Source organism: Gymnoscopelus microlampas (assembly GCF_963454915.1).
Source record: "Gymnoscopelus microlampas genome assembly, chromosome: 7".
NCBI classification, from domain to species: domain Eukaryota; kingdom Metazoa; phylum Chordata; class Actinopteri; order Myctophiformes; family Myctophidae; genus Gymnoscopelus; species Gymnoscopelus microlampas.
Genome location: NC_139944.1, coordinates 53,146,842 through 53,291,020, shown reverse-complemented (window position 1 = coordinate 53,291,020; position 144,179 = coordinate 53,146,842). Strand labels below are relative to the sequence as shown.

At 42.1% G+C, this 144,179-nt stretch overlaps 5 protein-coding genes across 6 annotated transcripts in view; 2 read left to right on the top strand and 3 right to left on the bottom strand.

Annotated features, from left to right (window-relative positions):
• timeless (timeless circadian clock) overlaps nt 1-32,087 on the bottom strand; it is a 46,215-nt gene extending 14,128 nt beyond the window's left edge. Inside the window, exons 1-19 of one of the 2 annotated variants that reach the window (XM_084062658.1) lie at nt 31,953-32,087; nt 29,011-29,122; nt 26,191-26,344; nt 24,891-25,005; nt 24,592-24,654; nt 24,364-24,465; nt 23,884-24,039; nt 21,055-21,188; nt 14,615-14,702; nt 13,911-14,090; nt 12,307-12,524; nt 11,227-11,330; nt 10,585-10,754; nt 9,786-9,908; nt 7,120-7,271; nt 4,520-4,617; nt 3,429-3,552; nt 1,676-1,877; nt 543-682 (exon numbers count right to left, since the gene is read on the bottom strand). In XM_084062658.1, coding sequence (XP_083918784.1) covers nt 543-682; nt 1,676-1,877; nt 3,429-3,552; nt 4,520-4,617; nt 7,120-7,271; nt 9,786-9,908; nt 10,585-10,754; nt 11,227-11,330; nt 12,307-12,524; nt 13,911-14,090; nt 14,615-14,702; nt 21,055-21,188; nt 23,884-24,039; nt 24,364-24,465; nt 24,592-24,654; nt 24,891-25,005; nt 26,191-26,344; nt 29,011-29,107 — 2,420 coding nt within the window. In that variant the 5' untranslated portion in view covers nt 29,108-29,122; nt 31,953-32,087. Of the gene's footprint in view, nt 1-542; nt 683-1,675; nt 1,878-3,428; nt 3,553-4,519; nt 4,618-7,119; nt 7,272-9,785; nt 9,909-10,584; nt 10,755-11,226; nt 11,331-12,306; nt 12,525-13,910; nt 14,091-14,614; nt 14,703-21,054; nt 21,189-23,883; nt 24,040-24,363; nt 24,466-24,591; nt 24,655-24,890; nt 25,006-26,190; nt 26,345-29,010; nt 29,123-31,948 lie in introns of both variants that reach the window. The other variant, XM_084062659.1, reaches the window with a different exon arrangement.
• Nucleotides 15,604-16,338, bottom strand: LOC311049438 (thiol S-methyltransferase TMT1A-like; the record flags this gene model as incomplete). Its single annotated transcript, XM_084063008.1, has 1 exon — nt 15,604-16,338. The coding sequence occupies one exon, from the start codon at nt 16,336-16,338 to the stop codon at nt 15,604-15,606; it is 735 nt and encodes a 244-aa protein (XP_083919134.1).
• Nucleotides 32,088-33,155: 1,068 nt separating the features above from the next.
• prph (peripherin) lies at nt 33,156-45,201 on the bottom strand. Its single transcript, XM_084062690.1, has 9 exons — nt 44,473-45,201; nt 40,204-40,264; nt 39,532-39,627; nt 38,443-38,613; nt 37,396-37,521; nt 35,937-36,157; nt 35,001-35,053; nt 34,710-34,801; nt 33,156-33,968 (listed from the first exon to the last, which is right to left on the bottom strand). Exons 1-9 carry the CDS (start codon nt 45,072-45,074, stop codon nt 33,885-33,887), a joined length of 1,506 nt encoding a protein of 501 aa, XP_083918816.1. The 5' UTR covers nt 45,075-45,201; the 3' UTR covers nt 33,156-33,884.
• A 20,108-nt stretch (nt 45,202-65,309) lies between these two features.
• Nucleotides 65,310-69,074, top strand: LOC311049223 (tubulin alpha chain-like; the record flags this gene model as incomplete). Its single annotated transcript, XM_084062720.1, has 4 exons — nt 65,310-65,445; nt 66,274-66,422; nt 67,015-67,325; nt 68,405-69,074. The coding sequence occupies exons 1-4, from the start codon at nt 65,325-65,327 to the stop codon at nt 69,072-69,074; spliced, it is 1,251 nt and encodes a 416-aa protein (XP_083918846.1). The 5' UTR covers nt 65,310-65,324.
• Nucleotides 69,075-85,961: 16,887 nt separating this feature from the next.
• LOC311049205 (growth/differentiation factor 11-like) lies at nt 85,962-135,809 on the top strand (the record flags this gene model as incomplete). The annotated part of the gene is made up of 3 exons (XM_084062698.1): nt 85,962-86,493; nt 124,960-125,333; nt 135,429-135,809. 3 exons carry the CDS (start codon nt 85,962-85,964, stop codon nt 135,807-135,809), a joined length of 1,287 nt encoding a protein of 428 aa, XP_083918824.1.
• Nucleotides 135,810-144,179: the final 8,370 nt, after the last annotated feature.

The window sequence follows — 144,179 nt, the reverse complement described above, 5'->3', positions numbered from 1 at the left end:
GAGCCTATCTGTGCACGTCCCTGGAGTACAGTATGGACAATATAAGACTAATAAAGTAATGTAGGCATTTAGCAGACTTACGGTAAGCAAGGTAAACACAAGGTAATATAATGCATCAAATGCATAGAGATGGAATAGTAAATACTTTTATGTGTGACGCTGTAGTATGATCAAGTAGGGCGTTAACTCATTCACTGCTAGAATTATTTCTGGCGCGTTTGCCCACTGCCAAGATTTTGAAATTGAAAAAAAAAAGTACCCAGGAGCCGAGATACAGATTTTTTAAGTTAACAAGGAAGTGGATGGGAGTCTAGATCTTCGAAAAATCATATCTCCTTGGTCTTTGGGTGAAAAAAAAAAAAATATATATATATATATATATATATATATATTTTTTTTTTTAAAGTCGTTTTAGTCGTTCTAGGCAGGCATGGCTTAGGGACAGAAGTCGTTTTAGTCGTTCTAGGCAGGGAATGAGTTAATTTATGAAAAAACAACAAGGATAGCATATATAAACAACCCAAAGAGAACAGAACACCCACCCGTCCTGGGTGTATCCTTCAGTCATCTCGCGCACGGCGGCGACGTTCTTCCAGAACAGCAGCTCCATGAACACCTTGTTATTGGTCGTGGCGAGCGCAAAGAAACGCTTCAGCACGAATTTGGCAAAGGTGACCAGCTCCTAGAGGAGAGAGAGAGAGAGAGAGAGAGAGAGAGAGAGAGAGAGAGAGAGAGAGAGAGAGAGAGAGACTTCTGTAAGTTTCTGTGTCTGCATGTTGGGAGGTGTCCTGATCATCAACACATGATAACCCAAACTGGATCTCAACTGAGGAAAGACATTTCGTGTTTTTTAAGCTTGATTTATAATTCGTCATACGATGGGAGTCTAGCGCTGAAAATAGCTAATCTACAAGCTCACAATGCATGAGCTTGAGATGTGCTGTGTGCTTGTAGATCGGCTACTTCTTGGCGACCATGTGTAGGATGTACCTTATAGGTATGCGTCTGCAGCAGGGTCATTGAGGATCTTATTGTACCGTTTATTAGAGGTGTGCATTGGCACTGCCCTCACGATTCAATTAGATTACGAGTCACCAGGTAACGATTCTATTACGATTAACCTTGTAATAATTCGATTCGATTCGACGATGCATCGCGATGCATCCCACTTTTCTATATTACCACACAACATGGTAGCTTTTTCATCAGTCAATACAAGCGGTCAGATATACTGAACAACATATACATCTGGCTGCTGCTCTGTGCAATTAGCAATGTTTTTTTTCACATTTGTGAATTTATTCATAATCGTCCATGTCCGCATCACGATTAATCTATGAATCGATTCTTTTTGACACCACTACCTTATATGCGTCAGCAGCAGGGTAGGCTGCACTAGCCTTCCTTCTTTCGTGTATAGAGGGGCGGGTGTATAGAGGCGCGGAGAGAATGCGCCTGATCCCATTGGTTCACCGATCTGTCCGTCAGCCCCCGCCCGTCAACACAACATTACGAGCGACGCCCACTGCACTCTGGTTGGTTGGGGGAAACGAAACACTTCCTATATCGGGTACACCGACGCGCTGCTCCAGGCTTTTATTGTTTAGCAAAACTAAACAATAAAAGCCTGGAGATCGAGGCTAGCAGCAGGGTCATTGAGAATCTTGTATTGTACCTTATAGGCGTCAGCAGCAGGGTCATTGAGGATCTTGTTGAAGAGGTGGAAGACGGACAGCTGGTAGAGCAGGGCGTCCATCTTCAGGTCCAGGGCCAGACGGTGCAGCATGCGGGCGATGCAGTGGTTGGTGTGAGGAGAGTTCTGGGAGTAGGACTTCAGCAGGAGCAGGTAGGGCTGCACGACGTTGGGCTGGGCGAACCTAGACGGACACAACAGTGTTGATTTTGACAGCAAATTTTGATTCTGTTTTAATCACTGTCTTTGTGAATACAATTCTGTTTAGTTTTAGTCATATGAGAAGTTTTCATTTTTGTCTAGTTTTAGTCGACTAAAAATCATAAGATTGTAGTCGACTAAATCTACAGTGGATTTAGTCGACCAAATTGTATTCTGGCGGTGCCTTGATGGCGTCTTAATGGCTTATTTTACACTTGGTTGCATGCTGAAAATATACGATCTACAAGCTCACAACGCGACGCATTGTGAGCTTGTAGATCTGCTATTTTCAGAGCGCAACACCCGAGCGCAGCCAAACATAAAATTACTCGTCTTTTAGTTCTACTGGATCTCTGCTCCACTAGTCCCTACCGAAAATTTGTCTAGTTTTTATTTGTTGACGAAGGTCAAGCAACCACGCTGCTAGAACTTTGGACGGCAGTGGCTCAGGAGGTAAGAGCGGCTGCTTGGGAATTGGAAAGCTCACGGTTCGATGCCCGGCTAACCCTCGTTGGGTTAGTGACTAAGTGTCCTTGAGCAAGACACTGAACCCCATACTCCTAATGAGCAGGTTGGTGCTTTGCATGGTTTCCTCTGGCTCCTCTGGGAAGAGCTCTCTAGAACAGGTCCGGGGACCACCAGTGGTCCTTGAGGGGGTACCAGGGGGTCCCCAGCAAAATGTGTTAACATAGCGTCACAATCATTTTAACGACTTAACTTTGGCTATTCAAAAACCGAGTGCCGCGCTATGAGCTTGTAGATCTGCTATTTTAGAAAATTCTTGAAAATGTGTGCATATCTTTGAACATATATATATTTTTAAAGCAACATTTTTTAACTCAAATCTTTGCTTCTGGGGGTCCCTGGCACAACATTTTCCGATGGGGGTCCGCGGCCAAATGTATATCAATTTAGGGGTCCTTGGCATGAAACAGGTTGAAAACCACTGGTCTGGAAGAGGGTCTGTCTGACTGTCCGGCGCTAATCAGGGCCGGACTGGGACCAAAATTCAGCCCTGGCATTTTGGTCCGAACCGGCCCACCACCCCCCGGGCGCCCAGCCCAGCCCTGCACATGAACTCTGCAGCCACACTGAGGCCCCTGCTGGAAAGCATCCCAGCCCAAACATTAACGTAACTAATAATTGGGCCGTGCGACCCGGAAATTACCGTAATAATCCTAAAACGGGAGCGAAAATTTATATATATTTTTTGGGCCCAGCGGCCCACCGGGCATTTGCCCGGTACGCCAAATGGCCAGTCCGCCGCTGGCGCTAATCTCACAAAACATAGTTCCAAATTTCTTGGGCATGCCAAAGAAGTAAATCCTCAAATAATTTCCACCTTTTGTATTACAAAATATATATATACTTTATACATATAATATTTCATATATTACATTCATAATATATGAAATATACTAATATGAAAACATATTAGTACTGATTCCTGTATACTTGAAATGAAAAGGTGATTCATAAATTCTACAGCACATTATGTCAATACAAGCCTCAATGATCAAGCAACCTCCCTCACCGTTTGATGAAGTCCAGGAAGTTGAAGTCGGTCTCCGCCACCTGGACCGTCTCCATCTCTTCCTCCACTAGTTCTGCTGCATCTTCATCTTCATCGACCTCCGGCTCAGGGGGAGGAGCCGACCCTGAAACCAAAACAAATATAGGATTTTTAAATATATTTCGGGGCCATTTTAAAGCCTTTGTTATTTGATAGACAATGGAGATGGCAGGAGAGAGAGAGAGAGAGAGAGAGAGAGAGAGAGAGATGGGGAAGGACACATGCAGCAGGGTTCTCAGAGTCCTTGGGGGGTTTCCAGGGGGTCCCCAGCAAAAATAGTTAATGTAGCATCACGATAATTTTAACCCCTTTATTCATTTATGTGTTGGCTATTCAAAAATAGCAGATCTACAAGATCACAGTGTGTCACTTTGTGCTGCTCTGCAAGCTTGTACATCTGCTATTTTTTTTTAACTTTTTTGGAAAATAACAAAACATTTTGGAAACTTTAGAATCATCTAGATTTAGTTTTTTGTTTAACCCATTGAGACCTGAAGCCGATTCTACATGTCTCCTAAATCTGAGTACTCTGAAAAACGCATGTTTCTATATCAGTGGTGCTCAATCTTTTTCATGTCAAGAACCCCCAAAATTATATGTATTTGGCCGCGGACCCCCATCAAAATATTTTGTTCCAGGGACCCCCCAGAAGCAAAGATTTGAGTTAAAAACGGTTCGCTTAAAAAATATATATATTCAAAGATTTGCACACATTTTCACGATTTTTCAAAAATAGCAGATCTACAAGCTCATAGCGCGGCACTCGGTGCCGCGCTATGAGCTTGTATATCTGTTATTTTTGAATAGCCCAAAGTGTAAAATAATGCCTTTTTTAGCAAATCTACAAATGACACAGGTCTTAATGGGTTAACGTAAATCTTCTCTTCTGGGGGTCTCTGGCACAAAACCTTTTCAGATGGGGGTCCGTGGCCAAATATCAATTTGGGGGTCCTTGACATGAAAAAGTTTGAGAACCCCTGGTCAATAGTACTGTACCAAATCATCTCAAAATAATATAAATATGAGAATAGAGGAGAGAGGTTCTGGTTTACGTGGCAGCTCGGCAAACAGGATCTGCTTGAGGAGTTCCAGTTCTTCTTCGGGTTCCACGTCGGCCGAGCCAAACACGTCTCCCTCGGGCCACACCTCCCTGAAGAGGAGGAGGAGGAGGAGAAGAAGAAACCTTCACGTCAACATCCTGGACTCTGAATGCTGGCTTTTTATTCAGCAAATCAAGACAAATGAAGAACAGATTCTTATTTACTTATTTTGCGTCCTGGCAGTTATAGACAGGGGGGCCTTTTTAGGGTTAGGGAAATAGGGGTTTAAAGAAAATCAATCAGGTTGGGTTAAAAGCAAAGAAAACAACCGCTGCAAGCTTGCAGTGGTGGAAAAAGTACTCAAATTCTTTACTTAAGTAAAAGTACCAATACTGCAATATAAAAATACTCTGTTACAAGTAAAAGTCCAGAATAAAAAATGTACTTGAGTAAGAGTACAAAAGTATTGGCATCAAAATGTATTTAAAGTACCAAAAGTAAAAGTACTAAAATGTTTGAAAATAGCAGATCTACAAGCTCACAACGCGTCGCGATGCGACGCGTTGTGAGCTTATAGATCTGCTATTTTCAAATAGCCTAGGTATAAAATAGGGCTGATGTGGTTAATGTATGTTTTATAACATCATAATTTATATCTGAAAAGTAACTAGTAACTAAAGTTTTCAAATAATTGTAGTAACTAACTCTGGTAGTGGAGTAGAAGTAAAAGTATTGGAAATTGGAAATACTCAAGTAAAGTACAAATACCTCAACATTGTACTTAAGTACAGTACTTAAGTAAATGTACTTAGTTACTTTCCACCACTGCAAGCTTGTACATCCGCAAATCTTTGCACCTCTTTTTTTAAATTGTATTCCACAGTTTTGCAGTGATACATCACATGACTAATGAATATATATAGTACATAATTAACATCGCATAAATACATTTACCGGCAGGTTTACCAGCAATCTCGAGGTCAGTGCTTTCTTGTGGGTTTTTTATTTTTTAAAACATTCCCTTGGGTTATCTAGCCTGGCGTAGCAGACTATATCACTGCGTGGATATGAGTCTGGTGCTTCTATGAGGACGTTTTTTTTCCCAAGGGGCGGGATCAAAACAATGGCCCTCGACGCAATTGGTTAGACCTACAACCAACTACCAATTACAGTCTCCCATATTCGAATACTGGGCCCTGATTGGTTACCCACGTAATCTGGAACAGGAAATTGATTCTCTATAGACGGGTTTCCGAGCGACGTCATCACAGAGCAGAATGCGCAATCTGCGCATGCCTGGGGGTGGAAGGCGCGTTCGAAAATACAGCCCTGAGCGGCAGTGAGCGCACTGGCCAATACAAACTAATAGCCGAGTGTGCTCCGGTGCGTAATTTCCAAACGCACCCATAGGCTTCCCCCCGCAGCTGCGCGGTCATATTCCTCTCAATGTTTACTAACAGGAAACCTGTCTATGGAGCGGTGCCAGACCCAAATCGCAGAGTGCAATTTTTTTTTTGCACTCGCAGATTCGTCTGGTCCCAGGCTATCGGTTATCCCCCTGCTCCCAAATACCCCCTTCCTACCTTCCCACCCACCTACCCACCCCTTAAAAGTAAAAGAGAAGAAGAGGGAAAAGGATAAAGAAAACGCTAAGAAAATAAGGAAAAAGAAAAAGAAAAGGAAGAGAAAAAAGAGAAATGGAAGAAAGAGAAAGAGTGGAAACAAACAGCATGTTGACTCGGCCTGGAATGGGGCATGATGCATCTCATGAGTTGTGATACAGAATAAGTCAAAATCCACACCCTCAAATTTCGGGTGGTTTATCTAATCACGTGAGATGGTTTGTAGTGCATCAAAGTGACACTTCTGGGGGGGGGGGTCCCAGGCACAAATCATTTTCAGATGGGGGTCCGCAGCCAAATACATAATACATCATTTTGGGGGTATTGACATTAAAAAAGGTTTGAGGACTACTGTAGGCAGCAGAGACAGAGGAGGTATCTATGGCCAGGGGTCTTCAACAGGGGGTCCTCAGAGTTACTACAGGGGGTCCGCCAAATCTTTGTGTGATATGATTTTTTTTTTAGCATCCCTTTTCTGAGGCTCACAACGCCTCGCGCTGCGAGGCGTTGTGAGCTTGTAGATCTGCTATTTTTTGGCAAAGAGGTATAGGTGTAGAGGGAAAAAGAGAGCAGACCAAGTAAAAAAAAAAGTTTAATCTGAAACACAATTTTATATAATATAGAGGGGGTCCCTGCTTCATCTCTCTCTCAGCTAGGGGGGTCCTTGGCCTGAAAACGTTGAGGACCCCATGTCTATGCAACAGCTAGGCTGCACTAGCCTTCCTGCTTTCGTGTCTAGAGGGGCGGGTTTAAAATCATTGCGGAGACAATGCGCCTGATCCCATTGGTTCACCGATCTGTCCGTCAGCCCCCGCCCCGTCAACACAACATTACGAGCGACGCCCACTGCACTCTGGTTGGTTGGGGAAATGAAACACTTCCTATACCGGGTACACCGATGCGCTGATCCAGGCTTTTATTTTTTAGCCAAATTAAACGATAAAAGCCTGGAGATCGAGGCTATGCACAGCTGACAGCAGACACACTGACCTAGCGGCTCGGAGCAGCCCCAGGGCCTCGGGCCCCAGCCTGGCCAGCAGAGCGTCCTGGAGCCTCACCATGGCCTCCGTCCTCTGCTCCTCTACAGGGGTCTCAGAGGTGGGGTCAAAGGGCACGATGCTCTCCACCAGACCGTCCGACAACTGGAGAGAGAAATGCATTGTGGGTAAACAAATTAATTGTTTAATTGTTAAAGGGACACTTCACCCAAAAAAAACTTTGTTTCGATGGATTAGTCACCCCATGGAGACTTGAATTCATGGTTATTTTTTTTAGTTTTTTGTCTCATTCCTAAGACAATAATTTGATGACCGGCAGCGGTTCCGGTAGGAGACACGACGAGTCTCTGTTGTGTCTCCTACCGGAACCGCTGCCTACCGGTCCGCTGGCCATCACACTATTATCTTAGGAATGCGACAAAAACTAAAAGAATATCCATGAATTCAAGTCTCCATGGGGTGACTAATCCATTGAAACAAAGTTTTTTTTGGGTGAAGTGTCCCTTTAAGGATGTTAAAATAATTTTGGCGCAGTATCAATTTTTTCCTGTTTTTTTCTCCTTTGTCTTTTCTCATTTATATTTTTTAATATGTTCGAAATAAATGAAAATGAAAAAATATAATAAATAAATGAAAAATGAAATGTTTCACCACTGGATCTATACTTTGACGCACTCTGAAAATAGCCGATCTACAAGTTCACAAAGCTTGTAGATCGGTGGTTAGATACGGTTACTTTTTGGGGGGGGAGATAGCAGTCGTTTTACAATGTTGCAAACTACATGATTGGCTGCCTAGGGAAATAGCTATATTATAGCTATCATATAGCCTATATAACCTATACCGTTGGTTCTCATAGTGGGGTCCGGGGACCCCCAGTGGTCCTTGGGGGGGTTGTTCCAGGGGGCCCCCAGTGGTCCTTGGGGGGGTTGTTCCAGGGGGGCCCCCAGCAAAATGTGTTAATATAGCATCACAATCATTTTAACCACTTTAACCTTTTTATACTTTGGCTGTTCAAAAATAGCAGATCTACAAGCTCATGAGCTTGTAGATCTGCTGTTTTTGAAAAATCTTGAACATTTTGTGGAAATCTTTGAATATATATATTTTTTTGTGAACATTTGTAACTCAAATCTTTGCTTCTGGGGGGTCGATGGAACAACATATTTTGAGATGGGGGTCCGGAGCCAAATACATATAATTTTGGGGGTCCTTGGCATGAAAACGTTTGAGTGCCACTGCCCCTATTACAACAGGGTTGTTGTAAAAGTGTGCCATCTAGTGGCCGGACGTTGTCTACTGCACCTGTTGAACAACACAAGCTGCTATAATCCATGTTTATGAAACCTGGGGAACAGATGTTGTTCTCTCGTCTCTCGCCTTGTTTTTGAACTTTCTTAATAAAACTTTTACAGCAAAGAAAAGGAGAGAGAGAAAAAAGACTTGTCTTCCATAATAAAGAAAAACTGTCAACTTGTTGGCTCTGTGTCTGTGATGTGGAACATATTTACTGTTGGCAGAACTTGGCCCCCAAAACGTTTTCAGATGCTTTACAGCTGAAAACTGTCTGTGGTTTATTTTGCTGTTGTGCAACTTCACCGTCTGTTTGAAGCCTGGAGGCTCTTTCTTTTTTTGAGAAAAGCTCTCAGCATCACTCAGTTTATTTCAAAACGTGATTGGAGGATAAAACCCCTTGAGATTCACCATTTCGTTTTCCACAACACACAAACAGTGACAAGAAACCATGGTGTAAAGTAACTAAGTACATTTACTCAAGTACTGTACTTAAAAATGTCAGTACTTTTACTTGTACTCCACTACATCTCGGATCAGAGTTACTAGTTACTTTGCAGATATAAAGTATTGCATTATACATTAACCACTTTAGCCCTATTTTATACGTAGGCTATTTGAACATAGACGATCTACAAGCTCACAACGCGTCGCTTTGCGACGCGTTGTGAGCTTGTAGATCTGCTAATTTCAAACACTTTTACTTTTGGTACTTTAATGATACCAATACGTTTGTACTTTTACTCAAGTGAATGTGTAATTCCGGACTTTTACTTGTAACGGATCGAGTACTTCTACATTGCAGTATTGATACTTTTACTTAAGTAAAACATTTGAGTACTTTTCCCACCACTGCAAGAAACAACAATCAACAGTAACATCTGAGGGCTCTCACACCATCCAGACCATTCTACATCTGCTACGCATTTCATCTGGAACATCAACAAAGTCAAAGGAAAATACTAAAATATATCAAAAGCGAATCAAGCAAAGAAGTTTTGAAGAAATCAAGTCATTGTTCAAGTCTGAAGGTGCTTTAAACTTAAACGAACGTCTCCCAATTTCTTTCTGAATTATAGGGACAATAAAACGTCTTAGTGGATATATTGATCTGAACGGAACTAAAAGCCGTTTTGAATAATATAGGAAAGGATACATCTTTTTTTCTTTAAAAAGGTTTTTAAAATTAGCAAACATAGCAGAGCTATAAGCTCTTGTAGATCTGCTGTTTTTTTTCTCAGTTCATCTGAATTAAATTACCTGAAACCCTGTGGCCCTCAGTTCATGTGAATTACCTGAAACCCTGTGGCCCTCAGTTCATGTGATTTACCTGAAACCCTGTGGCCCTCAGTTCATGTGAATTACCTGAAACCCTGTGGCCCTCAGTTCGTCGGCGACAGTCTTCCAGGTCTCCTCCAGGGCCTCTGGGGTGGGCGGCTCTGAGCTGGACTTCTTCTTGTTCGACCTTCTCCGCTTCACCTTCTTCTTCTGCAAGAGAGAGAGTTCAGTTCAAAAGGAGCGCGTTGATGAAAACCGTTATCCACATACAGTAAAATAAAAATAAGCTAAAATAGCATATCTGCATTACAAGCTCACAACGCGAAAGGTTTTTTGATTGATTGATTGATTGAAATTTTTATTAGGCAAAAGAATGTAAAACAACACACAACACATTTATAATACTTTTGTCTAAAAGGTCCGACCAAAAAAGTCCTTGCGGACTCGTTTCCGTTGAGGTCCTTGAATTCAATTCAATAGACATATATAGTAGCAACCAAACAGTTCAACTAAATTTCTGAAATTTTGTATTAGAAAATCTACCTGTTGAAGACCAGGGGTCTTCAACAGGGGGTCCGTGACCCCGGCGTTCCTCAGAGATACTGCAGAGGGCCGCCAAAACTTTGTGTGATTTTACATTTTACCAATTGAACCCTCGCATCCCTATTCTGGCGGGAACATTAGCCAAAAATAGCAGATCTACAGGCTCACAAAGCTGTGCGCTTGTAGCTATTTTCGGCGAAGAGGTTTGGTGTACAGGGAAAAAAGAGCAGACCAAGTACTGAGCCAAAGGTCTCTCTCTCAGCTAAGGGGTCCTTGGGCTGCAAAACGTTGAAGACCCCTGCTCTAGTCCTTTATTTTGGATTTTTTTATTTTGGATTTTTACCTGCACAACAAGGTTGTTGCGACCTTTGCAGAAGCGCTCCAGCATGCGCAGGAACAGATGTGTGGACTCCACCAGGTCTTTGAGGAAGGAGCGCGGCTGATACCTCTCGTCAAACTTCCTCAGCAGAGTCAGGAAGATCTCCCTGTACTCCATCAGGTAGAAGATGTTACCTAAAAGGAAAGAACAACATGTTAAAGTCAGGAAGATCTCCCTGTACTCCATCAAGTAGAAGATGTTACCTAGAAGGAACAGAAAGGACAACATGTTACCTAGAACAGTGGTTCTCAAACCTTTTCATTTCAAGGACCCCCAGCTTGGTATACATTAGGCCACGGACCCCCATAACTCTGAGTGACTTACAGACCTCTAAGGGTCCATTTGATACCCAACTATCAATCATTTAGCTGGAGACCCCCTGAAAGCATCTCAAAGACCCCTGGGGGTCCACAGACCTCAGGCATGTATGATTCCTGATGAAAGTCTGAGTGACCGAAACGTTGTATCCCTATAAATACATTTTTGTAAGTGAAGACAGTGTGCGGGACTTCCTTTTTCTGGGCATGTCGTTATAAAAAATAAAGTTTTTAATAAAAATTGTACTGCTGCAACTTGTAGATCTGCCATTTTGCCAGCGCATCGTACTTTTGATAACGTTGGAACTCTGGCGGATGGTTGCGTCGTGGGAGCGGTCCATCTCGTTCACCGTTAACAGCAGCTCCTGGTAGGCCTTCAGTGCCAAGTGCATCCTGGGTAATGAAAACAATGACATAAGATCAATGATAAATCATTAACTATACCTTTGGATCAACAAAAAACATCTTTACACAAAGAAGTACATAACAATTGTCACGGTGACGTTCTTTTCAAACATCTACAAGTTAAGTAAGTAGAAGAAGTTCTCGAAACATTTTGTACCAGGGGTCCTGATAATCTAGAAAATATCACACTATGATTTCTGCTGATTTAGTGTCTCATAAACATAGTTTAAAACAGGGGTCTTCATCGTTTTCAGGCCAAGGACCCCCTAGCTGAGAGAGAGATGAAGCAGGGACCCCCTCTATATTGTATAAAATTGTGTTGCAGATTAAACTTTTTCTTTTCTTAACTTGGTCTGCTCTTTTTTTCCCTCTACACCAAACATCTTTGCCAAAAATAGCAGATCTACAAGCTCACAACGCCTTGCAGCACGAGGCGTTGTGAGCTTGTAGATCTGCTATTTTTGGCTAAAGTTCTCCTCAGAAATGGGATGCTAGTGGTTAATGTGAAAAAATACCATATCACGCAAAGATTTGGCGGCACCCCTGTAGTAACTCTGAGGACCCCCTAGGGGTCCCGGACCCCCTGTTGAAGACCCCTGTTTTAAAAGCTAAAGAAAAGTGTTCCATTAAACAATTATAAATGGAAACATACAGTATATTTACAATTAAAAAAATGACATTTAGCAGACGCTTTTAATCCAGAACGACTTACAGTAAGCAAGGAAAACACAACCTTGCATAAGCCTGCAAGATCGTCAAGGCTAGGGGCATATAGCATATTATATCGTTGCCAGAACCTTAATAAAATAAATACAAAATACAAATATTTTTTCAGTTGTCAATGTGAGACTTCACCGACACCTTCCTGCAACCCCGCTTTGGGTCCAGACCCATAGTTTGAGAACATCGAGGCAGAAGAAGAAGGGAAATAAATAAATGATGGCCTTTCACCGTGTCCCCTCACCTCTTGGACCAGGAGGTGGCCTCCTTCTTGTCGGTGAGGATCATCTCGTAGTAGTTGGTGATGTTCTTCTCCATGTAGTGGAAGGAGCGGATGGACACGGTCTCAGACACCAGGTCGGCTCTGAAGCCGTTGCCTCGGTTGAAGGCCATGAAGAAGCTCAGAGCCCACAGGTAGTAGGTCTCATCATGCTGCTGGGCCGTCTCGCGGATCAGATTCTCCTGGAGTAGTGGAGCGACAATTAGGGGTTAATTAACACTTGGGGTGCCAGAGGTTTATTAAAAAAATCTACGTTGAGTGCCTGGATTTTTAACCATTTTTGAACCTTTTTCAAGTAGTCACAAAATATTTTCAGTGATCACCGTCCTCACGGTGATCCCCTCATTACACACATAGAGGTCTCGTACAATCGGGGGGGGGGGAATTAAAAACATTCCGTAATCCGTTCCATAGTTGCAGCCAGTTGAAAATAGTCAAATTAACATTGTAAAAAAAAAGGTACACAGGAGCAGAGATGCAGGCTTTTGAAGTCATAAGTTAACCAAGAAGTGGATTCAAGTCTAAATCTTCGAAAAATGATATCTCCTGTTGCTATGAAGAAAAAAAAAAAAGAAAAATTGAAAAAAAAAACGAATATATAAGGTTTTGGCACTCCATGGTTGTATTTCCAAAACCGTATATATACGGTTTTGGCACCCAATGTGTTAAAAAGGTAGTGTAATTGATATTTCTGGTCGATTAATTAAAAAGGTGCTGTAAGTCAGTCGTTCTCAAAGGACTGCGAAATGTTTATGTATTTGGCCACGGACCCCCATCTGAAAATATGTTGTGCCAGGGAAAAAATCTTGAAAAATTCGGAATATATTTTGAAACATTTTAACAACACAAATCTTGTATGGATGTCCCTGGCAAGAAACATTTTCAGATGGGGGGGGGTCCGCGGCGAAATGCATATTCATTTGGGGGTCGGTGACATGACATTTTTTTCATTAAAAGTATAGGCCATTGGTTCTCAAAGTGAACCAATGGCAAAGTCCTTTTTTTTAATTTAGACCCTCCAGAAAGAAATGTGATTATGCCAGTATTTAGCCCGCATAATCAAGAGTTTTAGCCCGCATAATCAAGAGTTTTAGCCCGCATAATCAAGAGTTTTAGCCCACATAATCAAGAGTTTTAGCCCGCATAATCAAGAGTTTTAGCCCGCGTAATCAAGAGTTTTAGCCCGCATAATCAAGAGTTTTAGCCCGCATAATCAAGAGTTTTAGCCCGCGTAATCAAGAGTTTTAGCCCGCATAATCAAGAGTTTTAGCCCGCATAATCAAGAGTTTTAGCCCACATAATCAAGAGTTTTAGCCCGCATAATCAAGAGTTTTAGCCCGCGTAATCAAGAGTTTTAGCCCGCATAATCAAGAGTTTTAGCCCGCATAATCAAGAGTTTTAGCCCGCATAATGAAGAGTTTTAGCCCGCATAATCAAGAGTTTTAGCCCGCATAATCAAGAGTTTTAGCCCACATAATCAAGCATTTTTGCCCGCGTTTTTCTGGAGGGTCTATTCATTGCTTCATTTTGACAAATCAATACAAAGATATTTGAAACAAAGCGTTCACCTTGACCAGGTACATGAGGCGGTTGTAGCAGTTCTCCAGGAAATCCACGCAGAACTCTCTCAGGAACAGACGCACATTGAGCGCCGAGCGCCGCTTCTTGCTCTCGCCATCCGCCGCCTGGCGGTTCCTCTTAGGAACACGCCTCACCGACTTCCCCGAGTCGTGAGAGTAGTTCTTGAACTGGGACAAAAAAACACAGAAACAAACTAATATTTCCCTTAATTCTGTCTACTATATATTCTGTCTACTATATATTCTGTCTACTATATATTCTAAATTTACTTCAATAAAAGTACAAAAGTATTGATATCAAAATGATATCATACGACAGCGTCTGACAAAAGCATCAAAAGTAGCAGATCTACAAGCTCGAAACGCACCGCTTCGCGCCGCGTTTCGAGCTTGTAGATCTGCTACTTTTGATGCTTTTGTCTGACGCTGTCGTATGATCAAGTAGGGCGTTAATTTACGGGGAAAAAAAGACAAAAAGTTAGAATATGGATATAAGATGTTTCTGCCCCTACAGCAACGATATCACAATGTGCATAGTGGGAGATTTCTACGGGAGCGTATCTATGTTCACCGGGTTCTATGTTCCCCGCTTACCTAACCCTAATCCCCAACCCTAAGGTAAGTGGAGAACATAGAACTCGGGGAACATAGGACCTGGGGAACATAGGGATGACCCTATTTCTAGTACTTACATTGTGGAGACCCCTGTGGTAGATGACATCATTGTCTCCGATGGACTTTAGACCCTGAACGACATATGATCCTCCAAACCGGGAGTGTCTGGCAGGACAGGGGGAAAAAAGGAAGAATTCATAATCAGAAAAATCAAATCTATACCACCCGCATGTTGATTACACCTACTGTACCTGTTGTGATCATTTTTGTAATGATAAAAAAACACACATTGATAATAGTTGCATATTGTAGCCTATTTTATTCACGTTTCTTTTTCTTCAGTTACGGTGAAATAGCCATTTCTAGAGATTTCTAGAAATCGGCCCGTGGCCTAAAAGGTCGAGAGACCTTTCTTTGTATTCAGAGAGCGAGTGCATCTGTGTTCAAACCGTTCTTCCAATTTTGAAAGGTGTTTGGAGAGAGACTTGCTTTGACTAGTAAAGTGTGTGCTCTCATGACAATAGATTAGATATTTTTGTACACCACCAGTGGACAAAAAAAGTATAATACAGGTCTTAAAAGGGATAGTTCACCTCAAAATGACTATTTTCTCTATGGATTAGTCACCGCATGGAGAATTGAATATTTTTTTGTTTTTGTCGCATTCCTAAGCCAATAATTTGATGAGCAGCAGCAGTTCCGGTAGGACACACAAAGTCTCCTTTGTGTGTCCTACTGTGTTGGTTCTCAAAGTGGGGTCCGGGGACCGCCAGGGGTTCTTGGGGGGGTCCCAGCAAAATGACAACGGCGTTGTGAGCTTGTAGATCTGCTATTTTTGGCAAAGAGTTATAGGTGTAGAGGGAAAAAAGAGCAGCAAAAGTTTATCTGAAACACAATTTAATACAATATAGAGGGGGGTCCCTGATTCATCTCTCTCTCAGCTAGGAGGTCCTTGGCCTGAAAACATTGAAGACCCCTGCTCTATCTATATGAGCAAGATGAAGTCGGTTATTGGTTCTAAATATCGGTTTTGATATACAGTATTTTCGGTTAGTTGTCCACAGCCCTATTTGACAGCATAGCCCATAATAAGCGGCTGGATGTGTACAAAGGCGTCAATCTGTCGAACGTCGAGTCGGGCGAATCCGGCCTCCTCCAGATCCCTCCGCGTGGTCCTGGTGAGATCGCACCCGTCGGCCAGGTAGTACCACAGGGGCTGGAGGACGCGCTGGAAGAAGTACGCCCAGGTGGAGGGCTCCGCCGCCACATGCTCCATGAAATAGAAGGCGCCGCCGGGCCTCAGGACGCGCAGCACCTCCTGCAGGATCCGCGGCACTTTGTCTTTGACGGAGCAGAGCACCAGCGTGCAGACCACCACGTCCACGGACCCGTCCTCCACCATGCCCAGGTCCTCCCCGGACGCCACCTCGAACCCCTCCAGCGTCAGGTGGTCGTTGGCGGCCGCGTTCGCGGACAGGTACTTGCGGAAGTGAGGGTTGGGGTCGGTGCAGGTCACCTTGCACCCCGACGGGTAGAAGCCGAAATTGGCCCCCGTGCCACAGCCGATCTCCAAGATACCGAGGGCTTCGCCGGACTTCTTCTTGAACTCCGACAGATTGCTAAAGAGGTCCGTCTTCGTATCGCACGCTCTGCTGTTGAATCGTGGCGTCAGTTTGAACAGAAGAAATGCGTACATTCGCCTGTATACATCGCTGCACAAGCCAGCCGCTTCGAGCAGCTGCAAGGGTATGGTTACCACCTTGAAACATAATATCAAACAGTTCATTAGAAGACGCGCCATTGTTACGTTACGATACTGACCATCTACAGTCGACGGCTGCAACCACGCGCTGTAGCAGTGTGGCGCTATACATGTAGACTATGCATATAGAAAGAACTGTGGTTCTATCGCATGCACCACCCACTGCCTCAGTGGAAGAAGCATCTCGCTAGAATGGAGCACTGTAGTGCGGGCTGCCACTTATATTGGGTCAGGTGTACAAATGTCACGCAAAGCAGTGGTTCTCAAACCTTTTCATGTCCCCCCCCCAAAATTGTATTTGGCTGCAGACTCCCCATCTGAAAATGTTCTGAGCTAGGGACCCCCCAGAAGAGAAGATTTAAGTTCAAAATAATTCTATAATTCTGACTCACTTAAAAAAAACATAAAGGTGTTTTTTTAAGTCTATACTGTTATTCATAGGGCTGCACATGTGTCATGTGTTTCGCTAGCCAATCACAGTCCTGAATTTGCAAAGTCAGCCAATCACATTACAGCTAGTGGTGATGACACTAGCTGTAATGTGATTGGCTGACTTTGCAAAAGTATAGATTTGCATTGACTGTGGAAGGGTTAGGGTTGTAGACTGCGTTGTAGACTATTGGCCAATCACGGTGCAGGATTGGTCAGTGTCCAAACCTCACTTATAGGGGGCGGTTACACCGCCCCAACAAAAAAAAAAATCTAAAATAGCAGATATACAAGCTTGCAGTGCGGCACGAAGTGATGTGCTGCCTGTGAGCTTGTAGATCTCTGCTATTTTTGAATAGCCAACATATGAATGGATAAAGTTGTTCAAATGATTGTGGCGTTCAGTATACCGAGTGACATACAGCACACTCTGCCACCAGTGTTGCCAGATTCTGTGAGAGAAACAAGCAACCAGGTTTGGAAAACCAGCCCAAAAGAAGCGACAACGGGCCACATGAACACTTTAACATATGCATCAGCCATTTGAAAATAGCCGATCTACAAGCTCACAACACGACGCAATGCGACGCGTTGTGAGCTTGGAACATCGGCCTTGGAACAGTCCCAGAAACCACCATTCGTCCGTCCAAGCCTTACGCGCTAGGCAAGACCTAGCCGGTTGAGTGTCTTAACGGAAGTACCGGAACTTTACCTCCCAAGGAAATTATGTTGACGCTTCATTCTCCGTGAATGAAACGAGTGTTGCGATTGGTGGAAAAATATATTTCTCCAATGAGAAATACATACGACGGAAGTCCCACTCCTATAGACCAACGGTTCTCAAGCTTTAATATGTCAAGGTCTCCTCTTAACTCTGACAGTGTACAACCAAATGGACCCTAACGGGTCCATTTGGTTACATTTGTATACCGTCAGAGTTTCTGACTTGTCAATTTAGTGTCAATTTAGACCCCCCTCAAGGACCCTTGAGAGTCCCTGGACCCCACTTTGAGAACCACTGCTATAGACAATCTCTGCATAAGGTCGTGACCAGGCTTTTCTCCTCGGAGACGAGTACAGGCTGGGAAGGAGGCTAACTTTACGTGACGTTTGTGCAGCTGACCCAATATATAAGCTGCAGCGCGCACTACAGCGCGCCATTCTTTTACGGAGCTAGACGTTTATTCATCCACAGCCGTACCAACGTGTGAGAAGAGATGTTGCGCTGGGTGTTGCACCTGATAGGAGAACCACAGATCTATCACGTGGCGGCGGCAGTGCGCTACAAGGTCTACTCTTTCGGAGGCTTCAGCATGGGCCACAGGGATCAGATCGAAGTCTGCGTCTTCGACACGGTGTCCTTGCGCTGGATGACGTCGCCTAGCGGAAGCGGAAGAGGAGGAGGAGGAGAACGTCCCTTTGACGACGACGTTCCCCTCATGCTCTACGGCCACACGGTGGTGCCGATAGAAGACACCATCTACATGTGGGGCGGGAGGTTCTGCACGGGCGTGTTCTGCAACGTGCTCTACGCCTTCGACGTCGACGCCCACAGATGGTTCAAGCCCGAGGTCGCCGGCGCCGTTCCGGAGGGGAGGGACGACCACTCGGCCTGCGACTTGGGGAAGGTCATGTACGTCTACGGAGGATGGACGCAGCTGAGCGGATACACCAACGACATGTACGCGTTCGACACGGCCACCATGGCCTGGTCCTTCATCGACGCCAGAGGCACCGCCGCCGCGGCGCCCGCTTCGCTGTGTCACTCCGCCGCCATCATCGGGACGAGGATGTTCGTGTTCGGGGGCCAGGGGGGCCACGACAACAAGATCAGAGTGTTCGACACGGAGACCGACCGCTGGCTGAGCACGACTCCTTCTTCCTCACAGCTTCTTCCGGAAGGACGCGGCCGCCATTCGTCGTTCGCCTACGGCGGAGAGCTGTACGTGTTCGGTAGCAAAACGCGTCCCGACGACACGGGGAGGAGCTTCAACAGCCTGTGGAAGTTCAACCCACAGACCTTCTCCTGGACGAAGGTGGAGCCTAAGGGGACGGGCGGCCTGCGTCCGGTGCCCAGCATGAGCTGTTGCATGGTGGGAGATCGAGTCATCTTCTCCGGAGGCTTGTACACCAGAGACCTGTATATCTTGGACTTGAGTCCTAGTATGAAGACGCTGTGTAAGCTAGCGGTCATCCAGTTCGGTCTGGAGCAGCGGGAGCTCCCGCACGACCTCAGGTGGGAGCTGGCAGCCATGACGACAGTCAGCAGCATCAGAGAAAACTAGAAATGTGTGAAAGTGTGGTTGGTTGCTTCCCACACAATTTGTGTGTTGCAGCCGTCAGTCGGTACCTGAAGAATGGTCGGACTAGGAATCTCTTTAGTGGCAGTATGCTCTATAGAGGCCCCACAACATGGGTAGTCAGGCTTAACGGAAGGGCTTTAGGTGCTAAACCAACCTTGAGGGGGGCACCAAACGGCGGGCATAAAGTGAAAGAAGACTCAACTGTCGCGAAGAGCGCCGAAAATTAGAAGCAACGGCTGCTGAAGGAGCACTAAAGCGTCAAAACGCGCCATTGAAGCGTCGATTTTCCGTGCTGCCCCCCCGCTGACATAACGGTCCCGGGGGACACCGAAACGGATCGTAGCACTGGGCACCACGAAGGGTTAATCCGCCCCTGAACATGGGATTGAAATGTGTGGCTGATTGGACACTCACGTTCATGATACATATATATTGAACCAAACGGTATATGAGATACCAAGAGTCAAAGGTTGTGGAGTCAAAGAGTTATTTTATTTACACGGGTTTTCCTCTTTGGAAAGAGCTGCCTCCGGGCAGTCTCAATCTAAACTGTCTTATTCACCTGTTTCCTAGGCTTTTCCCTTCCTGTGTGTGTTCCACTTCCTGTCGATTTGATCCAATGAAATCCAATGAAACTGGTCAGATGACTAATGATATCCAATGAAATCCGACAGGAAGTGGAAAACACACAGCCTAGGAAGCAGGTGGATAAAAACGGTGTGGAAAAACCTGTTATGGCAATAGCTACAGGCTAGTGATGCACTTTAATTTGGGCTTTTATGGTTTGATATTTGTTAGGGATTACATTTTCTTCAATGGTTTAGTATTTTGTAAATTCATGTGACGTGCTGCGCGCTAAAATGTATTGGTGCTGTCATTTATCGGTGCTATATCATTTACTGGTGCTATGTAATATGGATTGGACTATTTATTTGTAGTTATGCTGCAGTGTTTTGTTACGCTTTAATGTGTTATCCAGGGTTTAAGCTATATTGTGATTTTACTTGTATATCGTTTACCAAAATCAAATCAAAATATGTGTTCAATATTTCAAAAAGTATAAAACAAGTGAAAACGTTACTACTGTAAGTTAACCTTACTGACAGTAAGTTCCCTGGATCAGTGGTTCTCAAACTTTTTCATGTCAAGGACCCCCAAATTGGCACTTGTTAGCCCGCGGACCCCCATTTGAAAAGATAAGCCAGGGACCCCCATAAGAGAACTTTTTTTACGGCTCTAGCAGTGATTCTCAACCATTTTAATTTCAAGGATCCCCAGTTTGACATGCATTAGGCTGCGGACCCCCATTTAATGTCCTTTCTATCTCTGGGACCCCAATTTATATTGTAAAATCAATGTTAATTTCACTCTGAGAGTGTACACATGGAACCAAATGGACCCGTTAGGGTCCATTTGGTTCCATTTGTACGCTTTCAGAGTTACAGACCCATAAGGGTCCATTTGGTTCCTATCCATCATTTAGCTGGGGACCCCCTGGAACCCCTTCAAGTACCCCTGGGGGTCCCCGGACCCCACTTTGAGAACCAATGCCCTAGATGGCATAGTGCCAGTCACCTGTTTGTAACGTGGAATCCATGCATGTGAGGCTCTCTGAAGGCACTCTATGTATGGATTCATGTCTCGTCTGGATGAGTCCCGGAACAGTATTATTGAGGATATAGTCAATCCTATAGGAAGGGCCGTCTCCGGTACTCGTCCAGGCTATGTAAACACTGGAGAGTCAGCCTCTATTTATGATTTTGTGTTTTAGCGGTTTAATTTATTCTGTGTTTTGTCAGAAGCAAAGATTTGAGTTACAAATGTTTGCTTTTAAAAATATATTCAAAGATGTGCACATATTTTCAAGATAAAAAAAAGCAGATCTACAAGCTTGTATATCTGCTATTTTTGAATAGTCCAAAGAAATCTGAAAATGACACAGATGCATTCCCGGATTGAATGGGTTAAAATCCATTCAAAGTGGATTTTGGGAAGCAGTCCAGCCCCTCCTGGTCATTTATACCTGATTCCTCTCTGCTTCATGCGACTCCGTTTCTCCGCCAGCTCCTTCTGCCTCAGCAGCTCCAGCTCCTGGCCGTCTCGGTGCTTCTCCTCGGTGGAGCGGGCGTGACCGGCGCTCACCAGGTTCTCTGGCTTCTGCGGGTCATCAGAAAGGAAAGAAAAGTGTCTTTAACCCATTAAGACCTGGAACTGTCTCATTTTTAGATTTGAGCTAAAAAGCATTATTTTACGCTTTTGGCTATTCAAAAATAGCAGATATACAAGCTCATAGCGCGGCACCGAGTGCCGCGCTATGAGCTTGTAGATCTGCTATTTTTGAAAAATCGTGAAAATGTGTGCAAATCTTTTAATATATATTGTTTTAAAGCGAAAATGTTTTACTTGAATCTTTGCTTATGGGGGTCCCTGGAACATATATTTTTAGATGGGGGTCCGTGGCCAAATACACGTCATTTTGGGGGTCCTTGACATGGAAAAAAGAACCTCTGATATTATGGCGACATAAGTTTTTTCAAAAAACTGTTGAATCCCCCAGAAGCAAAGATTTGAGTTACAAATGTTCGCTTTTCTAACTCAAATCTCAAGATTTGCAAAAAAAATAACGATTTTTCAAAAATAGCAGATCTACAAGCTCATAGCGCGGCACTCGGTGCCGCGCTATGAGCTTGTAGATCTGCTATTTTTGAATAGCCAAAGTCTAAAATCTGTAAAGTCTATAAATGCGACACAGACGCGTCCCAGGTCTTAAAGGGTTCATTTGATCATACTACACCTGGCACATTTGACTGCGTTTCTGTCTTTGCTACTGTTTTTGTTGTATGACTTGTTGTGAAGTGCACAGAGACCCCTTGGGGTGATGTTGCACTATAAATACAAATAAACTGAACTGAAATAAACTGAAACGTACTTACTTTACTGACCATACTACAGCATCACACAGAAGCAGCAGATCCACAAGCTCAAAATGCAGCACGAAGCGACACGTTTTGAGCTTGTAGATCTACTACTTTTGCAGTTTTAGATTTTTTTTAATCCTGAAAAGTAACAGTTTTGGACATACTGTATGAGGTTTCCACCTGACAGAGACGATATGGGTCCCTGGTCAATTCTATGGATCCCCAATAAAATGAGTCTAGACACAATGCTGTGTTTAACCACATGAACCCCAGACAGACCAAACATTCAGCAAAAGCTCACAATGCGTTGTGTTCCGACATGTGAACTTGTAGATTTGCTATTTTTGTTGGAGATCTGGTGTAGAGGGAAACACTAAGTGGACCTAGTGTAGAGTCTTTAGGGGACCCTGGTCAACTAAGTTCAGTTTAGACGGTTTTTGCAACAACAGAACTGACAGAGGAAAATACTGGCCAGGGTACTTTTGGAGTAGCCTGGTAAACCCTCCCTCCGGAAATCTCATTTCCATTTGATTTCAGGAGTGAGTCTGGGCTGAACCGCCTTTCTGCAATATTCGCTCTGTACGCCGACCTGACGAGCCTATCAGCGTCGTCGCACATCGTTCTGTGATTGACAGCGACAGTTGGCCAATCAGGTGGCGAGTTCGAGTGAGCCCGAATGAAGCCGAGTGCAGCCTGACTGGGGCCGACAAAAGACGAACGGCAGCCATTGTTGTTTCTGCGAGTGCCGTGACTTCTTATTTTCGGTTTTAAAACGGTCTCAAACTTCTTTTTTGAGGCACGGAATTTACTATTAAGATATCGTTTGGATAAAATTTAGTTGTTTAACTTCATATATGTGGTCAATTAATCATGACAGAGCCTATTTAAAAATATAAATTTAGAGAACCGGCAGGGGCGGGGAGTGACACGCATGTATCCCAATAATTAAGGCAACCTATTTTCGGCATGGCCGTCCCAAAAGTCCCGTTGCGTCACATAGTCTGGAGGTCGTCAAAATGAACTGCTGATTGGCTGAAGGGGAAAAACGATCATTGGTTGAAGGGGTTGTCAGTCAACGGTATTACTCCCGCCCAACTCCAGCCAACAGCGAATATTGGAGAAAGGCGGTTCAGGCCAGACTCACTCCTGAAATCAAATGGAAATGAGATTTCCGGAGGGAGGGTTTACCAGGCTACTTTTGGAGCTCATTTAGCCTCCCCCCTAGCCCCCATGTGTGACCTCACCCATCACTGTAGCTCAGGACTCAGTCACAAACAAAGTAAGTGTTACCAATATCTAGGACTTGGGGTCCAACCTGGTCTCTGAACATGATGGAGATGATCTACCTCCCACATGGGCAACTGGCGGCCCGGGGGTTACATGCGGCCCCCACCTTCACTTAATGCGGCCCGCAGGTTAATATCAGAATACTGATATATTATTGATTTCAGCTGTTTACCATTCCAAACATGCAAACATGACCCGCTTTAATTATTTCAGTCTATATTAGTAGCTTAATGACTGGTATTACAATTCTATTGTCTTTATGTCCAATGTATTCGTATTTAAGTTCATAAAGTTGACATAAGTATAACTAAATGCATTTGAAATTAAATAAAAATGTTACTTTTCAGGATTCCAATTGAAAAATAGGAAAAAAAGCAGCAGAAATAGCAGATCTACAAGCTCAAAACGATACTTGTAGATCAGAAAAAAAAAATCAGCTATTTTTGCTACTTTTGTGTGACATAGAATGGTGAAGTACGGCATTAATTTACGAAAAAAGTTAAAATACGGAGATAAGACGTGTCTACCCGACAGTATACGCAATGTGGCCCTCTGGAGTGAGTGTGAAAATATAGTGGCCCTCTCCATCATCAAAGTTGCATCACCCCTGATCTACCTGGTCTCTGAACATGTTGGAGATGATCTACCTGGTCTCTGAACATGAGGGAGATGATCTCCAGGACGTGCATGCTCCACTGCTGTTCGCTCTGCGCCGACGCCACGAACTTGATGAGGTCGTCGAAGCCGCTCATGTGGAAGGCCCACAGCAGCTTGTCATGGATGCTGGCGTCATCGTCCACGTTCTGGAGAACATACCCGACGCCAGAGGAGACACCAGAGGAAGGAAGGAGACAAGAATCAGAAGACAAGGTTCCAACTAGTCTCCTCCTAGTCTGTCAAGAAAGACTGCTGACTCACACAAAATGCTTCTGTGCAACGGGAGCGATGAAAAAAATAAACTACAGCGGATGTAGTGTCCGCCCCCCCCCCCCCCCACTTCTGTACTGTAAATCAAATTAGAAGACAGATATCTAGCTTGCTGCTTAGCAGAAATGGAAAGCCAAAAATATATTTTAAAGAACAGAATTTTACTGTGTAACTTTGGGATCGTTGCCTAAAACTCCTACCTTCTCCTCATAAGGGTTAGCAGGAACGTGGAGAATATTCCTGACCAGCAGAAGAATCCTCTCTATCAGCAGGCTGTCTTCTTCTTCTCTCTGCTCCCAGTCCTTGGGAGACGAGAGAGAGAGAGAGAGACACTCATAAATTAACACATATAAGTATATATATTAATCAGTGAAAACAGGGAACAAATAACTTAAGAAAGATTTTAAAAACAGTATGTCCACACTTACCAGTTGTAGAAGGTTGTACAATGTTTCACTGAAAACCGCAAACACCTTCTCACTGGCAAAGGCCTACAAAGAATAAGAAACGATTAAGTCAACTGCAATTATGTAAATTGCAAAATACACCAATTAACATAAGATTACACACTACTCCATCATGGCATTAATAGTGTAAAAAAACGGCCCCTTTTTGTGCTTATAACTGTTGCCAATAAAGTGTTCTCTTCTATTAAATAATAAGTATCACAGTGTTGTTCCTGTACATGTATGAATTGCGTTGCAAAAGGTGATGTCAGAATCCATACCTCTTTGTAGGCCTGTAGGAAACACTCCACCTGTAAGAAGTGATGTCTGAACACCGGGTCGTCTGGGATTTTTCCAAAGCAAAGGAGAGCCGGCTGGGTCAGGTTGACCATGAGTCTGTAATACCAGAGAAGAAGAAAGTGATTAGGGATGCACCGATGTGACATTTCCGGCCGATACCGATAACCGATGATGTCAACAACCTATATTTACCAACGTCGATATTATCTGTATAAAAACAAGTTCAAGTGTTGTCCATTCCAAAAAAGGCGTATCAATACTGAATTTGAAAAAGCAAAGCCTCTTTATTCCAAAACTAGGGATGCATTGCACCATAACAATTGACAATTGTGCCCACACCCACATCCCAACATAGGGGAGTATTTTTATTTAAAAATGTTCCAACTTGTTGAACCTTTTGAAAGCTTCTCCAGAAAACACTGAATCTGCAGCCTTCATCATCACAAAAGGCTTTTTCAGTTTCATAATGCAAACCTTAAATAAATTATATATTTTTTAGAAATTTAAAAAAACAAATTGACTAAAACCAATATATTATTTTGATAATTTGACAATATTATATTGATATCGGTTCGATGCCGATATTGCATTTTAAGGCCAACATCGGCTGACCGATTAATCGTGCAGTAGCGATTAGAACTATTGTGTCTGTACTAGAGCCTGAGTGACAAATGCCAAATTCCTGACTGCACGTTCCAAGTCCATGGCGTCACCAACAAGGTGGAGCGTCTACCTCAGGTGTCTTCAACGTTTTCAGGCCAAGGACCCCCTAGCTGAGAGAGAGATGAAGCAGGGACCCCCTCTATATTGTATAAAATTGTGTTTCAGATCAAACTTATTTTTAGCGGTGCCAACCGCTCTATATCTGACTTTGTCTGTGTGTCCGTGTGTCCGGGTGTCCGTGTGTCTGTCCGGGTGTCCTCTGTATTCTTATTGGCTGGGCTATAAACAAATATTGATGACAACATCAATACGGGGCTCATCAAAGGCAGCGCTTCCTTCACACAGGGTGTGATTTATTTTACTTGGTCTGCTCTTTTTTCCCTCTACACCTATACCTCTTTGCCAATAATAGCAGATCTACAAGCTCACAACGCGAGGCGTTGAGAGCTTGTAGATCGGCTATTTTTGGCTAAAGTTCTCCTCAGAAAAGGGATGCTAGGGTTCAAGTGGTTAACGTAAAAAAAAAGAAATATCACACAAAGATTAGGCGGACCCCCTGCAGTAACTCTGAGGACCCCCTAGGGGTCCTGGACCCCCTGTTGAAGACCCCTGGTCTACCTGATGCAGGCATCAAACAGAGGTTTGTTCTCCGAGTGCTGCGTGATGATGGGCAGAAGGTCGTTCTGGAGGATCTGCCCCGCTCCCAGCTGCTGACGGATGTCGCGCGTGTCGTCCTCATGGCGTAGGTATCGAATCAAGTCTTTCACACTCTCTGGAAGAACATGGAGGAGACCGAGGGAGAGAAAAGGATCAGAGAAAATAGAGGAGGACACGCACGTGAAATGTCCTCGTCTGCTCTGAAAGAAAGCTGCCGCAATCCGTCAGTCTTGAGAGACCAACTCCTTGTTTTGTTTTTTTCTAAATGTTTATCCCACGATTTTGTAACCCATTTTTCACCCCAGTGCCAATGGACCCTTCGCTAAGCCCCACCCACCCCACTCTGTGACTGGTGGTGCGGAGTTAGTCACACCCAGGCCTGGCAGCGCCTGGCAAACTTTGCTTCTCACCCATTGACTTGCATGTTAAATGACGGCTTTTCCCCTTAAAAATAATCGATCATTTCAGCAGCAAGAGCTTCAAAATCTCTTCTAAATCTAGTCAACAAGGCCTGCAGTAGGCTATGCACTGGACAAATGTGCATGACATTATTTCAATGAACTAAAAACACGGGAAATGTTAGAGGGAGTAATAGCCATGGATACACGACGGTCGACTGTCTCGAAAGTGCAAACACCAGGTTGAAGTTCATCCATGACGGATGAACTTCAACCTGGTGTTTGCACTTTCTCCATTTACGGCCCGTACATCTACAGAAAAGTTCATATTTCAAATATAAAGTGCTTATCCCATGGCCACGGATGTTACATTTATGTACGGCTTCTCAAAAGTACCCGTATCATCCGTATTGTTCAATAAAAAGCATTTTAATCTGATCGGTGGCCATTTTCTCCATATGCGTTCAACTAAGCGACCCTATCGGTTGGTAGGTGTATTGCACTCTGATACATTATAACTCTATGAGAAAATGGCCGCCGATCGGATTAAAATGCTTTTTATTGAACAACACAGAATATACGGGTACTTTTGAGAGTCCCGTGCATAATTTTAACATCCGTGGCCATAGCATAAGCAATTTATATTTGAAATCTGAACGTTTATATAGATGTACGGACCGTAAATGGAGAAAGTACAAACACCAGGTTGAAGTTGATCCATGACTGTAACAGGAGTTTTCATGTACCGCAGGGTAAGACTACAGTAGCAGTTAATAAATAGACGAACAAATGAATGAATATACTTTAACGTGCAGAATTCGAAACAGGCAGCGCTGGGATTCTGAATTGTGTTACGATTACGGTGATTAGTATCATTGACACCACCTGGGCGAGTGAGTCGTGTAATACTTTCCCAACGTTAAGCTGTGTTCAACAACACAGGCACAGCCATAGCCTTCCAGTTGAAGCGCAGATTTCAGCTTGGGAAAAGAACCCTCCAGTTGTGGGTAAGTGGAATCTGTTGCTGGTTCATAGTCACCATTGCGTTATCGTGGTATTCCTGTTCTTGCTATTATGTTGCAAATGATTGTGTGTGTGTGCCTGTGCGGGCGAAATAACATTGACAGCTATTAGTCCAGGGGCCAACACTGATATTTTCACAAATTGGTACCACCTGAGGTGGCCATAAAGTTTTTGTATTTTTGTATTCCTACATGTCTCTAGTTTATATTTTGGTATGATACATTTTCCAAGTCAGTAGCTTAATGGCAGTTATCACTACCTACCGGCTAATGTATCCGGTAGGAGACACAAAGTAGAATATTTGTGTCTCCTACCGGAAATACATGAGGGCATCAAATTATTGCGACAAAAAAACAAAATATATCCATGTATTCAAGGCTTCATGGGGTGTGCAATTGATAACTTCTCAGATTTTTGGTGTTGACAAAAAGACTGCTTTCCATAAGCTTGTAAAAGTTTCGGTCCTTCGGTCTAGGGTGGTCATAGCTGAATGGGTAGAGAGTCCCCCTGGGAAACGAGGAAAGGAGGAGTTCACCCAAAAAATGTTTATTTTCTGTCAATTGCACACCCCATGAAGCCTTGAATACATGGATATATTTTATTTTTTGTCGCAATAATTTGATGCCCGGGTGTATTTCCGGTAGGAGACACAAAGATTCTACTTTGTGTCTCCTACCAGATACATTAGCCGGTTTAGAGTGATTACTGTCATTAAGCTACTGAATTGGAAGATGTATCATACCAAAATATAAACTAGAGACATGTAGGAATACAAAAATACCAAAAATGTACGGCCACTTTAGGTGGTACCAAAATCTGCCTTGGCCCCTGGACTATATGGCAGGTGACGAAAGTTTGCCAGACCTGTGCCAGGCTAACAACGGTTGCTAAGCTGGCATTGGACAATCGCTTTTGGGGTGGGGTTTAGCGAAGGGTCCATTGCCCAGGCTTGCAATCCTGGGCGCTACTCTCCCTCTGCCAGCCTGGGGAGAGCCCCGAACTGATCTCATGCTTCCTTCAATGCATGAGGAGTGAGCAGGCTGCTTCTTATCACCTGACAGGGGGGGAAGTTTCCCCCGGTTGGACGTAGTGCCAGACCAGGGGGAGGCAGTATAGAGACCAGGATTACTGCAATATTTTTTGTGAGGGTACCTCCACACAGAAAGGCCTTCTCGCCAACCCCACCTAGGGTATGGGCATTGATGACGCAGAGGAGAGAACACGCCCACAGCGTCCCCGGCGGGAATCCAACCCAGGACCTTCCAGCTGTGAGGTGACAGCGCTACCCCCCCCCCCCTCCGTAACTAACTCCTTGTTGTCTATGGTGGTTTATTTTCGATCATGTGATGTTGATACTCACCTATGCAGTCAGGTTCAGCGTGGTATGTCTCCCCCTCCAGGTACCCCAGGGCACTACACGTTGCTAAGAGCTCACAGTTCATCATGTACTCTTCCATATATCACCAGACTACCTACAGGAAGGTAAAGGGTTAACACAGACAGTTCATTATGTACTGGTCCATATAAAAGATCAGGGGTCTTCAACGTTTTCAGGCCAAGGCAAGGACCCCCTAGCTGACAGAGAGATGAAGCAGGGACCCCCCTCTATATTGTATAAAATTGTGTTTCAGATTAAACTTTTTTTTTTAACTTGGTCTGCTCTTTTTTCCCTCTACACCTATACCACTTTGCCAAAAAAATAGCCGATCTACAAGCTCACAACGCCTCGCAGCGCGAGGCGTTGTGAGCTTGTAGATCGGCTATTTTTGGCTAAAGTTCTCCTCAGAAAAGGGATGCTAGGGTTCAAGTGGATAACATAAAAAAAAAAGTCACACAAAGATTTGGAGGACCCCTGGCATAGATACCATTAGGCCCATTTTGAACGTCTCCCTCCGCTATAGACGGGTTTCATGTTTGTAAACATTGAGAGGATATGACCGCGCAGAGGAGGGGGTAAGCCTATGGGTGCGTTTGGAAATTACGCACCGGAGCACACTCGCCTATTAGTTTGTATTGGCCAGTGCGCTCACTGCCGCTCAGGGCTGTATTTTCGAACGCGCCTTTCCCCCAGGCATGCGCAGATTGCGCATTCTGCTCTGTGATGACGTCGCGCGGAAATCCGTCTATATATCTCCGAGATGAGGTCCCACTGTAGCGGGTACCGGCAGAGTACAGAGTGAGAATCACCTTTTTGGCCACAAAAAGGTCACAACGCCTCGCGCTGCACCTATACCTCTTTGGCAAAGAGGTATAGGTGTAGAGGAAAAAAACTGTTTAATCTGCAGCACAATTTTATACAATATAGAACATCGCTCTCTCGGCTGGGGGGGTCCTTGGCCTGAAAGCATTGAAGACCCGTGCCCTAGGGGTCCCGGGACCCCCTGTTGAAGACCCCTGCGTATTCAGAGGTCATTTCAATGTAGGGGAGGTAGTGATTATCATTGTCCCCCCCACATCCACTGAACTTTAACTCTGTCAATCTCACAGATTCTCCCAAATGAATACAGTACTGTTGTTTTATATCTGCATACATAGTGTCAGGAGGAACATAAACAACCATTATATTCCATCAAAACCTTTATACAACAAGTGACTCTGTGGTATTACATTCATATCTTATTGTTTCAGATACACATGTTTACATTATTGGTGGTGGAGATGTTAACTGTAAAGTAAAGTAACTAAGTACATTTCCTCAAGTACTGTACTTATGTACACTTTTGCTATTTTCAAATGATTTTTATACATTTTGAAACCTGAAATGGGACTTTCTGAAGGAGTACTTTTTACTTTTGGTACTTTAAGTACAATTTGAAGTACATTTTAAATTCTTGACTTAATTACTTGAAACAGAGTATTTCTACATTGCATGTGAGTACTTTTCCCACCACTGTTACGTAATCAAGCACAGCAACTCTGTAGCACACTAACTAGGTCATCCTTTGTGCTACATTATAGCCAGATCAGATGATATTAGACAATGAAGATCTGTTTTCACATACGAAACATGATCATTCATTCACAGCGACTTCAAGTGAAAGTTAATACCTTTAATCCATTTCTGTTTTTATCTATGCCTGTTGGTCGCTGTAGAGTTAGCTCTGGTCTAGCCCTGAAACGTGACTGTCATGTCATGACAGTCATGGCGCTACTTGTTCCTGGTTTTTGACATTTCTCCATTTACAACCCGTACATCTACATAAACGTTAAGATTTCAAATATAAAGTGCTGACCCTGCGGCCACGAATGTAACAAGTTGAACCGCCCGGGTCTAAGTACCCATATCTTCCGTATTGTTCAATAAAAAGCATTCTACTCCTATCGGCGGTCATTTTTTTCATAGTTATAATGTATCAGAGTGCAGTACACCTCCCAACCGATGGGGTCGCGTAGTTGAAAGCATATGGAGAACATTTTGAGAAAATGGCCATCGATCGGATAAAAATGCTTTTTATTGAATAACACGGAAGATACGGGTACTTAAGACACGGGCGTTTTAACTTCTAACATCCATGGCCGTGTCGTCAGCACTTTATATTTGAAATCTGAACGTTTATGTAGATGTACGGGTTGTAAATGTAAAACAAAAAAACAAAAAAAACAGGAAGTAGCGCCATGACGCTTGTTTTGTGACAGATGAGCGTCATGTGAACCATGGCTAGCTCTGGTCCACAGCGCTGGCGAGTTCATAGACAGAAACCTCCACTACCGTGTGAGGTCTCCAACTGTAGTTTAAAAATAAAGAAAACTATTTCACTTCTCACCGAAACAAATGCAGTTTTATCATTTTGAAATGCCATTCTCGTTGGTGGGAAACGTCTCAGGACCCCACTTTTTGTGTAAAATCCACTTTTGTGGCATAAAATAAAATAATGTCCGCCAGACGGAAAATGTTGTATATACTCAACATGCGCCCCCTACAGATCTGGTCAATGGTATTTTTATATTGACCAGATCTGTAGAGGGCGCAGTGGAGCAAAATACTATACTTCCCGTCTGGTGGACATATTTTATTTTCTGCCCAAAAACTATATTATACAGAGAAGGTGGGGACCTGAGACAATGCCCACCATGGATAATAGTCTTTCAACAACACAAAACAGCCTTTGTTTTGATGAGTAGCGAAATAGTTTTCTTTATTTTTCACTACAGCTGGAGACCTCTCACGGTAGTTGAGGTTTCTGTCTACGGGAATAAGACTGCTACTAACAGAGCGATAGAGAGAAGTCACTACACATCGACTCTAGTCTTTGGTGAAATAAGTAACGCAGTATTAACCATATAAGGTATTTATTAACTCACCACATCAAGCATCTGTAGCCACAACGTAACGATGGCTGATCATCGCGAGACAGTTATTTATAATAACGATGTGATAGCTGTCATTTACACTAGTTTTACTTTAACATTCAATCCAAAGTCCCGCCACAACCACTCTATTGCAAGTACATGACAACATCCAAATAATGCCATCGCCCGGAGGGACGGGTAACGCTGTGATTGGCTGGTTGGGTTGTCAAGCAACCTGCCAACGCGGGGAAACCATTGGGGAAACAAGTCTTTTTTCTCTGTGAAATATCTACACACAGTGGACGTGGTTGTAAATAAATAAACTAGTTAATATCTGAGCTTTCCCACTCCAATCATCATGGCTTCAAAGTATGAACATGAACAATGATAATATTTAAAAAATGTTCTGTCCACAGAACACGCCTACTTCATTCGTGTCATCGGTTGCCTGGCAGCGAGAACTAACCAATTACAGTACGATCATACTTCCGGGCGATGGGATTGACTCTCTGTCATGAAAGTTGGTTTCCTCCTCCTTCCGGATGTAGATGATGTTTGAAGGCTCAACCTTAATACGCCACAGGCTTTACATTGCTTTAAATTAGGGTCAGTGATATTATTTTTGTTTAAAACAAAATTGTTTTAGTTAAAAGGTTAAAATCATTATTTTCTGACTGTAATCATTGCTTATAGTTGAGTGCTAGTTCAGTCACAGGACTCTCTATGTCTCTCCAGCTCTTTAATAAACAGCAAATACTTTTTCAGGTAGGTGACAACATTTCAGCCAATCAGGAGAGAGTAGGCCAACTAATTTATCAGCTTCATTTTTAGTGATCAGTTCCATTTTGTTCTGCTCATTTCTTTGTGTCATCACTTCCAATTTCACTTGTTTAATCTGTATCTTGACTGAGTTCTCTATCCTGATCCTGATAGGATAAAATTGGTATTAATTGGTTTAATTAAGAGCTGGAGAGACATGGAGACTCCTACTGAACAAACACTCTATAGCAATGAGTACTATCAGAATATAGAGCTATTTAACACTTATTTTAGCCAAAGAAAATCACTTACACTACATTTAAAAGATGGCCTAAAAAAGAAAGAAATGATGCAGACAAAATGGCATGTTTCCGCTCCAATTAACTTTTATTTGTGTTGACACATTCTTTTCTCTAGTATGGATGCTAGATCTACAACATCATCGCAAAGCACATTTCTTCCTGTGATTATTGTGTTTCACTGAAAACGCTGAGCAGGCCGACGTCACCATTCACAGTGTGGCAAATAACCAATCAATTATTCAATCAATCATTCGGTCTCAAATAACCATTACCAATCAGTCTTAAATAACCATTACCAATCAAACCATCAATCAATCTCAAATAACCATTATCCATCACCATCAGTCAGTTTTAAATAACAATCAGTCTTTTTTTTGGGTGGTTTCCGTAATAAATAATGAAGAGTAAAGCTACTGACTACAGAGGTAACTGTCTTCACACCAACACCCAATGACTCCCAAAACCCTGTTGTTACAAAGTATTTTAGCTGTCTAATCTATCTTCAGATTGTTTATGCTATAAAACAGTATAAGGAATTGCACTGTAAATCAAGGCCTCAAGTGGTATGTATATATTAGTAAAGATGTTTTGCTTGTTAGCCCTAAAGGCGGTGACACAGCTCTGTTCATAAGCTGTTTCAGCAGTAATTAGTATTTTTAAATAGCACCAAAGTGACGCTATCTATTTTTTTGTTTTGTTTGTTTATTAGTGTTTTTTTATATATTGCACCTGCATTTGACAATGATACAGATAACTAGCAAAATGAGGGATATGTAGCTTTGAACTTTGTTTTCTTCAAATCATTTGTTTCTCATTTAATATTTTTGTGTATTCTTTATTGTAATTTTTAATTATTGTTGTATGTTGTTGTTGTTTGTTCCATCTAGTCATCATCCCTGTCATGGTCGTGGTCCTTCTTCTCCTGACGTGAGTCCCTCTCCTTCTCCCTGCTGGACTCCTTGACCACCTGGTGAGGAACCAACAGTCAGCGGTGGAAAGTAACTAAGTACATTTACTCAAGTACTGTACTTAAGTACAAATTTTAGGTACTTTTACTTGAGTATTCTCAATTTTCAATACTTTTACTTCTACTCCACATACGTCTCTGATTTTTATTACTAAACATACATTAACCACTTTAAGGTCTATATATATATATATATATATATATTTTGGCTATTTGAAAATAATATTTCCACAGTTGCATGTATTCCAAACAATAATGGACTAATTACTTAATTGATTAATTCATATCCCTGGTCAATGAGCCTTATATGCCTTAATGCATTATAATTGCCCTCTATACTGTAACTAAAATGAAAAACACCTTAAATATTGTATTACTAGTTCATCTTTTACTCAAGCTGATGATGTACTTTGTCCATGAGCAATTCTATGGAATGAATGTGCTAATAAAACCTATTTAAAATATTGTGTTGATGTTCATATTAACATTTTTTTTATTAGCACATGCATTCCATAGGGCTGGACCACACATGGACAAATGAAATCATGAACTTGCAACTTACTTGAGTAAAATAATATTATAAATAATAATATTACTTGACTAAAATAAATAAAATGTTGAAGTTGTTTTTAAATAAACATTTTAGTTATAGAGGGCAATTATAATGTATTATTAAGGCATAAAAGGCTTATTATAACCAGGGGATCCTGGACTTGTGTCCTCGACATCACATGACTCTACCTCTCCGTCACGCATCTCCACGGTCTTGATCACCACGTTCTTCTTGCTAGGGGTGTCGGGGGTCTTCTTAGGATTGTCGGATTGCTCATAGTCTGTGAAGGGTTAAAAAAATACACATTTAAGGCCTGTTGGAAATGGTCGAATTCAAGTTAAATGTGTCTTTAATTCATACTTTATGTAGGTCTGAAAACACCTTTATGGCTTTTGGTTTTGAAATCGAAAGGCAAAGCTTATATTTTAATGTTTTTTTCTAATAATGTGTGATGATGCAGAAAAAGAGTCATAGATTACCCCGGTGGTCCATGTGGTTGCTCATGCCATAATTTTGCATAGGGACAGTAATCCTGTGAAAAATATGAGAGTTTGGTGTTATTAACCCTAGAACACTAACAATGAAAATAGTTACACCATCACGCCATTACACGGGTACAACATGGGTATGTTGTACCCGTGTAATAAATTCCATAAAAAATACATCTCATCAAAATATATTAAAGTACAACAATACAATACATAAATAAATTGAGGTACTCTTCTTTAATATTTCAACATGAAATTTCACAAAAAAAACTAAAAACAGATCAGAATCATGGGGGGACCCTATAAAAAGCAGCAAAATCGGTGAAGAATGTGGGTATTGTTAAAGAAATATTTTTAAAAAAAGAGATTATGGAGCTTCGAACCCATTCCTGGGACATGTGAGTCTTGTCCAGTGAAGGAACAGTCTAATTGCATCAGCTGACCATTGTGGATCATCAGCTGACCAAATATGGGATTTATTTTTACCCTCTATCACTAACGTTGGGTGAAATTCACCCAAAGACCTGCCTGAAGAAAAAAACAGGGATGGAGGCAGGGAAACAAACCTACCTTCTATGACGTCAGTGAGCATCCTGAAGGACATCAGACATCAGCAACATTATGAAAATGGTTAATGTTCTAGGGTTAAAATAATCATATTTAAACTGAGGGACCCCCAAAATAATCATATTTGATCTTGGGACCCCCCCCCCACCCTGATAAGCACTTGAAATAGGAGTAGAGGCATTCAATATTTAGTTTGACTCCGTTCCACAGATAAATATTGTGAGAATACTAGATCTACAAGGCGTTGTGAGCTTGTAGATCTCCTATTTTCACAATTTTTGCCTCTTTCTTATAGTATTTGACAATTTGGCCAATGTCTGACCAGTTTTTATAGTATTAGTATAGTCTCTCTCATCTCACCTGCTCTCCTCTCCCTCCAGCAGCTTGCGGTAGGTGGCGATCTCGATGTCCAGGGCCATCTTGACGTTGAGGAGGTCCTGGTACTCGCGGAGGTGGCGGCTCATCTCGTCCTTCAGGTGGCGGATCTCCTCCTCCAGGCGGGACACGTTGTCCTGGTAGTTGCCCGCCTCGTGGTTGAACTGGTCCTCCATGTCGCGCATCTGCCTCATCAGAGCCTCGTTCTGGAACCAATGCACACAGAGAAGGTCACACCTTGTACAATGATGGTGTTTCTTTACTGTAAGTAAACACACAGTCGTGGAAAAAGTACTAAAATTTTTTACTTAAGTTAAAGTATCAATACCACAATGTAGAAATACTCTGGTAAAAGTCAAGTACAAAAGTATTGGTATCAAAATATACTTAAAGTACAAAAGTAAAAGTACTCATTATGTAGAATGTCCCAGTTTTCAAATGTATAAAATGTATACAAATGTTTTGAAAGTAGCAGATCTACAAGCTCACAATGCGTCGCATGGCGACGCATTGTGAGCTTGTAGATCGGCTACTTTCAAATGGCCGAAATGTATATAGGGCTGAAGTGGTTACTGTATGTTTTGTAATGATAATCAAAATCTACAAAGTGACTAATAACTAAAATGTTCAAATAATTGTAATGGAGTAAAAGTACAATATTTGCCTCTGAGATGTAGTGGATTAGAAGTAAAATTATTACGAATTGGAAATTCTCAAGTAAAGTAAAAATACCTCAAAATTGTACTCAAGTACAGTACTTGAGTAAATGTACTTAGTTACTTTACACCACTGGCTGTACCCGAAGGCAGCATTCAAGAGAATTGCCTTTAACAAACTCTCCTGAACTCCTGAATGCAGCATTTTATGTCCAAAGAATGCCCTCTGTGTAAAAATCTATGATGTACGGCCACGTCTCCAGCAAAGGCTTGATTATACTCGTGTCACGCATCGAAAATAGCCGATCTACAAGCTCACAACGCATCACAGCGGGACACATTGTGAGCTTTGTAGATCGGCTATTTTTGGTCTAGAGATGTCAAACTAAATTCCAGCCAAAAGTGACCTTTTTTGAAATTTCAGCCCCTGCCCCTCTAACACTAACTCTCTGCACATCCCAGGTTATCCTAATCAAGGGCGCCGAAACCGTGGGTGCCCGGGGGCTAAAGCACCCACTGTGGGTGAGGAGCACCCACTGGGTGCTGGTCAAAAAAAATAAAAAAAATATTTTTTTTAAAAATATTTTTCAAAATCAGATCGCCTGGTTCAGATCGCCACTGAACAACCGAATTAACCGAAATAAAGTTACAAAACCCCCCCAAAAAAGTAAATTAACCGACCAAAACCCAATTTTTTTTTCGCGCACGCGCGCCTTGTTGGGCACCCGCTAGAGCTTATAAATATCGGCGCCCCTGATCCTAATGAAGTGACAGGGTGGTCTTCTCACCGTGTTCTTCAGTGCTTCAACCTCACAGCTGAGGGCCTGGATCTGCCTCCTCTGGTCGTTGGAATCCTGCTTGGCCTGCCTCATGGCGTCGTTGTTACGCTTAGCGGAGTCCGTCAAGTCAGCCATCTGCAGGAAGGATAGAACAAGGTACGGTATGAAGTTTATTCATAAAATGCATTTAACCCATTAAGACCTGAAGCCGATTCTACATGTCTCCTAAATCCCAACAGTTTTCTGAAAAACGTATGTTTCTATATCAGTGGTGCTCAATCTTTTTCATGTCAAGGACCCCCAAAATTATATGTATTTGGCCGCGGACCCCCATCAAAATATTTTGTTCCAGGGACCCCCCAGAAGCAAAGATTTGAGTTAAAAATGTTCGCTTTCAAAATATATATATTCAGAAGATTTGCACACATTTTCACGTTTTTTCAAAAATAGCAGATCTACAAGCTCGTAGCGCGGCACTCGGTGCCGCGCTATGAGCTTGTATATCTGCTATTTTTGAATAGCCCAAAATGTAAAATAATGCTTTTTAGCTCAAATCTAAAAATGACACAGTTCCAGGTCTTAATGGGTTAAAACAAGGTGCAAAGAATAATCACAACATTAATAAAAAAGTAAGTTAACTGCATGAACCCTATAGCTTCCTGATGTTATGGCGAACATTCAGCAAAAGACTACCAGATCTACAAGCTCACAACGCGTTGCATTTGCGACACATTGTGACCTTGTAGATCGGCTATTTTCGTCGATGAGAATTTGGTGTACAGGGGAAAGGTTAGGGGGGCCTAGGATAAACCGCTAGGCCATCGTCGCCCCGTTAATCACAATTATTTGCATGACAATTAAGCGCCAATTAAGCGACAATTAATGTCATAATCGTGACGGCCCTGTGTGTGTGTGTGTGCGTGTGTGTGTGTGTGTGTGTGTGTGTGTGTGTGTGTGTGTGTGTGTGTGTGTGTGTGTGTGTGTGTGTGTGTGTGTGTGTGTGTGTGTGTGTGTGTGTGTGTGTGTGTGTGTGTGCGTGTGTGTGCATCCGTTTACCTTAGACTTGTACCAGTCTTCAGACTCGGCCATGTTCTTGGAGGCGATGTTCTCGTACTGAGACCTGATGTCCCTCAGGGCAGCGGTGAGGTCAGGCATGCTGCTCTGCTGGTGGTCCATCTCCACCTTCAGCTGCTGGGTCTGGACGCTCACCTGCACGTCCTGGATCTCCTGATGATGACCACAGCACACCACAGGTTGGACACACAGTTAACACCCCACCATTCCCTACCCTCCTTCTTCAAAACCGTCATCAAAGAACACCCGTCTGCAATTTGCAACTGGTGCTAGACAAGTCTTCTAGCTCAGTGGTTCTCAAACCTTTTCATGTCAAGGACCCCCAAAATGATATGTATTTGGCCGCGGACCCCCATCTAAAAATATTTTGTTCCAGGGACCCCCAGAAGCAAAGATTTCAGTTACAAATGTTCGCTTTAAAAAATATATATTCAAAGATTTGCACACATTTTCAAGAATTTTCAAAAATAGCAGATCTACAAGCTCATAGCGCGGCACTCGGTGCCACGCTATGAGCTCCAGGGGGGGGTCCAGGGGGTCCCCAACATAGTAGTTAATATAGCGTCACAATTATTTTAACCACTTTATCCACTTATGTTAGCTATTCAAAAATATCAGATCTACAAGCTCACAGCGCGTAACTTTGTGCTCAACAGATGAGCACAAAGTTAAAGGGGAAATGGTTAAGCATTAGCCACTAGATGTCGCACTTTTACAATGCGTCTAGTTGCATAATGTTGGGCTGTTTCCTCATCATGGCTGTAACTGTAAGGCAGCAATCAATGTGATTTGCATACAGTAACATGATGGCTCCCTTATACAATTATATTTAGGGGGAAGAAATACCTTACCCAATGAAAACACGTGGATAATATGGCGCCCATCAGTTAACGGCTTAATCATTCTGGAGCTTTTAAATGATTAAAATGTGTATTCTATTCCACAATCATTTGGGGAAAAGCTAAACTTTTATTCCACACTGTTTTAAAAGTCTATGGGTGTATTATTTACTTTTTATTATTAATTTTCATAAAAATGTTATCTCTATACCCTTTAAGGTGCAGCACTTACCTCATCATGGAGCTTCTTCAGGAACTCAATCTCATCCATCAGAGACTCTATCTTCCTCTCCAGCTCCAAGCGGGACAAGGTGGCATCATCCACGTCCTACAGGTTAGGTGGGACAAGGTGTTGTTTTTCAATTACTAACAGAGATTTACTGTATATTCAGTAGGATTTATTCAGGTACTTTATGTGATGGTCTCATGTTTCCTCTGTGAGAGTAACTATATGCATTAATACTTGTGAAACCAGACACCCAATTGAAGTCAGATATTGTATGTCATATTATGGATTAACACAAGGTGTCACTGTTATATAAGAATATTGTCTCTGTCCTAGAAACCTCATATTATGTCCCAAACAGTTACTTTTCAGGATTCAAATTCAAAAATGGCAAAAGTAGCAGATCTGCTACTTTTTGATGCATTTGTGTGATGCTGTATTATGATCAAGTAGGACGTTAATTTACGAGAAGAAGTAAATTTGTGTCTTTGTGAGTAAGACTGGGTGTGACAGAGAACTAACTGCTATAATAATTAATTACTGGAGAAATATCAGCATCACAGCCTTATTTCAATAAAAAATAATATTTTTTTGCGATATAACAGAATAGTATGCAAATTATTTTTATTTTAATCTGCCTACTGAGTGTATAGGCAAGGTTTTAGTGTGTTTGTTTACCTTCCTGAAGGCAGTCATGTTATTCTCAGCCTCGGATCTCTTCTGACCCTCCTCATCCAGCCTGTGAGCAGAGAGACACAAACAGGGTTATGAATTACATGTTATGCATTTTCAGAGATGTACCAATTATTTATTTATTTTGACTTCCCGATTCCGATATCCACAACTTGCGTATCTGTCGATATAGAGTACCGATCCGATACCAGTGTGTCATTTAAACACATCTAGGACAGTAGTTCTCAAAGTGGGGTTCCTTGAGTATGTTGCTATGTCAGTGGTGCTCCAAATTTTCCATGTCAAGGACCACCCAAATATATTTGGCCGCGGACCCCCATCTCAAAATATGTTGTTCCAAGGATACATTTTCTCTTTAAAACATATAGGACTATTCTACGATTTGCACAGATTTTCCACGATTTAAAAAAAGAATATCTATTTTTGAATAGCCAAATAAATCTTAAAATGACACAGATGCGTTCCCGGTCTTAATGGATTAAAGCAGTGGTTCTCAAAAGTTTTTGTGCCAAGGACCCCTAAAATTATATGTAGGCCAGGGACCCCCAGAAGAGCAGATTTGTGTAAAAGTATTTTTTTTTCAAACACGTTCAATATTTTTCAAACATTTAAAAGAATTGCAGATGTACAGTACAAGCTCATAGCAGGGCACAAAGTGAGTTTGTAGATCTGCTATTTTTGAATAGCTAACATAAATGGATAAGTGGTTAAAATAATTGTGACGTTATATATTAACTACTTTGTTGGGGTACCCCCTGGAACCACTCCAAGCAAGGACCCCTGGGGGTCCCCGGACCCCACTTTGAGAACCACTACATTAAAGGGATAGTTCACCCCCAAAATGTATTTTTTATATCAATTAGTCACCCCATGGAGACTTGAATTCAGGGATATTTTTTTTGTTTTTGTCGCATTCCTGATGATGACCAGTGGTAGGCAGAGGTTCCGGTAGGACACACAAAGGAGACTCTTTGTGTCTCCTACCGGAACCGCAGAACCGGTCATCAAATTATTGGCTTAGGAATGAGACAAAAACAAAAAAAAATCATGAATTCAAGTCTCCATGGGGTGTGTAATCGATAGAAAAAAAGTCATTTTGGGGGTGAAATATCCCTTTAAAGTACAGGAGGCTGGTGGTGTGAGGGTTCCGGGGTCTTTTCCCTGACAAAGCATCATCTGGCAACAGAGCTAACAGATCAATTAGGTAATTCTGTGTTCCTCCTAAAAGGATTTGGCAGAGTGCCCGATAGGAACAGCAGCAGCTGCTCCTTCTTACCTTTCCACTGAATCTGGCTTTCACAAGTTCAACAAGGTCATTTATTTACCCACACACCCTTATCCAGGGGTCTTCAACAAGGGGTCCGGGACCCCTAGGGGGTCCTCAGAGTTACTACAGGGGGTCCGCCAAATCTTTGTGTGATTTTTCTTTTACCTTAACCACTTGAACCCTAACATCCCTTTTCTGAGGAGAACTTTGGCCAAACATAGCAGATCTACAAGCTCACAACGCCTCGCGCCGCGAAGCGTTGTGAGCTTGTAGATCTGCTATTTCTGGCCAAAGAGGTATAGGTGTAGAGGGAAAAAAGAGCAGACCAAGTAAAAAAAAAATCTGAAACACAATTTTATATAATATAGAGGGGGGTCCCTGCTTCATCTCTCTCTCAGCTAGGGGGTCCTTGGCCTGAAAACGTTGAAGACCCCTGCCCTTATCTGTTAAAAAATCATTTTAAAAATGTGATTTTCTTTAGCCATTCTTGTTGTATTTTACAGTAAACACAGGAAAGACGAGAGACATGCAGATCCTTCAGATATGAACCAAGACACAATATATATATATGTGTGTGTGTGTGTGTGTGTGTGTGTGTGTGTGTGTGTGTGTGTGTGTGTGTGTGTGTGTGTGTGTGTGTGTGTGTGTGTGTGTGTGTGTGTGTGTGTGTGTGTGTGTGTGTGTGTGTGTGTGCCTGTGCGTGTGTATACGTAGAATATTACATCTGTGATCTTGTCATCTTGTCCCACCTGTCTGTGTCCTATGCAGCAAAAAGTATACTTATATAAGTTGGTGGCCCTCGCACCTAAGATAGCCACGTGAGCTTGAAGATCTGATTAGTTGTGCCGATATGCCAGCGTGCAACTAATTCTAAAAAGTCCTCCAAAATGCCACCCGGTAAAGGTTAAATTAACACTGTTGTTACCCTCAGAGATTAGTCATGTCCAGGGCTGGACGTTGGGACTGTCTCATCTTTTATTCATGCCGTGTGACAGGGGTCTTTTCTTAACTAATGGGGTCTCTGGCGCAGTCCCATCAGCACAGGGCAGACATCCAACACCCACCTAATGGAGTCATCGGGTCACATTGATTTCTTTCTCCCCTGCGCTGCTGCTACAAGAACAACCCACCCACCCCGCCCCTCCCCTCCCGATTGGCCGCAGCCTCCTCTTGTCCCACCCCCCCTCTCCCCCTTTCTCAAAACCCCCTACTGGTCAAAAGTAATTAAGTACATTTACTCAACTTTACTGTACTTAAGTTGGATTTTGAGATACTTGCACTTCAGGGGCAAATAGTTTTTTTTTATTCCAGTACGATTAATTCACAGCTTATGGATACGAATGCGAAACATGCATTAACTGGTAATTATCATGTATTATTGTAGGTTAAGCAGAAACATGAAGTAATTAAAAACACCCAGACCTTTACCAGCTATACTAACATTGACATTGATTCTGATTCTGATCAATGTGATTATGAACACATTCATCACGAATAATATGAACGTGAATACTTTTAACTTTTGGTACTGTAATACCAATACTTTTGTAGTTTTACTAAAAGTAATTTTTCTCCCCCTTGCAACATCACTGTTTCTATATGTAGTATTGATACTTTTACTTGAGTAAAAAAAAATACTTCTTCCACCACTGCAAACGCCCCCCACCCCTGCCCCCCCCTCTCCTCAGTGTCATCTATCTTCCTCATGTCACCTCTGTACAAATCACATCATTCTAACGCGTGTGTGTGTGTGTGTGTGTGTGTGTGTGTGTGTGTGTGTGTGTGTGTGTGTGTGTGTGTGTGTGTGTGTGTGTGTGTGTGTGTGCGTGTGCGTGCGCATGTGCGTGTGCCTGTGTGTGTGTATGTGACAGAGAGAGAGATAAAGAGGTATGGTATGTGCGAGACAGAGATAAGATCATGTGACTTTCAACACGTTTAATACAAGGAGGACTTGAACGCCGTCATGCCTCTTCGCCGCTGTGTGTGTCCACCACCCTGCACAATGTGCCACACCCTGCCCCGCCCTTCCTTCACTGCTGGACAGCAGTGGCGATGCACACGCCCAGCGGTCTACCCCCCCGATACCCCCCCCCCACCCCTACTAAACCCACATCACGTACAGTACATCAGTCCACCAGCGCACAGCGGTGTAAATCAAAGGGGAATAAAAGTCACTTTGTAACCAAACTCGTTACATCGTTTCATTCATCACTGTCCAGTCCATGAACATTACACTTTTTCTATTCTTTATCTTATCTATTGGATACTATTAGATACACTATGTTCTCAAAGTGGGATCTGTCGTGGTGTGGACCCCCCCTGAGGGGGTCTTTGATGATGGGGTTTCCAAAGGGGTCTCCCATGCAGTAAAACGAGGAACAGTTGAAACACTTATGCCCGTTTATTATTATTTGATTGTTTTGGCTATATTCGAAAAAATAGCTGATCTACAAGCTGACGTTAATGTGAGCTTGTAATGGGGGTCAATGACATTACATGAATTTGGGGGTTTCTTGGCATGAAAATGTAGAATAAAAACGTGTCCAAAACAGTTACTTTTCAGAATTTAAAATGCAAAAAGCATCAAAAGTAGCAGATCTACAAGCTCGAAACGCGTCGCTTCGCGCCGCGTTTCGAGCTTGTAGATCTGCTACTTTTGAGGCTTCGTGTGTGACGCAGTTGTAACGATCAAGTAGGGCGTTCATTTACGAAAAAACACAATAGGAGATAGGAGATAGGAGATTTCTGCCCCGACACCAACGATATGATTTTTTTCCATCCACACCGGTATTTATTTTCTTTCTTTCTTTCTTTCTCTTTCTTTCTTATTATTTTTTTCTATATATAGATATTTTTTCTTTTTTTTTAAATTATTATTATTATTATTTTTTATTATTACTTTCTTTCTTTCTTTTATTTCTGACTAGGCATTTATTTTCTATATCATCCACACCCACCCACACACACACACACACTGCAGTACCAACCTCTGCCTGAGCGTGTTGACGTCCTCGGCCAGGTTGTCCCGCTCCACCTGGTACTGGTCCCTCTCCTTGCCCACTTGCTCCACCTGCTGCCTCAGCTCCCTCAGCTCCTCCTGGAACAGCTCGGTGGCGCGGTTGGGCTGGCCGGCCTGCTGCTGGCCCTTGAACTGGTTGAGCTCGGTCTGCAGGCCGCTGTTCTGGTTCTCCAGGTAGCGCACCTTCTCGATGAAGGAGGCGAAGCGGTCGTTAAGGTCCTGCAGCTCGGCCTTCTCGTTGCTGCGCGTCGCCCGGAACTCCTGGTTGACCGCCTCGGCCAGCGTGAAGTCCACCTTCTCGTAGGAGAGGCGGGGGGCCTGGTGCATCATCATGGGCCCCATGCCGCCGGCCTGCATCATGGCGCCGGAGCGCAGGGGCCGCTGGTGCTGGTTGTAGGCGGCGGAGCGCGACGAGGACAGCGCGGGCGACATGGAGCGGCCGTAGCGCGCCCCGGGCATGCGGGAGTGCACGCCGCCGGGGGAGTAGGAGGAGGACATGCTGTTGGGACTCCCGAAGGTGCGGCGGTAGGAGGTGGAGGAGGTGCTGCGTTGGCCTGAAGGATGGCTCATGGTTGGATATTTACCCGTTTGGTTTTTAGTTTCTCTTGCTCTTGGTCTCTGATGATCTCTGATCTCTATCCTCTTCCCTTCCTTTCAGGAGGAGCTTGTGGATGAGCTGCTGGAAGCTGTTGATGTTGTGGAAGGTGTGGAAGCAACAGGACGTCCGACTGAGGAGCGGCCGGGGTATTTATACACAAACCAGCTGGACATCTCCTCCCTCCTCCCCTCTCCTGCAACACCCACCCCCTCCCTCCCTCCCTCCCTCACATCCGCCCATCTTTTTTCTCCACACCCTCAACCCTCTCCATCAGTCTCTCTCCTCAGCACCCATGAACATTAGGCCACACCCTGTTCTCCTCCTAGGACAAGCCCCTCCCTCTCTGCTGTGCTTCCGCCCCCCCCCCCCCCCCCCCTCCTGGGTCTCGGGCCATGTTCCAGCCATGCTTTTATCCATGATAGCACGTGGCAACGGGCCAACCTGACTTCCAGCAATTACTGCGTCAATAACTAAAGATTGCCACAGCTGCACATACACCCCCCCACGGGCCCCCCCCCCCCCCGCAGGCCCCCCGCACCACTCCACTCCCCACCGTCCGCCACTGATTTATGATCAAATTGATGCGGCAACAATCTCTCCTCCTCCTCCTCGCTCATTCTCCGCTTTTCTACCCGCTAGGCTAGACGTATACGGTCACCTCTTTCTCTACAGTATAACGATGCCCTTCAGAGTGTCTCTGCTCTGCTTGTTCTCTTAACCCATGAAGACCGGGAACGCATCTGTCTGTGTCATTTTGAGATGTCTTTGGGCTATTCAAAAATAGCAGATCTACAAGTTCATAACGCGGCACCAAGTGCCGCGTTATGAACTTGTAGATCTGCTATTTTTGGGAAAAATCTTGAAAATGTGTAAAAATCTTTGAATATATATATTTTTCAAAGCGAACATTTGTAACTGTTAAATGTCTCAACAAATGTCTTCATTTTTATGAAAAACTATTGTTGCTATAATCAGTGGTGCTCAACCTTTTTCATTAAGGACACCCAAAATTATATACATGCATTTGTGCGCCGGACCCCCATCTCAAAACGTTTTTTTCCGGGGACCCCCAGAAGCAAAGATTTGAGTTGAAAATGTTCGCTTCAAAAAATATATATATTCAAAGATTTTTCAAAATATTTCGAAAATAGCAGATCTACAGGCTTGCAGTGCGGCACGAAGTGACACGCTGTGAGCTTGTATATCTGCTATTTTTGAATAGCCAAGTATTAAAATAATGGTGGTTAAAAATGTATAACACAGATGCTTTCCTGGTTTTAATGGGTTAAATGTCCTTGATGTCACCAGACATCTTGCAGTGGTTCTCTCTCTGAACTATATTTTTTCTTAAAGCCTGATTTGCATCACATCACGCGTACACCAATAAATCTACCCCCCTCCCTCCCTCCCTCCCTCCTCCCCCCTCCACCTCTCCTCTCTCTCTGTCTCCTTTCTGTGTAATGTGATACTGTATTGATGTTCTGAAGAGGCAGGGGAGAACTGCCATGACTCTGCAGTTATTCGATCCACGCCCCGCATGCAGCTCCTGTGTGCGACTATATGATCCACTACACATCCACAAACCTGTGTTTTCTGGTTGTGTGACATTAACCCAGCCCAGCCTATTCATGCATCTGATCACTAGAAAAGGACATGTTCACATGTTCACAACATGGTTTAAATATAAAAGTTTAGTCACCATTGAACACGACTAAAGAGTAAAGAGTTCTGTTTTGTTTGTGATGTACATGGTCGTGTTTAAGTTTTTAGAGAAATAAAGGAAACATCACGATGAATGTATAATGAAGGTATAACATACATTGATTTAATGCAAATAATAAGGGAAAATACGAAAAGTTATTTTTTTCCTTTTTATTCTAATGTTTTCTCATGGAGCTCACTAGAGATAACAGGTTCTGGTTCCGTAATTGCCTGAAGCAGGAGAAAGGCTGGATACAGACAGAGATGGAAGAAGTATACTCGCATGTTTTACTTAAGTAAAAGTATCAACGCCCTATTGTAAAAGTCTGGTATTCAAAATGTACTTGAGTAAAAGTACAAAAGCACCAAAATAGGCACCAAAATATACTTAAACATATACAGTACTTATCAAAAGTAAAAGTATTCATTATGCAGAAGGTCCCATTTCTCACAAGTTTTCAAATGTATAACATGTATAAAAATCTTTTGAAATGATTTACAAGCTCGTTGGTCTGCTATTTTAAAATTGCCAAAGTATTATAGGTCTGAAGTGGTTTTGTAATCACAATCAAAATCTACAAAGTAACTAAAGTATTCAAATCATTGTAATGCAGTAAAAAAGTACAATATTTGCCTCTGAGATGTAAGTGGAGTAGAAGTAAAAGTATTGCAAATTGGAAATACTCAAGTAACGTAAAACTACCTTAAAATTGTAGGCAACTTAAGTACTGTACTTGAGTACATAGTTGCTTTATACGCCACTGGATACAGAATTAGTCTCTCTAAACCTCAACGTTTGAGTGAAACCGGAGTATAGACCCAGAGAAAACAAAAACAGGGACAAAAGGTTTCATGTTTCTGTCTTGAAACCAGGAGTTTCATTTCAAAATGGTAAAATAAGCCTCTAGTGTAAAAAGCCTATTTTATGCTCTGTCACACCAGTCATGCACGACGGTGGAGTTGCGCGTCAAAAATAGCAGACCTACAAGCTCACAACGTGTCGCATCATGTGTGACGTGTTGTGAGCTTGTAGATCTCCCATTTTACAACGCGCGACACCGCCATGTGGCGAAACGCGAATTAAGGGCTTAAAGGAAGAACGTCTGCTATCTGTGTGTTCTGATTATTGCACAAGCACACTTCCCTCTTAGAGGAAGTCAATACACCATTAACATCAGCAGAGCCTTTATCTTCTTCCCAGCCCTTTTTTTCAGCATTCATTTTATTAAGTATTTAATTAAAGGATTCAAAGTTGTGCTGGTGTACGGTTTTGGTTCTGAATCACTGCACTTTAATATAGAATATCACTTAAACATTTATTAGCAGTTAGATCAGATACAGTATGACTCTGCAGCGAATCTAATATCAGGATAATGAACAGCTCGCTCGATTGGCTGCAGGCTAAATCAAGAAGGCAGTTACATTGGTTTCACTTCATTTTTAAATGCATTTACTTTAGTCGCCCTTCTTATTTGAAACAGTATTTGGTTCCATCTACTTTCATCATATACTGTACACACCTGCAATATCCTTACTTTGTTGTCCCACAAATCTTTAAAGAAGTTGGACGAAAGGTCATTCTGCTACAAATCTCCATCTAATTGGAACGATCTTCCTCTTATCTCTTAGATCAAGGGTCTTCAACAGGGGGTCCGGGACCCCTAGGGGGTCCCCAGAGCTACTATAAGGGGTCCGCCAAATCTTTGTGTGATAGGATTTCGTTTTTTTTACATTAACCACTTGAATCATCGAATTCCTTTTCTGAGGGGAACATTAGCCGAAAATAGCAGATCTACAAGCTCTCAACGCCTCGCGCTGCGAGGCGTTGAGAGCTTGTAGATCGGCTATTTTTGGCAGAGAGGCTATAGGTGTAGAGGGAAACCAGAGCAGACTAAGTAAAAAAAAAACATTTACATTTTATACAATATAGAGTAGGGGGTCCCTGCTTCATCTCTTTCTCAGCTAGGGGGTCCTTGGCCTGAAAACGTTGAAGACCCCTGTCTTAGATCCATTACATCCTTCTGTCACGTCAGGACTTCCCTATGTTCACATCTTGATAACAACTTGTTTATGCTTCTAATTTGACTGTACTTGTAGGGATACCTCCAAACTCAGTCCATTCCATAATTTCACTCCATGAACTGAAATGCACATACTTTTCAATGTTGAACTCAATGCATTTTGAGATTAAGCTCTCTTAAATTGTAACCCTCTCTCTATCACCAAACATTTTTTTGTATGTTACCTGGCAATAGTTTGTTGCTCTAAACATGATCAGTGCAGTATTGTATTCGACAAGGTCCATGAACTTCATGGCACGTGATTTTGAAAACAATATATTAGTGTGATCTAGATAGCCTATACCTTGTTAACTATTCTAATGGCTCTTTTTTTTTGCAGAATGCATAATGGTTTTAGATGTCCTTTATAAGTGTTACCCCACATCTCTACACAATAATTGAGATATGGTAGTGTAAGTGAGCAATATATACTGATGTATTTGTACTATGCCCTTCTTTCTCTTCTGTTGATTAACAGCTGAATGGTGTGGTGGTTGGTGGAGAGGGTGGGAGAGGGTGAGCAAGCTATCTGTGTATGAATGTATGTGTATACTTGTATGGTAGACCTGAAGCCGATTCTACAAATGTCTCCTAAATCCCAACAGTATTCTGAAAAAAACGTATGTTTCTATATCAGTGGTTCTCAAACTTTTTCATGTCAAAATTATATGTATTTGGCCGCCGACCCCCATCTCAAAATATGTTGTTCCAGGGACCCCCCAGAAGCAAAGATTTGAGTTACAAATGTTCGCTTTAAAAGAATATATATATTCAAATAATTGCACACATTTTCACGATTTTTCAAAAATAGCAGATCTACAAGCTCGTAGCTATGAGCTTGTATATCTGCTACTTTTGAATAGCCAAAGTGTAAAATAATGCTTATTTAGCTAAAATAAAAAAATGACACAGCTGCGTTCCACGTCTTAAAGGCTTAATATCCTATAGCTCAGGAAAACATGTTATTATGATAACAAATAACAGTTACGTTCAAAATATGAATGGCTGGCTTAATGATAGAAGCCTGAAGCTTCTTCAACATAACCCATCAATATGTATTGAATTACAAACATGAAGGGCACATAGACACAGGCTATTTATTATACTGCATGTGGCCTTCTGTGACCACGCAAAAGGTTAATTTAATAAATCTGTGAATATGCGTAGTAATGTTGGCAGGGAGTGGGAAATCGCTCTGCACTACGCGCTCACGTGTGCGTGATTGATTCTTTATCAATACACGCCAGTGATAGAAAGTAACTAAGTACATTTACTCAAGTACTGTACTTTAAGTATAATTCTGAGGTACTTTTACTTTGTTTTGTTTTTTACTCCACTACAATTATTTGACAGATTTAATGACTTACTACTAAAGCCCTATTTTATACTCTGCCTATTCGAAAGTTGCCGATCTACGAGCTTGTGTCGCCAAATTACGCCATGCGTTGTGAGGTTGTAGATCGGCTATTTTTTGGAAAAACTATTAGTACTTTTACTTTGGTACTGTAAGCATATTTAGATTTTGACGCCAAATACGTTTATACTTTTAATCGAGTCAAATTTTGAATACAGGAGTATTTACTAGAGTATCTTTATGTTCGTCTCTGTCGGGAGGAAACCTCATGTCCAAAACTGTTACTTTTCAGGAATAAAAAAAAAGTAGCAAAAGTAGCAGATCTACAAGCTCGAAACGCGTCGCTTCGCACCGCGTTTCGAGCTTGTAGATCTGCTACTTTTGATGTTTTTTTTTTTGTGTGACGCTGTAGTAGGGGATGTAGTAGGAGTTGTAGTACTGGTACTTTTACTTGAGTATTACTACTTCCCACCACTGGTACATGGTCAGTATGGGTACATCCCAAGGGGCAAGTCTTAGATATTTACGATGAGGCCGACACGGAAGCTTGTAAATGGCCAGAGTGGCGCTGTTTTACCCTGCGCCGACCTGCGGTGTCAGAAAGAATTTATTTTAACGCAAGTGAATGGGTTTTTTGACAAACTTTAGACTAGATTTTCTTAATGTAATCAAAATTGTCATAAATTCTATATGCTTCCAGTCGCTAGTTTAAAGTCTCCTTTCAATCATCATGATGTGCGTTTTGCTAAATTATGGTCCTATTTATTTTAAAATTGACGATAAAGTAGGCTATTCTCTAGGAGGGGCGGGATGATTTGATTGAAAAGCTACACAACCAATAGCATCCATTCCCCGCCCCCGCTCTTGATTGACAAGCTACCCAACCAATAATGGTCTGGTCTCATTCTGCAGGATATGACGCGATTTGACGCGATATTAAAAGATGGCGGACCTACAGTCTTGGAACAATCGGCTTAATTTTCGGTCTGTAGAAAGCAGCGGAGTGGCTTTGTCCATCTCATTTATACAGTCTATGGTACATCCACACATGAGCGCCAACTTGACGGCCGGAAGTCGGAAGTCCCGTCCACTCCCATGTTATAGGAAAAACCGGACCGGAACTTCCGGTTTTCAACTTAACATGGGAGTGGACGGGACTTCCGACTTCCGGGCGTCAAATTCACGCTAGCGTGCGCTCATGTGTGGATGTATCCTATGCAGTGGTGTAAAGTAACTAAGTACATTTACTCAAGTTACTGTACTTAAGTACATTTTTGAGGTACTTTTACTTTACTGGAGTATTTCCAATTGTCTATACTTTATACTTCTACTCCACTTACATCTCAGAGGCAGATATTGTACTTTTACTCCACTACAATTATTTGAAAACTTTAGTTACTGGTTACTTTGCAGATATAAATGATTACATTATAAAACATACATTAACCACTTTAGCCCTATGTTATACCTAGGCTATTTATTGGTAGTATTGGCAGTATTGGTAAGTAAAGAATTTAAACTTAAGTAAAGAATTTGAGTACTTTTTCCACCACTGGTCAGTATGGCTCCTCCTGCCTCCTGCATGCATGGTCACTGTGACAGTGGAGTGGTGCTGACCACACATGAATGGAATGGATGTCCGTATCATTTCTGTCGAGGTCTGCAAACCTAACCCATCCTGATTCATCCAGCAGCACATTGACGCAAAACTCCTCTGAGCATGCTCACTGTCCACTGGGTGTGGTCCCACCGTCGTCCTTTGATTCCATTGTGTTGTGTTGCTTTATAATCATTTTATAACCACCTTCCATCCAGCGTTTATGATCACTTTAATCCACAATGACATACAACCCACATTATTACAGTATCTTTCTATCGCGTTAATAATTTAGCCTGACTGTTAGTGACTTTTCTGTGTGGTGCTATTCTACAGTATGTGTGGCTTTTCCAAAACACGCACGCATACGCGCACACGCACATGCACACACACGCGCGCGCACACACACGCGCGCGCACACACATGCACATACGCACGCACGCACGCACACACACGCACACACGCACACACGCACACACGCACACAAACACAATTGAGTTTATCCATTTACACAGTAAAATCCTCAATGTTAATTTAATTCTGGGAGCACGCACACACAATGTAGCCAAATATACCTGCAAGGGTCCATTTGGTTACATTTGTACACTCACAGAGTTACAAGTGGATACATTAAAGGTATAGTGCACCCAAATTGACTTTTATTCTATCAATTACACACCCCATGAAGCCTTGAATTCATGGAGATTTAAATTTTTTGTTAGTTTTTTAATAATTATTATCTCAGGAATGCGACAAAGACAAAAAAGGTCTCCATGAATTCAAGGCTCCATGGGGTGAGTAATCTATAGGAAAAAAGTCATTTTGGGGGTGAACTATCCCTTTAACAATGCCGATTTTACTGTGTATTTGTGAGGACATTCTATTAATCTGGTCCCCCGTACAAACTTTATCACAGCTGACCTTAGTTATTAATCTATCTCAATCTCACAATATAGTTCAATTTCTAAATAGCCTATCTGTCAATAGAAGCAAACTGCATTTGTCTAATTAGGGAAATGGTCAATGAAAGTTCCCATTCATTCATTCATCTTCTATTTCTGTGCTTCTACATCTAGAGCCAAGTAGGGATGTAGTAAAATGTACTATTTGGAGCCTCAACACACACTTTAGTCTCCCGGTTGTCAGTCTGCATTGTGGTTACAGGCTATTAGGCTATTCTGCCATGTCTGGATGTTTCCATATCGTCTCTGTCGGGGTGGAAAACCTCACATGTCCAAAGCTGTTACTTTTCAGGATTCAAATTCAAAAGCATCAAAAGTAGCAGATCTACAAGCTCGAAACGCGTCGCTTCGCGGCGCGTTTCGAGCTTGTAGATCTGCTACTTTTGATGCGTTCGTGTGACGCTTTAGTAATGATCATGTAGGGCGTTAATTTACGAAAAAACACAAAAAGTATAAATATGGAGATAAGAGGTTTCTGCACAGACAGACAGCAACGCTAATAGATTTCCTGCGTTGCCCTGGCTCTGTAATCTAATAAACCTGCCTTGTGCTCGCTCCCTCTCTCTCTTATTCCCTCTCTCTCTCCCTCTGTCCCTCTCTTATTCCCTCCCTCTCTCTCTTATTCCCTCCCTCTCTTCCTCTGTCTCCCTCCCTCTCTGTCTTTCTCCCTCTCTCGTATTCCCTCTCTCTTATTCCACCCCCCCTCTCTCTCTCTCCTCCCTCTCTCTCTCCCTCTCTCTCAGCACGGTGTAAGGCTGACTCTGTACAATTTACAATGTAGTCATTTAGTAGACGCTCTTAATCCAGAGTGATTTACAGTAAACAAGGACAACACAAGGTAATACTTCACATGCATAGAGACAGTGTGTAATGCCTCAGTAATCTAGGATCATAGGTAAACCAAGAACCTACAATCAGTCTAAACATTATGATATCAAAAAATAAACTAGAAAAAGTGCTCCTCGGAGCACAGGAGGGTCTCCGCCAGGTCAGGTAGGTTATTGTGGCCTCCTGGGTGGCGCTTACAATAGGCCAATGTGAAAAGGGTGTCATTTCTTCCTCGGCCTAGTGGGAATGTGCGTGCACATTTTCAGGGAAATCGCACGCTGCGTTCATTTGAGACATTATGTTCAAAACGGACCAATCCTGCAAACTTTGGAAGCCAACCTTAGCCAATCAGGATGGAATATGAAATATCGGACAGATCCGTTTTGATGACCTGACTATAGAGATACTGTGTACCGATTTGCGTGATGTTTGGATAAAATCTGTAGGAGTAATATCCAAAAATGTAATAACAGGCCCATGTGAAGAATTTGGCCCAGAGGTTCTGAATTGGCATCCAGGGAGTGTGTGTGCACAGTTTCGCAGCGACCGGGTCAACGGTGCCGGAGATTAGCTGCTCGCAGACAGATGGACGGACGGACGGACAGACAGGGGGTAAAACATACTCTCTCGCCATGCCTTTCGGCCTGACGGAGACAATAATATGTGCGTTGAAAGTAAAACTATACAAACTATAGGATGGAAGGTCAACACATGAACCTGACATCTGTCTTACATAACATGCTATCTTTCATTCCTGTTTCCTGGTATGGATATAGATAACCGATATGCCCATATGTTCACTGATACAAGGTTTCATGTGTCTCCCTCTATGTGCCGCCTAGGAGGCGAACTACACTCCATCAAGACATTCTGACACGTGCGCACCACCCACACATACTGTACACACACACACACACACACACACACACACACACACACACACACACACACACACACACACACACACACACACACACACACACACACAGTGCACACACAGTGCACACACACCTTATCACTAACCTACTGTATAGGCTAACTACTCCATCACGACATTCACGGACACGTGCGCACCACCCACACACACGTTACGATCGTTCCACATCCATACAGAATTATGAAGAACAAATCTGCACCTACAGTCATTGTTCCTTTTGGCTCATTATAGATTGCGTTAAGGACCAATAATAATAATATATCATTGAAAGTCAGTGATGCTTATCTTATCCACCACAAGTTCACAGCCATTGACTAAGATCTTCTTTCCTAATCAAGACTTCTGCAGAGTAATACAGAGTACATTAAGTGTGCATGTATTGAAGTAGAATTTCTAAACAATGCTCGATTGGCTCTTAATTGCAAAAACAGGTAATTATTTATATTTAATGTTCTAACACCCACACACCACTAGAGCCACAAAAGTAAATCTCCACACATTATACATTTTATATCCTTACAGGTCAGTATGAGCATACTGCTGAATAATATAGAGTAGATATAGCCAACCAAAAGCCACTATACAAACTTAAAGACAGAGTATCAGAACGTGTTTAAAAGAAGCACCATCACTCATGACTCATAATACAGTTATATTGCATGATTCATAAAATATACCCATGCATTTTACAGTAGCATATTGCAGCATCATGCCTTCTCTCTGTGTCCTTGCTAATCTCATCACATTTCCTTGCTGCTAGTTAAATAAGGCCTCAGCTTTTTCTCGTTAAACATTTTTGCTGCAGTCAGTGATGTCAGCCTGTTCTCTGCACTGCAGCAGGTCATGTGACCACGCATGTCGCCATCCATAGCACATGCAGAGGTGGAAGAAGTACTCACATCAATGTTGTACTGTACTTGAGTAAAAGTAGCGATACCGCAATGTAGAGATACTCTGTTACAAGCAGAAGTACCAGTATTCAAAATGTACCCAAAAAGATTTACCCCCCAAAAAAGTACAAAAGTATTGCCGTCAAAATATACTTATCGACTAAAAGTAAAAGTACTCATTGTGCACAACGTCCCAGTTTCCAAAGGTATAAAATCCTTTGAAAATAGCAGATCTACAAGTTCACAAGCCAAAGTATATTTTATAGGTCTGAAGTGGTTAATGTATGTTTTTACAAAGTAACTAGTAACTAAAGTTTTCAAATAAGTAGTAACAACTAACAAGTACAATAAGGAGTAAAAAAGTACAATATCTTCCTCCGAGGTGCAGTGGAGTAGAAGTAATACTCCAGTAAAGTAAAAAAAAAAAAAAAAACTCAAACTTGTACTTAAAGTACAGTACTTGAGTAAATGTAGACTACTTAGTTACTTTGCACCACTTACAGCGCATGGTGCAGCCACTTACAGTGCGTGGAAAGGAAAGCGTGCTCTGCACACACGTGCAAAATAAATCTTTTTAATTGAACGGAGATGGAGGCTGTGTGAGGCTGTTATTTCTACCAGCAATCACCATGCATTAATTAATTATTATATAGCAGTTTGTTCTCTGTCACGTCAGGTCTGACATAATTATGTCTTACTCACAACAAACACGTCATGACATTTTACATGACAATTGATGTCTCCTATACTTGATCGTACTACAACGTCACACAAAAGCATCAAAAGTTAGCAGATCTGCAAGCTCGATACGCGGTGCGAAGCGACGCTTTTGACCTTGTAGATCTGATACTTTCGCCATTTTTTTTATTTAGATCCTGAAAAGTAACAGTTTTGGACATGCAGTACTGTAGGTGGCCAGTGACTTTGACCAGTTTCACTTTCAAGACCTTTGCATCATGCACCAAGACCTGGGACGCATCTGTGTCACTTTTTGATTTGAGCTAAAAAAGCATTATTTTTACACTTTGGCTATTTTTGAAAAATCGTGAAAATGTGTGCAAATCTTGGAATATATATTGTTTTAAAGCGAACCTTTTTAACTCAAGTCTTTGCTTCTGGGGGGGGTTCCTGGAACAAAATATTTTGGGGTCGGCGGTCAAATACATATCATTTTGGGGGTCCTTGACGTGAAAAAGTTTGAGCACCACTGATATAGAAACATAGGTTTTTCAGAAATCTGTTGGGATTTAGAAGACATTTGTAGAATCGTTTGTTGTGTGCCGCATTCTGTTTGTGTGTGACATGCATGATGCAATAAAGGTTCTGAAAGTGAAACTGGTCAAAGTCACTGGCCACCTACTGTATGAGGTTTCCACCTGACAGCAGGGCAGGAATTTCAGGGAGGCCATGAAGGCCATGGCCGTCGTTGCCCCTCAGTTTGGCCTTGTGCCCCTCAAAAAATGGCATGCCCTGAGGCCACAGTGGCATTAATGCCCCAGCTAACTGTACCACTTTCTCCTCTGTCTCTTTCTTGTCAATATGTAGACACCAGTGTCATCCTTAACCCTTAAATTCAATTAATTCTTTCAATGGACTAAAAATCTTGTTTTATTTAATGGCCTTCCTGCCCTGGCATTTAGCCTTTGTGCCCTAAAAGAATGGACAACACCAAAGGCCAAGTGTCCTTGCCCCTAAAATGATGAAATTCCAGGCCTGCCTGACAGAGACGATTATATTCTATTTCTCGGCTATATTTTCTAATGAACTGTGTATGTACTGTAAGCCGAGTGTTACATTAAGCTCAGAACAAGGCTACTCTCATTGTTGGTGTAGCAAGACTCTAATTTCTTGAAAATGTTTAAATAACATAAATTGAATTGAAAGTTACTGTATCGTTTACTATCAAATGGATTGGAAAATTTGTTTGCTATTAGAATAAGCAAACAACGGTGAATGGGGACATTGAGGCTGAGGAGACATGTGTTAGATAGGCCTACAGCATTTAGTGTATATGAAGGATAGATAATTATTAGCATAACATTGGATTTGGAATGATAACACTGGAACGGTGTAAGCTTAAAGGAGTAGTTAACCCCAAAACATGACTTATTTTCTATCAATTACACACCCCATGAAGCCTTGAATTCATGGAGATGTTTTTGTCGCATTCCTAAGCCAATAAGTTGATGACAGACGGAGTCCTTCTGACCGATGACCCCATCATCAGCTTATTGGCTCAGGAATGCGACAAAAACAATTCAAGGCTTCATCCAGGGTGTGTAATTGATAGAAAATACGTAATGTTTTGAGTGAACTACTCCTTTAACAGAAGCAGATCTAGCTAATCTATTAATTAGTGTTGCCGTATATAAGCCAGTTTGGGTTCCATGATTCGCGGCATTTTAATAAAACAGTCCCTCCCGCAAACTTTGAAGCCAGTCAGCCAATCAGGATGGAATATGATGTGACTGATATATTTGATCACATGACTCCATAGATCAGTGGTTCTCAAACTTTTCAGGCCTCGTCGACCCCCCCAAAATAATGATATTTGAACTGGGAACCCCCCACCCTGACAAGCACTTAGAATTGTAGGAGTTGAGGCATTACATTTAGTTTGACTCGGTTCCACAGATAAATATTTTCAAAATGTTTGCCTCTTTCTTATATTATTTGACAATTTTTGTTTTCTTTGAAGTATCAAAAAGGTCTGAAAAGTCCTGAAATTGTCACTTATAACTGTCATCTGGGGACCCCCCAAAAAAATCATGTGGGGACCCCACTAGAGGTCCCAACCCACAGGTTGAGAACCACTGCCATAGATCAGGGGTCCTCAACGTTTTCAGGCCAAGGACCCCCTAGCTGAGAGAGAGATGAAGAAAGGACCCCCTCTATATTGTATAAAATGGTTTCAGATAAACTTTTTTTCTTTTTACTTGGTCTGCTCTTTTTTGACTCTACACCAAACCTCTTAGCCAAAAATAGCAGATCTACAAGCTCACAGCTTGTAGATCTGCTATTTTTGGCTAAAGTTCTCCTCAGAAAAAGGATGCTAGGGTTCAACGTAACGTAAAAAGTAAGGTAAGGTAAAAAATAAAATCATATCACACAAAAACTTGGCGGACCCCCTGTAGTAACTCTGAGGATCCCCTAGGGGTCCCGGAGCCCCTGTTGAAGACCCCTGCCATAGATAATGTGTAACGATTTGTGTGAGGTTTGTACAGAAAGGAGTAGTAGTAGTAGTAGTAACTCTGAGAGTGTACAAATGGGACCAAATGGACCCTACACTCTCAGAGTTACAGACACATAAGGGTCAATTTGGTTCCTAACTATTCATTTAGCTGGGGACCCCCTGGAACCCCCTCAAGGACCACTGGTGGTCCCCGGACCACTGGTTGAGAACCACTGATTCAAAGAATCCAAGGGGGGAAAATGTTGATGTCTATGGTTCAAGAAGAGTTATAGTTATTAAAAAGTGGCCTTTTTTAATAACTTATAGTGCCACCATGAGGCCGATTTGAAAAATGTGTGGTGTGGAGTGTCTTCCTTTGGGCCTGCTGACAGTGCATGCTTGGTTTCGCAGCCTCCGATTGGTCCAGCAGTGCCTGAGATTAGCTGTCCACAGATGGTCGGACTCACGGACAGGGCTGAACATTTAAACTGATCATTATGCAGGACTGTCCCATTCCACACGTTTTCACAATGTGTCATGCAATGTGATGCATAGTTTGGGGTCCACCTGCCTCGTTAGACTGGAGTGGTCTCTTCCAGGATGACAACCAGCGTTGCCAGGTCTGCTTATTATAAGCGACTTTGGGCTTGTTTTTTTCTGTTAAGTTGCTTGTAAATATTGGTAGTTGTGTTTTTTTGTTTGTTTTGGCTTGTTTGTTTAAAGGTTTAAAGTGCTTTTGGTCTAGGTCACTTCTTTTGGCCTTGTTTTCATAAACCAAGTTGCTTATTTCTCTCGCATCTGGCAACACTGACAATAGAGGGCACAAGGGCCATGAATGGTTTGATGAGTAATGTTGAGTATGAAATGGATGTTAATCATATTCTAACAACTACTTGGCATCAACTCCATTGAACACCATTGGGCTGATATATAGGCCTAGAGCTCTCCAACAGCATCATTCGTTATAACACCAAATGGTGGAATATCTTTTGGAAGAATTGTGTTCCATCTCTTCCAGTAGAGCTCTAGACTTGTACAATCTTGTTAAGGTGAGTGAAGACATTAGACCCAAATGCAGGATGACCAAAGGCATTAAAGGTTCAATTTAAGATGATTTATTTGAAAAACAAAAGGTTGTTCCAAAAACTGGCAAAACGCAGACAGGTGCTACAAGTCAAACTCTCTTGATATGACAAACTAACTAGTAACAGCTAGGCTAAACAGAAGGCATAATGACGCCTAACCATTGTTGATTTCGTCGACTAAAACTATGACGAAAAATGTTCGTCGACTACCTTTTTTCACAGTCGAAAACTAAATAAAAACAAAAAAATACTAAGCTATGATGACTAAAACTAAGACTAAATATGTTGACAATTTCGTCAAGAAATAAAAACTAGACTAAAATGTTAGCGAGGGACTAGTGGAGAAGAGATCCAGTAGAACTAAAAGACGCTTGGGTGTTGCGCTCTGAAAATAGCAGATCTACACAGCGCGACGCATTGTGAGCTTGTAGATCGGCTATTTTCAGCATGCAACCAAGTGTAAAATCAGCCTTTAAGATGCCATCAAGGCACCGCCGCCACAATACATTTTAGTCGACTAAATCAACTGTAGATTTAGTCGACTAAAATCTTATGATATTTAGTCGACTAAAACTAGACTAACAGATGACTAAAATATGACTAAAACTAAATGGAATTCATCAAAATTGGCTGTCAAAATCAACACTGCGCCACACATGCCCACACTAACATCAGCAACAAACTACATAGAACTGAAAACACAGGGGAGTCCATATAGACGGACACAGGTGAACTCAACTAGACAATCAACACAGGAATAGGTTGGAGGACTAACAGGCACAAGAACAAACAGGAAACACTGGAACAATACTAAGCACCGGGGGAACCAACAAACTACCAGAATTACAAGACTTAATACAGACCATGCTGAGCTAAGAAACACAAGGAACTAAACGGGGAACAAGTGGGCCTAAATGTCCAAAAAAACTATAAACACATTCAAAGTCCATGTGCTGAGGAGTGGACTGGGACAAATCTATGCCATGGTGGTTCTCAAACTTTTTTCAAGTCAAGGACCTCCACATTGATATGTATCTGGCCGCGGACCCCCATCTGAAAGGTTTTTGTGCCCAGAATAGAAGATTTATGTAAAATAAAAAATAAAACACACTGTGAGCTTGTAGATCTGCTATTTTTGAATAGCCAACATTATAAATGATTGTGATGCTATATTAACTACTTCTGCTGGGGACCCCCTGGAAACATGTTGAGTCTGTGCATCATGAACATACATGAACAGGAGATTTACACCTGCTCCCTGAAGTGATTCCAAACGCCTCACATGATTCAGATAATATTGAGCACACTCCAGATCTAAAAGAGCAAGCTGCCACACAAACAGCCTATACGACATGTACAATGTTAGGGTTGATTTACACATATTTATTGTTGAGTATGATTAAGCTATACTGTACCACCAGCTGTAGAGACTGGACAGCTTCCAGACTGACTGCAATGATTCTGTCAGACTCATGTCCATCCATTTGTGCATGGATTCTGCGAGAGAGAGAGAGAGAGAGAGAGAGAGAGAGACTCTGGTGTTTGCAGTATGACTAAGAATAACATGATTTGCATGTAATGGACTTATTTTTTATACTATTAACTATAAAACTATAAACAGGTAGATCACAAGCAGATATGAAGCCATAATCAGGGAACAACATCCACGAAATAATATTTATAGTAATAAATAAAATGAATAAATAATATATTGTTTAAAGATTAAAAGGACAATAAAGTAGGCCTACTCTAATTAATAACCGACTAATAAACTGTCAAAAATAGAAATACAAAAGACAAGTACATGAAATTATTTCATAACGTTTGTGTTTTCTGGTCTATTTGAGTCTTACTATATTTGGGTTCTGATTCTGCTTGAAAGTGTCCACGGGACCTGGCAACCCTGTGAGTGTATAAATGACGGTGCGGCGCTGCGTTGAGACGCAGTTACTACGTCGACTCTTTACTGTCGGGAAGGGTAACTTCACCATCCATTCTTAACACATTCACCTCTGTGTTTGGTTAATTTTAAAAAATGGTGAGTAGTCTTTTTTTTTTTTTTTTTTACCTACAGAGGACACAGTCCTATCTATTAAAAAACAATTACGTTTTTATTTACTTTATATTGTTTAATATGAAACAAATATGTCTGCAACATCTTGATTGTCAGCATCATCAGCATCACTGTCTGTCTGCAGAGACATGCACAAACACATCGTTTGGTTTTCATTTTGAAAAATCTGGTTAAAACTCAGATCTATATGTCTATTAATTTGCCACGTTTTTGATTGAAATTTTGATTGTTATTCTTCTTGTGTAAAACCAGCGACCCGATTTATTTGCATATACAGGACCCGCCTATTATTGTCAGATCATATTATTATGGCCTTGATCCAGAACAGCAGAATTAAATACATTCATTTAAAATAAATAAATACAATCTCATCACACAATTGTGAATAAAAATATTAAAATATTGCAAGCATCAGGTTATGTAAGCTAATGATGTCTGTGTGCGTAGCTCTATCTATTGTGTAGCAGCTATACTCGATCTGTGCATGATGGATGCTATTATTATAATTTCTTATTATAATTTCTTATTATAATTTCTTATTATTATTTCTTATTCATTTATTTTATTTATTTTATTTATTTTATTTATTTTATTTATTTTATTTATTTTATTTATTTTATTTATTTTATTTATTTTATTTATTTTATTATTATGGATGCTACTGGATCAGTGCTGAATGATGGATGATTCAAACCTGCTTGTAGGCCAGGGAAGAAAAGGGTGCTGCCTGCTGCTAAAGGGCCAAATATAGCAGATCTACAAGCTCACAAGCGTCACAGAGCGACGCGTTGTGAGCTTGTAGATCTGCTATATTCGGCGCGTGCGGCACCATTAAATCAGAGGCTGGCTTTTTGGTGGAAGATTCTAGCGATTCCGCCCCGCCCCCTCCCTCTCCTCCTGATGGCATTTTCTGCCTAGCAACCAGCTACTTAACAGCATTAAAAATAATAATACCTCCTCCTGGATCTACTTAACATAAGTTACAACAACATATGTCACATGTTGTTGTTGTAGCAGCCTACTAATACCTCATTATGGACATGTTCTGTGTCAAATAATCTTTATAGGAAATAATTAAAACGGTATTTTGAAAAATAATTATTCAAATACTAATGTATTAGTAAGAGAACAAAGGGTCCATAATGTATAGGCTACACGGGTGGTTAAATGTGAGGCCAGCAGTGTGTGCTGACTATGTATGGATGCAAACAGTAGGCCTATAGGCAGATACAAAAAATATAACCACCACAAAATTGTTAATACAAATATTAAAAGATTACAAATCAGTCGTGTAGGCTTTAAATGATGTGTGCATCGCTCTATTGTGTAACAGCTACTCCATCCGTGCATGAATGATGCTATTATGCAACCTGCTTGTATAGGGCAGGGCCCGGGAAGAAAATATACCTGCTTGAAAAAGGGTGCTGCTATGGGCCGAATATAGCAGATCTACAAGCTGAATATTATAGCCGAATATAGCAGATCTAATAACAAGATGTGTAATAATAACAATAGTAATGATTGTTATGTCCCCTAGTCTAGGGGTAAGGGACGCAACATAAAACTGAACAAATAATAATAATGTAATATGCTGTGCAAAGTGACCATGATCATAGTAATGATCAGAAGGTTTGCATCAAATTGATTCAAATGCTTATTATTAGAAAATATTAGACCAGGGGGTCTTCATCATTTTCAGGCCAAGGACCCCCTAGCTGAGAGAGAGATGAAGTTGTAGGGACCCCCTCTATATTATATAAAATTGTGTTTCAGATTAAACCTTTTTAGTTTACTTGGTCTGCTCTTTTTTTCCCCCCTCTACACCTATACCTCTTTGCCAAAAATAGACGATCTCTGCGAGGCGTTGTGAGCTTGTAGATCTGCTATTTTTGGCTAAAGTTCTCCTCAGAAAACGGATGTTAGGGTTCAAGTGGTTAAGGTAAAAAAAAAAATCATACCACACAAAGATTAGGCGGACCCCCCTAGGGGTCCCGGACCCCCTGTTGAAGACCCCTGTATTAGACTATTTATAATGTGCCGTTAAAATGTCTTCCTTCTTTGTGGGGCGTCTGTAATGAACACAATTGGCCCGTGTTGGGGGGAGGGGCGCCGGGGGCGAGGAGGAGGATATCACTGCATGTAATCCTATGGGCTGAGGGGAAGGGTGGGGGGGGCACCTGTCAGCAGGGAGTGTTGGGTGGGAGGAGTAGGACGAAGGCTCTTTACGTCCTCTCGGTGGGGGCTCCTCCTCACTGGTAGGTGAGTCAGCAGGAACAGCAGTGAAAAACACAGAAATGTGTGTGGGGAGGAATTCATTGGCACATTGGAATTAAAAAAGCACAAAAATGAATAAATAAAATGTCATCCTTAAAGTGTATTTACAGTGACAGACACAATAGAGCAGTGGTTCTCAACCAGTGGTCCGGGGACCACCAGTGGTCCTTGGGGGGGGGGGGGGGGGGGGTACCAGGGGGTCCCCAGCAAAATTAGTTAACATAGCGTCACAATAATTTTTAACCACTTAGCTTTGGCTATTCAAAAATAGCAGATATACAAGCTCATTGCGCGGCACCGAGTGAGTGCCGTGCAATGAGCTTGTAGATCTGCTATTTTTTTTAAATCTTGAAAATGTGTGCAAATCTTTGAATATATATATATTTTTTTAAAGCGAACATTTTTAACTCAAATCTTTGCTTCTGGTGGTCCCTGGCACAAAACATTTTCAGATGGGGGGTCCGCAGCCAAATGTATATCAATTTTGGGGTCCTTGGCATGAAAAAGGTTGAAAACCACTGCAATAGAGCATAGCAGGTGGCCATTTTGTGGGGCTACAGACAGAAAACCCATTCATTTTTACCATAGATATTTCCAAAAATATTGATATCAATTATTTTAAGCCTGGAACCAAACCAAGCCATCCAGGCTTCTGGTGAATCATGACCCTAAAACCCTGGTTCTCAAAGTGGGGTCCGGGGACCCCCAGGGGTCCTTGAGGGAGTTCCAGGGGGTCCCCAGCTAAATGATAGATTAGGCACCAAATGGACCCTTATGGGTCCATTTGGTTCCATTTAGGGTCCATTTGGTTCCATTTGTACACTCTCAGAGTTAAATTGACATAGATTTTACAATATAAATTGCGGTCCAAGTGATAGAAATGCCATTAAACGGGGGTCTGTAGCCCTAATGAATGTCAAACTGGTGGTCCTTGAAATTAAAATGGTTGAGAATCACTGCCGTAAAAGAAATCTTCTCTTATTGGGGTCCCTAGCATATGTTTTGAAATGGGGGTCCGCGGGCTAATAAGTGTCAATTTGGGGGTCCTTGACATGAAAAAGTTTGAGAACCACTGAACTAAAACATTTGACAAATTATTTTTTATTTAACTACGGTATACTATATTGAATAAATACCCTAATTATGTCATATTTTTGCCTCCCTCCCTCCTGTTGTGTTTTTGTAGCGTGAGTGCATCTCCATCCACGTGGGCCAGGCTGGCGTCCAGATTGGCAACGCCTGCTGGGAGCTGTACTGCCTGGAGCACGGCATCCAGCCCGACGGCACCATGCCCAGCGACAAGACCATCGGCGGCGGAGACGACTCCTACAACACCTTCTTCAGCGAGACCGGAGCGGGGAAGCACGTCCCCAGAGCCGTGTTCGTCGACCTGGAGCCCACGGTCATCGGTGAGGATTTTGGGGGGCATGTCGTTCGTTATATAGACAAACGTTTTTAAAGAATTGTCAAAAATAGCAGATCTTCAAGCTCACAACAACGCGACGTGATGCGATTCCATGTGAGCTTGTAGATCTGTTATTTTTTAAATAGAGCTTAATTTGTGAAAACCAACCAACCCAAAACCGTATCACTGTTCTTTTAAATAGAACAAACCTAATCGTGTTGTTTGTTTTTTACCCACAATGTTAATAAATACAATATAAATAGTATAGTAGTATATTTTAAGTAAGTAGCTCTGTCTGAAGCCCATTATCTAGATTTGTAGCTTCAACCACTTAAACCCCAGCATCCGTATTGCTGAAAAAAGCTGATCGACAAGCTCACAACACGCTGTGAGCTTGTCGATCTTCTATTTTCAGCGACACCTTTACCCGCAATAACAGAAAACAGAAGGCCCGGCCGGGCTGGCGTAGCCGTCCCTGACAGCGTGTTGTGGGTTCGAGTCCCGATCCCGATGACCTTTGCTGCGTGTCACCCCACCCCCATCTCTCTCCCCATTTCCTGTCAGTCTACTGTATACCAATAAACGCAGAAACGCAGAAAAAGCCCCAAAAATATCTTTAAAAAACTACAAAGAAGAAAGAAAAAAAAACAGAAGCGATACTAGTATTGAGCCCTGAGGGACTACGGTTACCCATATGGGGGTTTAAGTGGTTTAACCCAAACCCAACCAAATGTCCATCTTATAAATGAACCCAAATGCACACGAGGCAGCAACACACCCATATCATACATGACATGATGCTTAAACTTCCTTTGACGGCTCTGTCTTGTAGATGAGGTTCGCACCGGAACCTACCGCCAGCTCTTCCACCCCGAGCAGCTGATCACCGGTAAGGAAGATGCTGCCAACAACTACGCCCGCGGACATTACACCATCGGCAAGGAGCTCATAGACCTGGTTCTGGACAGGATCCGCAAGCTGGTATGTACCTTCTCCCAGAATCAAAATCACAACCATGTCCAATAAATGACTGTTTCCAAATGGACTCTTACGGGCCTGTACCTCTGAAAAAGGGCCTATTTGGTTCCATTTGTTCACTCTAAGAGTTTTCTATCAATTACCCACCCCATGAAGCCTTGAATTCATGGAGATTCTTTTGATTTGGTCGCATTCCTAAGACAATAATTTGATGACAGGCGGTTTCTCTGGTAGGATACTCAAAGGAGACTCTTTGAGTATCCAACCGGATACATCTTTCCACCGGTCATCAAATTATTGTTTTAGGAATGCGACAAAAACTAAAAAATCTCCATGAATTCAAGGCTTCATGGGTGGGTAATTAATAGATTTTTTTTTGGGTGAACTACTCCTTTAAATTAACACTCCACGTTCACACAGTGGAGATTGGGGCCCCAGAGATGAAAATCGTATGAAATTGGGGGTTAAGTGGATTAATGCATATGACATTGGGGGGTCCTTGAAATACAAAAAAAGTTGAGAATCTCTGCAATAAATACTCTCTTTTCAAACTCTGATCTTTTCCCCTCCTCCTCTCCTCCCCCCCCCCCTATAGTCTGACCAGTGCACAGGTCTCCAGGGCTTCCTGGTTTTCCACAGCTTCGGAGGAGGCACCGGCTCCGGGTTCACCTCCCTGCTGATGGAGCGCCTCTCCGTGGACTACGGCAAGAAGTCCAAGCTGGAGTTCTCCATCTACCCGGCCCCGCAGGTGTCCACGGCCGTGGTGGAGCCCTACAACTCCATCCTGACCACGCACACCACCCTGGAGCACTCCGACTGCGCCTTCATGGTGGACAACGAGGCCATCTACGACATCTGCCGCCGCAACCTGGACATCGACCGCCCCTCCTACACCAACCTCAACAGGTTAGTTATAGTTATTAGCCTCGATCTCCAGGCTTTTATTTTCCTTCGCGTTTTGCTCATAGAGAAAGCCTGGACCAAGCTGTTGAAATTTCTGGCATAGCAAGAGGGAGTCAACCTTTCATTTCCCCGAACCAACCAGTGTGCAGTGGGTGTCGCTCAAAATGTTGCTTCAAAATATACTTTAAGTACCAAAAGTAGAAGTACTAAAATGTTTGAAAATAGCAGATCTACAAGCTCACAACGCGTTGCGATGCAACATGTTGTGAGCTTGTAGATCAGCTGTTTTCAAATAGCCCATGTATAAAATAGGGCTAAAGTGGTGAATGTGTGTTTTATAATATAATCATTTATATTTGCAAAGTGACTAGTAACTAAAGTTTTCAAATAATTGCAGTGGAGTAAAAGTACAATATTTGCCTCTGAGATGTAGTGGAGTAGAAGTAAAAGTATTGAAAATTGGAAGTACTCCAGTAAAGTAAAAATACCTCAAAATTGTTCATAAATACAGTACTTGAGTAAATGTACTTAGTTACTGATAGTTAGTTATTTTTATTTTGGTCATTTTTTCAAAACAAAACAGTTGAACATACAGTAACAACTTAGTCAACAAGATGACTATTTGGTCGAAAAGGTATGGGCTGAAGCCGAAGCTTATTTTGCCCACCTTATTACCATTTCAAATAAATTATCACAGTAGCATAGAGAAATCGCAAGAGCAAACAAAACATTTCGGTTTACATTAGTTTTTCAGACGTAAACAATTTGTATATACCTTTTACTAATTATAGTGTTATATTATAATAATATCTTCTATCACTAGTAGCATTTTTACCATCACTATTTAGAATTCAGCCTCTATGTATGATTTTTTAAATGTATTTTTTTGGTAATGTATTGTTGTTTATTGTGTGATGTTTTTATGTACTGTATGGACCCCCTGTGTGTCTGGAATAAAGTTTGAATTTAATTGAATTGAATTGAATTATAATTACTATTTTTATTAATTTATTTTATTTTTCTATTTGTTTATTCATTTTTGAATACAATCTATTTATTTATTCATTTTTTCCTTCCAACAGGCTGATCAGTCAGATCGTGTCGTCCATCACGGCCTCGCTCCGCTTCGACGGCGCCCTCAACGTGGACCTGACCGAGTTCCAGACCAACCTGGTGCCCTACCCGCGCATCCACTTCCCCCTCGCCACCTACGCGCCCGTCATCTCCGCCGAGAAGGCCTACCACGAGCAGCTCTCTGTGTCGGAGATCACCAACGCCTGCTTCGAGCCGGCCAACCAGATGGTGAAGTGCGACCCGCGCCACGGCAAGTACATGGCGTGCTGCCTGCTGTACCGCGGCGACGTGGTGCCCAAGGACGTCAACGCCGCCATCGCCTCCATCAAGACCAAGCGCTCCATCCAGTTCGTGGACTGGTGCCCCACGGGCTTCAAGGTGGGTATCAACTACCAGCCGCCCACCGTGGTGCCCGGCGGCGACCTGGCCAAGGTGCAGCGGGCCGTGTGCATGCTCAGCAACACCACGGCCATCGCCGAGGCCTGGGCGCGGCTCGACCACAAGTTCGACCTGATGTACGCCAAGCGCGCGTTCGTCCACTGGTACGTGGGCGAGGGCATGGAGGAGGGCGAGTTCTCCGAGGCCCGGGAGGACATGGCCGCGCTGGAGAAGGATTACGAGGAGGTGGGCGTCGACTCCGTGGAGGGGGAGGGCGAAGAGGAGGGAGAGGAGTATTAAAAACCACTTTGTTAAAAAAAAAGAAAAAAAACGGCCTCTCCCAGTTTCTTTGGCCCAAATTTTCAAAAACGTTCAAAAAGATGTTCGAAACATTCAAATTATTTTCCCCACAAAAATAGCTGATCTACAGTATAAAAAGCTCACAAATGTTTTGAATGTTTTTGGAAACGGTGGCTAAAGTGGTTGAAGGTTTTAGTTTCAGGTTTTATTGTCGTTCATTGACTTTACAAAGATGTTTTATGTGTATGACTTTTATCAGAAGTCATGATCACTGAGCACTTTAATGATTTGGATAAATTGTGCAGTGCTGTTTCATCTTCTGACTGTGATACCTGTATGCAATAAAGTCCTGAAACGTGTTTCCTCGACTCGTGTCTCTTGTTTTGCAGCTTTGCTACTATTTATCAATCAATGGTTTACAACGTCTTATTCGGCATTTGAGCCACGGACCACCGTTTGATGAGATTTAGACTCTCAAGACACAAGACTTAAGACTATTTTGTTGTCGTTGGGATGAGATTTTGCCCACAATTCCACGGTATTGATGTTGGTACCATAGGAGGGATACAGTAACAGGAAACATTGATCAAAATAACAATTATTTAATTAAGTAGTGCAGATGTTTAACAATAATTTAACTCTTGAGAGCGTAAAATTAAACCAAATGGACCCGTAAGGGTCCATTTGGTTTCATTTTACTCTCTCAAGTGTTAAAGATCTATAAGGGTCCATTTGGTTTCATTTTACGCTCTCAAGAGTTAAAGATCTATTAGGGTCCATTTGGTTTCATTTTACTCTCTCAAGAGTTAAAGATCTATAAGGGTCCATTTGGTTTCATTTTACTCTCTCAAGAGTTAAAGATCTATAAGGGTCCATTTGGTTACCAACTCTCCATCATTTAGCTGGGGACCACCTGGAACCCCCTCAAGGACCACTGGTGGACCCTGGACCACTGGTTGAGCACCACTGATTTACAATGAATGCAAATGTTCGTTTGTACAGGTAGTTGATTTAGATGATCGTAGTGAGTACTTTCGGATTACAACATTTTATTTTCATAACAAATGTGTCATATATAGCAGTGGTTCTCAAACTTTTTCATGTCAAGGACCCCCAAATTGACACTTATTAGCCCCCGGACCCCCATTTCAAAAGATATGCCAGGGACCCCCATAAGAGAAGATTTTTTACGGCTCTAGCAGTGATTCTCAACCATTTTAATTTCAAGGACCCCCAGTTTGACATTAGGCTACGGACCCCCATTTAATGGCATTTATACCTCTGGGACCCCAATTCACATTGTAAAACCAATGTTAATTTGACTCAGAGTGTACACTCTCAGAGTTACAGACCCAAAAGGGTCCATTTGGTTCCATTTGTACACTCTCAGAGTTACAGACCCATAAGGGTCCATTTGGTTCCTGTCCATCATCTAGCTGGGGACCCCCTGGAACCCCCTCAAGTACCCCTGGGGGTCCCCGGACCCCACTTTGAGAACCAATGATATATAGTATATCATTGCTGTCAGGCAGAAACCTTGTATCTCCATATTTCAACTTTTCCTTTTGTACATTTAATGGCCTACTTCTTCATATTACAGTGTCACAGAAAAGTAGCAAAAAAATGATATCTGATCTACAAGCTCAGAACAATGCGACGAGCTCGTAACAGTTTGGGACATATGAGGTTTCCACTGGACAGTGACGATTATGTTCAGGTTGTCTCAGATGTATAGAGGCTAGTATGCACGTGACATCATTGTACACAGAAGTTATGCGAGAACGCCTTCATGGCAGCATCCCCACCTCCAAATGCAGATGTGTCCTACATTGCTCAAGCCACTTTGGAAAAACAGAACCCTGAAGACAATAAAACGGACAAGGCCAACGTCTTCCATGCACAAGCTGCTGTAGAGAACAACGATCAAGGGTCTACTAAAGTTAGTGTCAAGCCATGTCTGTTCTGTCAAGACGGTAATCATATGATTCACAACTGCACTGCATTTGTCACAAAGTCATTAGAAGAGAAACGACAATACATGAAGGAAAGGAAACTCTGCTACGGTTGCATGAAAGCAGGTCACAGCAAAAGACTGCCGTCACCGACACTCCTGTGACACCTGTAAAGGTAAACATCCAACATGCCTACATGATGATGACTACATAAAGAAAGCGAATGCTACACCAGTCTCAAACCAAGGTAACACTAATGACACGGCTATTACTAAATCTCTCAATGTGGAGTCTGAAGGGCCGTCAGCAAATGCCTCCATTCAGAGTGACACTGTCTTTATCGACCAGGAGGTGAGCAAGGAGCTACAAGCTGAATCACGTCCTGTCAACCTGAAGATAACCACTATGCTTTGTAAGGATGTTGTCATGCAGAGTGAAAGGGCTTCAGGTCTCGGAGTAAGAGGCTACAGCTGTTCAAGGGCACTAGCACCAAACAGGTAATTATTGGAGGAGAAGAGGAACCCTATGCTGTTCACACAGCACTGGAATGGAGCATTGTGGGCCGTTCAGAGCCATACCATGACTCGCCAAGTGTCAACACTATTTGTCACAGAGTCAACATTAAGGATCTTCCCCCAGTATCTCCAGAAGAGGTCATCGAGGAAGGTGATGAAGAGGAAGTGTGTGATGAAGGAAAAGGAGAGAGAGGCTATATACCTCAGCAAGTAGTAAATCACACCAAGGAGTCAGATCTCATCACTGCAACAGAACTAGAAGAAGCAAAACATTGTCTAATCAAGGACCTGGAGGAAAACGTGGACCAAGAAGAGTTGAAAATGGTGAACAAAGGCATTCACCTGCCATCTCACACCTTATTATACACTCCTAATGCTTGCCTTGACAAAGAGGGTGTTCTCAAGGTGGGAGGACGGCTGTCCTCTCTTCCCAAACTCATCATGCACCCAGCAATCATCCCCAAAGGTCATCATAGTAGACGGCACCGGAGAATATTGGAGAAGCGAAGGATGGCTGATCTTCACCTCAACGAGTGGAGACTGGGAAAGGTTTCAAAAGCCACTACGGATAAAGATGGACTCATGAGGAGAGCCTTGGGAAATCTGGAAAAGAAAGTCGAGCATCGCTACAAGATGTCTGAAGTTGAGCAACCAGTCCAGAAACTGTCCTTTCTGCTAGATACGGGTTGACTGCCCTGTCGCTATAAAGCGTTTCCTTTCTTTTTTGTTTTTCATGCTTAAGTGTATACGTGATTTATGGCCCATGTCTTGCTTAAATGTTCCTTTCAGTGAGAAATCATTCGTGTTTTGCTTTACTTAGGGTCCTGCAATTCACTCATGTTTTGGTGGGAGTGTAACGAACCACTTAAGCACTGCCCTGCATAAATTAGTGTCTTCAAAATGTACTGTTATTTTCTATAAGAAAAGCCCACCAGATGCACCTCCTGGCCAGCAGGCAGCTCTATTGTCACCCTAAACTTGCCAAACCATTGGACTTTCAAAGATACATTACTGTGGACTTTTGTCAAGTTTTATATATTGTCACTTTATATTTCTATAGCTTTAGGCTATATTTCTTTATGGTTTATGATGTGTTTGTCAGACATATTTGTAATGATTGTAGCCTACTGTTTATGTGCTTTCCCACCTATACAGTTCTTACGGTGGTTCCAGGAATAAACTTTCTAAAATCATCAGTTTGAGATCCATCCTTATTAGCCGGGGTTGCTTACATATGCAATGTGGCCCTCTGGACTGAAATAGAGTGGCCCTCTCCATCATTGCATCACCCCTGACTTAAACCCTCTAGTCGTATTGAAATGGACCTGAGTTGCAACTGTCCCTTGGACCACTGTTTTTTCTGTCCACACCAAATCTGAGAAACCCAAAAATAGCAGATCTACAAGCTCACAACCATTGCATTGCAACCACACAGAATCGCTGGTTTAATGTGTCATTTGTGAGATTGTTGTGTCTTGCACTTGATACTTCTGACCAGTAGAGGGCAGGTAAGCTTTACTTCTGAATGAAGTACACTTGTAGTTGTAGTGCAGGATGAAACTGGCCTGTTAGACTGTAAGGCAGTAAAAAGAAAGGCATGGGTTTCCGAGTCTAGTAAGGCAGTGGTTCGCAAACTTGTTCATGTCAAGGACCCGCAAATTGACACGTATTATTAGCCCGCGGACCCCCATTTGAAAGTATATGCCAATGACCCCCATAGAGAAGATTTTTTACGGCTCTAGCAGTGATTTTCAACCATTTTAATTTCAAGGACCCCCATGCATTAGGCAACGGAGTGGACCCCCATTTAATGGCATTTCTATCTCTGGGACCCCGATTCAATTGTAAAATCAATGTTAATTTAACTGTACAAATGTACACTCTCTGAGTTACAGACCCTTAAGGGTCAATTTGGTTCTTATTTATCTATGATTTAGCTGGGGACCCCCTGGAACTCCCCAAGGACCACTGGGGGTCCCCGGACCCCACTTTGAGAACCAATGCTGTATGGCACACAAAACATTAGTGCTCATTGAAACCATGGACATGGGTGAATATTTATAGTCACATCACGTTGTGACCTTGAAGATACTGTTAGGCTTAAATGCTAAATCAATTTGGGGTCCTTGGGTGACCCCCCAAAATACCCATACCCCTGACAAGCAGTTGGAATTGTAGGAGTTGAAGGCATTACATTTAGTTTGACTCAGTTTCTTTGATAAATATTATGGAAAATAGCAGATCTACAAGCTCGAGCACAACGTGTTTTGCGAGGCGATGTGAGCTTGTAGATCTGTTATTTTCACAAATCTTATTTTTTTGTTTATTGATTACTTTTGATGCAGTAATGGTACTTTGTCCTTGTCTCTCTTTTCTTTTTTTTTCCTGTATTAAAAAGGTCTTAAAAGTCCTTACATTTTCACTTTACTGTCACCAAATCATGTGGGGACCCCACCTCAAAATCATATGGGGTACCCCCCCCCCCCCCCCCATGTGGGGGGGTCATGTGGGGACCCTATGCAAGGCCTGAGAGAAGATTGTGTACTTGTACAAATAAAGGCCCTGGCCGGCATCAATCATACAACAATCATTAAGCCAGAGTACAGAGGTATTGGCATCACAATACTTAAAATAGCTAAATTAAAAGTATAGACCATACCCGGTCGACGCATCCGTGGGGGGATATGCGCACATGATCTGGCAACCCGGGAGGCAGTTCGTCCCATAGCTGGGCTGCCCCGTAACCATGGCGACAGTGTTTGACACAAAAACGCTAATAAGAAGCTGAGATTTGGTGAAATTGAAAAACGGGCTTCACAGTTAAGTTCAGATGGTAATGGTCAATGGCTGTGTGCAAAATCAGAGCAATTGCTCCAGCCACTGAGGAGAACCGGGTAGCTTCACCTACTCACCACTACGTACCTTACTAGAATTATAGTATGATATATAGGCCTATACTCAAACATTATGCAGAACGTTAATATTCCGAATATCCACATGATTATTTGTGGATTCATTATTTGCATTAATAACCTAAATCTTTGCAGATTACATCACTGTTACCGCTAGTAACTAAAGAGGTCAAATAATTGTAGTGGAGATTAAATAAGAAGTCTGAGATGTAGTGGAGTCGAAGTATAAAAAAGAAACTTGAGTAAATGTACTTGGTTTACATTCCAGCCAGTGTTGCCAGATTCTGTGAGAGAAACAAGCAATCAGGTCTAGGAAAACCAGCCCCAAAAGAAGCGACGATGGGCCCACATGAGCACTTTAACATATACATCAGCCGATCTACAAGCTCACAACGCGCCGCGATGCGACGACGCATTGTGAGCTTGTAGATCTGCTATTTTCAAATAAAATCTTGCGGGGAAATTATAACAAGCAGATCTGCCAACCCTGATTCCAGCACTAGTGGTGCACAGATACTGTAAGATCTGATTCTATATTTGGTGACACTGGTGTCACACACTGCACCCGAAAATAGATCTGATCTACAAGTTGGCAACACATTGCGTCACAGCAGCATGCAGCGCATGGGGAGCTTTGTATAGATCAGCTACTTTCAGTGAGTATAAATAAACCTGGTATAAATCAAGGCAGTATATATACAGGAGGAGCTGGGGCTGCGGCAGGAGAAGAAGAAGCAAGCAAGGAGGAGGAGAAGCACCTTTATTGTTCCTGGGGGACTTTCAGTTAAGAAAGCACCGAGGAGGAGAATGAATGACCTCCTTATAGGATTCCCCTCATGCTCCACTTTCCCTCCAGCATTGTGCTTTTTCTCTTATTCCAACACTCTCTCTCTTTTTCTTTTTTTAATGTATTGTCAGCAGTGGTGGAAAAAGTACTCAGGTATTTTACTTAAGTAAAAGTAATCAATACTGCTATGTAGAAGTACTCTGTTACAAGTAAAATAAGGCCTGTGTTCAAAATGGTACTTGAGTAAAAGTACAAAAGTATTGGCATCAAAATATACTTAAAGTACCAAAAGTAAAAGTACTCAATGTTTGAAAATAGCAGATCTACAAGCTCGCAGTTGTGAGCTTGTAGATCGGCTATTTTCAAATAGCTTAGGTATATAAGATAGGGCTGAAGTGGTTAATGTATGTTTTATAATGTAATAATTTATATCTGCAAAGTAACTGGTGACTAAAGTTTTCATATAATTGTAGTGGAGTAAAAGTACAATATTATTTGCCTCTGAGATGTAGTGGAGTAGAAGTAAAAGTACTGAAACCTTGATAATGACAGCTTAGAAGCCTGTCTGGATTGATGTTTTACTTCCTAAAAGTAAACCAATATTGGTTGGCACCGTTTACAGACCACCTGATCAGAGGAATTTTATTGAAATACTTGAAAATGTCTGTGCAGGCTGTCCACACTTTGATAAAGGCAAAATCCTCCAAAGCGGAGTCATTGTGTATGGTATTAGTGACCATTTTTTAACCTTTTGTACAAGGAAGGTGAAGAGGTCCCCTATAAATTGCCACAATTCTATTAAAAGTAGAAACCTTAGAGGTTATGACAGTAACAACTTTATTGACAGGCTTAAAAACATAGACTGGACCACTGTCACAAAATGTTGTGATGTAGATAAAGCATGGGACTGTTTTCAGAATATTTTTCCAAATGAGCTTGATAAGGTTGCTCCGCTAAGGGAAACTAGGACTAAACAGGGAACTCAACCTTGGATTAATAAAGATATTTTGGATATCATTCATCTGAGAAATAAAACACTAAGTAAATTCAACAAATGTAAGTTGAAAATAGCCGATCTATAAGCTCGCAACGCCTCGCGATGCGACGCGCTGTGAGCTTGTAGATCTGCTATTTTCAAATATTTTAGTACTTTTACTTTTGGTACTTTACATACATTTTGATACGAATACTTTTGTACTTTTACTCAAGTAAATTTTGAATTCCGGACTTTTACTTGTAACGGAGTACTTTTACATTGCAGTATTGATACTTTTACTTAAGTAAAACATTTGAGTACTTTTTCCACCTCTGACTTTTTCCCTAAAAAAGTTTTAATTATTTCTTCTTCTTCTTATTCTTGCTGCCTTGTCAATGGAGCGCTAGCATTCCTCCCTCTCTCTCTCTCTCCCCCGAATAAGTGCTGTCTCACTCCAATTGAGCACAGAGTAAAATGTGAAAGCCCAGTGAATGAATGGAGCCAAACCTCAATAGGAGAAAATAAACAATTGCGTTGTGGGTCCAGGGGTGCGAGCGAGGGAGAGAGAGAGCACATGAGAAGGGCGAGCGAGAGGGGGAGAGAAAGGAGAGGGCCCTGCCTGTGGCCTACGTGCGAAGATTCCCATGGAGACTTTTTTTTTCTTCTAAGCCCTTGATTTATACACTGTCGCGTGACGGTGTCGCTCGCTGGAAAAAATATATCAGATCTACAAGCTCGCAGCGCATCGCGTTCGCGATGCGCCGCGAGCTTGTAGATCTGCTATTTTGTGCGTAATGCTGCCCCATAAATTGGCCATTACGCACTTGCCCCCTTTTTTCCCCTGTTTAAAAAGGAGGGTCTCGTAAAAGCACTTCAACAGTGGATGATTTCTCTTTTCTTTTCTTTTTTTTACTCCTCGTTTTTTATTTGAGGAGAGAAGAGAGGGGGGGGGGGGGGGGTGCGGGTTGGGGTGTGATTGCTGCTGGACATGGGGGGGGGGGGGCAGAGGGGGGTCACATGCACACACGTGCACGCTCGTATACACACACACACACACACACACACACACACACATGCACAATTTGCTCCTCACTTGTTCAGTGCTAACTTTCGGAAAGGGGGTCCATTGTCCGGGGAGTGAAAGGTTCTTGTTTTCGCTGTGTAACTAAATCAAGAGCTCCTTTTTAAACAAAGGGTCGCATTGCGTCCGTTGTCCACTGTGGCCCGTTTGAGTACCCTGGGTTTTTAACTCTTAACCCATTGTTAAGAAAACACATAAAACCCCATAAGCCCTTTCCCTAACACAATCTCTTCCTTAATCAACACACTCCTACACAAATAAATACACTCTTACATTCGTTGCACATTATTTTGTGTTTTTTTGGCTACCGGCAAGTTAGTTAGTTAGTTAGATCGGTAGGTACAGTAACCCACAAATCATACAAATTTGTACTTTTTATTCTAAACTTTTTTGGCTTGAAGCGAGCCCACATTGTTTCTTCAGGAACAATATTTTCTAGTTGTGGTCCTCCCACAAAACATAAACTAAAAAAGGTGACAAACCCAGGTGTATGTACGGCACTAATGGCAGTCATGGTCAGAGGGGGTAGAGAGAGAATTACACCAGGGCCCACTTGTGGCCCCCATGTGTCCCCTGTCAGGGACCCCTGGGGGCCACACGCGCACCGTTGCTCCGATCTGCACCAAACTCGGCACAAACACTGTTCACGGGTCCATGACAATATAGTCACAGCAGGGGCCCACACGTGGCCCCCAGAGGGCGATGTCAGGGTCCCCCTGGCTGGGGGCCACAGGTGGCTCCAACCCGCACCAAACTTGGCACAAGCACTGTTCAGGGGTCTGCTTGAAAATACCAGTGGCTACCTGTGGCCTCAGGGGTCCTAAAACATTTTTAGGGCCTTTCTCCGTAAAAAAATAATAGCAACAATCATTGATAACATAATTACCAGGGGTCTTCAACCTTTTCAGGTCAAGGACCCCCTAGCTGAGAGAGACATGAAGCAAGGACCCCCCTCTATATTGTATAAAAGTGTGTTTCAGATAAACTTTTTCTGCTCTTTTTATTCCCTCTACACCTATAACTCTTTGCCAAAAATAGCCGATCTACAAGCTCACAACGCCTAGCAGCGCGAGGCGTAGTTTCGGTTTGTTTCGAGTAGGGAAGGATCGGCGGACACGTAAATCCCGCCCACTACATTTGATTGGGTAAAGCGCGGCCTGCTTCCTGATCTGAAGGCACGCCCACTTGTAGGCCAGTGTGTACACGTTATGACGAACCTTCACGAGACAGATTCCAACGCAGAGCAGAATCTGTTCTTGAGAGATTAAACAACGTTAAACTCACCAACTTTGCAGCTGTAGGGAAAGCTTGATTTATCCTCTTTCTATCAGCAAAGTATTTGTTTCATAAAAATCCACCGTAGAGACATGTTATGAGCTACTTTATGTCAAGAAATTCCGTGCAGGTGATTATTTTTCTGGAGTTTGGAAGGGCTCGTTTTCAATAACGCCAATAATGTCCTGCTGCCTCCTGCATTATGTGACATTTAGAAACAGGTGGTACGCAGGACTGTTGAGTGATTTCCAACAAGCGCTTCCAAACTCCAACACTCCATGCTGCTCAGTGGCGTGCACAGACATTTTGAGGGGCAGGTGCTCAAGTAAATTATGCTTTTTTTGTTTACTTGGTCTGCTCTTTTTTCCCTCTACACCTATACCTCTTTGCCAAAAAATAGCAGATCTACAAGGCCACAACGCCTCGCGCTGTGAGGCGTTGTGGGCTTGTAGATCGGCTATTTTTGGCTAAAGTTCTCCTCAGAAAAGGGATGCTAGATTTCGAGTGGTTATGGTAAAAAGAAAAATCATATCACATAAAGATTTGGCGGACCCCCTGTAGTAACTCTGAGGACCCCCTAGGGGTCCCGGACCCCCTGCTGAAGACCCCTGCTGTAAACACTTTTTCCCCCTTTTTTTCAAAAGGGCACTTCTGGTCAAGAGGGCAAAGGGCAGGTGCTCTAGCACCACCTAGAGTCTATCTGTGCACGTCCCTGATGCTGCTCAATGTTTTGCCAGAAATTGCCACTCAGCCTAGCTGAGGGGGGTGTGTCCCGGTGGAAAAGTGACGCATGTGCATACTCTCTATAGAGTACTGACGTCATTCCCACTAGCCCTGGGTCACGGCGGTATTTTTTGTATTGGAATTCCCATATAGGTAAATCTTAGATTGTGTCATATAAAAACTGTGTTCCAAAAATAAACAAATCAGGTATGTGACTCTGTGTCGTTTATGATATTGAGTTACATTTGATAACGTCTGCGTTTAGATTTTAAAAAATAATAATCTTACTCTTTGGATAAATTTGTACTTTTTCACCTTCAGTTGATGCTCCATATCTATATGAATAAAATCACCGGGGGATTTTTTTAAAACGTTTTTGGAACACAGTTCTTTCATGACACAATCTAAGATTTGCCTATATGGGAATTCCAATATAAAAAATAACTCTGGATAGCGCTCTCTAGCGGCAGTGGTGTCAGACTTCGGTGTTCTATAGCGCGAGGCAGCGTGATGTACAAAATCATGACGCTTGTGTAACAGTTGATCTGCGTTGTGTTGTGGATTAATGAAGTTCCAGACCCCTCTCTTTGTTGTCAGTTTATTCTGGTAAGAATAGACACAAGTCTCTCTGGTCAGACACTTCTTTTGGTGTAACACACCCAAGCCTCAGCACGTCTTGGGCAAATCTAATTTGGACTGGCCTATTCTAATAATCAATAAACATACAATATAACAGAATACAGTACAATGAAATAAAACAAAACAATACGTACCTGGTAAGAATAGACACAAGTCTCTGGTCAGACACTTCTTTTGGTGTAACACACCCAAGCCTCAGCACATCTACAACAAAATTAGCAGCAGTTTGTTGTAAACAATATACTGTTTGGTGTGTCAAAATGACAAACTGAAAACATGTACAAAGCATCACTACTTCATGTAGGTACATTTAGCATGTTTAGAATGACCAGTATTCATCACAGTATCACAGTAAACTCTTATTGAAAATACAGTGTGCTGAGGAACACATCTTACCTTGGGCAAATCTAATTTAGACTGGCAACACTCTAACATGGACACCTGTGTTACTCAATGAGGTGCCGCCCACTAACCAATAAAAAATGTAGCTTACTTAAGGAGCAAGTGGAACCCACTAATCTCTGTTACACTTGTATCACAGGGATTTACCCCCAATCCAACCACAAGGCCACTAAACTGGCATGACACCACCATTCTTTGAGGAAAGGTTTATCACAGGCTCAAGAAAAACTGATGTTCACAATGTTTTGTTGTCAACCAGGTTTGTCTCCAACAAGGGATTACATTTGTTCTACTGCTATGCCACAAAAATGTGGAATGCTCTAACATTCATAATGTATATATTTTTTTAATCCGCTCTGAAAGAGCACTTACAGGTGGCTGCAATAGGCTCTTTGCACAGCAGCCATATTGGAAAGAAATTGGGCCTCTTTCTTACTTCCTTCACAGGTGTTACCAATGATACTAATGAAGGCTCTGTTCCATTCTGGTCAGGGTGCTGATATTGTGCATGTTGGCTCACTAGAATGGCCCCTTATGGTGGGTGTGAAACTCTGAGAGTGTACAAATGGAACCAAATGTACCCTTACGGGTCCATTTGGTTCCATTTGTACACTCTCAGAGTTATGGGGGTCCTTGAAAATAAGACAACCACTATGCCACACTAAATGGAACAGAGCCGTAATTAGTATCATTGGTAACACCTGTGAAGGAAGTAAGGAAGGGGCCCAATTCATTCCCAATATGGCTGCTGTGCATAGATAGAGCCTATTCGGAGGAACTGGCCCCTGTAAAAAGTCAAAGCCTACATCTGTGGATCAGTGTCAAACTAGTCTCGCGTAGCCAGACAACTATTCCACAATCTCTGAATGCTATATAGAGTCTGGAACTACAACTCCCAAAATCCGAGAGAGGAAACTGCCACTTCCGTTCACGAAAATATCTTTTAAAATATTAATGAACCCCAGTTCAAATTATGATTATTTTGCGGGGGTCGCGGCCTGAAGAGTTTGGGAACCCTTTGGTCTAGTGCATTGAAAATGGGATAGACGCCCTTTCTCTGGACAAGGGTGAGATCATAGAGCGACGGAAATGGTGCCATCTCATAATGAGGCCAATTATATGAAGATAGGGTTGAAAATGGGTTTAAATGCTCCTATATAACCATGTATACGATCATGAGAAGATCCATAATTTATAACATCCATTCATTTAATGGACCTTCCTTTAGGACGTTTCCCCTCACAGGAAATTTGATTGGTTTAGTCATTGCATCCCTGCCATCTGTCTCAATGGTAATAGGCTCTATTCACAGCAGCCATATTGTGAAGACATTCACAGGTGTTACCAATGATACTAATGAAGGCTCTGTTCCATTCTGGTCAAACAGAGTCAGGGTGCTGATATTGTGCATGTTGGCTCACTGGAAACACTCTGCTACACCAATGGGTCTAAAGTTGGGGTCCAGGGACCCTCATGGGCTTCCAAATGGCCCCTTACGGGTGTGTAACTCTGAGAGTGTACAATGTGTACACTCTCAGAGTTATGGGGCTCGTGGAAACCACTGTGCTACACTAAATGGAACAGAGCCTTCATTAGTATCATTGGTAACACCTGTGAAGGAAGTGATAATATGGCTGCTGTGCACAGAGCCTATTATGTTGGGCTTTTCATCTCCGCCAGGCCAAAGGGGTGCATCATGGCCGAGACTATGTTTTGCCCATAGACTGTATAACATGAATGGACAGCGTTACTCCCCTAGACTCTACAGACCGTAAATGAAGCCGATTGTTCAGCTGTGTGCAATCCGCCATCTTTCAGTATCGCGTCATATCCTGCAGAATGACACCAGACCATTATTGGTTGGGTAGCTTGTCAATCATGAGCGGGGGCGGGGAATGAATGCTATTGGTTGTGTAGCTTGCCAATCAAATCATCCCGCCCCTCCCAGGGCATAACCTACATTATCGTCAATTTTAAAATAAATGGGACCTTAGTTTACCAAAACGCATATCATGATGATTGAAAGGAGACTTTAAATTAGCGACTGGAAGCACATAGTATTTATGACAATTTTTATTAAGGTAAGAAAATCTAGGCTAAAGTTTGTCAAAAACCCATCCACTTGCGCCATTCATATGAACTGTCTCTTACGTATTGGCGTCAATGTAAAAATCTCAGGCTGGCCCCTTGCTTTTACCCCCTGTCCGTCCGGCCGGCCGTCTGTCTGTCTGTCTGTGAACAGTTAATCTACGGCACCATTGGCCTGAATCCCAATCGAGGTGCAGTGGCGTGCACAGACATTTTGAGGGGCAGGTGCTCAAGTAAATTATAACTTTTTTTTGTTCACTTGGTCTGCTCTTTTTTCCCTCTACACCTATACCTCTTTGCCAAAAATAGCCGTCTACAAGCCCACAACGCCTCGCAGCGCGAGGCGTTGTGGGCTTGTAGATCTGCTATTTTTGGCTAAAGTTCTCCTCAGAAAAGGGATGCTAGGTTTCGAGTGGTTATGGTAAAAAGAAAAATCATATCACATAAATTGGCGGACCCCCTGTAGTAACTCTGAGGACCCCCTAGGGGTCCCGGACCCCCTGTTGAAGACCCCTGCTGTAAACCTTTTTCAAAAGGGCACTTCTGGTCAAGAGGGCAAAGGGCAGCTGCTCTAGCACCACCTAGAGTCTATCTGTGCACGTCCCTGTCGAGGTGAAACTGTTTTTGCAACAAAAAATATATATGTTACTCTTACAGATTTTGTCCAAACATCACGCCAATCGGTACACAGTAGCCTATCTCTATAGTCATGTGATCAAGACGGATCTGTCTGATTTTTCATATTCCATCCTGATTGGCTAAGATTGGCATCTAAAAGTTTGCAGGAGTGGCCCGTTGAACAAATGCCTCAAATCATGAACTGATTGCCGTGAAACTTTGCACGCACGTTCCCACTTGGCCGAGGAAGAAATGCCACCCATTTCACATTGTCCTGTTAGAGCGCCACCAGGAGGCTGATTTTTGCAAAATTACTCCATACAGATTTTGTCCAAGCATCACGCAAATCGGTACACGTTATCTCTATAGTCATGTGATCAAGACGGATCTGTCTGATTTTTCATATTCCATCCAGATTGGCGTATTCTGAACATTGCTGGCCCACAATAACCTTTCTGACCTGTGCTCCGAGGAGCACTTTTTCTATATATTTTCTTTTCTTTTTTTCAAAGTTTCAATTCACTTCACTTAAAGGCAGGGTAAGTGATATTTTTTGGTTAAAACAAAAAAGTATTTTGTTAAAAGGTTAAAGCACTATATTCTGATAGTAATCATTGCTATAGAGTGTTTTTTCAGTAACAGGAGTCTCCATGTCTCTCCAGCTCTTTAATAAACAGAAAATATATTGTCAAAATCTCAGCCAATCAGGAGAAAGTACCCATTTTTAAGCTTACTTTGTATAGTGTTCCAGTTCCAATTTTGTCTGCTCATTTCTTAGTGTCATCACTTCCAATTTCACTTGTTTAATCTATATCCTGATTGAGTTCTCTGTCCTGGTTGGATAAAATTGGAAATGAAACTGAAACTGAAACGAAAATGTATTTTCTGTTTTATAAAGAGGTGGAGAGACAAGGAGACTCCTAATACTGAACAAACACCCTATAGCAATGAGTACTATCAGAATATAGAGCTATTTAACACTTATTTTAACCAAAGCAAATCACTTACCCTACATTTAAATAAAGTTGTGGGGGAATCAAATCCTGCACGGTGAAAATAATTCAAAAATAACCATGATGATGATAGCAATGATTACTCAATAAAATCCTGAACATTAATGTGAAAGGGGGTCTACTGCCACTGAGATGCTGCAACTCTTTATCCCACCAGTAGATGTCAGTAGGTAGTTGGTCATTGGTCACACTGATGGCTAACTCAAGTGGTGCAAAATTCTACATTCACATTTCTACATTCACAATTCATCCCAGGAAGCATACAAACGTCATTAAGCATAATCACACCAATGAAAACTATATATAATTTTATGGTTTTACAGGAGTACATGCATTTTGGAAATATGAAGTTCTTAAACTGACTGGGAATGTGCCCTTACTGATGCTGTAGGTAACAGTAGCCTACAGTATATGACTAAAAGCAATATTAAGCACTGGTGAATATTAAAAGTAACCAATGCTGTTTATGCATACATTTGAATCATACTATGTTTAATGCAATTAATTAATTAACAACATATTATTTCAATGTTGAATTTGACTGCTTTTTGTTAATTGGTTACAAAATCAACCTAAGATAATAAATCCACCTAATGGGTTTAGAATATTTATTCATCAATTAGACAAATTTGAAATACTTGCATTCCAAAATAAGCCTATCACATTTTCGGTCTAAATAGTTTAGACAGAGCCATAGCCTGACCATCATCATCAAACCATCATAAAGTTTGTAGCATGCTGCAGAACAGCTTGGAGCATGGATGGTGCCCACTTTTCAGTTCCATGGTATATAGAGTTTGATTTACGATATCATAAAAGTTTCTGCAGCTAATATTAATAGGTAGGCCTATTAAACAGGTATACTGTATACAGCAATGGTTCCCAAACGTTTTAGCTCGAGACCCAAATGAGAAATGATAGGTTTTCCCCAGTAGCCTACCCAAACTAGTGAAAATAGCAGATCTACAAGCTCACAATGTGTGGCTTCGCACCTGTTGTGAGCTTGTAGATCTGCTATTTTCACTACTTCTTAAACAATTTGTTTTCTAATTTATGGAATTTATATATATTTTCTTTTTTTAATCTATTCATGAAAGTCTTTTGAAACATCATTACATTTTGTTTGGGAAACAGTGGTATACTACACCTTCCTCTGCTTATGATACTGTAATAATAATACCTTAATTACAATAACATAATACCTTAATGAAAATAATAGTAATACATAATACCTTAATTACAATAATAATAATAATAAATAATACCTTAATTACAATAAAGCCTTATTACAGTAATGCTGTAATCAGGTTGATTCTCCCATATCACCATCCCTGTGTCCCTCCTCTCTCTCCTATCCGTCTTGACTCAGTGACACTCAGACCTAAAAGCCTTTTGTTGCATCGCAGCCAATGGAGACGGATTACGACACACCGGCCACCAGATATATAAAGGACCCTTTTTCAACGCACTTGCACATTTTTCAGTGACAGAACCTTCCCTGATACCCTCACACACCTCCTTCTCACATGGACTAAAACACTGTTATCTCTGATAGAAAAGGACCAACAACAAACCCACCATCATTACATGTACCAGCGGGATATATATGCATTAATCTAGACAAGATCACTTGTCACTTTCAATAAATACTAAAACATCCGGCTTTTACCGAGACTTTATTTGGAAGGAACGCACTTTTTTTTTGGCTTGTATTTATTGCTAAAGGGGTTGATCCGGAATTGGAATAAATGAATATCACTGATTTCCTACCTTTAGTGGGATAAAAAAAGGAGAACATCTTCAAAGACAAGACAACGCTCATAAACGGATAAAAAGCTCAAAGAGAAACTTTTTAGTTGCACCGCCGCCGCTAAACCAGCGCTACTTCTTCTTCATCCTCATCATCATGCCGAGGTACAACTTTTTACTGTGTTTAACGGTCCTGATCTCCTTGGGACAGTCTGGGAGCGACGAGCCCAACCTCCTGCTGCCTCCGGCCGGCAGCAGCAGCTCCTCCAGCAGCTCCTCCAGCCACAGCTCCTCCAGTTCCGGCGGCAGCTCCTCCAGCAGCAGCAGCAGCAGCAGACCCGTGGGGTCCGCCGCCGACCCCACGGGGTCCGTGGTGGACGCCGCGGGGCTCCTGCTCGGGCTGCACTCGTCGATCCTGGACGAGGAGTGCTCCGCCTGCGTGTGGAGGGAGCAGAGCAAGCTGCTGCGGCTGGAGAGCGTCAAGTCCCAGATCCTCAGCAAGCTGCGGCTGAAGCAGGCTCCCAACATCAGCCGCGAGGTGGTCAACCAGCTGCTGCCCAAGGCCCCGCCGCTGCAGCAGCTGCTGGACCACCACGACTTCCAGGGCGACGCGTCGTCCCAGGACGAGTTCATGGAGGAGGACGAGTACCACGCCACCACGGAGTCAGTCATCACCATGGCCTCAGAGCGTGAGTGGAGCTGTTATTTATTATATATTATATCAGTGGTTCTCAAACTTTTTCCATGTCAAGGAGCCCCAAATGGACACTTATTAGCCCGCGGACCCCCATGTGAAAAGATACATTTTAAGGACCCCCAGTTTGACATGCATTAGGGCTACAGACCCCCATTTAATGGCATTTCTATATCTGGGACCCCAATTCATGTTGTAAAACAATGTTATCTTAACTCTGAGAGTGTACAAATGGAACCAAATGGACCCGTTAGGGTCCATTTGGTTCCATTTGTACACTCTCAGAGTTACAGACCCATAAGGGTCCATTTGGTTCCTATCCATCATTTAGCTGGGGACCCCCTGGAACCCCCCCCAAGTACCCCTGGGGGTCCCCGGACCCCACTTTGAGAACCAATGTATTATATAGCCCCAGTGATTCTCAAACTTTTTCCATGTCAAGGGACCCCCAAATTGATATGTATTTAGCTGGACCCCCCATCTGAAAATGTTTTGTGTCAGGGACCCGCAGAAGAGAAGATTTGTGTTAAAAAAAAAGATTCAAAATCTTCCAAACATTTTTTTGATTTTTTGAAAAATGTTCAAAAATAGCAGATCTACAAGATTGCAGCGTGGCATGAAGTGACGCGCTGTGAGCTTGTAGATCTGCTATTGTTGAATAGCCAACATATTAATGGATAGAGAGGTTAAAAGGCTACTATTTTAGCTGGGGGACCCCCTGGAACCCCTCCAAAGGACCCCTGAGGGTCCCCGGACCACACTTTGAGAACCACTGCTACTGTATAAACTATTTGCACTTTGAAAAGAAAGCAACTGTTTTATGTGTGAACGTGCAGGCTGACTGGCAACACATATGACATAACGAGAGGCTGCAGTTAGACATCCGTCCAAGTCAAGTTTCCATCCAGAAACCTCATTTAAGTCAGTGACCATAACCAACCTCATTCTGCTTGGATTATATGGTAGGCCTAATAGTATAATTGACCTACTTTATAGCCTGCCTACCTACTTCCAAACTGCTAAAACTGCCACTGTCGGCTGGTTAAGCAATAAGGTTGTCAAACTGATAAATCAATAATAATCAGTGTTTGTTGTCACTATAAAAAAGGATCGTAAGTCTTTAAGTCTATTAATAGAGGTGCTATTGTCTTCACACACTGATGCTGATGCTGGGGAGGATGATGATGTCGGTGGTAATGATAGTGATGATGATGATGATGATGATGATGAGGATGATGATGATGAGGATGATGATGTTGGTGCTAATGATAGTGATGATAATGATGAGTGGTGATGAGGATGATGATGATGATTATGACGATGCTTTGAGGACAAGGCTCTTTGGTAAAGTCCTATCTACTAGGTGGGGGGTGGGTTTAGGTCAATGCAAGGGTTGTTGAGGCCACCGCACACGCACGCACACACGCACGTTATGCACGCACACGTGCGTGACGTGATTGGGAGTTTCAGTTGCACTATGAGTGTATAATAATAGGCTAATTAACAGATTAACACTCATTTAAACTCCAGCTGTTAGTGCCGCTCACAGCTGCTTCACCATGGTCAAACCTTTGGGTTCCAGGTGGGCATCATCATCGTTTAGCCCACAGTGTGAATGAATGACAGACCTTTGAATGTCAAGTGCATCATCACAGCCTATAATGATAATGATAATGTTTGGTTCGCAGTCTCTTCCCTGTCACATGTTTCTCTTGCATATATAAAGCTAGATGTTATATAGGCCCTATTATGTATTAATTTTGTCTTCTGGTCATCATGCCCTATAACTATAAGCACTTGATTGTCCAGTGGTTATACTAGTTTCATGTAAGATCTGTATTATGGACATAATAAATCTACAGATAAAGTGCCAGCTAGGCCTGCCTGGCTGCCCAAACAGGCATTTTATAAAATTGCTGTTGAACCCCAGCAGCTGTGCTCTATCGCTCCCTTTATAGGAGGCTCTACCGGGTTCCCTGCTGTTCATCGCAGTGAGAAAAAGTGTGTCAAAAAAGCTGCCATTGTCTCCGTCATGCAGCGGCCCCCCCCGCGGCCCCCCCGCGGCCGCACTTGCCTTTTAAATGCGAAGTTTATAGGCGCAGCTCGCTTTTTCCTCCCTTCTCACTGCGGAGTACACAAAGACCCAGAAACACTCGGGGTCGAGGGGAGTGTGTGACCTCTTAGTGGTGAATCGCGTGGTTCAACAACATTTACACACGTAATATATTCTGCACAAGGCCAATGAAATACCCTCCAAATAATGAGTTTTTCACGAGTGAACAAAGATAGGCCTTGTGTGTGCGTGTGCGTGTGTGTGTGTGTGTGTGTGTGTGTGCGTGCGTGCGTGCGTGTGTGCGTGCTTGCGTGCGTGTGTGTGTGTGCGCGTGTCCGTGCGCGACTTTCACATCATGTGTTGTCAGAGACTTCAATAATGGTAGGCCTGGTAGTTGGATTGAAAATGGCAGGTTTTAATTTCAGCCCAGTGACACGTTTTATAGATCACGTTCGTCAATTGTTTGTTTTAGTTTCTGTAGGAAGGTTTTTATATTCCACCTTCATCTATTTGTCTCAGAGAATATGCAGTTAAAGGCTTACAGTATGTATCTAACACCGATTATTAGCCTACAGCACGTTGTCACTTAATTCTTTCTTGTAAGACTGATTGGAGCACAGCATTTTTTACCCAACATATAATCATAGCAGGCTGCAATGTTTTTTTTTGCGGGGGGGGGGCTTCTCAATATACTTTCTATTGAGGCCCAATTAGAAACAAATGACCATAAGCCTGTCTTACAATTGGAAAATACAGCATTTGTTCCTCTGAAGAATGTGAAGATTGCACTTCACCGATAAAAAAAAGTTCATGTTGTTCATGTTGTTGGCATAGTTAGTAGGGATTCAATGAGCTTAGCATGTCATGTATTTCTAAAACGTACTTACGTCTATAACGATATGCCCAGAACTGAGACGGCATGGTAAGACAAATAGAGCCACAGTTCCATTTTTACACTTTAAGAGTTAACTGTGCAGTGAGTGCCCTGGCTCTGTGGAAGACTCCTTAAGGTTCATACTTCATCTGTCATGTATTTCTTTTTTTTCCTTCTTTCCTATTCCCTCCAGTACTGTATTAAACAGCTGTTACCACTCACCACTCCATTGTATTAACATATTCCCTGTTGGATTATCTAACGTGTACATTATGACAGGCTGGAACTCCTGTCCCTGTGTGCATGACACACTGACCTCCGGGGCGGGGGAGCGTTTAAGCTGCGACACACCACCGCTGGTCCTCCTGTCCTTAGACCGGGATTAGGCCTGTCAACGATTAGCCTGTTACATCATCGCCTATAATCACAATTATTTGAGATAATTGCAATTATTTTTGCATAATCATCAATTTCATGTTGAAAAAAATGTGGAAATATCAGATCTACAAGCTCACAACGCACACGTTGTGAAAGTGTTTTGAAAGTAGAACGTTTTTTTGAGAGTAGAAAGTTATTAAATATGTTTTTCTTTGTATATTTGGGTTATTTGTCATAATTGCACCTGTGCAACTTCAAAGCCTGACAAAGCCAAACCGAAATGTTGATTTTTGTTCATAATGTTCCTGTGTTCAACGACAGAAAAACTATGAAATCGTTAATCCCAATTATTCGCATTACAATTAATCGTCATGTAAAATTTCATAATCGTGGCGGCCAGGATAGATATGAGGCTCCCCTGCCACTCACCCAACACACACACACACACACACGCGCGCATACGCACACACGCAGTGGTGGAAAAAGTACTCAAATGTTTTACTTAAGTAAAAGTATCAATACTGCAATACAAAAATACTCTGTTACAAGTAAAAGTCCAGAATTCAAAAGGTACTTGAGTAAAAGTACAAAGGTATTGGCATCAAAATGTACTTAAAGTACCAAAAGTAAAAGTACTGAAATATTTTGCGCACACACGTGCGAGCGCACACACACACACACGCACCATGTGAAGTGTTTCTCCGAGAAACACTTCACATGGTGCGAGAGTAAATGTTTTACATGATTACAAACCATCACTGTGCAAGTATTTAAATGCTTGACAGCAGCTTGAGAAGTTGTTGACAGACCCATGGATTTATTCTGTTCTGCTCCACGTATGCCTACATTTATATCTAGTAATAGTTCATACTTTATGCCTACATTTATATCTAGTAATAGTTCATACTTTATGCCTACATTTATATCTAGTAATAGTTCATACTTTATGCCTACATTTATATCTAGTAATAGTTCATACTTTATGCCTACATTTATATCTAGTAATAGTTCATACTTTATGCTATAACCCCAGTCAGTCCGAGTGCAGATGGGCCAGGTCAGACTTTAAGTTCTTCTATTTTGTATTATTTAACTTATTTTTAACCACTTGAGAGAGAGCTGCAGTATAGCTTCCATTATTCTGGAGGGGAATATTAGCAAAAAAAATAGCAGATCTACAAGCTCACAATGCGTCGAGTCGCAATGCGTTGTGAGCTTGTAGATCTGCTATTTTTCCTTGAAAAGATTTGGTGTACACTACAGAAGGAGCACACCAAGTGCAGAACAGAGGATTTCAGTGGTTAATCGTTATCTTATTATACTTGCAGCACCTGTATGATGTATCTATGTATCATATACGGTACTACTGCGGTGCTACTATGGCACCTGAGTACATAGATCCCCTCGGGATCCATATAAAAGATCTATCTTCTCTTGTCTTCACCTCATCCCCCTGCATTAGGTTATCATTTTTTATAATCTGCTCCAGTACTTTGCGCTTCACACACGCCCCCCCCCCATCTTTTATAATGCCTGTATTCCCACCCTCCCTCCCTCCCTCTCTCTCTCCGTTCCCTCGCCACCCCGGTATACTCGTGGAAAAGAAGAAGAGTTTGCGAGAGAAACAGAACGACTGCATCTCTTTTCTTTGCCCCATGGCGGCCTTAGCCCTTTAAGACCGGGGGACGCATCTGTGTAACCACTTTATCCATTTTTTATACTTTTGGCTATTCAAAAATAGCAGATCTACAACCTCATATCGCGGCACCGAGTGCCGCGATATGAGCTTGTAGATCTGCTATTTTTTTTTTTTTATCGTGTTTTTTTTTTGTGCAAATCTTTGAATATATATCTATAAAGCAATTGTTTTTTACTCAAATCTTTGCTTCTGGGGGTCACTGGAACACATTTTTTTGAGATGGGGGGTCCGCAGCCAAATACATATCGTTGTGGGGCTCCTTGACAATGACATTAATATTATAGCAACATAAGTGTTTCAGAAAACTGTTTTAAACTGATTTAGAAGACATTTGTAGAATCCCCAGAAGCGATAACATTTTAGTTAGCTTTAAATATATATATATTCAAAGATTTGCACAAAGTTGTTCACGATTTAAAAAAAAATAGCAGATCTACAAGCTCATAGCGCGGCACTCGGTGCCGCGCTATGAGCTTGTATATCTGCTATTTTTTAATAGCCCAAGGACATCTAAAAATGACACACAGATGCGTTCCCGGTCTTAAAGAGTTAGCTCTCTCTCTGCGCTGCTCGCTGCCTTATAACAGCGATCCCGTGGGATTACAGAAAAAGTGCCTCCTCGGTCTCTTGTGATAGAAGGAGGACTTCAAACACTTAACTCCCTACGCACCTCGAACCCAATCACCCTTTTCACAGTGGTGCTGCGCTGCTCTTTGATGGGCCATGTGGGTTCACACGGTACATGCTCAACTGGACCCGTGCCAGTGGTGCTTTGCTTCTTAGTATTCCACTCAAGGTACGTGGGCGCCGCAGTGGGGGTTGACACAGTCCATGCTTTCCTGGTTTCTAATTACTATGAAATTTCATGGAAAAGTGGGAGCTATTTATATCGTAGTGCGGCACTTTATATGTACACCGTGAAATCCTTAGTGTTATTTTGTACACTCTCAAGAGTTGCAAATTGGATTGATTAACACTGAGGATTGTAAGTGTGTGCTCAAACAGCCCTCCTCCATACAACATGTCATGTAAGGGGAACATTTCAGCTGTCTTTGTGTTATTGAAATAAAAAAACCTGAATCATCTGAAGGACGGAATGAATGTCTTCTTTCCCTGATGGTCAGTTTGTGGTGCAGCATTTTGAGTGAGTGAGTGTCAGGAGGGAGCAAGACGTGGTTCTCCTCACACAATCTGCCTTTAAACATGAGCTGTGTGTGTGTGTGTGTGTGTGTGTGTGTGTGTGCGTGCGTGTGTGTGCACGCGCGTGCATGTGTGCATGTGTGCATCTGTGTGTGTAAAGAGGGTGTGTCCACACGTGTACTATGTATGTGCACAGTGCACATGTATTTTGGTGCAGGGGCCGGAGCTGGCCTTGCCTGAGGTGGGGTCGAGGATTTGACCCTGACGGACCCTCATTTGTCACCTGTCCATGGTGCTTAGACCAGACCCTTCCTTTCCCATCCATCCATTACCTCCACCTCCTTTCCTCTTTCCTTCTCTCGCTCTCTCCCTCTCTCTCTCTCTCTCTCTCTCCCCAACCCCTCTCTCGTAGTAATGCAATTTAACTACTCATGTCCAGCACTTCCAGTCAGCCAGTCATGAGTTGCTTACAGCAGTGGTTCTCAAACTTTTTCATGTCAAGGACCCCCAAATGGACACTTATTAGCCCGCGGACCCCCATTTGAAAAGATACATTTTAAGGACCCCCAGTTTGACATGCATTAGGGCTACGGACCCCCATTTAATGGCATTTCTATCTCTGGGACCTTAATTCATGTTGTAAAATCAATGTTATCTTAACTCTCAGAGTTACAGACCCATAAGGGTCCATTTGGTTCCTATCCATCGTTTAGCTGGGGACCCCCTGGAACCCCCCCAAGTACCCCTGGGGGTCCGCGGACCCCACTTTGAGAACCAATGGCTGACAGCAGTCTTTCGCAACCTTTCTACCTCCGAACAGACAAGGCCTGTGATCTTTGCTCCCCCCCCCCCACCCCCCCGCCGGCTTATAGATCCACTGATAGATGACTGCTCAACAGACAGGACCATGGTGGTGCACAGGAAACAAAAAGCCATTTAAAGAGACGTTGGAGCTGCACATCAGTATTTCCATTTGGTTCATTGTCATTGGTGCCGCAAAGAACTCAGCTAAAGTTATTCATAAACCACTTGAACCTTATATGAAGCATAGTGTTAGTTCATGCAGGACACAGACGTCTTGCACGCCAAAGCTGTAACTAGCTGTCAGTCAGCTGATGTTGAACATCAGCTTTCTATTCCCCATTCACAGCACTGCTGGTCATTACGTCACACATTCACACTCCAATCACAGCTCACGCATTAGCAAAGAGGTTCCTTTAAATACGATTCGAATTCTCTAGGTATTTCTTGGTTGCTGAACCAATGCATTCTGCTAGCTCCTCCTCCACCCCAGCCTCCACCTTTTGATTAGAGTCTGGCATAGGCTCAAATACTTGTGATTATCATGTATATCTGCTAATTCAAACTAATATGTCAATGTACTACTTATTGTTGACATTGTATCCCTATGGGGGATTTGCTTAAGCATTCCCTGAATATATGTTTAGCAGGCTGCGTCGACAAAATTCAGTGACATTCTCCCAAGAGCGGAGCTTTAACGCCAAGCTTAACTGTATTCCATTTGTGGCAATGAATGGTTAAATCTACTTTGACGTGAGCGTTTCTGATTGAAATATAGCGTCTCTATTCCAGGCAAAAAACAGCCAATCTACAAGCTTGTAGAGCTGCTGTTTTTTGGGGGTGAAGAGATTCGGTGTAGAGGGAAATACTAACAGACCTAGTATGGAGCCCTGGTGGACCCCGGCGGTCGAACCAACAGTTCATGAGTTTGTGGCCTCAAAGGTCAGGAGGTCAGGAGTTTACCTCTGTGTCTGTAGCGTGAGGCTGCTTGAAGTACATCCATCGCCTGACCATGATGGACAAGTACCACTCCTTGGCCGTGATGCTAGTATCTCGCAGGGACTTAACACAACGGGTGCCAGCGTTATATTAAAACAGATTACTTTGAGTGCCAGAGATCTCATCGTTTGTAAGGCTGTGATGTTTATAGCTGTGGACTCCACGGCGAGCACCCACACGCAAACGGTGGATGCGTGCACGACGATCGATGGTCCTGGCTAACGCCTGGAACAATAACATCTCTCACGCGAGTCGCCATTATGGAGTAATCGGCCATCGAAAATGACTCGTTTTCCCCACTGTAAAAAGTTAAGGAGATACGGAGGTTTTTTTTATCAAGGAGATAGATTTTTTGGCACGGTGATCCATCTGACCCTTCCTTCTCAGAGTCACCATGGGTGATTCCAGAGCTGCGCTAGCACCCCCCCCCCCCCCCCCCGGTGGAAAAAAAGGGAAAAAAACAAAATACTGATAACACAGTTTTTACCGTGTTCGGCACTTAAGCGCTACTCTCTGAAAACACGTTTTTTACCATGTTTGGCACCCGATGTGTTAAAGGGATAGTTCACCCCAAAAATGATTGGATAAATGGATTAGTCACCCCATATAGACTTGAATTCATGGCTATTGTTTTTGTTTTTGTCGCATTCCTAAGCCAATAATTTGATGACCGGCTGTGGTTCCGCTATGGGGTGACTAATCGATAGAAAAAAAATACATTTTTGGGTGAACTATCCCTTTAACCCCCAATCCAACCCTTTGATGGTGATGCTGAGTGCCAAGCAGGGAGGCAGTGGGTACCATTTTTATAGTCTTTGGCATTGTCACTAAGTATATATAGCTTTTAAGTGGTAAAATGACCAACTCTACATGGTACGTTCTACTGTCAGCTCTCTTAACAGCTCAGTGTCAGAGATGTATTCGGTAGGAGACTCAAAGAGTCAATGCTTCATGGGGTGAGTAATTGATAGAAAATTTGTATTTTTTTTTGGGCTAACTACTGTGGGTTCCAGGAGTTCCCTAGCAAATTGAGTAACAATATAGAATGAAAATAAGTTAAACTGCTTTAAACCTATTTTGTACCTCGGCTATTCAAAAATAGCTGGTCTACAAGCTCACGGTGTGTCAGATATGCTATTTTTGAAAAATGTCCACAAAAAAACAACAACATTTTTACAATTCTGATATTTTGTAACACAAATCTTCTCTTATAGGGGTCCTTTGCACACAATCTTTTCAGATGGGGTCCACGGCCAATTACATTTTCAATTTGGGAGCCCTTGACATGACAATGTTTGAGAAACAACTGATTTAAACCTAAACAACTGGAATGTTTTTTTTTGATACCGACTTCTGTGTTTGCCTAGATGAAGTGCATCGTAATACACAATCGCAGGTTGGCATTGCTATGTAATTCAGCGTAATGCTGTTGATTAAGCATGTCTAAGTGTAAAACTCACACAATTACATACAGATTATATATAGAGTATATAGACCTGCACACACAAACGCACGTATGAATGTAGACTCACATGTCAACATCTGCACTTAGACACGAATATTCTCACACACACACACACACACACACACACACACACACACACACACACACACACACACACGCACACACGCACACACGCACACACGCACACACGCACACACGCACTGTCACACTCCGGAGAAAAGTTCTCCTATTGACAAAAAAGGTCACAGAGTTCACAGCTACGTGATATATTGGAAGAGGAGACTATTAACCTCATCGGGTCTCTTTCTTTGGCAGCAAAGACCAACCGGTAGTAACTTGAACACTATTACCCCCACCACCCACACACACACCCACACACACACACCCACACACATGCACAAATGTGCACACGCGCGTGGCCACTTGCGCGCGCACACACACACACACACACACACACACACACACACACACACACACACACACACACACACACACACACACACACACACACACACACACACACACACACACACACACACACACACACACACACTCTCTCTCTCCCTCTCTGTGTCTCTCTCTCTCTCTCTCTCTCTCTCTCTCTCTCTCTCTCTCTCTCTCTCGAACCACTCCCACCCCAAAAAAACAAGTCTTTTATAGTGTTGACCCTATAAAAGGGTCATTTCCTGAAGGCGCAGGAACCATAAAAATTAAGAGGTCGAGCGCTAAAAGGACAGGCCAGGCAGAAGACAGCACTGTGTCTTCAAGCCACCGGTCTCTCTGTTTGCTGCCTGGAAGTTGAAGACTATGTGTGGTTTTTATAGGATTGATTCATTCCATGGAGGTCCCTCTGTTTGACGTTGACACCTGCTTCTCCCTGCTTGGGCGCCCCTTCAATCATCAATTGAAGGGAAAACCTCGAGGCAAAGCTAAACTTTTAGGCGACGGACGGCCATTGTTTGACCGGCCTTATAGCCACGGTGGTGTTGCCAGGTTTGTTTCAAGGAAGAACTTAAGAAACTGGCGCGACTGTAGAAATTTGCACAACACGCTGCCAACTTTATGGCTAATAAAATTTCAAAGGGAACCCAAGTCTATTAATACAGGGACAAAATTTCCCCGGGACCTTAGGAATCTCTCTCCTCCACCCTCCTTCCTTTATTCCCACGCTCTCTCCCATGTGACACTTGTTCCTCTTGCTCTCCTTTTTCGGGGATGTTTTGTGAACGGTTCAGCTTTTTTAGAATCTACTGCACCACTTAATCCCTATGTATCAGTGGTTTTCAACCAGTGGTCCGGGGACCACCAGTGGTCCGGGGACCACCAGTGGTCCTTGAGGGAGTTCCAGGGGGTCCCCAGCCAAATTAATAGTTAGCAACCAAATTGACCCTTATATGTCTGTAACTCTGAGAGTGTACACATTTGTACACTCTGAGAGTTAAATGAACACTGATGATGGTGATACAGTGTAGATTGGGACCCCCAAGAAAAAGGTTGAAAACCACTGCTATGCATAACTACGTATACCACGTTGCGTATGACTATATCGCATAAATAGCCGATCTACAAGCTCACGGCATGACGCATCACTACACATGGTGAGCTTATAGATCTGCCGTTTTTGATGTTTTCGAAATGTGTTCAAACATTTTCAAATGTGTTTTAATTCTTGCCCATGCATGCTGCACCAGCCAATGAGCATTATTGTTGCTCTTTGACAAAAAGAAGAAGAAACAAACAAACAAAAAAATGAAATGAAAAAAATAATAATAATCTAAAATGATAAAGTAGTAAAGACCAGCTGATTGCTGAGTGGGTGGATGGGTGGGTGAGGGGTGGGGGGTGATTCTCAGTGCCCGCGAAAACGAGAGTTGGAGGTGTGTCGCTGGGGGCAGTGGTGTAAAGTAACTAAGTACATGTTCTACTCCACTACGTCCCAGAGGCAAACATTGTACTTTTACTCCACCACAATTATTTGAAAACTTTAGTCACGACTAGTTACTTTGTTTGTAGACATAAATTATTACATGCTAAAACATACATTAACCACTTTAGCCCTATTTTATACCTAGGCTGTTTGAAAATAGCAGATCTACAAGCTCACAACGTGTCGCATCGCGACGCGTTGTGAGCTTGTAGATCTGCTTGTAGATCTGCTTGTAGATCTGCTTGTAGATCTGCTATTTTCAAACATTTTAGCACTTTTGTACTTTACATGTAAGTACATTTTGATACCAAAAATTGATTTTTTACTCAAGTAAATTTTGAATCCCTGACTTTTTCTTGTAACAGAGTATTTCTACATTGCAGTATTGATACTTTTACTTCAGTAAAACATTTGAGTACTTTTTCCACCACTGGTCCCTGCAGTGGGCAGAGGGGTGGGCTGTGGGGTGGGGGGGTATGGGGGAGGATTTGTGGGGTGGGAGGGGGGGGGCGAAGGAGGAGGTTGGTCCACAGGGAGCTCTACAAGCAGCCCAGTTCCATCCTAAAGGGACAGAAATCATGGAAGGATTTTATAGGAACACTTAAAAAGGCCTGAAACAGATGTCAACGTCTCGCTAATAAAGGAAATAATTACTTCACACCAGTAATTAAGCCCTTGTAGGAACATGAGTGAGGAGGGGAAGACGAAGAGAGAGAAAAGATAAAATGGAGATCATTGAAGGGATTATTATCCACGCGTGTGTGTGTGTGTGTGTGTGTGTGTGTGTGTGTGTGTGTGTGTGTGTGTGTGTGTGTGTGTGTGTGTGTGTGTGTGTGTGTGTGTGTGTGTGTGTGTGTGTGTGTGTGTGTGTGTGTGTGTGTGTGTTGAGGGAGAGAGGAGATGTGCATCTTTTTATGGAACAGTCCATTAATCCTAAAAGGCATTTAACTCATTAAGACCTGAGGCTGATTCTACAAATGCTCTCTAAATCAGTAGTTCTCAAACTTGTTCGTGCCAAGAAGGACCCCCAAAATGAAATGTATTTGGCCGCGGACCCCCCCATCTGAAAATGTTTCGTGCCAGGGACCCCCAGAAGAGAAGATTTGTGTAAAAAAAAAAATCTAAATTATTCAAGATTTTCATTAAAAAAAAAAAAAAAAAGCAGATGTACAAGCTCGCAGCATGGCACGAAGTGATGCGCTGTGAGCTTGTAGATCTGCTATATTTGAGAACTACTGCTCTAAATCCTAAGAGTTTTCTGAAAAGTTTTCTGATGTCTATGTCTCTCTCTCTCTCTCTCTCTCTCTCTCTCTCTGTCTCTCTCTCTCTCATGGTAAAATGACACAGATGCTCTGCCGGTGTTAAAGGGTTATAGCAGAGGAAATGCTGCATGGGCACAATGCCGGATCCCACCAGGCCACGGGCTGCGCTGGAGAAGATGCAGTTAACAGTGGATTACCTCATGATCATCCACATGAAAATTTAATTAGACCCTTTTTAAGTAGCGATGAGAGCATGTGCCTGTGGTTGCATTTTCACCTGCCGTAGCAGCTCAGGAAGTTCATTATGGAAAGAAGCACGTTGTCCATAAAAGGTCTAAATGTTCTTGAGGGACAAAAGACGAAATTTGATTTTATGTTATAATGTGATGTGATAAAGCAGGGCGGGGGGGAAATACAGAACTCAGCGATTTGAGTCGGAAGAGGAAATCAGATACTGGCCACGTTGAAGAGAAAAGCTTTAGTCGATAGTGTATATACAACGTCCGACAAAAGAGACAAGCACACCGACTAAAACTCCCATTTGAAGGACTTATTGACATTTGGAGCACAGATTTCGGCAGCTTTTCATGTGATTATATACTAACATAAACCTGTTGCAAATTAACAGGTCAGTCGTATCAAGATCAGATTTACATATCGTTGTTGTTGTCGGCCAGAAACCTCTTATGTCCATATTCTAACTTTTTGTGTTTTTTCGTAAATTAACACCATGCTTGATCATACTACAGGGGTCACACAGAAGCATCAAAAGTAGCAGATCGACAAGCCCGAAACACGGCGCGAAGCGACGCGTATCGAGCTTTTGCTATTTTTGAATTTGCATCCTGAAAAGTAACAGTTTTGGGCATATGAGGTTTCCACCCGACAGAGACGATCTACAATACAATATGTCCATGAATATATACTATAACATATTACCCCCCTAGCCCCATTTGGAACCTCACTGCATAGGGTCCCGGCAGAGGTTAAGTCCGGCAGTCAGTGAAGATCACCCTTTTCGCAACATCGTATGCAAAAAGTAAAGGTGGTCGGAGACACCTACAGATGTTTGCAAAATAGTCGGAAAGTAAAATTTAAGCCACAGGGACGAAACAACAGTTTAAATCGCTTATTTAGCCTGAGCCATGTTTTCCCCATTGTAGTCGAATCGGGAACAGTATAGGCCTACTGGCAGCTGCCGTAGGGGGGGTTCACCTGGGGTTGAATGGGAAAACATGGCACAGGCTGACTAAATAAGCGATTTAACGGTTGTTTCAACCCTGTCGCTTAAATTTGACTTTGCAAACATCTGTAGGTGTCTCAGAGTCTCGGACTACCTTTACTTTTTGGACACGATAATGCGAAAAGGGTTAATCTTCACTGGCTTTTGCCGGACTCAACCTCTGCCGGGACCCTCTGCAGCGGGACCTCATCTCGGAGCTATCGTGGAGAGTGAGGTTCCAAACGGGGGTAATTACCCCCCCCCCCCATTAGTTTGGTAAAGTAATTTGTACCTTGACACTGACATGAACTCTTTCCTTTGCCTTGAAAACAACATGCTGGCTATAAACACAGAGTGAAATTATGGTGCTTTTCAACCGCATGGTATAGTGGCTGAACTGTTCTGTTTTTTTACTAGTAAAAAGTACCTGCCACTTTTTTTTTTTAATATCACCTCAGTTGAGGTTCCAAGAGAGCTGAGGCCAAACCTAAAGGTGACTTGAAACTACAGCTTTAATGATCGGACAGAGGGAATCGTCACTATAGCATCATTGGGTCATTGCTTCACGTCATACTCCCCTATAGACGAATCCACAGACGCGCTGCCTGTAGCTGCCTGTAGGCGGCCATTGCTGCGGTGTCGCGTCCGCGGAGCGTTGACACCGCAGCAATGGCTGCGCGCAGGGTATCGCTCCGTGGATTCGTGTATAGTGCAAGGAGGAAGCTCCCGAAAACTACATTTAAACTATACATTGTAAATGTGAAATGAATCAATATTGTGCACACCCTAAACTGTTGTCAGAAACTCTTTTTGATGAATTGTACAGTTGAAATAGGAGATTGTTTCCAGACAGCATTAGCTTTAGCATTATGTAGCTTTAACTTTAGCATTGTTTAACACTTGTTGATTGATTGAATGCTTCATTAACAGTTTGCAAAAAGGTACAGTTTGTACAATAATGCTAAAAGGATAACACAAAAAGCCCTGAGGGGTTGTTTCCATTGCGGTCCTCTGTATTCAATTAATCAAGACATATAAAGACATACACTACTACTACACATGAGATCAATACTAGGAGCAGTAAAAGTATATTTACAGAAAAACATTGGAAACGGGGTCATTTATTTTGGTAAGCTATAAGACTTGTCCAGGTCCAGTTGTAAATTACAGGTGCTCTTTTATATTGGTTTTGAAGGAGAGTATAGGGAGTCACACTTTTTGACGGCTGTTGGTAGGGTATTCCACATTTCGATGGCATAATAGTAGAATGAGTTCATCCCCATGTTTGTGCAGAATCTGGGGGGAATGAGAACGCAGTGGGTTGGACATCGCTATGAAGACCAGCTACATTGAGGGGGGGGGGGCTCACAACGCGTCGCAATGCGACGCGTAGTCGCCGTTGTCGCCTTGTAGATCGGCTATTTTCAAATAACCTAGGTATAAAATAGGGCTTACACATACTGTTGTATCCTACTGGCTCACCTGCCAGTGAGGAGACCCTACCGAGAGGACATAATACTGTTGTATCCTACTGGCTCACCTGCCAGTGAGGAGCCCCTACCGAGAGGACATAATAAAGTTGTATCCTACTGGCTCACCTGCCAGTGAGGAGTCCCTACCGGGAGGACAATTACTGTTGTATTCAACTGGCTCACCTGCCAGTGAGGAGTCCCTACCGGGAGGACACATACTGTTGTATCCTACTGGCTCGCCAGGGACGAGCCCCCATTGGGAGGGCGTAGCACTTCCATCATCCTACTCTTCCCGTTAAACGTTCCTCACTGACAGGTGCCACCCCCACCCCGTAAGGAGTACAGTAGGTGCAGTGACAAATATCACCCTCCCCACCCGGCTTCCATAACCCCCAAAACACAGTACAATTGTATTCTTACAGACGCTTGGCCAAGCCAGAATGATGCATCACTGTGGATTCCAATCCCTAGACGCCTCGGTGGTGGGCAGGTACTTTACCACTGCACCACCTGAGCGCCATCATCAATCATTTCTATTATTCCATTGGTGAATTTTTCGATTGATTAATTAAAAAAAAACTTTTTATATAACAAATTGATATGAAAGACAATTCTAAGTCAATAAAACCATCGACTGATGCACTTGGACATGTCATCAGTGTTGTTACCTAGAGTCACTGGGTGTTTCGGGTCTTGCAACAGACACCCTCCTCCAGGCGACCCGACCGAGGCTGATCAGACCACGGCCTGTGTCAAAGTGGATGCTCCTGCCCCCCCACTGTCTCTTGGGGGTAGTTAGAGACAGTGCTAATTAGGGGGTTAGGGTTAGCCTAGCGCTCGCCAGACCATACGCAGGCGCAGATCCTTGCAAGTTGCATTTACAACCTGCAACATGCATGGATCCACGACGCCATCGGTCCGACCAATGCCAGGCCAGGTTAGTTGAGATGTTGCAGGAGGTGTTAATAGTGCTAATAGATTGTTGATCATCAACTAAATCCATTTGTCTGATGAAACACTTAGCCCAATTTTAAACTTTTGTTGTACAACGGAATCTACAGGCCAGTGCTGGTTGACAAGCTGTAGTCGGACTGAAGCTGTGTTTATACTTTTAGCTGGATGTGTTTTGAACACTTCAGTGTCGAGTGACAAAGTGTAGTAGCCATATACAGTAGGCCTATACTGTATACCAGTGGTTTTCAACCAGTGGTCCTTGAGGGGGTTCCAGGGGGTCCCCAGCCAAATTAATAATTAGGAACCAAATTGACCCTTATATGTCTGTAACTCTAAGGGTGTACAAATGGAACCAAATGGACCCTAACGGGTCCATTTGGTTCCATTTGTACACCCTCAGAGTTAAATGAACACTGATAATGATGATACAGTGTAGATTGGGAGCCCCAAGAAATCAAAATGGTTGAGTCCCTGGCATATCTTTTCAAATGGGGGTCCCTGGGCTAATATGTGTCAATTTGGGGGTCCTTGACGTGAAAAAGGTTGAAAACCACTGCTGTATACCATCAAGGACACACGCTGAAAATAGCAATGACGGTCATGACTCATGAACCTGGCCAGCTGTTCTGGGTAAACTTGGGTAAACTTGGGTAAAACATAATGTAAGGCAAGCAGATGAACCACATCCCTAGCATCCCTATTCTGTGGGTGAACTAGGGCAGCCGGTGAACGTTCGGCATAGCAGATCTACAAGCTCAAAACACATCGCAAAGTGGCACATTGTGAGCTTGTAGATTGTTCGTTTTTGGCAAAGGGATTTGGTGTAGAGGGGGAAAAAAGCGGAACAAATATCGAGCCAATCTCAGTCAACTTAACTCATTCACTGCCTGAATTATTTCTGGCCGCGTTTGCCCACTGCCAAGATTTTTCAATGAAAAAAAAGTACTCAGGAGCCGAGATACAGAATTTTTAAGTTTTAAGTTAACAAGGAAGTGAATGGGAGTCTAGATCTTCGAAAAATCATATCTCCTTGGTCTTTGGGTCAAAAAAAATAAAAAATGTAAAAACATTTTTTTTTAAAGTCGTTTTAGTCGTTCTAGGCAGGCATGTCTTATGGGACAGAAGTCGTTTTAGTCGTTCTAGGCAGGGAATGAGTTAAGTATTAGTTTACTTAGTATACTGTATAAGGTGGTTAAGTGTTTTGAGGTGAAATCTTCACCAAAAGTGATGGTTTGATCTTTTTCCCTGATTTTTCCAGATTTCTTTTCCAGCATGTGCCAGCTTGATTACTGGCACATGGGAGAGAGTTGCAGCTAGATATTACAATGACATGCTTGTTGAGGTTTGGTTGAATTGGTGTAATTGGATTATTTCAACTAGCTGGGAGCTTGCTGCACGTACAGTAATGTTGCATTTGCTTTGTTGCTGTATGCTCTCTGACACAACAGCCATACATGCTTTGTGTGAAACCATGTCTTTATGTTGGTAGATATTTTTTCAATATATATATATATATATATATATTAGGGATGCACCGATATATCGGGCACATATCGGTATCGGCTGATATTTGCCGTTATCGGTCAATATCAGTCTCGAAGAGTTTTTACTCTATGGTGATTGTGATATGAAATGTAAGCTTACCATAATCACAGTAAACATTATCATGTCTTCAGTCATATTCAAGGGCTTTTTTTTTTAACTAACTCCAGTCACTTTCAGTTCAGCACAGCTGAGGTGTGCGTGGCACTGTCCAGCTGACGCTCATTTACACTCGTTAATGTTACTTGCATCAAGGCAATTATGTTGTGTTTCTGCAGATTCTGAACAGTTATTTCTTATAATGAAGATGTATTTGTTTCCCGGTATCAGTATCGTCTATTGGCTACATTTTTATTTTAAACATCTGTATCGGTATCGGCCAAGAATATCCATATCTGTGCGTCCCTGATATGTATATATAAAATATTCTAAATATATTTTCAAATGATCAAGGCATCAGGGTTGCCTAAGTGCTACATGCAATGGGATAAGTACTGAATCGGGGGCAGGTGCAGTTCCTAACAAAAGCTGACCGGTATGTCACCAATGACCAGGTCCTCACAGTAAGGTGTTTTATGCTAACACACATTGTCAATCAATCAATCAACTTTATTGTCACAACACAATTAAAGGTAAAGGTGAGGTGAAACTCTTGTGTATGCAGGCTTTCACGTTTGCAACTCAAGGGAGCAAAAGAAAAGGATTAGCAGTAAATTATGGAAAACAGAATGAGCACAAACAGCCTGAGAAAGCAGCATGTTAACATCAGTATCTTGTCATTTAAAGAGGTCCTAAATCACATGTAGTGCTTAGAAGTCCTAAAGAAGGTCCTAAACACATTAAAAGTGCATCAGTGTAGTGCAAATCAGTTAAGCACAGGCGACAGTCTTAGGTTTCGTTCAGCAGCCTGACAGCTCCTAGATAAAAAACTCTGCCACATGTCTCTTGTTATGGCTCATGATACTCCGGTATGGCTTGCCAGGTCGAGGGCGCAGCAGTGGTTTGTATTAATAACTGTTTTTCCTGTTCCTAGTGGCTTTCATTCATGGAGAATGTCAACAGATTTGTAATGCATCAAAGTAATTTCCTTGGGCGGTACTTCCGCCAAATTACGGTACCTCCGTTTAGGCACTCAATCGGCCAGTTCTTGACCAGCGTGAGTGGCTTGTTGAGTGAGTGAAAGAGAAATAAACGTGTTGCCGTTCATAATACATAGTGTTGCCATGGGCATTTCAATCTCACATTGACATTGGGGCGCAGTAGTTCGGTTACATAATTTGGGGGCAGCCCGTGTAGAGCTTTATAGGTGATTAAAATATTTTAATTTGTAGAATATTTGATTCCCCAGTCAATTGGTAGCCAATGTAATGAAGCAAGCACAGGTGTGATATGTGACCTTCTACATGTATTAGATAAAAGTCTAGCAGACACATTCTGCACCAGCTAGAGGCGGGGTGAATCGAGGAGAGACTCAGGGTAGTAAACAAGGAATTACAATGGTCCAGACCTCCTTCCTACTGAAGTCCTGGACAATAGAGACCTTGCAAGGTGGAGCTTGGGCAGGACTCTGAGGTGGGATTCTCAACACTTTGGTCTGAAAAGAGGATGACCGGTTGAGAGGCACTGATATTTGTAAAACAGGAACCCCATCGCCTGATTGGCTGACTTCAAATATAAAGAATCCGATTGGCTAATAGAGTACAGTACACGTTTAGGATTGTGAATGAAAGGCTTTGACAGCGTGGGAATGAGGAAGTGACGTGGTTGAAATACCCAGAAAAGAATGAAGTACAATTAAAGCTAGCGTGAGAGGAAAGATCTTTATTGAACTTTACACGTAAGCTTCATATAACGCATTATAAAGGTTCTGTCATTTAGTCATGCCTGCCTAATGAATATAACAATTATCAATAAGAAGTTGTAGGCATTCATCTTCTACGTGTCAAAATGCCTTTATGAAAGTAAAGATGATGTGAAGTAGTGGTTGTCTTACATTCATGAATGTGAGGTTGTCTTACATTCATGCCCATGTAGGCAGGGATTTTTTGTGTGCAAACCTTGTGATACTAAATCAATTTATATATGTCCCATTATGACAGCTACTTACACCGGAATGCAAACGTTGCACTAAGGTTATGAGCTGCTACTGTTTTCTCGAGAAAAGAGACGAGTAAGTTCTCACCGTGTCGGCTTCTGAACGATTAACAATAAACTGACCAGTGCCAATGGTGATGACATGTTGTACGTTTAATAAGCATTTAGTTTGTTAGCTAACATTAGGTATGTAGTGGTCTCATGGAGTCCTTTGGTTATTATGTTATTGTTTACGATGCAGAAATATATACAGAACAGGTTTTGTTTTTATCACGTTCCCATGTCTTGTGTCAAGGTTGGTGTGTGAATGTAACCGTCTCTTGCTCGAGAGGAGATAAGTGAATTTCAATATTCAATATATGCTCATTGAGACTCCACCAGACGGAGTTCCTCGACCTCGTCACCTCCAAGTTCAAGTCGCTTAAAACCCTTGGATCCTGGTCTCTATACTGCCTCCCCCTTGTCAGCCGGGGCGCCTGATGGAGGGGAAAGGAACTGGTTGGAATAACGTGAAATAAAATGTAAAAAAAAAACACAGAAAGTACAGTTCTATACAAAGGGTCAATACTGTCTATCATGCTTGCACATTGGCCATGCCCTTGGCTCTAGTCTGGACACACCTATGAAAATCTAACTCACTCATTATTAACTCTTTATTTAACTGCCAGAGTAAATAGCAAAAACGAGCCTGTACCTTTGAAAAACCATGGAATATTTTTCGTGATCACCGTCATCACGGCGATCGCCTCATTACACGCACGGGGGTCTCGTAGAATCGGAGTCTTTTTTTGTCCTGTCGTGGTAATCCATTTCATAGTTAAGGCCAGTTGAATGTGGCTTTTGGTTTTCGCCAAAAACAACAGAAAGCAGCGAAAAGGGGACTTTTATATATCCTAATAACACTACACGAAACCAGCTTCATTTTGTCGTGATCATGTGATTTCTGGGTGTACTCTTCTTCGGTGATCACTGGGATCATTCACAGGCTGCAGGACAGCACCTTAAATGTCAGGACATGTCATCATGCGGGGGCGGCATGTGGCTCAGGAGGTAGAGCGACCGACCGTCAGGGGATTGGAAGGTCCCTGGTTCGATCCCCCCGCCTGGCTCAGTGTTGTTGACTTTTCCTTGAGTCTCTCAGGCTGCTAGAGGTGTCAGAGGTGCTTCAATGCATGACATCTTCAGGCTGATTTAGTAGTTTGTTTTCCTGTACAGGTTAATTGATTGATTGGATACTTTTTTAGTCAGAAATGTAACCAGCACGTGCCAAGGACCAGTGATTCACATGTTTTAATGCAGGGGTCAACCTTTTCAGGCCAGGGACCCCCTAGCTGAGAGAGAGATGGAGCAGGGTCAGGGACCCCCTCTATATTGTATAACATTGTGTTCAGATTAAACTTTTTTTTGGTTTACTTGGTCTGCTCTTTTTTCCCTCTACACCTATACCTCTTTGCCAAAAATAGTGTGAGCTTGTAGATCTGCTCTTTTTGGCTAAAGTTCTCCTCAGAAAAAGGGATGCTAGGGTTCAAGTGGTTAAGGTAAAAAAAAAAAAATCATATCACACAAAGATTTGGTGGACCCCCTGTAGTAACTCTGAGGACCCCCTAGGGTTCCCGGACCCCCTGTTGAAGACCCCTGTTTTAATGGATGGTGTCGGGACATTTTGGTGGCAGAGTAGTAGAATGAGAATTTTCCCACGTTTGTTCTAAAATCGGGTAGTACTGTACCAGATCGTGCGGTTGCTCCCTCTAGTGTTGTGGCTGTGGGTGTCGCTCACTTAACTACAGAAGTACACTGTCCTGTAAGTCATTGGTTCTCAAAGTGGGGTCCGGGGACCCCCAGGGGTCCTTGAGGGTGGTAGCAGGGGGTCCCCAGCAAAATGAGTTGATATAGCGTCACAATAATCTTAACCCCTTTATCCATAGTTTATACTTTGGCTATTCAAAAATAGCAGATATACAGAAGGGTACAGATTTACCTTACAGTACAGGGTGACGTAAGCAACGCAGCTGCAGCTAATAAAATGAATAATGGGTGTGTTAAATTTAGGCTGTGCCAATGTGCGAGCATTGACTCGCAACAGTGTTGACTACTGTTAAAGCTTGCACATTGGCACAGCTGCAGCTGCATGGCTCAAACCTTTTCGTGCCAAGGACCCCCAAATTGATATGTATGTGGTCGCGGACCCCCACCTGAAAACATGTTGTGCCAGGGACCCCCCAGAAGCAAAGACATGTGTTAAAATGTTTTTTTTTAAAGGGGACACAATTATTATAAGCTGTACTTTATCTGTGCTCTTCTTCCCTTGTCCAGCATCTTTTCATCTCCATGTCACTCTCTGTATTCAATTTTTGCCTCCTCACTGAAGCCATTTTCTCAAGCAATCTAATTTACAGTCAGAACTAATGTAAAAAAGAATCACACTTACTTGTTTTTTTTTTTAATTATCCCACGATTTTTGTAACCCATTTTTTCACCCAGTGCCAATTATCTAAGTAATCCTGGGTGCTACACTCCCTCTGCCAGCCTATGGAGAGCCTAGAGCCGAGCCCATGCCTCCTTCAATGCATGAGAGCTAGCAAGCTGCTTATTATCACCTGACAGGGGGGGGGGGAGTTTCCCTGATTAGACGCGTGCACGGAACACGTTATTCCAACCAGTTCCTCAGACTACAGTGGTTCATGCACATTGATTTATTGAATACTTTATTAACAGTGTGCAAAAAGTACAGAGGTACAGTTATGCAATAACACAAGAAGCCCTGAGGGCTTGTTTCCATTGTGGTCCTGTGTATTCAATTAATCAAGACATATAAAGAGACAGGTGCTCTTTGATGGTGGTTTAGAAGGAGGGGAGGGAGTCACACTTTTCGATGGCTGTTGGTAGGACATTCCACATTTTGTTAGTGTTAGGGTTAGGTCTTCTTGACCTCAGGTTTGTAAGGTGTACCTTTGTTGACATCGCAATGTCAACAAAGCTCAACTCAATCAATTCTCTTAACTTACATTACATTACAGTCATTTAGCAGACGCTTTTATCCAAAGCGACTTACAATAAGTGTATTCAACATACTGTAGGTAGGCAAGAAAACCACTAATCACCAGAAGTCTCAAGTGCATTCTCTTCTAAAACAAGCAACTAAGAGTATACCCTAGCGCTAAGGTAAAAATGCATATATCAGCTACATACTTTCTTAAACAGATGAGACAAATAGGAAAATCAAATGAAATGATAAAGAGCTAAAGCAAATAAGTGTATCAAATAGTCAGAAAGATCCAATACAACAAGAGCTCGAACAAATAATTGACAGCAAGCTCAAACACATAATTGACAACAAGTAGGCAAGGCTAAGAGGAAGGGAAGTGTTTCCTGAAGACGTGGGTTTTCAGTCTGCGGTGAAAGATGGGCAGTGACTCTGCTGTCCTGAATGATCAGTGGGGAGTTCATTCCACCACCGTGGGGCCAGAACAGAAAAAAACAGGGAAACAAGTCAGGCCGAGGCGGCAGATCGAAGTGGTCGGGCAGGGGTGTAAGCCTCCAGATCTTCCTATTTTAATAACACACTCACCGCCAGTCAATGGTGTTTACCGCCAAAGGGGAGAATTCTCCCCTTTTTATTTTTTTTTTAAATTTTGTTTTAGAATTTCTAAAATGTTTCTCTAATTTTTAAGTATTACATTTTTTTCGTTATTCACAACGAATTAGGAGATATATATAAAAATAAAAAAAATGATAAAGTTACGTACATGTTTCATCCTGGCGTTAGCCAAGGCATCAAGGCAGAAATGCCAGTCAAAGCGAAGACTGGCCAATCACGAATCTATGTGCTAGAGTAGATGTTAGTACATCTACAGTGGTCGGAGGTGGTTCTCCCCCTACTCTTCTATTGAGACATTTAGACCCTGGTGTCTGGTAGGACACCTACTGGTTGACAAGAAGCCCTGCCTGAAGCTCATAAGCCCAACATCTCTTAACCCATTAAGACCTGAGGCCGCATCTAAAAAAATCGAAATCCTAACAATTTTTCGGAAAAAAATATAAAAAAATAATTTTCACGATTTAAATAGCAGATCTACAAGCTCATAGCGCGGCACTCGGTGCCGCGCTATGAGCTTGTATATCTGCTTTTGTTGAATAGCCAAAGAAATCTAAAGTGACACAGATGCGTTCCAGGTCTCAATGGGTTGTTAATCTAGTGGTGGAAGTTTGGTTTCCAACATGGGAGAGAAGGGTTCGAATCCCAGGTGTTACGGTAGCAATCACCTCTCTGTCAGTGAGTGAGGACATAAAACTTACGGATTTATAGCTTTAAAGCAGCACTATGGAACTTTCCCCTTCTACCCTGGATTTGAACCCGGTTTCCTGCGCAAGTGCTGACATTTTTACCATTGAGCTAATAGAGCCTGGCTGCTTGCTCGGGGATAAATCTAATCTTGACCATCAGGTCAAACTTTGTGTCAGAACCTGTGTCTAGGTGAGACATGACCTTGCTTTGACACCATCTAAATGTCTCAATAGAAGAGCAGGGAGACAAAATACTGCTCTCCTTCCTACTGTAGATTTAAAACACAGTCCAGATGGATCGCATCATATTGTCAACATCCCATAAAGGCCCATAAAGACAGCTTGAGTGAAGCTTTCACAGGAATACACTGTGTAGTAACTACAGTAAGTCCTCTGTATGACAGCACAACATGTTCCTTTACTTTAGAGTTTTTATAAAGTAAAATGAAAACACCATGATACCTGGAACGCATCTGTGTCACTTTAGATTTCTTTGGCTATTCAAAAATAGCAGATATACAAGCTCATAGCGCGGCTATGAGCTTGTAGATCTGCTATTTTTGAAAAATCTTGAAAACATTATTATTATTTTTTTTCCAAAAACTGTTATGATTTAGATTTTTTAAAGAATCGCCTCAGGTCTTAATGGGTTAAGGTGAACTTGTTGTCACATTACATATCCATCTATCCATCATCTATGCATCTATCCATCTATCTATCTATCTGCATTCATTCAGAGAGGATCTACTTATACATTTGTGGGGGGAAAAAGGAAATGTCAAAAATATCTTCTTGGGAGAAAAGTTTTGAGTATTGATTGCGTTGATGTAGAAACATGGAAAATGGGAACGTTGTTCCTTCTCTGAAATGACCCGGGCTGAAGCTGGAAGGTGTGCTGCTGTGTGCCTGGCCTGGCCTGGCCTGGCCCTGGTCTGCACCCCAGCAGCATGCAGACCCCATGCAGCATGCAGCAGTAATGCATCCTGCTGTCCAGCTGTCCAGCTTATTGCGTACTCACGCTTTATCTGTCTCTCCTGAATGTTACCATGTTTTATTATTATCATAAGCCTCCTATCTCTGATCAGATGAGACTCCGTTTGGGGGCTTTTGTGTGTGTGTGTGTGTGTGTGTGTGTGTGTGTGTGTGTGTGTGTGTGTTGGTGTGTGTGTGTGCACGCGCGCGTGCGTGTGTGTGTGTGTTCAGTGGGCTAGAACAGGGGGCATTAGGAGGTGTCTTTTGTTGTTCCAGGGGGTCTCCTGTGCTCAGTCCTAATAGGAGTCTTGTGCCTGCCGTGGTCCCTAGGGAGGGGTTCTGAATGAGGGGTCTAACTTCCCCCTTTCCCCTTCCTCCATCCCCACTTTGGAGCCCTCGCTGTGTAGCCTCCCCCAACCAAACCCCTCTCTGTCCCTTGGGACCGGGCCAAGAGACAAAGAGGGGAGCGGGGCTGTGGTGGGATGGGATGTTTGGGGGGTGGGGGGGGGGGTGGGGGGCGGGGTGCACCGTGGCCCCTGTCTTATTAGAAGGGTCGTGAACGTGTCACGATGATTAATATGGCGAGGTGCGCGGGGATACCCTGGAGTCACATTTATTCAACAGCAAGGCTGCCCAAACACACACACCACACCACAAAATGGCACATTTGCATTTCCCATTAAGAAAAGAAAATATAGATATATATGCAAATGAAAGCTCCCTATCTTGGTTGATACCATTATGCATTATCCATTTGGACATTAACAATAGATGACCATTTCTCTCTCTCTCTCTCTCTCTCTCTCCACCACTCTCCTCATTTCAGAAGCCAGTTTGTTTTGTTGTTTTTTTTTTACCTGATTGGCATATTTTTAACAGTAAGACAACATACTAAACTGAGATATTTCATGAGTTTGGAAGACAGATAACATAATGCTATATTTAATGAGACATTTGAGAAGTTCTGAGCTGCAAGTATAATTGTGTTTCTAGCAAAAGCATACACGCACGCACGCACGCACGCACGCGCGCGCGCGCGCACGCACGCACGCACGCACGCACACACACACACACACACACACACACACACACACAGGCAGCTTCTTGCTTTATTTAGACAGGAAACGGAGGATAGAGATGGTGAGCGGTCACATTGACGTACGTATGGTGTTATACGGTATATCGGTATATTTTGAGCTTGTCGATCTGCTACTATTGCTGTTTTTGAATTTTTTGAATCCTGAAAAGTAACAGTTTTGGACGTATGAGGTTTCCACCCGACAGAGATGATATCAACCATCAGTGGCCATCATGTGTCCGCAGTTTGAAACAAATTAAACAGCAACACTGACTGACCTCTAAGAAATTGGTCACAATTCTGCACATAACACCCATATTAAAGCCTTATGCTGGGATACCTTTTCTGTTTGTTTGTTTTTTGTACTTTTTATTCACTAGTGCAGATAGGGGACTGAGGGCAGAGAGAGATGGGGGGGAGGGGGGCAGAGAGGGTGGGGGGGGAGTCTAATAGTCCTGAGATATGGCCAGTAGAGCTGAACATGGTCAGTGCACTATCCGGTCTGGGGCAGTTTAAAGGCCCAATCTGGGATCGTTTTGAGTTTGTTTTGATTCCTAACTAAAACATGCAATCTTTCCTACCCCGTCATGAATCAAAAATGTAGGTCTGTTTTTTCTCCAATGTTTACAAACATTGCCAATGTAAACAAACCTCTTACAGCCCCTAAAATACAGTTTACAGTGTCAAGAGCCAAGAAGAGTCAATCAACTAGAGAATAAAAACACTGCCAAACAACTCTTGTATTATGAACTTGTACAGTATATATTACTTTGCAGTGAATGTTTTGCAGCCTAACTTGTTGTTACCTTTAAGTGAAGAACAAATACTTCTTCATCAGATCCAGTCGAGTTGTTTGTACCTTGGCTATTGGGGGGGGGGGGGGGGGGGTGTCAAAAAATACGTTCAGATCTGTCTGAAACAGAAAAGCATTTCTAATATTGCATAGCATATTCACGTGTCACGACATAAGTGCTACTTATACACTACAAGATTTTGGAGTCGTTTTTGATTACTTTCGTCAGCTCGAATGCCGTCGTTGGTCATAAAAAAAGAAAGTGGCTGACTTATTAAAAATGGCCTAAAGTGGTTGTGTAATGGACAGATGGCAGTGTGAATAAACCCTTATACTCTACAAGTCTCCCCTTACATATAGAGGGCTCTTAACTAACTGTGGAACACGTACCCAGGGACTCGGCCAGATGTTCGGTGGGCTCTCTAACCTCACCTGCAGAGGCCTAGCGGAGTGGACCCGGCAGTAAAAATTCATGCGCTGCATATGCTGCAATTATACCACAGGGAAATAAGCTGCTGAAATAATGAAACACAGTGGAACACGAGAGAGGGGGAAACTAAAACAATTCCATTTCCTTTGGAAAAACGAGGCCGCTTTGCTTGCCGCCCCTACACATACGTTTTTTTTGTGTGTGTGTGTGTGTTAACCACTTCTTAAGCCCTACTGTATTCTATACGTATTAGGCTATTCGAAAATAATAACCCCTCTACCAGCTTATACAGTGTTGATGAATTGAATACACAGACAGGACCACAATGGAAACAACAAGCCCTCAGGGCATTTTTGTGTTATCCCTTTAGCAACTTTCGCAAACTGTTAATAAAGTATTCAATCAATAAAATAAAATGTCACATGCGTTGTGAGCTTGTGGATCAGCTATTTCCCCCCCTTTTTTTTGTGTGAAACCTATTTTTAAACCTACATTTTATAGTTGCATGCCGGAAAATAGGGATAACAAGGTGAAAGTGGTTAATAAAATGAGAGGAATATTCATAATGTGCAGTGGTGGAAAAAGTACTCAAATGTTTTACATAAGTAAAAGTATCAATACTGCAATGTAGAAGTACTCCGTTACAAGTAAACGTCCGGAATTAAAATTGTACTTGAGTAAAAGTACAAAAGTATTGGTATCAAAATGTACTTAAAGTACCAAAAGTAAAAGTACTAAAATGTTTGAAAATAGCCGATCTACAAGCTCACAACGCGTCGCATCGCGACGCGTTGTGAGCTTGTAGATCGGCTATTTTCAAATAGCCTATGTATACAATAGGGCTAAAGTACTTAATGTATTTTTTGTAATGTAATAATTTATATCCGCAAAGTAACTAGTAACTAAAGTTTTCAAATAATTGTAGTGGAGTAAAAGTACAATATTTGCCTCTGAGATGTAGTGGAGTAGAAGTAAAAGTATAGACAATTGGGAAATACTCCAGTAAAGTAAAAGTACCTAAAAATTGTACTGAAGTACAATACTTGAGTAAATGTACTTAGTTACTTTACACCACTGATAATGTGACTACTAGTAGTTTCGTATCGTTCAATATCATCTTAGTTGAGGAGTAGGACATGAACCGAGGAGGAAGTGTAATTGCGCCAGTAGGTGGTGCTGTACACAAAATCAGACTTTTTCTTTTTTAATATCCTCCCTCCAGGTTTTAATATGAAAGAGGGATAGAATGGGGGTTTCACTCATGCAATAATAAAGCAAAAACTGTACAGGAAATGAAGCTATATAAATGTTACTGCACCCCCACAGGCAGTAAAAAAAACCTGAACTCTATTCATCAGCAATATTTTCTGGCAGCAGGGGCAAAGTAAGGTTCAGGTTGAGGGTTAAGTGTCCCGCTGTCTTTTTGTTGATCTTTACAAGCTAGCCGTTGTTCGTTTAACACAAGCGGAATGTTCTGCCAAGATACAGGGGCTGTAATTAGGGCTGTAGGTGTTCATGGGCCCGTTATTTGCCTGTCAATTTGTGCACTTTGCAGGATCCATAAAGGGCCCTAAATGGGACTTTTACCTATCAATGCAGTCATTGTTTTTAGTATGATGTAGCTCATGTGTTGTGCATGTGTGTCCAATAACTAGGGGTCTTAAGTAGATGGTAGCGGGAATGGGATAGACCTCTGCTTCTCAGATTTCTCCTCCGTTCGGTCGGAGGGGCTGGTGGGTTGGTGGTGCTCAAGGTGTAGAGTATAGACCCTCTCTCCTCCCCCTTGGAAAGTGAACTGTTATACAAGTGTTTTAACCCATTAAGACCGGGAACGCATCTGTGTGTCATTTGTTTTATTTCTTTGGGCTATTCAAAAATAGCAGATATACAAGCTTGTAGATCTGCTATTTTTGAAAAATTATTGAACATTTGTGCAAATCTTTGAATATATACATATTTTAAAGCGAACATTTTGTAACTATCTCATTGCTTCTGGGGATTCTACTTAATGTCTTCTAAATCCTTCTAAAGTTGCTATAATGTCAGTGGTTCTCCAACTTTTTCATATCAAACCTCCCAAAATGTTATGTATTTGGCCGTGGACCCCCATCTCAAAATATTGAATTCCAGGGACCCCCCAGAAGCAAATATTTGAGTTAAAAATGTATATATTCAAAGAATTTGCACACATTTTCATGATTGATTGAAATCCCAAAGAAATCTTAAAATGACACAGATGCGTTCCCGGTGTTAATGGGTTAAAGTAGCATTAACTTGAACTATAACTTGATGAAAACGGTTTGAGAAGACGACGTACGTGGGCCGGGGGGGGGGGGGGGGGGGCTTAGAGAGAGGTCTATTCAAGTCCATACTGATAAACAATAACAAAATAGTAATCGCAAAGGAGACCCAGAGAGAGAGTAAACTGCAGAATCATTCATTCCCTGGAGTTTGGAGAGGAAGAGGCTTGATGAGCGAACACAACGCTAACCCACAGTTAATTGCTGTGACCTCAGCAACCCAAACCAAAAAGGAACATTGACATATTGTTTGTCCAGCGTGAGACACTGTATAATTTACACTCGCTAATGACTGTCCCTGGAAACAGCAGAGCACTGCTGAAGGACCACGTCCCTCTGTCCCCGGGCTTTGGCAGCTTATTCAATGTTCCCCTTTGCAGGAGGACCCTTCTAATGGATAGTCCATCTGTATAAAGCTCATTGAATTCATATCCCTCTATGCATGCTCATAATTCAATTACAACACTCGTTTTAGTGTAAAAAAAAAGAAGGTGGAACAACAGTCCTGTGCTGTGTTGTGTGTTCTGGTCAGTTGAGGTTTGATAAACAATTCACTGTTGGCTTTGACCCGGGGGGGGGGGGCGGGGTGGATCTCCACCCCTAATCACAACAACAACAACAAATTGTGGCCGATTGGGTTCATTTGTATTTTTTGGGGGACGTTTCAAAACTGTTCTGCTGTTGAAGAAGAAAAGACATATATTACCATCGCCATAGGGTCGACCTTGACCTTCAAACTCAATCTGGCTATTAGGGACGCCCCCTCCCCACTCCCCAGCTACACCCCCAGATGTAAAAGGACTGACGGATTTGACCCCTGATCCCATTTCTTAACTAGGCTGAGGTGCCAAATAACCTTTTGACCCAGGAAGCATTTGGCAGGTTGCCTGAGCAACCCCAGATTTAAGCAATGATTGACAGGTCCATAACATTAAAAAAAAAACACAACAAACCCGGCCACGGTCGGCGACGACACTGTTTGTCCTGTTTGAGATAAACCAGAGGAAAGGCTGTTTATCTGTTTGGTTTTGAATCTTTTTTTAAAGGCGCTCCGCTATCAGATATTACGTCCGCTGAAATTGGGGAGATTAAATATTCTATTGTACTCATGTTGGCACATTATCACGCCTTAGATAGAAAAGCCGAATAAATTTCCCTTAATAAATGAATGCTTTACATGGAAATGAATGTATGAATGAATGCTGGATGGATGGATGTCATTATTTCAGATGGAGGTCTATGTTAATGAACTGCTGTGGTAGATCTGACATGTGGTGCAAATCATGTCCGTACGGCCGGGCCGGGGGAACCACGACAGGAATAAATCTGCCTAGTTTAAGGCACTCCTTGTTTGTCCTTTTGACATGACCACACTAATCCAAACGGACGGACCCCCAAATATCATTTCTAGGCAGTAGTAAAAACTGTAGCTACTTTTTAATATCGCTGCTGGTGCTTATCGTCGGGTCGGGGCTATGAGGAAGAGAAAAAGGGGGGAAAAAAACCATTTCATTATGACTGACCCAGGGGACTCCCAGGGGTTACCATCTGGCTATTGGCCACTATTACTGAGCCTCTGTTTTAGCATGCAAATGTTTCTGTTCTCACCGTTTGGTATGACATGGCTGAAGAGACAAAACTACTTATAGGGACATGTTTTTTTTTGGTGAGAGGGAGACCCACACAGTCCAATCCTCCTTACGGGTCCATTTGGTTACATTTTGTACACTCTAAAAGAGTTAATATTAAGACCTGAGGCAATTCTTAAAAATGTTTTCTAAATCCTAAGAGTTTTTTGAAAAAAATCTAAAAAACAAATTTTCAAGATTTTTCAAAAATAGCCAAAGAAATCTAAAGTGACACAGATGCGTATTGAAGTGTTTGTGTGGAAGTGTTCCCCTTCTAATTTAGAATGGTTGGGCTTGCTTACTGTAAAACTAATGAGTAGTTCTTCAGCAGTTCTTTGGGGGTTCTTGTGTTGCTACTGCATATTATCTGCTGTCGTACAAAGAACCCGTTCAGCCCCCTGTATGGTTCTTTAGAGGTTTCTCTACTTCAGCTTAGTTTAGGCATCTCTTAAGGGTTCTACAAGGTGTTATATAGCACCACAAGAGGTTCCCCCTATTATGATGAGCCTAAATAACCACTTTCAGTGCTATCTATTCTGCGCCATTTTAGCTTAGTGTGAGATATCAATGCGTTCTCGGCAGGTGTCACGGTTTGATGTGATGACCAGCTGAACAGAGTTGACGTTGAGTCTGATGGAAGAGCATTAAAATGCTCAAAATGTCACCGTTGATGCTGATTGAAAAGCACATGGGAGCACATGGGAGCTAATGCTATCAGTGTGCGCATTCTGTTCATGATTCCACGTTTGGATATTTGTTTGTCTACAGTACCTACAGGACGGATATTTGGATGCTTTAAAATGAAATCTGGAACTTATTTTGATGAATTAAAAGTTGTTTTAATCCACCTGTATGGTAGATGTACATTCTATCTAGTACATTTATTTTTATTTTTATTAGATGCAATTGTGAGCAATAGCCAAGTAAGCTAATGCAGGGGTCTTCAACGTTTTCAGGCCAAGGACCCCTTAGCTGAGAGAGAGATGAAGCAGGGACCCCCTCTATATTGTTGAAAATTGTTTACTTGGTCTGCTCTTTCAGCTTGTAGATCTGCTATTTTTGGCTAAAGTTCTCCTCAGAAAAGGGATGTTAGGGTTCAAGTGGTTAAGGTAAAAAAAAATCATATCACGCAAAGATTAGGCGCACCCCCTGTAGTGACTCTGAGGACCCCCTAGGGGTCCCGGACCCCCTGTTGAAGACCACTAATGTATCCATTGGCCAATCCTACGGTTCACTGCAGCTCAACAGTCAGAGTGAGGGGCGTGGTCTATGAACTCTGTATTTAACCCATTCAAAGCGGGAAAGCATCTCTGTCATTTTAAGATGACTTTGGCTATTCAAAAACAGATATACAAGCTCATAGCGATGATAGCGTGCATAACATTTGTGCAAATATTTGAATGTACTGTATATTTTTTAAAGCGAACATTTTTAACTCCAATATTTGCTTCTGGCGGGGTCCCTGGAACAGAATATTTTGAGATGGGGGTCCGCGTGGCCAAATACACATCATTTTGGGGGTCCTTGACATGGACAAAAGTTTGAGCACCACTGATATAGCAACCAAACAACAAAAATGATAGGCATTTGTCCGCAGACCCCCCCCCCCCCCCCATCTCAAAAATATTTTGTTCCAGGGACCCCTCCAGAAGCACAGATTTGAGTTAAAAATGTTCGCTTTAAAAGAATATGTAATATTCAAAGATTTAGACACATTTTCACCACACCCCTCACTCAAATAGCAGACCTATGAGCTTGTAGATCTGCTATTTTTGAATAGCCCAAAGAAATCTAAAAGGACACAGATGTGTTCCCGGATTGAATGGGTTCAGACAAAATAACAGTGGGTTGGAGGTGGTTCTCTCTACTCCAACTCCAGAGTGTAGAAAAGAGAGTAACGACACGCTTTGATCTCGGCGCAAAGCGGGCTATAGTTCCAAACATTGGAACTATTTCATTGAGATAGACAGAGCACGTCCGCATCCCACTCTTACAATGGGAGTCGATGCCTGTGTCAGAACTCTCTTTATGGCTCTGCTCTACTCTTCCATTGAGACATTTAGACCCTGGTGTCAGGTAGGACACCTGCTGGTTGAAAAGTAGTACTGCATGAAGCTCATGAGCCCAATATCTCCTGGCTTTCAATTTCGGTTATAGGTAAAAAAAAAAAAAAAAGAAAGTGACAGATTGCAGCTTTAAATAGAAATCGAGAGAGAGACACTGTAAATGGACTGTGCTATATCTTCTACATAGGAATTAGTTTAGTTTTGGGTTTTGGCTTATATGCCATGATTCTGCAACTTAGTAGGACTTAACCCATTAAAACCGGGAATTGTTTGATTTTTCCGTTGGCTATTACATTTTTTTTAGACATACAAGCTCACAGTGCGTCATTTTGTGCCACGCTGTGAGCTTAACATCTGTTATTTTTTATTATTATTATTTTTTAATCTTGAAGGCTACTGATTTAGAAGGCATTTGTAGAATCGGCCTCAGGTCTTAATGGGTTAAAGTGAGAAGGAATAGCATATTTATACATGTTCTATAACAGGGGTCTTCAACAGGGGGTCCGGTACCCCTAGGGGGTCCTCAGAGTTACTATAGGGGGTCCGCCAAATCTTTGTGTGGTATGAGTTTTTTTTTTTACCTTAACCACTTGAACCCTAACATCCCTTTTCTGAGGAGAACTTTAGCCAAAAATAGCAGATCTACAAGCTCACAACGCCTCGCGGCTAATTTTGGCAAAGAAGTATAGGTGTAGAGGGAAAAAAGAGAAGACCAAGTAAACAAAAATGAAACACAATTTTATACAATATAGAGGGGGGGTCCCTGCTTCATCCCTCTCTCAGCTAGGGGGTCCTTGGCCTGAAAAACGTTGAAGACCCCTGTTCTATTGCCATTATAGATTCCTGCGACATCTTCTTCAACAACCTCATTATTATTATTAATTAATTAGTTTCCTCGAGAAATACTTACTTTCATGGTAGCTACTCAGAAAAGAACAAATAAATTATGTTGCAGATTATGCTTTGCACAACCGTTTATCCACTACACAGAAATGTGCTCACTTTATCCCATTAAGACCGGGAACGCATCTCTGTCATTTTAGATTTCTTTGGCTATTAAAAAATATCAGATCTACAAGCTCATAGGTGCCGCGCTATGAGCTTGTATTTTTAGAAAAATCGTGAAAATGTGTGCAAATCTTTGAATATATTTTTTATTAAAGCGAACATTTGTAAAATGTTTTGTTCCAGGGACCCTCAAGAAGCAAAGATTTGAGTTACAAATGTACGCTTTAAACATATATTTGAAAAGCCAAAGTATAAAATAATGGTTATATAGCTCAAATCTAAAATGACACAGGTGTGAAGTGAGACACATGGCTTTCTTAGATGCACCAATTTTTGCAAAGTGACCGAACAAGATATTGGCCCTAATTACAGCTGCTACCCAGAACTTATTTTGGTAAATAAAATGTTATTTTGACCTATCTGTATGTTAAAGGTAGGGTAAGTGATTTGCTTTGGTTAAAATAAGTGTTAAATAGCTCTATATTCTGATAGTACTCATTGCTTTAGAGTGTTTGTTCAGTAAAAGGAGTCTCCTTGTCTCTCCACCTCTTTATTAAACAGAAAATGCATTTTCGTTTCAGTTTCAGTTTCATTTCCAATTTTATCCAACCAGGACAGAGAACTCAATCAGGATATAGATTAAACAAGTGAAATTGGAAGTGATGACACTAAGAAATGAGCAGGCAAAATTGGAACTGGAACACTATACAAATTAAGCTTAATGGGTACTTTCTCCTGATTGGCTGAGATTTTGACACCCTAGGGTTTTACGCCCCTTTAAGTCGATTAAAGGGATAGTTCACCCCCAAAAATACTTTCTTTCCTATCGATTAGTCACCCCATGGAGACTTGAATTCATTCATATTCGCCAAATTTGTTTTTGTTGCCTAAGCCAATAATTCGATGACCGGTAGCGGTTCCGGTAGGAGACACAAAGAGTCTCCTTTGTGTCTCCTACCGGAACCGCTGCCTACCGGTCCACTGGTCATCAAATTATTGGCTTAGGAATGTGAAAAAAATATATATATATATATCCATGAATTCAAGTCTCCATGGGGTGACTAATCGATAGAAAAAAAGTATTTTTTTGGGTGAACTATCCCTTTAACTCCTGTGTTTTAACTTCAAGTCCTCCATAAAGAGGTGGCTTAACAGCAGCTTGACCATCAATTAGCCTAGTTGTAACAGGTTCCATCCACATACAGTAGATACCCATATGTTGTTTTTTGGCTGTTTAAACTGAGTTGTACGTTAGACATTGTATGAATGTATTTATTATTGATTTTATTTTTCTGTATGTCTCTGCTACACCCCTCCCCCCCAAGCACATGACAGCTTACAGTACATAGACATGGACCACAATGACACAAGCTCTCAAGCTTGTTTGTGTTTTATCCTTTTGACAGATATGTTGTACAGTAGAGCTACAAATATGTTCATTTATAAGCATGCTTTTTCATTATTGTTGTTGTTATTTAAGAGAGATATTCTTCTCATGTTGCCATGAGGTCATTCATCGAACGATGGCTGATGATGACGTGTAGGATTTCCAGTCAGACATTCTACAGCTGAAAAGATATTCAGACAAGCTTAATAAAAGCTGGATTCTGACCTCAGCAGATTACTATGTTCTGGGTGTTTTGGTTCAAATGTTCTCTTTTAGATGATGACTGATTTTAAGTATAATCATTCTTATAATAAGTAGGTTTGGAGAGGCTTATTGCCGGTATCAGCCGATAACGCAGGAGTCTGTCTCCATTACAATGCGCTAGACCCCTAGGAGATGGAATGCTGAGGTGGAGCGCCACACCTACCATCAGCTCCCAGTATTTACCACGCAACCTACCGCTCCCAAGCCATGCTATCAATGAGTCGTCATGGCATCAGGCGCAAACAAATAAGTCAGGTCCATGCCCATTTATGGGCATATACTGATGACATCCATACTGTATATGGGCATAAAAGGGACAAGGACTGACAGATCCATGCGCTTATCAGTCAGATCGGTGGTGCGGTGTAGGTGTAGGTGTGAGGGCCGAACCTCTAGTATGAGTAAAATCGCTGGGGTGGTTTATTTCTGGAACACAGTTCTTATGACACGATCTATGATTCCCCCTATGGGAATTCCAATACAAAAAATAACCCCAAATGACCCAGGGGTATAGCGCCCTCTAGCGGCAGTGATGTCAGACTTCGTTGCTCTATTGATCATGATAACCTCAAGATGTTTAGCTGCTTGTATAAGCCTCAGTTGGACAGTGCAGAGCTGGCCACAGGTTGTCGTGGTTAACGTGCTTTGTTGTCCTTATCCAACAGTTTGCTTTACTTTGACATTTTCTCGAGACCTGTTTACTGTAATCTCAGAAAACGATACCAAGTAATTGAAAAAAAGTACAGAACAAAATCTGTGATTGTGTGTTGTACATTAAGCTGTCCAAAGGATTGGCACACTCAACTCCCAAAACAGATTCTTAACCCATTGAGACCTGAGGCCGATTCTAAAAACGCCTTATAAATCCTAACTAATGTGACACAGATGCTGTCCAATCAGGTCTAACATACTGTACATCAAGAAAGGAGCATCTGCTCTCACAGAATAAGTTTCAAAGCTTGTGTTTAACCCATTCAATCCTGTCTGTGTCATTTTAGATTTTAGTCATATGTTATACTTACTTATACAAAAATAGCACATCTACAAGCTAATAGCGTGTGTGCAGTTATGCAAATCTTTGAGTATATATATTTTTAAAGCGAACACTTGTAACTCAAATCTTTGCTTCTGGGGGGTCCCTGGAACAAAACAGAGATGGGGGTCCGTGGCCAAATACATATCTAAAACCGTTTTCTAAAACCTAACAGTATGTTGCTATATCAGTGGTGCTCCAACTTTTCCATGTCAAGGACCCACAAAATGATATGTATTTGGCCGTGGACCCCCATCTCAATATATTTAATTCCAGGGACCCCCAGAAGCAAAGACTGGAGTTAAAAATGTTTACTTTAAAAAAACATATTTATTCAAAGATTTGCAAAAACTATTTTTAAAAAGAAATACAAGCTCATTGCGCAGCACTCAGTGCCGGGCTATGAGCTTGTATATCTGCTATTTTTGAATAGCCGAAGAAATTAAAAAAATGACACAGATGCGTTGCCGATCTTAATGGGTTTAATCAATGCATCGCAGCAGCAATCACAGGATTAAATGTGTTTCGTCCCTTCTGGCCTTCATCAACGTAAACGACAAGGCAGAAACGCTTTGAAACTCATTAAGTGAGCGCAGATGTTCCTCTTTTAATTATGTGTGTTATACATTTAGTCCAGTGGTTCCCAAACCTTCCTGGATCAGGGCCCACCCATCTGACCACTTAACACGACAGCCGTGTTAATGACCGGATAGGTGCATGGGCCGCGTGCATCCTTCTTACTGTGTCTGTATTAACCACAGAGTTAAAAAATCACACCCTGTGTGAAGGTAGCGGCGCCTTTGATACATTTTGTCATCGATATGTGTTTATAATGTGTTTATAGCCATGTGTCACGTGAAGCTTGACCAATCACTTTGTTGACGGGTCTGACCAATCAGAACGTTGACGGGTCTGACCAATCAGAACGTTGACGGGTCTGACCAATCAGAACGTTGACGGTGAACACGGACAAAGTCAGGTATAGAGCAGGATCCGCTCTATGCGCCGCTAAAAAAGAATAGAGAGGGCACCAGAAATCCCCGCCCATCCACTTGTTTGGAGCTGCTCACCCAGCGCATACATACTCCCTTTTCACCTCTTCTTCCGGGTTGGAAAATGTGACGGGTGGGGCCTATTTGGGACCTATGTGATGTGTTTTGACCCTGTGTGCAAGCTTGTGCACAAGCTCGTGAGTCGAACCCATTGGTCGAAATCGTTTTCGCTCGTTCATGTGTCTGGCCCCCAGCCGTAATAAGCTGTAATACCTATGATCTTCTCTTATTGTTTTGTGTCTGTATTAACGTGTCGACGCCCCCCTCCTGTCTCCTCTCCACAGCGGAGCCCCTGGTGCAGGTGGACGGGAAGCCGAGCTGCTGCTTCTTCAAGTTCAGCCCCAAGCTGATGTTCACCAAGGTGCTGAAGGCCCAGCTCTGGGTGTACCTGCGGCCGCTGCAGCAGACCTCCACCGTCTACCTGCAGATCCTGCGGCTCAAACCCGTCACGGACCAAGGCAGCCGCCACATCCGGATCCGCTCCCTGAAGATCGAGCTGAACTCCCGGGTGGGCCACTGGCAAAGCATTGACTTTAAGCACGTGCTGCAGAACTGGTTCAAGCAGCCGCACACCAACTGGGGCATCGACATCAACGCCTTCGACGAGAGCGGCAACGACCTGGCGGTCACCTCGCTAAGACCCGGGGAGGAAGGGCTGGTAAGGACTGTCAGACCTGTCCTGGGGGGGGGGGGCTGGCATGGGGCGTCTCCTTCTTCTTCTAAAGTCCCATTCATACTTAGAATGAACGAATGGGGGAATAGCCCGACCTATATCCGACCTACAAGCTCACGGCGAGTCGCGTACGCGACAGGTTTTGAGGTTGCAGACCTCCTGCGACGCGAGCTTAACCATGGCTTTAGGCCAGGGGTCTTCAACAGGGGGTCCGGGACCCCTAAGGGGTCCTCAGAGTTACTACAGGGGGTCCGCCAAATCTTTGTGTGATATGTTTTTTTTTTTACCTTATCCACTTGAACCCTAGCATCCCTTTTCTGAGGAGAACTTTAGCCAAAAATAGCAGATCTACAAGCATGTGAGCTTGTAGATCGGCTATTTTTGGCAAAGAGGTGTTTGGTGTAGAGGGAAAAAAGAGCAGACCAATTAAACAAGAAAAGTTGAATCTGAAAAAGAATTTTATACAATATAGAGGGGGGGTCCCTGCTTCATCTCTCTCTCAGCTAGGGGGTCCTTGGCCTGAAAACGTTGAAGACCCCTGCTTTAGGCCCAAGAATCAAGTCCATGACAGCTCACACAATGTGGAAGTTTAATCATGTTTTGGTCCAAGAGGGAAAAAAAAAACGTTTGCATTTGAATTTTGTCAGAAATAAAGTCTAGTTTTGGACCGCGACGGAGGCACGCCTCCTCAAGTGAACGAGAGGCACCACCGAGTGAGCTATAAAGCGAGCGAGTTGCCGTGCAGAACGAACGTTGCAACGTTATGGGGCGAGCGTTTGCCCCAACGGCCACTCAGAATCTAGTTCTAGTTGTATAAAACTTATCACGCCCCCCAGCCCTGCAGTGACATCACCCTAACCCCGCCCAGCCTGTCTTCCCTCCCCAGAACACGGGCCAATTGTGTTCGTATAGACAGACCAGTGATTTTCAACCTTTTCCATATCGAGGTCCATCATTTATTCGGCATTTGAGCCACTGACCACCGTTTGATGAGATTTAGACTCTCAGACCCAAAACTTTGAATATTTCTTCTACATTCTCCAATTGTGTTAGACTTCTTGTAAATTAAGTAATGCAGATGTTTAACAATTACGGGTCCATTTGGTTTCATTTTACGCTCTCAAGAGTTAAAGATCTATAAGGGTCCCTTTGGTTAACAACTCTCCATCCTTAAGCTGGGGACCACCTGGAACCCCCTTCAAGGACCACTGGTGGTCCCCGGACCACTGGTTGAGAACCACTGGTATAGACGCTCCACAAAGCCGGATGCAGCCTGACAGGCTCACATTCATTTAACTATAAAATCCTCTCAGATTTGTATTATTATTATAATACCACTTTACAGCATTAAAGTGGTTTAATCTGCAACAAATAAGAATAATATGCAACATGGCAGTTCCATTCCAACAATATGTTGTATGATTGTAAAAAGTCTGGGTTGCTGTTGGAGATGACCTGTGTGTATATTGCCTTGGCCATTCTTGCCTGAAGCACATATTCAGTTTTTGCTTGAAGAGGATATGAGAACAAGTCTCTGGAACCTTAGTTTTTTCTAAATATCCATTATTTTCCCCCCGTTCCACCAAATCTCTCTGCTGATAATAGCTGATCTATAAGATCACTACGCATCGCAATGCAACACATTGTGAGCTTTGTTGATCTATATCTTCGACAAAATGTGTTGCACCACAATACGGACGTTTAGGGTTCATGTGGTTTGAGGATCTATTTCTGAATCGTATGGGACAGTGATCCTCAGTTAACCCATTAAGACCGGCAAAGCATCTACAGTATGTAATTTTAGATTTCTTTGGCTATTCAAAAAATAACAGATATACAGAGCTTGTAGATCTGCCATTTCTTTAGAAAAAAAAAAATCGTGAAAATGTGTGCAAATCTATGAATATATATATAATTTTTTTTTGTTCAAAGCGACCATTTTTAACTCAAATCTTTGCTTCTGGGGATTCTACAAATGTCAGTTTTCTGAAAAAAAAATGTTTTCTGAAAAAACGAATGTTGCTGTAATATCAGTAGTTCTCAAACCTTTTCCCATGTCAAGGACCTCCCATCTCTGCGGACCCCCATCTCAAAATATTTTGTTTCAGGGACCCCCATATCGAAGTAAAGATTTGAGTTCACTGTAAAAACATATTCAAAGATGGGCACGAATGATCAAGATTTAGAAAAAAACTGCAGCTCTACAAGCTTGTAGCGCGGCTTGTATAGTAGATCTGCTAATTTTTGAATAGCCAAAGCATAAAATAATGGTTAAAGTGGTTACACAGATCGTGATGCTTTCCCGGTCTTAACGGATTAAGTAACAAACACCCAATGTTTACTAAAGTGGTCATTTGGGCCAGATCGTGACAACACAGAACAGGGGTCACCTCTGGTGTCTTGGCCAGTAAACTGGCTGCTCTCTGAGCAACTCAGCAGCATGCATTGTTTTTCTAAAAAGAGGAGGGACAAAAAAAAAAGAGAGAAGATCAGAGAAGCAGGCATGTGTACGAAAACAAAACGAAACACAACAAGCAAAAGAAAGTCCAACTCCCCTTTCTCACTGATCCTCTGGGTCAGCTCTTAAAGCCCAAGCTGAAACCCTGAACCCCTTTGGCCTTTTTCGGCTTATTTCCTCTTTTGAATGCGTCACCAAAAAAAACTGCGCTGGAGCCCAGCTGGATTCACTGTGGGGAGAGGAAGGCTTTGTAAAATAAACACCATGGAGTCAAATATTTGCTCCTCTCGCCCGTGCCCAGGGGTCAAGGTTATGGTAGCCTGCAGATGACCTCCCGGGTCAGAGGTCAAACTAAGCATATTGGCTGTACTATAGATCAGGGATTCTCAAACCTTTTTTCATTTCAAGGACCCCCATTTGATAAGATTTTATTTATTTTATCTCCGTGACCCCAATCTACACTGTCAAATCCAGAGTGTTCATTTACCTCTGAGAGTGTACGTTTGTATACTTAAGTTAGAGACCCATGAGGTGTCATTCATTCGGTTCCTTACTAACTATAATTTAGCCGGGAACCCCTGGAGCCATGCTGGGGGTCCCTGGCCCCCCCCACCTTGAGAACCAATGATATAGATGATAGACATGGCTTTGGCCAGCCTTGACCATTGCTACTCTTTGAATTGCCACTCAAATGTAATGGTACTACTTGCTTTGACAGACATTTACAATCTAAGTCATATATTTTGTGGAATTATTTGATATAGATTCCAGATACGTCATTTATTTTATTTGTCACTAGCCAAGGCTCCTTTCAAGCCAATCCGTTTTTGGGGAAAGAGTTTGCAGAGTTGTAGACTTGAGACTTATAGACTCAGACTTTAAGGGATAGTTCACCCGCAAAATGACTTTTTTTCTATGGATTACTCACCCCATGGAGCCTTGAATTCATGGAGTTTTGTTTTTGTTTTTGTCGCATTCCTGAGTCAATAATTTGATGACCAGCGGAGACTCATTGGAGACTCTTACCTACTGGTAAGTATTTTTTTTTGGGTGAACTATCCCTTTAATTTTGGGAACATCAGGAGTTGTGACCTGACTTGGACTACTCTACTGTGAGACTGGTCTGACATGTGACTTGAACACTTGAACACTTGATAGAAAAGACTTGATCAGATTTGATTATAAATATTTCATTTTAAAACCGCGACAGCGCGAACGATATACAGTAATTGGGATCAGTTTCAGAGCAATTAGATTTTTTGATTGATTGATTGAATACTTTATTAGTGAAAGTGGAAAAAGCCGCGCAAAATCGTGAAAACTTGTACAAATCTTTGAATATATATTTTTCAAAGCGAACATTTGTAACTCAAATCTTTGCTTCTGAGGGGTCCCCCTGGAACAAAGTATATTTTGAGATGTGGGTCCGCGGCCAAATACATATCATTTTGGGGGTCCTTGACATGAAAAAGTTTGAGAACCACTGGTTTAGAGCACGCGCTCCAAAATAAAGACTGCATGACTGGCTCAGATACAAATTTGTATCTGAGCCAGTCATGCAGTCTTTATTTTGGAGCGCCGCTTTTGGTATTTGATTTAACCAGTGGTGTAAAGTAACTAAGTACATTTACTCAAGTACTGTACTTAAGTACAATTTTGAGGTACTTTTACTTTACTGGAGTATTTCCAATTGTCTATACTTTTACTTCTACTCCACTACATCTCAGAGGCAAATATTGTACTTTTACTCCACTACAACTATTTGAAAACTTTAGTTACTAGTTACTTACGGCTAAAAGCTCACAACACGTCGCGATGTGACGCGTTGTGAGCTTGTAGATCAGCTATTTTCAAACATTTTAGTACTTTCACTTTTGGTACTTTAAGTACATTTTGATACCAATACCTTTGTACTTTTAAGTACAATTTTAATTAATTTAATTTTAATTCCGGACGTTTACTTACTTTCAGTATTGATACTTTTACTTAAGTAAAACATTTGAGTAGTTTTTCCACCACTGGATTTAACTTTTCTACGACCAGTTGCAAATTGCAGACAGGTGCTCTTTTATGGTGGTTTTGAAGGAGGGTAGGGAGTCACACGTTTTGATGGCTGTTGGTAAAAGTAGGTTCGGAGAGGCTTATTGTCGTTATCAGCCAAGAACGTGGGAGTCGTTCCCCGATACAGTGCGCTTGGACCCCCTCTGGGAGATTGAGCGCCACACATACCGTCAGCTCCCAGTGCTTAACCGCACGACTTGCCGCATCTAGGCCGTGCTACTCATATACACTAAGATGGCGATGCCCGGGATCGAACTCATGACCTTGTGACCGTGTGGTCTCAAAGTGGGGTCCGGGGACCCCCAGGGGTCCTTGGGGGGATTCCAGGGGGTCCCCAGCAAAAATGTGTTAATATAGCATCACAATAATTGTAACCACTTTAATATTTTACACTTTGGCTATTTTTGAAAAATCGTGAAAACTTGTACAAATCTTTGAATATTTTTCAAAGCGAACATTTGTAACTCAAATCTTTGCTTCTGGGGGTCCCTGGAACACAATATTTTGAGATGGGGGTCCGCGGCCAAATACATATCATTTTGGGGGTCCTTGACATGAAAAAGTTTGAGAACCACTGGCTTCCAGCATGTTTTACAGAACAACAACGTTCTTCAGTGTGGACGCTCACATCGGTATTGTTATTAGCTATAGTTATCATAATTGTATCACTATCACAGGCCTGGTTTAGTCTTAGTGCGGTGCTTTGTGAACAGTTCTGTCTCGTTTGTTTGGAATAACCGTGGTAACTAGCTGGGCTCTGCCAAACTGTTGTGGATATTCAGTTGAGGCGATGGTTCAGAGAGAGCTACAGTATGCAATGAAAGACTTAACCACTTGAATCACAGAGTCTCTATTCTTCTGCTGGGAACATTCGCTGATAATAGCAGATCTACAAGCACGTAGGGACCAAGTACAGTACATAGCCCGACCCCGGTCAGCTAAGTATCAATTTGCTAAGTACAGTATAGAGTGTTTAAGTGGTTAAAAACAGCTCTGATGTGTTGAAGTGAATTAGGATTACATTTTTTATATACCGCCCCAAGTGGTCAGGGCAAAATGCTCTCTGCATTTCCTGTCGTGTCTCCACTATTACTGTTAAATAAGGCTTAATAATTAATGCCAAAAAAGATATACTTTCTAAATAGAAATTAGGAATCAAATGTATCCAAAGTCCAAGTACAAATCTGAACAGTCAACAGTACTGATTGGGTGAATACTGAATAATACACAATACAATTCTCAATCACCATACATAAATTGTACAGTAGCAGGGGAATATCAGTGAAAATGTTTTTTTTACTATTATTTTAAGACAAAAAAAACAAAAACATTCAGGATGTTGTACCCTTGATGTTGACATCCTGTGTAAGAAACCACAAATTACTGTTATTTCTGCCATGCAAGTTTTCATGGATGTGATCAAGTAGAAGCTTTACTGTATGTTGAAGAATGCACTCAGTACTGAAAGGCTCATGAAATACTTAAAACAACAGTAAGAAAATGAGTGCTTTATCTGCTAGCAGAATCATGAGCCATATACACTTTATTGCTCGTCAAGTAGCGAAAAATAGCCAATGTATCAATTCACTATTTTCGTGAGCTTGATAGATCTGCTATTTCCACGTGAATGTTTGCCTTATTTCTGCCAAAATGTTTGTCTATTTTCGCCTATTATGCCATTCTCAGAATAGGGACGCTGGGGTTCATGTGACACCAGAGAACTGCCTACAAACACGCTAAAGAATATGAGTGCTAAAAGGTACACCGAGGTGAAGGAATGGTGTGAGATCCTTGCTAAGTGACGCGGTAGCTATTCTCCCACAAAAGGCCATGTTTTGCACTCTCAATCTTAAATTTACACTCTGGATTTTCGCAGTGTGTTTGTGACCACTGACCTGGTATAATTTGGATGAATCATTATTACATAAGACGGAACACCAGCTAGTTTGGATGTCAACAATTCGGAGAAAGATCAAACAGACCTCAGTCGTCGTGTTTACTACTCTTAAAGTAGCTTGATCGTCGGCACAAGTCACGGCTCTGTGGCTCACTAGCTTTTAAAAGATATTGGGTCCAGGCCTCCTATCAAGCATTTAACAATCCTTAAGGTAGTACAAAGAGGGAATTAAGCGCAATTGCGTGCAAGCTTGTACCCCATAAACCTTCACAGCACAGTCTCTGAGCTGTTTGAAAGGGTTTTTTTTAAGCCATTTTGAGCATAATGGTTTCATACCCCTTTGATCTGCGCGAGCAAAATGGTTTTGGCTGGTGCCAACTGGTCATAGAACCAAAAACCTGAGCATGATGGTGTATGTACTTAATCATCAGTGATTGTTCAGTTTAAAATGATTAAAGGCTGGATCCACAATTCTGAAGCAACGCCTCAGCCTTGCAGTGTGTGTGTGCATCTCGGTAGAGCAGGGGTCTTCAACAGGGGGTCCGGGACCCATAGGGGGTCCTCAGAGTTACTACAGGGGGTCCACCAAATCTTTGTGTGATAGGATTTTTTATTTTACCGTAACCACCTGAACTCTGGCATCCATTTTCTGAGGAGAACTTTAGCCAAAAATAGCCTATTTTTGGCAAAGAGGCTATAGGTGTAGAGGGGAAAAAGAGCAGACCACGTAAACAAAAAATGTTGAATCTGAAACACAATTTTATACGATATAGAGGGGGTCCCTGCTTCATCGCTCTCTCAGCTAGGGGGTCCTTGGCCTGAAAGCGTTGAAGACCCCTGCGGTAGAGCAAAGAGTTGTGAGAGAGACAGAGAGAGTTGTTGTATTCTGTGATATTATGATAATACTTCAAATTACCACAAGGCTTCATCCGGTAAGACCGGGAACGCATCTGTGTCATTTTAAGATTTCTTTGGCTATTCAAAAATAGCAGATCTAAAAGCTTGCCCCCCAGAAGCAAAGATTTGAGTTACAAATGTTCGCTTTAAAAAAATATATATATACAAAGATTTGCACACATTTTCAAGATTTTTCAAAAATAGCAGATCTACAAGCTCATAGCGCGGCACTCGGGGAGCACTATGAGCTTGTCGATCTGCTATTTTTGAATAGCCAAAGAAATCTAAAATGACACAGATGCGTTCCCGGTTTGAATGGGTCAATGATTGGGGCCTTTAATCTTCCCTTTAGAGATGATTGTAAAAATGTGTTCTTTCTGTTATTATAACGATATTATATAACTAGACCATACCCGGTCGACGCATCCGTGGGGGGATATGCGCACATGATCTGGCAACCCGGGAGGCAGTTCGTCCCATAGCTGGGCAGCCCCGTAACCATGGCAACATTGTTTGACACATAAACGCTAATAAGAAGCTGAGATTTGATGAAATTGAAAAACGGGCTTCACAGTTAAGTTCAGATGGTAATGGTCAATGGCTGTGTGCAAAATCAGAGCAATTGGTCCAGCCAGTGAGGAGAACCGGGTAGCTTCACCTCCACTACAAACGCACAGAGGTTACTAGAATTATAGTAGGATGTGATAATATCAACATAATCTTCTTTGCTACCCTTTTTGCATAATATCCTACAGTGGTTCTACAGGGCCCACTTGAAAAAGGGCCCAGTGTTTGTGGCCCACTCGTCTTTTTTTCTATCCCGCGTTTCTTTCTCTATATCCTCTCTTCTCACGGAATACTAAAACAGATATGGAGTTGATTTTGACAGCAAATGTGTTGATTTTGACAGCAAATGTAGATTTAGTTTTAGTCATAGTCTTTTGAATAAAATTTCATTTAGTTTTAGTCATATTTTAGTCATCTGAAATGTTTTAGATTTAGTCTAGTTTTAATCGACTAAATATCTTAAGATTATAGTCGACTAACAGTGATTTAATCGACTATAATGTATTGTGGCGGTGCCTTGATGGCGTCGTAATGGCTGTTTTTACACTTGGTTGCATGCTGAAAATAGCAGATCTACAAACTCATCTACAGCTTGTAGATCTGCTATTTTCAGAGCGCAACACCCGAGCGCAACCAAACATAAAATGACTTGTCTTTTAGTTCTACTGGATCTCTTCTCCACTAGTCCATCACTCACTAACATTTTAGTCTAGTTTTCATTTGTTGACGAAATTGTCAATATATCTAGCTTGACACGGCAGCCATACGTCTACCGTGTTGAGTGGTCAGCTGGGTGGGCCGCATGCGTGTTCAGAGCATGTTTATTTTAACCCATTAAGACCGGAACGCATCTGTGTAATTTTAGATTTCTTTGGCAATAAAAAAAAATAGCAGATATACAAGCTCATAGTGCCGCACTATGAGCTTGTAGTTCAGCTAATTTTGTATTATTATTATCTTTTTTTTAAGAAATCGTGAAAATGTGTGCAAGTCTTTGAATACTGTATGTATACATTTTTAACTCAAGTCTTTGCTTCTGGAGAGGGGTGAGGGAGAACAAAATAGAAAACAAACAAAATAGATAATTTCCCATCAAATATTTTAGCCTGGTAAAACCATCCCGGTCGCGTGAATTCACATTATCATCAAATCAAATCAAACTTTATTTATATAGCACGTTTACAACAGCCGAGCTGACCAAAGTGCTGTACACATGGTCAAAACAAAAACAATTTAAAGCATCAAAGCAAATTAAAAACATCAAAACAATTCAACAAAAACAACTCATGTGCATTAACACGTAGCAAAAGTTGCAATTAGGTGAACTCAAATGCAGATAAATGCCAGGGAGAGAACAGATGGGTTTTAAATAGGGCTTTGAAAACCCCCAATCGACTGACTGGGCAGATCTGATGATTTCTGCAGATCATGTGTCTTTTTGCATTAGTGATGTGTCGTTCATGATCGATTCGTTCAAAAGAACCAGTTCATTTGCCGCGAACGAGCTCGTTCACTTTCTGAAACTGTTACGTTCACGCGCGAGTCGCGACGTTAAAAAAAGAAACGCTCCCGCGATGGTGTTTTAGTTTTACACACATTATAAAACATACATTAACCACTTTAGCCCTATTTTATACCTTTGGCAATTGTGCCAATTGCCAAAACTGTAATCCTGGGTGCTACTCTCCCTCTGCCAGCCTGGGGAGAGCCCCGAACTGAGCTCATGCTTCCTTCAATGCATGAGAGGTTAGCAGGCCGCTTCTTATCACCTGACAGGGGGGAGTCTCCCTGGTAGGACGTATAGCGCCACTGTGCTGTAGGAGGGGTGTAGCTACCATGTGATGATTTGATTGACAAGCTACACAACCAATAGCATTCATTGCCCACACCCCCACTCTGGTCCCAACCAATAGCATTCATTCATTTCCGGTTTCTTATTTGCATATTTGGACCGGATATAGAAAGATGGCGGATTTGAAATCGTTGAAAAATTGGCTTCATTTACGGTCTGTAGAGTTTATGGGGCGTAAATTTGTCCATTTATTTTTTTACAGTCTATGGTCCATTATTGGATCATTACTGTACTATGTACAATTGTCTTTTTCAGCAAACCATTTAACCAGTGATCTCCTATAACCACCTCTTCGTCTGTCTCGCCCCCGCCCCTCCCCTCCCCCACCCCCACCCCCACTGATTCCAGCAGCCGTTCCTGGAAGTGAAGGTTCTGGAGACGACCAAGCGCTCCCGGAGGAACCTGGGCCTGGACTGCGACGAGCACTCCACCGAGTCGCGCTGCTGCCGCTACCCGCTGACGGTGGACTTCGAGGCGTTCGGCTGGGACTGGATCATCGCCCCCAAGCGCTACAAGGCCAACTACTGCTCCGGCCAGTGCGAGTACATGTTCATGCAGAAGTACCCGCACACCCACCTGGTGCACCACGCCAACCCCCGGGGCTCCGCCGGGCCCTGCTGCACCCCCACCAAGATGTCCCCCATTAACATGCTCTACTTTAATGACAAGCAGCAGATCATACACGGCAAGATCCCCGGCATGGTGGTGGACAGGTGTGGATGCTCTTAAGTTAAACCACCGGGGGAGGAGATATTATAAAACGCACACTTATAATGTACAGCCACCACTTTGCATCATCTCCACCACCCAGAAAAAAAACCTTTATATGGACCTATCTGTCCTTCCTGGCACCAGAATACAAACCCTCGGCACCAGATATCACTCTTTTACTCTGTCACATCCCACTGGACTTACAAGTTTTTTTCTGTTAATTAATTTTATTCTAAGTGTAAAAAAGGTAAAAATGAAATATGAAACAAAAAGGAAAAAAAAGAAAAAAGGACTGAGTGATAGAAGTACACTTTGGACGATTTTAAAGGTGGGGGTGTTGGTGGAACAGCTTCAGATAATGATAAATAAGACAAAACTAAGTGTTTGTTAGTTTTGGTTATTTTTGCTCAAGTTTTTTTTTTTTTTTTTTTAACAATGGCATCTTTGTGAGATGTCCAGGATGGTGGATGGAGATAGCAGGAGACATGAGCATTTACAGTATTCTTTTTTTTTTCTCCTTCAAAGCATTTTAAGTCCTGGGGTGAAGAAGAGTTGAATAAGTTATGTCAGCTTCTGAAAATGCTTTACTTTGCTGATACACTTATATTGGTGGGATGAGATCCACATAAAATGTCTTGAAAGGGAGGCATGGTTTTTATTACTTTGCAATACATCAGAGAAAAACTCAGCATAAGAACAAAACAAACCGTCCCTGCATGCTGATGAATACGACAAGAATGAATCCAAAAGCTTGTTTAGAGAATTCTCTAGGAGCGTGTTGCTACTAGAGACTTCAGGAGATCCAAAAAAAGCCAAGCCTGCACCCTCTATTAATGCATAACACCCCAGTGTGACATTCTTAAGAGTCCACGAAACCTTTAACTGTTACTTTGATCTCCTTTTATTTGTAGTCTTGTAAAACACAAAAAGAAAGAGATGAGGGATAAAAGAGATTATTCCGTTTGACTCCATCTTTTAAGAGCGAGTAGCTCTTCATTAAACTCAACAGTGCAATAACCTTTTTTGTTTTGTTTTTTAAATCTAGTAGTTCAAATGAAGTTAGATAAGTTCTAAAAGTAATCTGTATTGTAGATGCACTCCGAAGTCATTTGGCACTGTGTCAAATAGGAATGGGGCAAACTGTTTGCTCAGTGCAAGAGCTCTGCTACTATAACAATAGATTAGAGCTGGTCTGGTTATATCACAGTTCAAGGGGGAACTCTCAAACTTTCCTCTATTTAGCTATAGCATAGGAAAATCACCACAACACCATCAACCAACCCCTGCATACGTGGATACAGATTGTGGGCTCAAATGCACTGTTTCATTGCTCAACGTGGTGTGAGACTGAGCATGTTGAGCCTAATTGTAAACATGTTGATATCATCATCTGTTCCTATAGTTACTATGATGCGTTCTCCATTCAAGAATATAGCTCAGCTACGTATGTAAAAGTACAGCCACCATGCAAGGGTGCCAGTGTGTGTTCAGTTCACATGTTTTCATTCCCAATGTGTAGTTCATGGATTTAGAGTGATATGACAATTACACATTGCTATAGCAACAACTTAACTTATCCATGCCACATCCTGCAGTCATGTTCATGTGTCTGAATGAGTTTTTTAAAATGACAAACATGGTATTGGCTATACAATTCCTGACACACGCACGCACGCACGCACGCACGCGCACACACACACACACACACACACACACACACACACACACACACACACACACACACACACACACACACACACACACACACACACACACACACACACACACACACACACACACACACGTATATGTAATCTCACAGAGGAAAATAAAATTAAAAAACAAACTAAATCCAATATCTAACAAGAATAAACCAATAAGAAGTCCAGCTTCCTCTGGTCAAACATACAGTAGTCCTAATGGGTCAAACAGAACAACAATAGAAGTGCAAGAGAATGCAAGTAAATGGATATTTCTAGCTTATAGAGAACGCATTGGACTCCTTTTTTAAATGCCCCACCAACCACACTCAACACAACCTCAGCTGTATCATCAACATGCAGAGAATATTGGAAGTGCTTGAAACATAGAGTAAATTAGTAAACTTGAAGTCTGTCTTGTCTCCTGGATATCAAAGCAAAGATATCCCTTTGTTGTAAACGAAAGCACTATGCTGTTGGATAAAGGAAGAGCCTTCTGACATTATATATAAATGATATATATATATGTATATATTTAAAAAGAAAGGGGTACAAAAACCTTTTTTTGGGGGCACTCTACCTTACCAACGATAAATTTTGCACTATGGGACGTTCATGGCGATAGGAGGTAAAGTGTTGTTTGTGTTATTACAGAGCACAAGAGAGCTTGTACAATATAGGATAAAGGAACTCAAGCTTCTGGTGTTGTTACCATGTGGATAAACTAGAGAGGTTATCACTTCTTTTTTTATACCATCACGCTTTCCTGACTTGTCTGAAGCGGGGGGCCTGTCCATAATACACTCACACACTCACACTCTACCATCCAACCTGGAACCCTGGACATCCCAGCCGGCCTGAAAGGCCTCCTCCAATGCCCACTACTTTGGGTTGATAAGTCATATGTGTGTTGTTGTTAATAAGTGTCGTCGTCTGGATCAATGAACATAGAACGCTTTAACTGGAAAATGGCCCTCCCTTTGTCAACTTCAATCTGTTACCAAGTTAGAGAGACTGTGTCCTTTTGACTTTTAACAACGTGTTGACTGACTGTCTCACATAGACATGTTTTGCCTTTTCTTGTGTATTTTTTTTTTTTTTTTTTTTGAGTGAAAGCACCCATGCGAGAATGGGGAGGAGTATCCAGGGATCGTTAGCCAAAGTAGAGGATGACATGTTGTTATGTGTGCTATAACTTTTTTGTAATAGCAGGAATATGCTAGCACATTATCAAAGGAAGGAACAATAAGTGGTATAGGAACAGTGGTTGGAAACTATTCAACTGGTCAATTGTCTATTTATTAATATCAATTATAATGCATTTCAAAGTATGTCTACCTCACTTTAGCATTCTAAAAAAAAAAAAAAACTTTTGCTTTTTGTTTTTAATTTGAGATATTGTCATCAATTTTTTAATCTGGGCAAACATGTAAAACCCAGAAGAAACCCAAAAATGTAGATGAAAACCACAGGGTCTCCTTTGCTCTCAGGTTCAGGTTGAATTATTGACAGCTGTGTTCAAAAGAATGACTGAAGTTATAGCGGCTCTGGTAATGTATGTTGAAGAATATAATTAGCTTGTGGCTTAACCGCAGGTTAAGAGCTTGTGGAGAATAAGTTGCATTTTGAATTTTAGTGTTTGTAGGCTGGTATGTGTGAGAGTGTTTTCATATAAATATATGAGAGTAAGTAAATCTCTATGTAAATAAATACCCAAATGTTGACATTTATGATGTTTTGGACAGGTTCACCGCTTCTTAATGTTTTTGCTCACTTCCCCCTTCATTCCTCCGTTCATAATGTGTAGTAAAAAGAAATTCACCCCAAACTTTGTAGTTTAATGGTTGTGTATATGAATAACTGTTCAATTGTTATTTTTTTGCCTTTATGTTGTTTATTTACTGTCTTTTTCTTTTGTACAATAAATCATTTATTTAGCTTATGAGACCCATTGCTTTTTTCTTTATAATTCAACATTTTGTTACACATTCCACCTTGTTGAAGTACATGCACACACGCACACGCACACACACACACACACACACACACACACACACACACACACACACACACACACACACACACACACACACACACACACACACACACACACACACACACTTAAGCTACTGGTGCACTTTGCATAAAGTTGTTAAAACCACTTAAAGCCTACATATCAGTTGACCCCAAGGACTCTATACTTTGACCTCCTGTTTTCGCTCAACACTAAATATCTTCATCAAAAATTCTCTACGGTAGCCTACACTCTACATGCTCGCAAAACGATGCGTTGTGTGAGCTTATAGATCAGCTATCTTTGCCCCAGAACAGGGACAACTAGGGTTCAAGTGGTTAAAGTTGACATGGCTTGCTATGCGGGGGCAGGAAGCTACACTCGCTCTGAGGCTAATTGGTGAAAGAGAGAGTTCTGCAAACAAAGCTTTAGTGTTGGTTTGTGTAGCCATTATTTGGTTTTCATATGGATGCAGCCTGACCCAATTAACCCATTAAGACCGGGAACGCATGTGTCATTTTTAGATATCTTTGGCTATTCAAAAATTGCAGATATACAAGCTCAATAGCGCGGCACCGAGTGCCGCACTATGAGCTTGTAGATCTGCTATTTTTGAAAAATCGTGAAAATTCGTGGCAAAATCTTGAATTATATACTTTTTAAAGCAAACATTTGTAAAATATTTAGTTCCAGGAACCCCCAGAAGCAAAGATTAGATTTACAAATGTCCGCCAAAAAAAAGAAAAAAAATCAAATATTTGCACAACTTTTCATGATTTTTCAAAAATAGCCCAACAAAATCTAAAAATGACGTTCCCGGTCTTAAAGGGTTAATATGCCACCTGATAGGAGGGCCTCCCATCAACCTAATTTAGGGAATCAATGGGGGACAAACGAGAGTGCGAACGAAGCTTTTTACTGACGCAAATGGACAAAGACCACCCAACGCAAGGTAGCGGGGGGGGGGGGGGGGGGGGGGGGGGGGGTTTGACGCCATGCAATGACATAAACCTTTCTGACACAACCTCTACTATTTTGTTGTTGTTGTTGTTGTTGTTGTTATTTCATAAACATAGAGAAGTCATATGCGCATCAAATGCTTTGTATAATATTACAGACTATAAACAAATCATATTTTGATGTTTATATATAATTAGTGTTTATCTACGCACATAGACTTCTCAGATCATAATATTCTCAGGGGAAGATTTCCTTCAATAAAAAACATGGCAATAAACCCAGTTGGAACAATATAGAAAGACACAGTGAGCATGAGAATATTGGACACGTTACAAAGGGAGAACGGGGGTGTGTGGGTGCGGGGGGGGGGGGGGGGGGGGGGTTGGTAGGGAGCTTCATAATTGCAGCAATTATGGCCATAAAGTTAAGAAAGAAGGTGACTTGGGGGGCAGAGACTCAATGGCTTAAATTGGCGGACAGATGCAGTGATCAGCAACACCTTTTTGTTTGACCCATTCACTGGTCAGTGTTTAGAGAGGGGAGGGGAGAGACACACACACACACACACACACACACACACACACACACACACACACACACACACACACACACACACACACACACACACACACACACACGCTCGCTCTCTCTCTCTCTCACTCACTCTCTCTCTTTCTCTCTCTCTCTCTCTCTAACTCTCTTATAGGATGAAAGAATCTCACAGGACAATAAAATCAACGGTGGAGACCAGAGTGAGATAGAACGTGTATTTGCCCTCAAGGAGGGAATTCCTTTCCAAAGTAGGTGCTTACAACATAACACAGACATAACACATACTGTGTAGTATATATTATACGGTAGAATATACAGAATTAAACAGAATACAGGACTGACACTCATCATTGTTGGTATATACCTGAAAGAGGAGGTTATTTATTTAATTCTAATACTTAATGTAAGTCGAATGTTTTATTTGTAATGCAAAAAAGGATTGGACAAAGCTCGCCATGACCAGGCCAAACCAATGACCAATATTGACTAAGACCAAATGACAAGATACCATATTATACAGTTATTTATTATGCAATCAGCTATAACTATCGTTGTGCTGTAAAGTGATTATAGCAAATCTGTTTGTTTTGCTCTTCAACCTCAATTTGGAGAAGAAATGCTTATCCTTTGTGAATGAGGAGAATTGAAATGTTGACCTGAAGAGTAAGACTAATGAAAATAAGTTTCTAATTTGTTCCAACATGTCAAAATAATGAAAACTGTTGTCATTTGGACTTGGGTTGGAATGTTTTTTTTATTTTTTATTATTTAGTCACAATGTGTCCATAGCTACGACTATATTAATTTCAACAGGATTTTCAAGTTCAGAGCAGACTCTCTTTACTTACTACTTACTGAACTATTTTATTTTATTTGTTTGTTTTATTCATTTATAATATATTTAGCTTTAATTTCACTTGGTGTCCTGTTTTTTCTTTTTTTATGTTTTACCTTTTTATGTCCTGGAAAGCTAAAAAAAATCATTTATTGGTATTATTTTTGTGTAAATTATGAGTGTAAATTTACCAACAATCGGATGATAGATAGATAAAATTAAGGGGGGGTGGGGCTAGCAGATAAATGCATTGGAAAATGATTTAGTTGCCCACCAATATGTGAATATTTAAAGTTAAAATGTAGATGGAATACATCCAAAGAAACATTAATGATAAACTGAATGGTATAGTTTTGATTGTATTTAAGCTCAGATGGTGCTTGAGAGGTATAATCAAATGAAGCTTTTGGCTTAATGTGTACCAGGGGTTCTACACAGGGTCCCCACTGTCATGCACCTTGAATGACAGGTGTCACGTAAAGCCATTGTGAAGCCAGAGGAACCATCTGGTTGAGTCACAACCCAGTGAACCTGTCTGTCACTCTGTCACCGTGTACCTGCCTGCAGGGGACACCAGGTGATGGAGGAGCTAAATAATATACTTAATTATACCTTCTGAACATTTCTAACCTTTCAGGGTTAAATTAACACTCAGATATGTTGCTGTGTACTGGCTGGCAGTAAGTACACTTATATAATGGCAGTTAATAACAATTTTTTTTTAAAGTACATTTCTGACTGTTTGCCTAACAGGAGAAGGAATTATTTAATTCAAATGTATACTTTAGATAGATACTGCAGATAGATAGATAGATAGATAGAGAGATAGAGACACACACACACACACACACACACACACACACACACACACACACACACACACACACACACACACACACACACACACACACACACACACACACACACACACACACACACACTCATAATATTAATACATCTAACTTATCCCCAACACCAAAGCTATCAAGGCTAATATTTCTATATAATTTGACCCAGTGTGAACCGGTGGAACATCACCACATCTCTGCTTCTCAAACACATACAGTAACATAACTCTCTCTAATCTCATCTTGCTTCATGTTCATCGGAACATTCCGTCCACTTTTATTTTGAATGCTCCTCACAGCACAGCAGTGTGTGTGTGGATCACTGGGAAGGCAGTCGGACATCTCTGTCTTTTGGCAACAACAGGAACCCAGCGCCAGCACGTGAAAACACAACCTTTTGTACCTCTCCTCTCCTTTTGGCTCTCACCACAAAACCACTGCCTGCCTGGTAATCTCAGAACTCTCCTTCCTCTCACTCTCAACCCCACCCACCCACCCTCCCCCCATTCTCTTCATTCTATAATATGACAATGACATGAACCAGAGGGCATATTATGTCATTATTCTGATTTTAAAGCTAATAGGTATTTCCATTTGATTTGTATCTTGGTAGTCAGTGTGTATGTCTGTGTTTGTCTTGTGTTGTCATATGTTAAGCATGTAATGTGTGTAACTCTGCTACAGCTTGGGCCAGTGCATACTTCTAAAAGAGACTTTGTCTGGTTAAATAAAGGTTATATGTATTTTTTTTTAAAGGATTTCTTGATTGATTGAATACTCCATTGTGGTCCTATGTATTCAATTCATCAACATAGCATACAAGATTAACACAATAATACATCAAACATCAACAAACACTATATAACACTAAGAAAACATTTAAAGAGAATGATAAATGACAGATTTGTGGGAACAGGTGGCAGCTATTACAGTACTAATTGAAAATGTTGATAAAAAATACCCATTATATTATGGTTCAAGAAGAAATGAGAAGATTATTATTACAAAACATACATTAACCAATTAACTATTTTAAATTCTTCGGCTATTTTAAAATAGCGATATACAAGCGCAACGTTTCGCGATGATGCCACGTGTTGTGAGCTTGTAGATCTGATATTTTTAAAACAATTTGTACAGATTTTGATTAAAAAAAATGTGTGAAATGGGACATTCTGTAAGAGAATATATATTTTGATGCCAATGTTTTTGTACTTTTACTCAACAACATTTTTTAATATAGGATTTTTTACTTGTAACTAGAATTAGTGTTTGTGGGTTATGTGAGGACACAGCTGCACTCAGTCTACCCTGGCAGGAGAGAGGACAAACTGAAGAATGCCAGTTATACTTTAGTTGCGTGTCAGTGTCGCACGTTCGAAAATATCCGATCTACAAGCTCGACAGAACGTCACATGGCGGGACGCCTTTCTGAGCTTGTGGATCCGCTGTTGTCGGTGCACGACAACACTGACAAAC

Excerpts from the sequence above, each read along its gene's own strand:
- prph (XM_084062690.1), bottom strand. The coding sequence starts at position 45,074 with ATGAGCCATCCTTCAGGCCAACGCAGCACCTCCTCCACCTCCTACCGC. Across the intron at positions 36,158-37,395 it reads TTGAAGCACTGAAGAACACG|AACGAGGCTCTGATGAGGCA; the intron begins GTGAGAAGACCA and ends CATTGGTTCCAG. Across the intron at positions 33,969-34,709 it reads TGGAGATGCGTGACGGAGAG|GTGGTCAAGGAGTCCAGCAG; the intron begins GTAGAGTCATGT and ends GTTCCTCACCAG.